The sequence below is a fragment of the Amblyomma maculatum genome, chromosome 10 (genome assembly GCF_055883805.1).
Source record: "Amblyomma maculatum isolate TAMU_Amacu chromosome 10, ASM5588380v1, whole genome shotgun sequence".
Lineage (NCBI taxonomy): Eukaryota > Metazoa > Arthropoda > Arachnida > Ixodida > Ixodidae > Amblyomma > Amblyomma maculatum.
The window spans coordinates 89,995,143-90,139,321 of record NC_139353.1 but is presented as its reverse complement, the minus strand read 5'-3'; the positions used below and the strand labels follow the sequence as shown (position 1 = coordinate 90,139,321).

Here is a 144,179-nt window from a genome sequence, read left to right as displayed (position 1 = left end):
AAACAATTTCTCTCTCAAGGAGAAACTGTGCTGACGGGTAAAGACCGCTCAAGTACGTCTTGACAAAGCCGGACCCCCTCTATGTTTATCAAAGTTTTTTCCCAGGAACAGCAAGATTACTTCGCTTCGTCTTTATTGGGTCTACATGTAGAATACGCCGTTCTATCGGTAAACGCTACGAACACGCTTCTGGGCATTGGCAGTCATATTTAGGGCCATAGTATGTTCATATTTGCGCATATATCGTTGTTGCGCCGCCAAGAGTGCTTCCATTAGAATGACTATACTGATATCCTGTACAGTCTTATCTTTTTCTACTCTGTGTCAGGTGATGCTCGAAGAAACCAGTAAAAAGTATAGGATTTTACACCGCCAACATGTTACTTAATGTTTCTTTTTCGCTCACTGGTTGAGGCTTCATTGCTAAATGGTGTATGTAGTGCAAATGGGAGATCTTTTCGATGAGCACCATGTTTTTTTATAGCCAAACTATTTGCTGGCTAACTAGAGACGACAAAGCGTGGAATCATTAGTAAACACTTTAAAGCTAAAACACGTTTCCTTTATCAGTTTTAAGAATATTTTGCCTCACGCAATTTTTTTTACTCGTTTACGGACGTTCCTTGCTAAGATGTTATAATTAAGCTGGGAACTATGACACAATATAAGAATATTTAATGTTTAAAACAACATGGTTTGATTCTATAATACATTAACCTTTAAGGTTAAAAAGCGACAATCAGTGAGGGCTGTGTGGTTGATGCGCAAACATATTATAGAAGTCGACAGTAATGTATATGCCACAGGCTTTGATTAAGGAGATGCTATTGGTAATAAACGTTTCTCAGCAAAATAAATAAGTTATATGCAGCAGCGTTTCCGTATGTTATAAAACATGTGCGAACAAGAATATTTCATATATTTGATCTCTATTTTTAGTGCAACCCTCAAGGACGTGCAATGCAGTGCCCTCAAGATTGCCGGTGCTATGTTTACGTGCACAAAGGCGACAGAGGAACATGCTTGGACCCCGCCCAACCTATACCTCGAGGCTACGCTCCAGCATAAACCACGTATCCAGTGCCTCGCACTATGCGGAGAGTGTAAACTGTTATAAGAGATAGGATCTCTGCAGGGAAGTATCTGCTGCCCCGTGCTTCTCATGCCATAAATCTTACTAATGAGCTAAAATGTTGTTTGATCGTTTTCGTTTCGTTCAATGCGCAAAAAGGGTTTTTTTCAGATCACCGAAACGTTTTTACTGCTTGAAGCTAACTAACGCAATTCATGGCTGATTGTGAAGTTCCCTGCAGGTACCTATTAAAGACTCGTTGCCTATAGATGGTAGAATTACGGCAAGCGGCAGCATGTGAGACACTGATCATTACTATTATATATGTTTCCCATAAAGGGTTGTTGAGCAGAATACCCAGCCATACACACTATCGTATAAATGAGAAGGAGAAATTTCTGTGGACATCTTAGTATATCGCCAGGGGATCGCCCCGACATTAATATTGGCTCCCTTATGGGTGTTGAGATAGAAGCCATCACATTGCGTACATTAAGCCGTCACTAACATCCATTTTGCTGCTTACTTAGATATTACTCGTGAAACTCTTTCGACGCATACGTTTTAGCTAGCAGCCGTATGCTACCACGTGCGAAACACTTGAAGTTATAGACACCAAAGCCCGATTTACTCGATAGCGGGATTTAAAGTGAATGAAGAGGTGCTGTTTGAATTCTCCTACCACACTTTCATTCCGAGCCAGCTACTCTAATATCAAACTTAGATCACCTCGAAACTGTCTGCAGTATTATAGCGTCACAATTTCCGCCGACCACTAAGTGCGCGGACCTCTCATCTGTGACTGCCAACTGCTCAAAGGGCCGAGTACCTTATTAACAAATCTTTCAAGCTATGGTGCAATCACAGAGAGCAAAGACCATAACGCTAAATTGAAGGAAGCCATGTGACACAAAGAACTTTGCTTCTGCTTTCCGAAGGCTGTGAAGCAAATTGCCAGTATCGACATGACATTGCTAATCATCAAAATTTCACAGTAAAGCCATAGTATGACATCGCCGATGCGCTGTAGCATGTGCGCATTTTTTTAATCACGAAGTTGAAGTTACAAATGGAGCACGCAACATCTGCCTCTAATGACGAGGCGGCACTAGACTCAGATGCTCTGGTCCGTTTTTGAAGCAAGAGTTTATGCCAGGCAGTTCGAGCCGTCGGGTAGGCACAGTTTTCCCCTTGAGGGAGAATTAGAGATCAAAGTTCTGTTTTAAGCCTGGTGGTCGCCATGTGACTGAGGCACAGCCCGTAAGCCACCACGTGGCCTGTGATCACTGTCAAGTTCATGGTCACGTGACCACTTGGTGTCTATATAACTTTGGGACATAGTCATGTAGGCCACCAAATGACCCGTGACCACTCTAAAGGTCAAGTGGCCTGATGGTTGCTGTGTGACTTTGGGGCATAGTCACGTAGGCCACCAAGTCGCCCGTGGCCACTATCAAGGTCAAAGTTACGTTAGCAAGGTTTTCACCTTGAGAGAGATTTAGATGTGAAATTTATGTGCCTACCTAGTGGTGATCATATGATTTTGGCGCATAGTCGAGTAGGCTAGCAAGGAGACCCGTGACCCGTGTCAAGATCAAGATCACGTGAGCAAGGCTTTTACATTGAGGTAGATTTAGAGGCAAACTTTTGTGCTAAGCCTGGTGGTCGCCAATTACTTCGAGGCATAGTCAAATAGGCCAGCAAGTGGCCCGTGAACACTGTCAAGGTCAAGGTCACGTAAGGGGAGGTCACTGTGACATGGAATTACAGGGTGCTAGAGGGGCGGCATGTGTAAAAATAGGAGCTCGTTCCTAGGTTACAACACTGTGCAAGACCGAGGACAAACACCCATTTACCGCAGCGCATCGGAACGCGAAGTCACGTCGGAATGAGGCACTGAAAAGGTGGCGTGCCAAAAAGACCGATGAAGAACGGGCTTTACGTTTGGAGAAACGCGCAATGTGTTCAATGCAAGCTTGGCAATGAGCATAGCCACGTATATGAAGCTTTCGCTTCCCTCCAGTGTTAACCGAAGCTAAACCACCGGCTATATGTTTTAATATACAGTCGTCAAACAATTTTCCCGATAAAACAAGGCCATGGAAGTGGCCAGAGTTATAGAATCGTGAAAATATTCCGGACGACCATCTCAATGCTGCAGTGGTTAGGGCGCTACAGGACTGTGCCCGCGAATGGTGGATCCATTCCCGACGCGGGGGCCAAATTTAAAGAGGGCTTTATGCAGGTGCATGTGCAGATGAGGTCCGGTTAGTTCTTTCTATTTTGACCGAAGTTTTAGGTTCCGTTTTATTGTATTTGATCTCCTGCAGTTCACTGTGTCCAGCATCTGCTCAGAGTATTTACAGGGCTTGCACTCCATGTTTGGGACCTGCATGAGCACTTGTTTTCACCAAGCCCAGCTCCAGCCTCGCTATGACTATCGGCACCGGGAATCAAGCTTCACTTCAGAGCCAGACCTAGTGCTTTGCCAAACATGGACGTCGTCACCATTTAGTGGGGGATCTATCTCGTGTAGACTGTTTATCCACAGATGTAACCTATATAGCCCATTGCTACGTGCGCGGCTCCGCCGTTTTATTATCTTCGCAATACCATCCCAAACCACCGCTTGTAGAGTTGTGTTCCTTATCAAAACAGTGCAGCGCGTCTTAGCAGTTGTCTCCCTCCAGGTTAACAAAGGCACCTCGCCGAGCTCTGCTTTCGTAGGGACTCCCTCTTGAAGACTTCAGTCATCAGTCGCCCTCGCAGACGCCTATATCTACGGGCCTGGGGCGAGAACCTCTTCCAGAGCCATCATCTGATTCCTCAGTTTGACTTACTCCTACGCCAAAGCCGACTGCCTTCGTATTAACCTTCTTTTGCAGCACTTTGATATCCGCATCCATAACCGGAGCCATGCCATGAAATGAATGAAGAACCTTGCAATCAGTATGGGTCCGACAAGCTACCAGTGGCCGCTGTTTGTCTCCATCAGGTGAATACGAACGAGGTATGCTTCACAACCAATACGTGGATGACACCGAGGAGATAATCGTGGAGTGCTTGATGCCACAAAATCGAGATCACATTCTCTATGGCAACTTTTTAGACACACCATCAACTGTCATTTTCGCAGGGACCAATATCCGCCACCAAGTGATCTACACCGGCAGTGCTTGGCGCTGCTACATCTTAAAAAACAAGGTAGAAGCCTGCCTTACTGTTGCAAAACCGGACTCATCAAGGTCGTTTGCTTATCTCGCGAGCTCTCGATGTGTGCTCTCGGCGGAATTCGCGACTCTAAACAGGACCACATATGCACCCCATTTCGTAAGGTTGGTTTAACTTACCCGAATAATGTTTTCAAATACGAATGCCATAACAAAGTCCGTCCTGCTGTATAGAAATGCAAGCTCTAGTAGATGAACTCAGGCAGTACACTGCCTCCTGTTCATACGCCAACAGAACGGGTCCTGTTCATACGCCAACAGTCAGGCGAACACTGGCACGAGACACGTATCAAGAACAACGAGTTTCACGCGAGCACGCAACATCGCAGTCAAGCTATCGGCCTAGCTACTGCATGTGGTTAATGCGTGAGTAATTACTCACTGGCATCTACTAAACCGCCGCCATATGGCTGCAAATGAAAGCTGGGATGCTTTCCTTCATACTGCGTGCGGCCATGTCTACATCTACATGTCTACATCTACATAAAAGCAATCTTTTGTGAACAATGACACAATGTTCACAGTTGATGTGCTGGAAGGAGGCGTCAGCGCAGGTTGTTTGTGAATCTCTCGGAGATGCATTTGTGTCGCAATACAGAGTTGCTTTATTTACGACGTCTTGGTTGTCTCGCCTCTTCCACATGCATGAGAAAAGGTACAACATGGATTAGATTTCGTCGTATCCGGGTTCTTCTGTGGGTTTTGATCGTCAAATGTCGCCGACCCGCCACACGGAGCTGACATCGCCTCGACCAAACATGATTCTGACCGCTTCTCCTCCTTCGCCCGGCGCTGCAGACTGAACCGCTCCCAGTCCTTTCTACTCGTGGACACCTAGCTGCCTCCTCAACGAGAGTCCTCTTCAAGAACAATAATGTAAGTAGGGAACTCGCTGCCCCTCCCTCTCCGCAATCTCAGCATTGTGATTAGGCACTGGAATTCCTCTGCGATTAGATAAAGCTCCTAAAGCTAATGAGGCATACAAAAAGCAGACAGAAGACTGTCTGGTATAAAAGACCGGGGCTACCAAACGAGATCTGGGCAATGCACGCTGGAGTGCCTCGTCGTCTGAAGGATCACCACCACGACGCGCAGAGGCGCGCTACATAAACACCGACTCCTAGATAAAAACACGACTCCAAAAAAAACACTTCCCTAAAACATTCACCCCTTACATCCACCTTACCATCTTACACACCTCCTATTCCACTCTGTCAACAGCCTCACAGCAAGTCGTCTCAGGCCCCACATCCACTCCCCCGCGACCGAACGATACTGCCTACAGTCACCATCGCTAAATGCAAAGCTACGTTCCGTTTCAAACGCTACCTTACTTTTGGCTATCGGGAATAGATTAGGCTAAGCAGGAGAAAAATATTATGCTGTGTTCGCTCAAAAAATTCAAGAACAAATGCATCTGCTGCACCAAAAAATGCAGCAATAAATCCTACAACAATTTAAACTGCAAAAGCTCAGCACCCGTCACAGGCTTAGACATTAGGGGCGGTGCGAAGGCAGCCCTCCCTGCCATCCAAGTTAAACCATACCATCGCTGGCTTCTCGCTCCAACCTGCAAACCTCTCCTAACTCCCCGCACACTTCACCATTGGGCCACGCCACCTGCTCAGCATACGGCAATAGAACTGCAGGGGGTTCGGCCTTAAGCGAGACAACCTGCAACAGTAAATCTGAAATTTTGAGCCACATCGCCATAGACTGAACTCCTCCCTGCATTTAACAGCAATCGGCCTGCAGTCGGGCAATCCTCAGGCGAAGTCTGTATAGACTGCGTCTTGCTCGAACTCCTTCCTCATAAAGGGTCTCTTTATTCTCTTAATTCTGAATAAAATCTCTCAATTTGAAATTATAATAGCTCAGGAGAACACAGAAGACTCTACTTCCACCTTCTTTCCATGTCAGCAAACTGGCAGAGCACTCGAATCTCCTCATCCTAGAAGATTTCGATGCCTACCACCACCCTTGGTGGTACCATACCGCTTACCCAAAGGTTAATCTATATGGCAGCGTGCACAGGAACTGAACTTTATCCTTATTCCGGACGCTAATAGCCTCACCCTCTTCGGAAACAGCATGTTTGCTGACAATTCAGCTGATATGGCATTTTGCAGAGACGTTAGTGTTGATCGGCTGCTCAACATCGATGATACCCTAGCCGTCGACAAATATATCCTAATAAAAACCTATTGTGTTCGTCGTCTGCTCATGCTCGTATCGCAAAACGCGCTTTTATCACTTTCTTTGTAGCCCGAGGTGCTCCAAGATTAGTTTTGCATGATCGCAGGCAAGTAAGCGCCGAAATATATAACTGGTGTGCGTGAAGGTTGCATTTTCTGCCACTGGTGGGCATTACATGCAGGTCACTTGCACTGGTAAAGCTCAATATTGGGAAAATGACACCAGTATTGGGCCAATATTGGCGTTTTCTTCGAGTGCTACCCTATGCAAGCTTGGAACAAGTATACTACACTGCCTTTCCCACAATGGCCACTATTGGCATACTAGCTTACTTTTTGGTATACAGCCTCCCTGAACAGCTACCCGATATCTTCCTCCAAGCTCATCCACGGGCTGTTATACAACGGCGTCCGAGCCACTCTCACTGCCTATCCAATGCTTACAAGCAAGCTTACTCACTGGCTTTTAATAACTGGTATTCGGTTAGACTTATTGGCTACCCGTCATAGAGCCCCCGAGCTTGTCCACTGGCTTTGCATCTTTGGCATCCAGTGAATGACATTATTGCTGAATGTTTTTTTATTGTTATTCCATTATGCCCTGAGGCAAAAAAAGAGGTTATGAAAAATATTATTGTGTTCTTTTATGGGTGTTAAGGCGCAGAGGGAAGTAATGCCATAATGCGCCAGACACACGATTGAGTTAGCTTTCCTGCAGGTAGTTACAAAAAGATAGTTATATGTGCAGCATCCTGAAAGTATACGGCTTATGCACGTGACGTCATTGCAGCTGTATTGGCAACCATGGTACACACAACGCAACATCGGAGAGGGGGAAAGAAAGCGAAAGAGAGAGTGCCTACGGCGCATCATGACATGGCATATGTGAAATCCGAGCTCTGGTTGGACGGCGTTGCAAACGGCGTCTCAATTGTCCGACAAATGAACGGCGCGCAGCAGAGAGGCCGCCGGCAGACCGGCCCGGAAACGCGGTGGAAACGTTTTTCAGTGCTTTTTGTTTTCAACCGCCCAACGGTATGGTGTCTCCACAATACAGGGTTGCCACAACTGCCGCCTGCTAAACCTGATAGCGAATAGGGTCTATACTTGCGCACAAAGTCAAGATCTTTCCAAGCGTGGATATATATTATGTCCGCACATGTTTCACGGTGGTGAAACAATATCTACACAGGACTCTTTCAGAGTTCTAGGGCTTCACATACGTTTGGGCCTGTTGACAAGGTGTCGAAAGATCTAAGTTAGAATCAACGGCATCTTCAGCTGTCTGCCAAGTCGCATCTTTAGAATGTGTCGTTTACTATCGTTTTTACAGAGAACCACTTTCAGCAGCCTTTGCCGATGTATGCTTGAGCAGCTTGCATCTCAGTATCTTTCCTTTCGGAAAAAGTATCGGCACGTTAAACAATAAGAAAGCATAATGTTTTTTTTTTCTGTACAAATTTGGGTGAACTATTAGAGAGCCGTAAATTGTGCTGTCGCTACAACAGTTAATGCATCCAAGTCAATGCGATTAAAATTGAATTCACAAATTGTGTATATTTTCTGTTCAGTTGAAGCAAAAACATTTATGATTCGCGGCGTGCATATACAGCAGATTGGCCCATTTTCGTGAGCATAACAGATGCCTGGAACTGAAAATAATATTTTCCAATACATAGCACCGGAAAAATATGAATATCTTTCCGTTCGGCTAGCAAATTTTGCATGTGGCGTCAACCGAAGCAGTCTAAAATGATAATGGCACAAAAAACTCCATCCGAATGGTCTTTTCTCTTGTCTCCTGCAAGGCAGTGTAGTAACCTGGCCGGTAAATAGGGCAAAACATTCTTTCAAAAACGGGCTCAGTTAGGAACATATGTCCTAAAATAATCGTCCAGTGTTACTCCCACTGAGACACAGACTGTTCAAAGATCCGCGATGCGAGACTGGAGGAGGCATGTCGGTGGTTGGATGGTTTATTCTGTGAGTGAAAACGGAGCTGCGGCAGGCGACCTGCGAAGCGGCTCACGGCAGCTAGAAAAACGAGGAAAGAGAAGCGAAATGGCGCTCCAGCCATGTGAGCGCGGCAGTGCTGTCTCCAGGGCTTAATATGGTACATTAAAATCAAATTCCACCACCGTTTATAACACGGCTGCTGAGGCGTGGGAACGAAGAATGCATAGGCTATCCTGTCGAGGGCTGGTGCCACATCGTTACAAATATCCGTCTGCCCACATTGGTCAAGAACGCACGTCGTTTTTTAGAAGGAAATACCTTGCCTTTTCGCAATATGTTTGGCAATAATCTCATAAGAAACTGAACAAACTTACCTAAACACTGAATCGGAAGATGCTTTTAAACGCGTGGTATTAAGCCACCTTTTTACGATATTCTAAGTCCCCTTCATAAGAATTATACACTGCTAATATTGCTTTCAGGCAGGGTATAAATTTATTGAAGACCCCGATGACCAGGCAATAACAATTTTATGGCAACAGTCTCGATGGTCGTAGGATCATGAATTTATTACATCGTCTTTTCTTTAGTTTTTGTAAAAGAAAAAACTCCTTACCACGTCTTTCACGTCGCCAATGTTGAGGTCGCTGTGTTTCAGTTCTTTGAATGTTTTTACTCATGAAATCTGTTTACCTGAAAATACATTATGCCCGAAATAGGTAAACAGCTGCCTCAACATGTACAAAACTTACATTAAACATTTGGCCGCGTACAATTCCATTGAACCAAACACACTTCAATCCAGAGCATAGGGGAATTAAAGCTAAATCTCCTTCCCTGCCAGGCGAAGGTAGCTAATAAATTAATGAAAGTGAAGCTCATATTTTTTATCTGTGTACGAGTATAGCTTATGAGCTATGCTGCAGCAACAGCCTAAAGGGTTTGTTTATCATTCGCGCTTTGCTATGCACACAACGCATAGAGCGCTGGCATATAAAAATAGAATGCAAGTTTGTTGGTGGATATCAGCCTGCAAAATATTCTGCAGCTAGCCCAAACTCTGTGCCTAGAAGGCCAGCTAGTATTCAATAGTAATAGGGCCGGTGTTCACGCCGAGTGGCGGAGCCAGCTGTAGCGTCCATGGCGAAATGGTTCAGCATTCTTTTGATAGCACAGTTTATTCGACCTCGGCTTTGCAACCCTGGATCATATCTCTTTTCTTCCACTATGCAAGTGAAATATTGCATAGTGCCTACGTATATGTTTGCAGTCATGGATACAAGTTTATGGGATGTTCATTTAGAACCTCCGCGCTATGAATTAAGCCAAGCTCGGCCACTTAGTATATATGGTGTACTAGACGCTACGTATTTAAACGACCCCATTGCACATTAAAATGCATGTTTTTGCGCACTTGCGTCTTATTTTGTTTGTGCATATAGAGTGCGATCGCTGTAAGATTGACATGAAAACATTAAGCACCTGTTTTGTTGCGAGTTCATTGAAGAGGGAGACATTAATTCTCAAAATGTTGAAGTATGTGTGGCCTCATCCATCATGAAAAAAGGCGTATTGAAGTAGTTGTAAGGTCTGTAAGGGCTGCGCTCCTTACTTTAGCAATAAAATCCTTCACAGTTCAAAACAGAGCAAACTCCGCCAGGGGTTCAGCCAACGGAGCAATGGGGGACGATCCTACCAACCGTGCCCTTACTGCGTAAACCATTTTGTAAATAAATGTTCCCTTCTACAGTTACTACATCTGTGACGGCATAGAAATATCTTCGAAAGTGGTCGCGAAGGGCACAACAGCATCGATCGATATGTTATAAACACATACCAGGAGATGCAGGTTGAAAATTGTTTAATATCGCAAGCCAGTATTGGCCAATGCAGTTCATAATATGTGAAATGTTTCCACTTGTGAAATTGCATTGAGCAATATCGAAACCCGAAAGCCCAAAGTTATTTAGATTGTTTTAAAGACCCCAAAACTGACAGGACCACATCGACCAATGTGTGCAAAAATATATTCCATGTTGTAAGCCATATACCGCAGAATTTTGGCCAAGTTGGTGTTTAAATTCAGTATAGTTCTAGCGCTTTTTTTTTTGTTGATGCCTAGCGTTTGTGGTGTCTGTGTTCTACCTTTGTGCCTGTCTAAAAAGCGCTAGAACCATGACTGTTGAAAGTTAGACTATATATTCTAACACGACCATTGCGATAAAGACACACCATGATGTGTGCAATGTTGGCAAGTCTTAGCAGCTGCCCATACATAATTGATCACTATAAGCCAGAGTGGAAAGTATAAAGGAAAGCTGCCTAAACTATCAATAAAGTGTTGACCACTGTATTACAGTAAATATTCTACTTTGCCAGGTGGTCCATGATGGCTTGAAAATATTGACTAACCTATACTATAAACTGTGGTATGTCGGCTAGACATTACAGCGAGTCGAGCGACATCAACCAGTATACCCGCGGTGTACACAGTGGTCGAAAGCCCTGTAGACGATATTGACCAATGTATGCCAATAAATATTCAATGTTGACGAGCCAACAATACTGGCAAGACAGTATTGATCAATGTGTCCTATAATAGGTGCAATTTTGGCCACTCTCCTCACCTCGTTTGTCAATATCGACCACCAGAAACGAATATGTGTACAGTGTTGGGAAGCCATTAAGACTGGCGGAATTAGAATTGCCAACGTACGCTAAGATATATCTCAACTGACTACTCAAAACAAACGGACGCCTTTCGAGTTCATCTTCATCGATGAGCGCCACCACGTTCACGGTTCAACCGGGTCATGGGGCGACCATTTCACTGTGTCTCTTCTTGTGGGTAGAATATCTGAACAAGAAATGTACTCTAGTAAACGAGTAGCATTTTCTCATACATGAATCCAGTTGTAGTGGGACAACGTTACTGCTAAATCTCCCTAAACCGTCTATCTTCTCTTTTATGTGAGAAAGAGAGCCCCCTTAATTCCTTTTAGAAATGTATGCGAGCCGAGACATGTGACCAGCACTCACCACGGCTCGGTGTAAAAGGGGGCTACACGAAGGGCTAAACCCTTTGAGTCTACCGAACGACATTCCTCCATCGACTGACAAAATGAGGAAACTGTAAGAAGTGCTGTCGCGTTCCTTATTTGAACGATTGGGCGCGGAAACATGATGCGATATCCTCAACTATGGCTTCTGATTGCATTAATCTTCATCTCCTTTGAAACACGGGTACCACAATCATCATCGGCAAAAAAGCCTATATGACATGCGACCTTTGCAATGCCATTTAACAATTCATGCTTGCTACTGCCGAAAAATAACAAATCTCGGCTCAGACAATCAGCACTCATAACGTGTGTTTCGGCTGAATTCTTTGTGTGGCTGCGATTTGGCTACAAATGCCTTCAGAATTTGCCAAAATTATTTCCTATCATTACTTTCGTGTTTTCGCGTTACCGGTACAAAGCGACTAGTTTCTCAGTTTCCACACCCTGAAGCAAGGCTTTGTCGAAGTAACTTCGGGGTTTTATCTGTGTTTATTTCACGCGTTGCTGCAGAGCATTGAAATCGCCCACCACAAATTACTGAGTTACGGCTGCGCCATTGCATTCGATTATTACTATTTCCTAAGCATCAGTAAGCATCCCGAACTTGTGTTAACATATAATACTTAGAACAAAGTGTGCAATATGTGTCCTTCTGACATACTTGAACCAAACGCCCTCGTTACCTACGTGTTGTATTCTTTCCTCTCGCGCAGATGACTTGGGTTCACATCACTTACTGAGCAATGTATTAGTGCTTGAGCATTAGGTGGTGGGGGCTCCGCAGCCCCTTTAGGTGATTTAAACCGCGCGCGCGTCTTTCTATTTGTATTGTTTGCACGGGCAGGGCAAGTGCGCATGAGCAAGCAGATAATCTTGGGGGCGCGATGTTAGCGGCGACAGACGAGGGTAGATAAGCGCGTCAGAAGCGAGGCGCGTGGCTTTTTTTGCCACGGCGTCATGGGCCAGCAGGGTGTGCACGGACGACCTAAAGAAGATCGCCGACGCGAAGAGAGAAGCAGTGCCTGCAGGAACAGCCTAGGCGTATTTCTGTGAGTTGCTGTGCCGCGAGGAGCAATCTTGCTTGTGTCGCTGTTAGCGCTTTGGCCCCATTGCTCGTTTTATTCGCTCCGCAGCGTGTTTTGTTTCGCCGCGGTAAGGCCCTGACATCCTTCCCGCTTTCCGTTGGTGTTCTATTGTCCGCGCATGAACAGCCTGTTCTCAGCGCAGTAGCGCCTTATGTTTCTCTGTTCTGCTTTTTTTGTTTATCCGGAATAAACCGGTGGTTTTAAGAGACTGGATTGGTCACTCGTCGGGCGAGACCATGGCTCGCGGACCCTTTTTGAAACTACCTCTTCTCTTCTCAACTCGATGGCAATAAAACAAATCAGAATAAAAAGAACCATTGTATGCGAAAGAGGACCAAGAACTCTCACCAGGGAGATCCTCTGGTGGAAGTGGAGTCATTAGGTAATTATAAATAAGCAAAAGAGCCTATTAGACCTCAAACTAGGCGAGTGATGTATTGTCGACGTACAAATCGACGTGGCATCACGCAACCGGAAGAGAACTCGTGTTTCGACATGAGAGTGAAAAAGTGCTAATAAATCGTTGGTATCTATCGAAAATTGAATAATCAGTGTCAAAATAAAATGCAATTAGCGCAAAGGGGGGCTGCGGTGCAAACAAAATATTAATGAAAACGGGAATGTGGTGACGCCACAACGGCGACGTTTTCATGGTGACCGTCACCGGCGCCATCATGGCATCTCTAGCAACCGCAGCACTCGCTTAGCAAACACTGACGTCATAGAGAGCCGACGTTGCAGCATGTCTGGTTAAGTTGGGATAGGAGGCAGCGCAGTACAAAACATTGTCGCAGTTGCCTATTGTAGTGCAAATTTACGCAACGTGGGGATTACTGCGCAGCTTACTACATAATGTCAAAAACGGCGCAGCTGCTATCATAATTTCCGAGATATAATATATCCGCAAAAGCCGAGTGATATGCCGAGTGCAACAGAAATGCTCAGGCTTGGGAATTTATGCTTTACGTGAGGCTTATGCAATACGCAAGCGGACGCAATGCTCAGGCTTTCGCAGCTTGAGCATGCTTACGCATGCTCGGGCTTACGGTCAGGCTTACGCATGTCATGCCGTGTGTCTTGTTTGAAGCGAAGGATATGCGAGAATAACCCGATGCTGTTGCTTGCATTCAAGCTGAGAAAAATGAGCATCTTAATAAAATGCGCTTTGCTAAAGACTTACTTCCGCATTCAACTGAAAGGGTGAATAATAAATAACCCTCGTAAATTTAGGAGCTCCATTGTACTCTAGAAGTAGTCACCCACCTAATTTCTTATTGATGAAATTATCACTGACTGTGCTCAAATATGTGATGAATTGAATGCTTACTTTCAGTGTGTTTTTGCATGCTTAACGGTACGATTCTATGTTTCAGTCTTCCTAAGTACGATTGTTCTCTCCATGATATCAAACTTTGCACTTTGAGCATTTAAATCCATTTTGCGATGCAAAAAATGCGCTGGACCAGATATTATTCCAAACAATTTCCTTGTAGGTCATTCCCTTTGTTCATCTCAATATCTCTCATACTTTTCCAAAAATCTCTTTTGACCGGCAGCATCCCCTCCTCATGGAAGCTTGCCACTGTACTTCAACTCTATAGATCTAGCAACCGGCTAATTCTTTCTAACTATAGGCCCATTTCCTAAAGTAATTCGTGTAACATTTTAGAACACATTATTTATAAACCTATCACGGAGATACATGCAACAAGCAATCTTCTGTCTAGGGCTCAAAAAGGGTATTGTAGCGGATTTAGTAGAGTGTTGCGTTTCTGGGTGTTTCGACGAACGACAAGGAAGCGGCCGCACTGATGCTTGTCAGGAATGTCTTTATTCCATCTCGGCGGCTGGGCAGGAAAGCATAGAGAAATAGATCGGTAAAGAGCGGACATTAAGCCAAAGCTGGCCCCCGGAAATGAGGTGCGACTTATTACGCTGCCGCCAATCGACAGCTGGCGCCAAAAGGGCGGACGCGCGTGCGGCGGCACCCGCTACAGCGGCAGCCAGCCGGAGCACACGCACACGACATAAAGTTGTCGAAGGGGGTAGACGCCTTCGCGTGCTGCGCCTGGGCAGCACAGCCCGAATATTTTTATACCTCTATTGGTCTTCTATGCGGAATGACTACGGTTTGGAACGAAGGCAAGGAGCAACGTTTTGTGCTTAACTACGCAGCATTTTAGGCAGTTTAGGCTGACCACACCGGCCGGTGCCAATTAGATTTCGCAGCTCGTGAAGAGGCGCGGTGCGCACGCTTTTTGGCCAGCCGGCTGTTCAGCTGTTCAGGCATAGTTCGTGACGATCCGGCGGTTTCCGATGACCGCGAGGTGTAATATGTTGTGTTCCTGTAAATCTGCGCTGTACTTCGAACAGTTAGCTCAGCACGCTGGACAAAGTGGCTTGTGAAAGCACCAAGGCACGCCATAACGCCAACATGGCGTGTTCTTGGGCCGGTGCGGCCAGGCCTGACGAGGTATGCCGAACGGCTAGTTTTGCTGAGTGCCGCATTTAACAGGGCAACAGTAAGGTGAGAAATGTTTCATTCTTGTTAAAGTGCGCTGCATTTTAGGCAGTTTAGCTCGGTACGGCGTTCTGCGCATCAAAACGTCTCGCGTGAAGGGAAAGCCAACATGGCGTGCTCGCCGGCCGCGGTGAGGAAAGGGCGATGCAGCATTCGAACAAGGAGCTTATATATCAGGGCTCTCTATATGCATCATCGTGAACAGGAAGGAATGATACGTTTTGCATGGAAGACAGCGTTATTAGCCCAACTTAGTAACTGCTCCACTTTTCCGGGCGACATCAGGCAAACTGAACAAGTTCTCATACCGCTGTTGTACACAGCTGTGAACTACCCGACATTCGCAAGCCGACATCAATGAGGTTCTTGAATATAGCACCACTGATCTGTGAAACAGTCATGTCGACTAGTTCGGCGTAGGTTAAATCCCGCTTTCAAAATTTGGTACGTCGAAGTCCACATATGAAGGACCAGCACATCACCACAGCAATCTGGCGGGTGGGCGTAGCACAACCATGAAAAGACGCAAACGTCACGGCCACGACCTCCGTGCCATTGAAATGATGTCAGCTGCACTGCTCAGGATTACAGGGTTGACCCGACGGTGTTCCTTTGAACCTCGGCCGATGCCACTGGTGACTCATGCATTCTTGAAAGAGACTGACGGCTGAGTAGACGGGAGAGCAAACAACAGGCACCAAGCCCCACAAAAGCCACCGAATGACCAAAACTTCAATCTTGTTGTCCCAAAATGTTGTTTGTTTTCCATATACACTGCCCAAATCGTCTTCCTAAAGCCAACCAGATTTTTACCTTCAAACATTTACCAACGAAAATTCTGAGAAAAAAAAAGCCAGCATGAAGGATTGCATGATGAGAAAATTTACAATGATACAAATGATCCAAAAGAAACAACAACACAATATGGCATATTTATTCGTGTGCCCGACTTAAAAAATTTGCGTTTACCACGAAAGCATATTCCTGAAGAGATAAACTCCGCCGACGCAATCTATACATTTTCTTAGGACAGCTGCTGGAGCCATGCGAATGGTCGATGAACGGTAATAAGAATAAATTCAATGCCCTAGAGGAAACAGCGAAGCTTCTCGACTGCCCACACCAAGCAAGCGCATTCTTTCTGAATAATACTGCAAGCTTGCTCCCTAGAAGTAGGTTTTCGGCTGAGAAACAAAATAGGGTGTTCTTCCCCCTTTTGCTTTTCATGGCTTAGTACTACGCCCATTCCTCTTTCGCTAGCATCCCAATGTACCATGAAAAGCCTTGTGTAGTCTGGGAAAGCCAGAACAGGCTTATTTATCAATGCCGGCTTCAGGGGCTCAAACGCTTGACTCTTACGATCTTGAGGGCATCTATTAGCGGACGCTCCTTTTCCAATAACCGGGGAATGTAATGGTGGCAGTAATTCACCAAACCGGTGGAAGACATCAAACGATTCTTCGTTTGCGGCAAAGTAAACCCTTTGATAGCCTACTTCCTTACGGGCGTCGCAGCCTTAACCGTTAACCTGGCATCTTTCAAGCCAGAAAATCCCTGCTGCAAATCTTGGATGTTTTCCGCCTATGTGTCCGAAAAAAATTGCTATATCGTCCGGGTAGGGCAATGATAAATCCTCTGTTCCGTCCACAACTTGATTCATTAGCCTTGAGATGCATACGGAGCATTTTTCAAACCGCAACTTAGAGCAAATGTCTTGAAGACACCGAATGGAGCCTTGTTCGCTGCCAGATATCTCGCGCGTTCAGTATGTGGTGCTTGCCACTATCCCTGACAAGATCTATCACCGATGTGTACTTTGCCATACTTACGTTCTCGATACAGGCTTCAATATTTGAGATCGGGTAGAGTTTCGTTACCGTAACGGTATTTTACTTCCGGTAGCCCACACAAGGACGCGGATCTTTGCCGGGGGTATCTATTAAAATCATAGGAGGCACAATCGCTTTCCCCCTTCTAAACAAGCTGCTGTTCAAGCATTAGATCTAAAACATTTTTTTTATGTTTTTATTGACGTGGGTAAAAGCGATATTATTTGCACTGAATTGGCGACTTACTGGTCACTTCAATATCGTGCTGGAAAAGGGTGGTCTTTCCGGGAATTGTAGAACAGGCCCATCGCCACTTTTGTAATACGAAGGTACTTTTCTGCGTAAGCATTAACTAGCGCGGCTCTTCAGTGCATCTTCGAGACTGTTTCATGGTCGCATGAATAAATTCAGGCTTTATGAAACTTCTCTTAGTCTGCAGAATGTAATGCTAATTCTGACATAGTATCGTGAAAATTTCAGCGTACATTTGAAACCCGGCCTACAAAAATGTCTGAGTATTGTCTTTCGTCCTCTTAGGTTGCGAAACGTTCGGACATTAATGTAGTCTGTTTTTGTCTGGCAGCATTTCAGAATGAGACAGAAAGCTGAAATTTTTATTACCAACTCTTGAATGCGAAATTTTGATCTTGCCTTCTGCAAATCAATGTCGACCAAAATTTTTAATACTGATCCTCCACACTGGCCACTTTCGCCATGTCGTCTGTCATCTGTTGCGCACGTGGGTAACACTGATGCCAGTTTGAAGCGGACGATGAAGAGGAGCAGGAGACGACAAAGTTCCTGCGCGCGCTCAGACCGGACGTCGCTGGACTATGCCAACACCGATTTTTTGTATTACCGGCTATGCGGCCTTCACTCGTCGTTTTCCCTACGTGATATCTGGTGGAGACGTGCTGGGTAGATCTTTCATTTACCGGACATCCAAGTCAAGCCGCAACTCCTGCCAAAGACAACCATCATGGGTCGACAAGCCTGTTAACCACGGCGGAAGGCAACTGCGTGGCCTATTTCCCAAATTTGGCCGCTTCCTGATCTATGGTCTACAAGCACATACACTGTCACTTGAACACACAAGAGATAGCTGTGAATGTCCTGCTTCAGCATATAGACCCCCTCCCCCCCCCCCCCCCTAGTTTTCATGGTCTTCCGCATGAAGACGCCTAGGATTGCCTGGCCCAGTTCAACCGGGTGGCCACCTTCAATGCCTGGGATGTTAACGCAAAGATTTGTCATGTCTAATTTGCCCTGGAGGACACGACGAGACCTGGTACTTCAACCATAAATCTCGCCTACAAGCACGGGACGCATTCAAAACAAAATTTCTGCAGGTATTTATTAGCACATTTTGCGGATAAAAGGCCGATCATCTACTGCAGAATCGCATCCAGCATCCAAGCGAAAGTGTTATGGTGTTCGCTGAGGAGATGAAGCTCCTGTTCTACATTTACGATTTACGGTTTACGTCTTATCTTAGTAAGTACCCCAAAAGCGTTATCATGCCCTACACTTTTTCTGAACTTGATGCGATCACGTTTGTTTTCTTTTTGTTTTGTGAGATGGGTATTTATTCCGTGTTTTTCAATTGAAAGTTTAGTTGTGAAAACGCGCTCGTGTTGAGTCCTACTCTTGGTCCTCGTTTATCGCGCTACCTTCAAAATGAACCGGCCTCAGTCTAGCGCCCCCGATCACCTTTGCCCCACCACTGCAATACATCCCAGCAGCGGGATTACGTTAGAAATCCTCCTAGGGGACTCTAGGCGCAGCTGCATCTGGAGGTTTAGCAGCTCAATGACGAGAAGAACAAGACCCTACAACAATGCAACCACCTTGCAAACGCTGAACAATTCAGACACAAGGACGACAATCACCGAGCCGCGCATATTTACTACAAGCCAACAACCCGACCAACTTCTTCATATCGTAGCCCAACTGCCTCTCTACGACAGCACACCTCGTCGACACACCGCAATCGAGACTGGACACCTCGACATTAACGCAGCGAGACGCTACCGCCAGCTGATTAACGGCTTCCAATTTAAGGCATTGCTGTAAGCGCTTTAGTGCATACTGGGGCCGATTATTCCAAACTCAGTGTATCATGTGCCGCGGCACCCAAAAGGACTACGACAGCTTGAGACGGCCCGCAAATACGTACCGGTGGAGGACATTTGTTTACATCTACAGTAACGTGCACAGCGCGAGTCACGGTACAAAAGAGATCTTTCCTGCCAACGTTTGTTGTGTTACCGAATTGCTCTAAAGACGCTGTATTGGTATGGACTTTCTGACGGGAGAAGGCGCCGCCATTGACCTGCAATCCAAGACTGAGCAGTTTTTAATAGAGAATGCTCTCGTAGCTAAGGGTGTTCTGCTGGCGTCGCTCAATATTTTCGACGAGCATGTGGCTGTTTCTCCCCGCTCAAGTGTAATTGTTACCGTCGGGGAGCACACCCTCCGGGGAGTTTAAGGTGCCGTCGAGAGTAAACCACATTTGCTTCTCGACAGCGGCAATGCTGTTGCTCGTGCTGTTGTCTCCCTCGAACATGGCAAAGTCGACTACTCATCAATTTCAGCAATGAACACGGGTATCTAAATAAAGGAGGAATTGTCGCATATGTTGATGCCATCGCTGAAACTGGTGCGTGCACATTCTTGCGATTCTCGAACAGAACAAGAAGAACTCGCCGATTTATATTACGACATCAACCCTGCACTACCGCAGAAGGAGAAAGACACCCTGAAGAACCTGCTCAATCGCTACAGAACTGCCTTCGCGTCGCTTCCGCGTGTCGTCCAGCACACCATGTGGACATCGCAATAATACAGACGATACAGTAAAATCACTCCAACAGTCACCCTATCAGGTATCATCTAGAGAACGGGCTGCAATCATCACTCAAGTTAAAGAGATGCTTTGTCACGATGTTATTCAACCATCTCAGAGCCCCTGGGTGACGCCTGTCGTTCTTGTCAGGAAGAAAAATGGAATTTTACGGTTCAGTATGAACTACTGACGTTTGAACATTGTAACTAAAACGGTTTACACACTGCCCGGAATTGACGACGCTTTAGATCGCCTATGCCACACCAAGCATTTCTCTTTCATGAACCTCAAATCTTTGTACTGGCAAGTCGAGGTAGACAAGAAGGACCGCGAGAAGACGGCATTTATCTCTCTGTTTGGGTTGCACGAGATTCAGGTCATGCGGCTCGGTCTTTGCGCCGCGCCAGCGACCTTTCAAAGCTTATAATGACACCATCCTCGCGGCTATGAAATTGTAGACCTGTCTCGTATAACTGTACGATGTGATTGTCTTCGCCACAAGTTTTTCAGAGCACATTAGTCGCCTCGAGGTGGCACAGCAATCCAGAAAACCATGACATCTTCAAGCGGTAACCTGGAGGCCGACCAATGTCACTTCGCCTGTAAAGAATTCAAATGTTTAGGCCCCCTCGTCAACAAGCTAGGACCTCTTCCTAGTTGACAAAGTGGCCTAAAAAGTTACTGATCCAGAGAAACTTCCTGCCATCGCAAAATTTCCGCTGCCGCGAGACCAGAAGGAAGCTCAGCGTATACTCAGGTTACGTGTGTACTACAGCAGCTTTGTGCCAAAACGTCTCCAAAATCGCAGCGCACATTACGTATCTCACCAAGGCATGTATACAGTTCCAATGGGAAACACCGCAGCAGCAGACATTTATTGACCTTCAACGCTGCCTTCAGTCACCACCCATTCCGGCGGTATTTGATGAACACGTTGATGCGGAGGTACACACCAATGCGAGTAATTCTGGTTTGGGTGCGGTTGCTCCTATTGTGGAGCAAACAATGCGGCCGAATGTTAGTAATGCACGCAAAACTATTCTCACAGATGAATGCGCATATAGAGGAGAGATTAATCTGTGACGGCTAATTCGCTGCCAGCATTCGTTCCGCTCTTCTCCGTGTGAAGAGAATATTGAAGTTCCCTTTCAAATTATCATTTTTATATTTTTGTAATCAAAATAATGATCCCTTTATTTCATAAGACCGTCGCATAACTGTTTGTAATTGTGTCAAAAGCTGCTCCAAGTTGGTGAGGGAAGCGATTACCTCTTACAATGCCATACATTGCGTGTTATGAATTTTATGTGGAGGCATTAGAAAACAAAATGCCTCCATCTTCAACTGAAATATCATTATTGAAGAAAGGTTTAAAGAATTAGGCATCATATATTGCCAACGCTAAAAACTCAGCATTCTACAGCAAACAGCATTTTTATGTGTTCGCGCTCTGCGGGCAGACCCACAACGCGACAGTCCACCTTACACGGAAACATGGTATATTTCATTATAGCCTGAAAATGGGAATGATATCGCTGAAAACTTTCCTTCGGATAGAAATAGGACGAAATATGCTGCAGCCTTTACATTTTTAAATTTTGTTAAATTGTGGGCAGATATCTTTTTGTACAATTGAGGGATGATGAATATTCGTGTCTTAAGATGTTTTATGGCGTGTAGTTTTTCAGGAGTAAACGAGAGTGGAATATCACATGCGATATTCTGAATCCCCGTTGTACGAATGTTCCCAGTGCTTTTACTGCAAGCTGATAACAGAGATCAGAATTGTGATATTAGGGAAATATATTGGTTTAGTTCACTCTCTTGTATTTTGAAGCAAACAAAACTCTAGTTTGTATAAACGAGCATTAAGTGCTGTTAGGAAAAAGCAGGCTATTATTGTGAAAACTGTATTTACCTACTCCACCTTGGGGGTTTCCTCTAAATATATGACCAACACCATTCCCACTTTGAGTTATAGATCAGTTCGCTCTCTCCCTACCGTCTGATCTGCTGACCGTCCTGGTTAGCTCAGTCAGTAGAGCGACTGCCCCGGAAAGGCGGTGGTGCCGGGTTCGATTCCCGGATCAGGACGAATTTTTCTTTAACTACGAAGTTGCTGAGAAAGCTGTATAGCTTTCCTTTGTAACCGTATGGCGGCGCTTGGGTGGATGCAATGAGTAATTACTGCCTTATTACTGTATTTACCTGTGTGCTGCAATCGGTGGTTCTGATAGACTAAATATACTTGTATCGAAACTTTGGTTGTTGTATAGCTCTGGTTATACCGGGTTGAATTACGTTAGCAATACTTGGGTTTCTCGTTCCACATGGGACGGTTATGTAAAAATCAGCCTGCAAGGACGCGGATAATCACACTACCCCTATAGGCACTAAAGCACGTTCATACGGCTTGGTTAAAGCGGGGCTTTATATGTGGGCGTTTAGGCCCGTAATTAGAAGGTTGGTTTTTAATGGGGGGTTGATCTAACAGGCAAAGGAGAGCAGGTCCAGGGCACTGGGAGACAGCAGCCAACTTCAGCCTCTTCTAATCGAACGCCACGGGGCCACTTCAAGCTCGCGCACGAGACTCGCGAGACCACTCACGAGACCAGAGTCTCGCAACGAAATGGGGAAGCACAGGTGTCGTCTACACGCGGTGTCGTAACTCGTCGAATGCCTTTTGTTCTTCGTCCGTCCAGGTGAAGGTGACTTAATTCCGGGTGAGACGTGTCAACGGAGCGGCAATGCGCGAAAAGTTTTGAATAAACCTGCGGTACTAGGCGCAGAGGCCCATGAAACCACGAACTGTTTTCTTGTCGCACGGAGTAGTGAATTTGGTGACGGCTGATGTTTTAGCGGGATCGGGCCGAACACCTCGATGGCTGATGACGTGGCCAAAAAACAGGAGCTATTCATAACGAAAGTGACACTTTTCGGGTTTTAACGTGAGCCCGGCAGATCCGATAGTCCGTAACACAGCTGAAAGACGTTAGAGGTGTTCCCCGAACGTTGGCGAAAACACAACAACGTCGTCCAAGAACTCTAGACACATCTGCCAATTAAGACCAGATAGAACTGCGTCCGTCATTCACTGAAATGTCTCTGGAGCGGAGCACAATCCGAAAGGTAGGAGTTTGAAATCATAAAGTCCATTGGGCGTGACAAACGCTGTCTCTCGCGATCACGTTCATCGAATTCGATCCGCCATTAACCGCTCTTAAGATCAAGCGATGAAAAGTAGCGCGCCTGGCGTAGCCGGTCTAATGAGTCGTCAATGCGTGGCTGCGGGTAGACGTCTTTTTTTGTGACTTGATTGAGCTTACGGTAGTTCACATAGAACCTTAAACGTCCGTCTTTCTTCTTAAAAAGGACAACAGGTGAAGCCCAGGGACTCCTCGATGGCTGTATGACACCGCCATTTAAGATCTCGTCTACCTGTTGAGCAATGCCTTCGCGTTCCCGCTGTGGCACTCGGTAGAGTTTTAGTTGGTCTGGTCGGGTGCGGTGGTCGGTTATTATGCGGTGCTTGGTCAGGGGCGTCTGTTTAACTGCGGAGGCGGACGAGAAACAGTTTGAAACTGAAAGCGTAGCCCGACGAGTCTGTCTTCTGCCGGTGATAAAACAGGATTCGCATCAAGGACGAAGGTGGGCGTTTGGCTGGCAGACGTGTTGGTCTCAAAAACAAAGCAATCGTGAGCGGCTTCTGTGACACCTTCAATTTAGGCTACCGTGGTGGCTTTAGCGATGCGTTGGCGTTCGTTCCCGAAGTTCGTTATCAGCGCGTGCGCTAGACCAATGGTCGGATGAACTATATCGCGTGTAACACAGAGTCATTGATGCAACAGAAGCTCTGAGTTCTGTTCAGCAACGCCGGCAGCACAGGACTGGTCGTCGCACCTGACTGTGACGCCAGCAGAACAACGTAGCGGCATGGACGCGTCCGCGTCAACGATGCGTAAAGGTGCCTGGCGTCGTTCGGAGTCAGCCAGCGGTCGTCGTTGCAGACTTCGAAAACGTGACTGTACGGCGAGGAACATTAATAATGGCATCGTGCGCACGTAAAAAGTCCATGCCGAGTATGAGGTGCATACAGCAGTGCGACAGGATAACAAAAGCGGCTACAAAGACTGAATCGCCGATAGTTACTCGGGCAGTGCACCGTCCGATCGGTGTCATAAGGTGACCGCCAGCAGCACGAATTTGCGGCCCCAGCCATTCATTTTTCATCTTGAAGAGCCGATTCGCGAAATTCCTGCTTATGATCGAGAAGTCTGCTTCAGTGTTTAACAAAGCGGTCACTGGGTGCCCGTCGAGGACAACGGGAAGGGCGGGGCTAACATGATCGGCATGAGGTGGATTCGGAGTTTCGGGCTCATGCGGCGGCGGCATTTAGTCACAGCATTGGGCTGAGTCATGACAGGGGGTCTTCGGTACATCTATTCCGTTCGTCAGCAACCTGCTCCCCTGAGGTCGGCGCCTTCAGCTTACCCGGCGTGGACTTCGCGACCGGCGCCTAGGCGCATCAGTCAAACGTGGCGGCTGGATGACGAGTAGCGCACGGGAGAAGACGACTGTGTACGGTCGCTCGAAGAGGTTGCCCGTGTTGCTGGGTATTCTTTGATTTCCGGAAGGCGTTCGCCGAACCGGGGATACGAGGAATCACGAGAGAAACCCAAAGACTGAGTTCACTGTGTGGACAACGACAGTACAAGTGGCCGGGTTCTCTGCAGTGGTAGCACAGCGGCCGTTATTGAGGAGTGCTCCAGACGTCTGCCTTTCGAACCGATGGCTGCATGACGGGGCGCTGCTGGGATGGCGGCTGGTAGGAAGGTTGGTAGAATGTTGGCTGCAGAGCGGGCTGCTTCTGTGATTTCCAAAAAAAACTGTTGCGCAGGAGGCACTGCAGGCCGACGAAGAGCCGCTACATGGTTAATAAAACGTGGGTCCGACAGCGACTCAGGCGATGAAAATGTTTGACGAATTTATTCCCAACGGCTTCGGTGAGAGCAGCGGCAGTCGGATTAGGCCATCCAAGATTAAGCTTAAGGAGCTGCTCCCGAACTACATCGCAGATCAGCTCACGCCGAGAGTGATGCTCAGTGAACCCGTGCATTGTGGCCACACTGCTGAAGGTCTGACCACAGGCGGACTCAGTTCGCCGGCATCGTTGCTGCAGGGCTGCTCAACGAGCGTAGCTTCATTGATGAATTACGCGACGGTTTGAGGTGGACTGCGAGCCAGACCAACAAAGAGGCGTTCTTTTACGCCCTGCATCAGGTGGCGCAACTTCGCTGATTTCGTTATGTCGGGATCAGCCAGCCGGCAAAGACGGGTCACGTCCTCGGCAAACATGGCCACGTTCTCGTTAGGTAGTTGCACACGAGCTTCTAGGAGACGGCCTGCGCGATCACGGCAGTGTGGCTGGAAAATGTATCCCTCATCTGCTGGCGAAAGGAATCCCAGCTTTGAAGACTGGCCTTCCTATTCTCATACCAAGTTTTAGCGCAGTCCCCAAGTTCGAAATAGACATTGCGCAGCTTCTGAGCAGGGCTGTACAGATTGAATTGCGCCACTCGCTCGGAATGGTCGATCCAGTCGTTGACATCTTCCCCAGTGTCGCCATGGAGACAGGGGGGCACACGAGGCGGCTGAAGCAGCCAATGATGTTCACTTACCTGGGAAATTGCAGAAATCTCGAACTTCTGGTCGGCTGGTGCCGGTTCAGACAGAGGAGAAAATTCCGTTGCCAGACTCTGGAGGCGACGACTGCATTCCACGAGCGCAAGTCGGTTGGGACTCGATGAGCGGCTGCGAGAGGCCCGAGACATGAAATTCGAGGCCTCACCTTGACCAGTGTCACGTAGCGGTTGAGGACCGTAACCAGAAGGTTGATTTCTAATGGGGGGTTGACCTATCAGGCACAGGAGAGCAGGTTCAGAGCACCGAGAGACAGCAGCCAACTTCAGCATCTTCTAAATAAACGCCACGGGGCCACTTCTTCAAGCCCGCGCACGAAACTCGCAATGAGCAGCCGCCTAGCCGCTGCTGTTGCACACGCTACATTATGGGCTACACATTTTGTTCCTACGCTTTATATGAGGGCGGGCAGGAACTGCCAACTTGTGTCTCTCGTTTCACATGGCACGGTTATGTCAAGATCAGCCTGCCAGGACATTGCATTCACGTTACCCCTTTAGACCACTAAGGCACATTCATACGCATGTTCATGCCATAATTTGCCACTGCCATAGAAAATCCTGCGTCGGCATAGTTGGCTCGAAAGCGAAATATCGCGACTTATCGGTAGCCTGTTGATGTAAGTAAGAGCGACAAGAACTCGGGTAGAATGTAAAACGCCGCTCAACGAACAGGGCTTGAAGTCACAAACAAAACAAATGTTACTAATATGTCACATAGTGCGAGTACATGTGACTGCATTACTTGAATATTTCAATTTTTTAAAGGGGCTGGAATCACCTATTCAACCTTTATTAATATTATGAGTGGTGCACAACAGCGAAGCGTGATTATAGTGAAGAGGGGTTAATTTCATTTAGGAGGGCTGTATAGGCGAAACAATGATGCAACGCCGTCGAGTAGCAGTGTGCATGAGCAGATGTGACAATGTCGACTCAAACATAAAGCGCATGCGGGAGATGGCAGCCCAAATAATTCAAATAAATGAATTGCAGTTTATGTCGGCGCGCTGTCATTTTACAAGACCTTAATGTTTAAAAGGGCAAGAAACTGTGCCATCTAATTATTCAAGGGTGCCAGGTTTGAGAAAGTCCGCGCATTTATACACTCCGGCCCTCTTTCATGTGAAATGGAAGCTAACGACTGTACGCTAATGAATACGCGCATGCTTTGGAAGCTCTTACTTTCGCATAAGTGCTTCATTAGCAAGCAGCGCATTTTCCTTTTCTTTTATTGCCGCTTTCTGTATTATATCATATATTGTATCGCGAAGCAGTTCAAGGACAAGGAAGCAAATATTTACGCAGATTACACGCAAGACTTCATTATAAATCTCAAAAGGGTCACTAATTGGGCTAGTTGGTGACTGACATGTCAGAGCATCATTGCACTTTTCAAAAATTTAGAAGTACAAAACGACACGAGACACTGCAGCGCAAACAATCAACTGAAAGTATTGCTTATTTGTCGGTTTTTGGTGATTTCTTTATGTGTACAGCGTTCACATGTGTGTTCTCTGCAATAGCATTTCTGTTGATAGTTTGCGCTGCAGTGTCTCGTGTCGTGTACTACGTCTAATGTTTTCAAAAGCGCAGTGATGTTTGAACATGTTCATTATAAATGGCAATTCTATTAACACATCTTCGTTCTTCGTAAAGAACGATCGCATGGTAGGATCCGATCTTTCTTCATATTGGGTCATAGACATTGTAGATTAGAGCATCATTGTGGCGCTACACAATTCTAATTGAGGGCCACGTAGAACTGCAAATCCAGAAAATTTACCATCCATGCCAGAGGAGGTACTGCGGCCAATGTGTCGAAAAGGTAGCTGATGTATGTGGCTAGTTTTCCTGAGGACCTTTGCAATATCATGTTGCAAGGCAGAGTATAAAATCTGCAAGCATCGTTTCTCAGTCCATCCTTGTGACAGGAGGAAACGTATGGCTTATAGAAATACGTACATAATTGGCAGTGGTCTGGCCTGGTGCGTAAGTTAAACTTAAATAAAAAGTTAGAAATGGGATGTTTTTTAGAAGAGGGAAATGATATCAGGGCTATTATATTTTGCCTGCCTAGACTGCCGCATTTTAATCCTTCAAAGCTTTTTAATAATTATTTAGTAAGTTTTAATTTAATACCTTTAGAAATAACGTGTTAACAAAGAAGCTGTACATCATCCTGAAACACTGATGATTTAAATATAACAAAGACGTTCGCGTGATATTTTCTTTGCCTTCTTTAGATACGAATCGAAAGATAATAAACCTACAAAGTCATAGCGCTGCACCGCAGCATATCCATACTCGTCTCTGATGACTAGTCGCTTTCTTTCTCACGCTCTATCTTTCAAATGTATTTTAGAGCATCCTAAACTACAGCTGCAATTCAGCCGAGAGTCATGTGTTAGTTTTTCCGCCCACAATGAAACAAAAATTTGTAAATTACACCTTGATTTAAGCCCTCTAATGGGCCGTTTCTCGATGTGATCTACAACATTTACACTGTCACTTCGATTTTAAAGACAATGCTTTATATATTGCATAATTTTATACCTACTTTATCGAGGATGAAAATAAATCTTCAGAATAGCTTGGTGACTGATAACAGCTCCATATTTGTCCCAAGCAAATGATGTGAAGTGGTTGGCTGGTCACCTCGCGCATTAAATAGTCTAGTTGAAGAGCAAGAACAATGTTCTCCCTTGACCGAGAGTAGATGTAAGCAGTGTTCCGCTGCTAAGAAATGCACGCTCTCCTTCCATCGGCAGCCACTCTTTGATGGATATGCAGAAACGATAGGTAAAGTTCTCAGACCAGGTTTGGAGAAATGAAAATATCCACTATGACAGATCATGAAGAAAATTGCTGACCTGATTGTTGAAGGTGATTTATTTTATTATAATAGGTTCATCACTATGCCTGGTAAATTTCTCTCTCAATTTCCTCCAATTATTCTCGTCTTGCATCAGCTGCAAACAATTCACCCTTGCAAACATATCTAATCCTCCTTCAGCTTCCTAATTCTCCTGCACTTCCGCTGCGTTTTGCTTCCCTTGGAACCCAATTTGTTAAATAATCGAGCACCGGTCATCCTCTCCTCGCATCAAATTGGGATGTCAGCATTATGATTTGGGTGTATCTAATGTGAAATGAAAGTGGATGGTTCAAAAACAGCTCTACGGGCCTGTGTCTGAGGAAGCAATGTACCTATCGGAGGCAATGAATGCAGGAAACGTACAGCTTATCGAATAGACCGTCAAAGCTAGCGAGGTGTCCAAGTCCTTTGACGAATAACTTATGCAAACTAACAGAAAAACTCATCAGCGGCAGTACCTGCTGGAAAGTTAGCCGTTATTGAACTCAGAAAAGCCGTTGTCTCACACTGTCACACTCAACAAAATATCGGGGACTATGATACGTATAAATCACAGTGTGTGTATCGTTAATTGTGCTCTTGTATCCTTTGCGCAGTTTTACTCTAAGCTTCATTGAACCAACTAGCCAGCCATGTGTGATCCCTCTCCTCTTGAGGAGTCGGCTAACGTCTAGCGAATTCACAATGTAACATGAAAGCCAGGACTGCAGAAATTATTAACGCCAAGTAACAGAAGCAATTAAGATAGCATGCTCAAAAACAAGCCAATATATTACACAACACTTGCTTTATCTGATCAGCGTGAAGCGAGCAGCGGATGCCTCAACCTCGTCGTTCTCCGTGTAGCGGGGGCAGACCTAACAAAAAAGCTACTCGTGGCGCAAAGTGTCGTATTTAATCAGCGCTTTGGCTGCACGTCAAGAACAGTATAAGGCAGAGGGCATGAAGGAACACGCATGCGTCCTGCAGTATCTCGACTACGGAAGAGCGACAACAAGGGTCGTAGCGAGGCCGCTTTATCTGACTTTTGTCATCTGTTTTGTACTCTGAATTTTTGCCGCCGGGTCTATACGGAGTCTCGCCAGAGCAGAGTTGTTTTTTAGCAGAGTCTCAACGGCCCTGAAATTGTGCATAAAAGTAGCAGTGACTAAGAAAGGAATGAAGCAATCACTAATAACCATCGGCAATATGTTTGTGCTGACAGTGGCTCATACTTCTTGTGGCAGTTTAAAATATACAAAACGCATTGCATACTGCTTTTCGTCTCGTCACAGTATCGGGTGAGAAAATGTTTTGACGCAGGTTTTCAAGGCCACCTAAAGCGATAGAACCGACGCACTACGTTGTAAATCAAACTTTACCTAACGACCTACCTCCAAATCCTCAGTTCGCGCTATTCTATACGCGAAGATGCATTCTAACATTATGAGCACTTTGGTTTTATATCGGCCCTCGCGAATGACCACCCAGCGAATATTATAATACTGCCTGTTAGAAATTCCTGCTATCTTCGCACTTCGTCCTTGGCATTTCCATTGTGAATAAAGACTGTAATGGCATGAATTTGTCGTTTTAATTTCACCAGGAAAGCTTTAAACCGCTTCGACTGTACTGCTCGAGTTTCACTAAGTTTACGCGCTGGTGTCATGGAATTGCCATCTTATAACTTCCTTACTTCTTAATAGTATTCCGTTTAAAGTCAGCACGGACGAAGGAAGTCCTTATCTTTTTCAGCTGCAACGTTTTCTTTGAGATTCTCCCATATTGTCCCTCGTGAAATACTTGCAGATCGTGGTCAGTAGATTCGATCCAGAATTGTTATTGAATTTATCATCTTTAGAGATCTTTACATTCTTTCCGCCAATTTACCGGTGTCGCATTACGAAATCGCCCCTGTGCACTCGAAGTCCTCTGTACCACCAGGCTCCTGCATTGGGATTATGAAATTGTGCCATTTCCACTCTGCTTCGCTCACCTAGAACACAACGGGACTGGCCTTTAGCGGAGCGATAATGGTATCAGGCGGGCCACGCTGGCTTTGAGCCAGAGACAGGCAAGATATTTGACCGATTTGATGACGACATCATTAGTGTGCAGAGAAGAGCGGTCTTTGAGATTGAGCTTGTGTATGGGACACTACTCGGAAAATGCCGCTAATATCAATATCCCTAAACGATTTCTAAAACAATATCATTAAATGCATTATTGTTCAGACATTTTGTAGGCATTGGGTGAGAAAAATTATGGAATTGACTCTTGCACCTTGTAGTTGGTGTCGCATAGCCGGACACACACTGGCCATCGGGTCATCTCACAACGCAAGAACACAAGGCAAGGCCTAGTTAGGAAGCGCTTCCAAATCAGCTTTACGTTCAACACGGCAGGATTAAAGCGAAATGCAGTCCTCCAGAGACTGCGGTAACGACTTAGACATGCTACCCCTAGATAACGTCGGCACACTAGAGAGACTTGATTACAGCGACATATCTACGTTGAGTGGTGTTTCTACAGTATTGAATCTCATTACTGCATTCTAATCATTAACATAGAATGACATAATCACAAATATAAAAGACACTTCATTAAGTGGGTAGATAAGTGCATTGATTCGAACTAGAACATAAAAAGTGAGCTGGGAAACTGGAGCCATCATTGCTTACTTGTCGTGAATAAACATCCCAAGTCCCATTTTGTTTTCCCAAAAATATTTACTTTATAATTGATGCTCATTGCTCTCAGTCTTTGTCTTCTTGTCATCATCTAAATTTTGGAAAATAGCATCATGTATATATGAAGTTTCTGTCTGTAAATCTCTGCTTCGCGTCTTCCTAAATTTTGGTCTGTTTAATGAGCCCTTGCTGTTTGCCTACTTTTGTGATTTGTGTACATGCTAACAAATAACTGTTTCAAATTTTAGATTATATTTATTTTTCACTACTAATAACAGAAAACATGCTTTGTGAACATTTATTACTACGATTCAATAACCACTCTACTGGCTGGCACGAAGAAAGCCTTTCGTATAAATTGAATACATACATACATACATACATACATACATACATACGTACGTACGTACGTACGTACGTACGTACGTACGTACGTACGTACATACATACATACATACATACATACATACATACATACATACATACATACATACATACATACTGAAAGGGTTGTAATAGCGCGGAGTCGCAGGATGAAGCGGAGCCGTTTGAGGAAGCGGTGCATGGCGTAGGACAAGCTGCACGGGTGGTAACGGCTCAGGCGGAGGTCGCGCAGCCACTGCCGCGTAGGTCAAAGGGGCTGGGACAGATGGTTGGCTATATTGTAGTGGTGCTCCGACGTATGTCAAGGGAGCGACGGCAGGAGCTTCAGGAAGCATAGGAAGTGCTTCTGCGACTTGTTCGCGGATGACTTGCTGCAACTTTGGCGCCAAAGGAGAGGAAGCGTCATGACGATGGGGAACGAGGGACAGTTGACGGGCAACTTCTTCTCGAATGAACTGCTTGATTTGTTGCAGCAAGGGGGACTGTTCTGCGTCAGCTGTTAAAGCTGCAAGAGGCTCCTGGTGTGAGAGCCAAGAACGAGCGATTTGACGGCGCTTGCGTAATTTCTCAAAGTTTTGGCATGCATTGTGACGTCGACCACGGTCGCTGGGTTTCTGGCCAGAAGCATCTGGCACGCGTCATCGTCGATTCCTTGTAAAATATGACCAACCTTGGCCTGTTCTGTCATTGAAGCGTCCAAGCGCTTGCACAGGTCTACAACATCTTCAATATAACTCGTAAAATTTTCGCCGGGTAGCTGTGCACGGCGGCGCAAGCGTTGCTCAGCGCGCAGCTTGCGCACTGCAGGCCTGCCGAAGATATCGGAAAAAGTAGTCTTGAGAGCAGACCACGAGGAGATATCGGCCTCGTGGTTGCGGAACCACAGGTTGGCAACGTCCGTCAGGTAGAATATCACGTAATTTAATTTGAGACCGTCGTCCCATTTGTTGTGCGTACTGACCCGCTCATATGATGACAGCCAATCTTCGACGTCGTGGTCGCCGGTTCCGCTGAAGATAGGAGCATCATGCTGGCGCAAAGCTCCAGCGCAGAACACGGCGGATGAGAGGCCGGTTGGACTGTGGGTGGTAGCGTCGGTCATTGCTTGTGTCGGGAGTGTGCGGCTTCGAAGCTCCAGGACGGCAGTAAATCCTGACCTCCACCAAGTGAAAGGGGGTGTTTACTGTCCTTTAACAGGGATAATAGCCCTCTTCAAGTTGCACAAAGAACCACACAAGAGGACAGCCAGTCTAGGCCTTCCACAAGCGAGCTCGAGCAGCGCAGCGGTACTTCGTCGTTCTTCTCCTTGTCTCTGTGATATCCTCGCCTAGTTCATCCTCGTCTTCATAATATATTCGCAGAGTTCACTACAATACATACATACATACATACATACATACATACATACATACATACATACATACATACATACATACATACATACATACATACAAAATTTTATTGCCATTCATCAATACAGAGTACATTCTTGTGCCCGCAGAAGCGCAGGAGCGCTTGTGGGCGGGCCACGACAATCGACGGGCGCACGCTGTGCGCCAAAATAAACAATAATAAACTAAAGGTACATCATACAATACAGTACAAGGCAAAAAGACTTTCACGCAGCATGCTGCGTACCATGACTAAACAACAATTTCTGTCCCTCTCGTTTAACTTGATCAAGAGAAGTGAACTGTACAATTTCATTTGGCAATCTATGAAAGCGATAGCGAATGAAATAGGCACGATACCTTTTTCCGTAATTAGTCTACACCCTTGGTAGTTTCTGCGAAACATTCTAGGTCTATCATGAGGGAGTTTGAATTTATTCGAAAAATGTTTCTTGTGATAAGTACTAAAGCAAAAAGATCTGATAGATAGACTTATGCACTGATTGGTTTAGCACTCTCATCTAAGTTTTCTTGGACAGCCCCTTACATAGCATTATTTGCGATTCGGTACAGCTGTTTACAGGCCTGAAAAATTCTGAAATTCAAACAAGAGCCATGCAATGCGACACCATACCGTAATACAGATTTACCTAAAGCTCTAAAAACCATTTTACGGTGCCTGATTGGGCAGGTGAACCTTGGTTTGTACAGTTGGGCTGAAACAGTTCGAAGACGATTGACAACATGCTGGATATGCGTAGCCTATGACAAATATTGATCGAGGTAAAGGCCATGGTGTTTGACTGTAGATGAGAGTGGCATAGGCTCACATTGGGGGGGAGGGGGGGTCATCCACTACACCCAGCCTCATGCAGAACAATCATTTCGCTCACGGTGACAATCTTGTGTGGGTTTCTAAAGTAAAACAGGATACTTTTTGTTTTTATTGAAATATGTATGGTTCGAAGAAAACCCTTGTACTATACTAAAAACATCTGCTTGTTGCAAATCTATGACCTGTTCACATGATTGACTGAACATACCTAGTGCGTGTCTTCTGCGTACAGAAAAAGTTTGGAATTTAGCGGAAGATTGCTTAAGTCATTATATATATTAAATAATAAAGGACCAAGTATGGATCCCTGTTAATCCAAACTGGACTTGGACAAAATCACTGTGTAGATTTTTACAAAGACGGTTTGAAAGCGATTAAAACCGTCATTGTAAAAAATCAATACAGAGATTTTGTCCAGGTCCAGTGCGAGACGTACTGGGATCGGTACCCAGCACCTCTACCACGTGTAAGGTAACGCGAAGGTCGGACTTGGGGGATCAGGCTTTATCGCAGACCTGAAGCTTTGGTCGCACACTGCAGCCAACCACACTCTGCGATGACGATGGGTATCTACAAGAGGGAGCAGGATGAATATGAAGCAGCACGTTCAGTCATGTGGAAGAGGAAGCGCCACACAGTGCTTACAATATGATCTATAGTTTCATTTATGTGGTCCCAACAGTCTTCAATCCAGTCTGTAGCACTTAAACTGCGCTGTAAGCCATACATAGTAGGATGGATTACTGCATATTTTCTACAAATTGCTTCCATATTATTCTAAACGATCTTCTGGAAAATAATGCCTAACGCAGGATATATAGCTATAGGCCCATAATTATTTTTATCCGTCCTGAAGCCTATCTTCTGCACTGAGATCTTCAGTCCGGCAGGTATTTCCCTATTTCCAATGCAGCCATTCAGAATAAAGAGCCGTAACTTATTTATTTCGTTGAAGGTTTTTTGTAAATCTTGCACTTCAATTTTATCATAGCCTGGAGGTGTGTGGGCTGAACGCGAAGCAAGCGCTGTGCACAGCTCATCTGTATAAGTTGTCGGAAGAAAAGGAGAGTTCAGCAATGGCAAGCCGATATAATCCGGGCGGGAGTTAGGGCTTTCTGTTTTAGCTTACTTATCGAAGCGGCGAAAAAAACAGTAAATGAAATCGCGATACCTTGAAGCGATTCACATTTAAATGCTCTAATATGTTTTTCGCCTAAAGATTGTTGACTGGGCCTGCCCAACAAGTCGTTCAAAATATCCCGCGTCATTCACACATTACGCAGGCAATGCGATAATTCTGCTGTAAAAACTGTTTTTTTTCTTAAGCCTAAACAAAGCGGTGAGCCTGTTTCTAACTGCACGGTACTCCTGCTTGAGAGCAGAGTCATCTGGTTTTTTTTTTGCATGAATGCCAGAATTTTTTCTTTTCATGTAACTTTAAAACATCACTGGTTACCCATTGTTTTCCGGATTTCTGTGTCTTATCTTGACCTGACGTGTGGCAAGGACATATATGTTATTAAATGTCCTTAAAAACCCTCTTATGCCTCTGTTTGACTCGTAATAATTAGACCATCAAAGTCCGAAGCCTGAACTAATTCATCCACTATCGTATTATCGATAATAGGTATTGTATTCACATCATTCCTATCTGGATGAGAATTCTCAAAAATGGATAAAGCTGTAAAATATTGATCAGCAACCTTTTGATGTAAACACCAGGAGAGATTTCTAAGGTAATAGAGCGCGAGGCTACGTGGTCAATACACGACCTGGTCAACCTATTGCCCATGATTTCCTGGCTAGCATAAGTGTAAAACCAGTAACCAACTTTCCGCATAAAGAAAGTAACAAAATTCACATTAAAAAAGGTGTTAGGCAAGGAGACACAATCTCCCCAGTACTATTCACAGCTTGCTTAGAGGAAGTATTAAGAGACTTGGAAGGGGAGCAGTTAGGGATAAGGGTAGATGGCGAATACCTCAGTAATCTGCGATTTACTGATGACATTGCCTTGCTAAGCAACACTGGAAATGAGCTGCAAATAATGATTGATGACCTAGACTTGAAAAGTAGAAAGTTAGGTTTGAAAATCAATATGCAGAAGACTAAGGTAATGCTCAACAGCCTCGGGAAAGAGCAGCAGTTTACATTAGGTAGCGATGTACTAGAAGTAGTAGGCGAATATGTGTACTTAGGACAAGTAGTAACCGCAGATCCGGACCATGAAAAGGAAATAACAAGAATAAGATTGGGATGGAGCTCATTTGGCAAGCACTCGCAGATTATGACTAGCAGCTTACCGGTATCGCTCAAGAGGAAAGTATATAACAGTTGCATCTTACCTGTACTCACCTATGGGGCTGAAACGTGGAGGCTAACCAAAAGCGTTCTACTTAAGTTGAGGACACCCCAGAAGGCTATGGAACGAAAAATGGTAGGGGTAACATTGAGAGATAGGCAGCGTGCTTAGTGGGTCAGAGAAATAACTCGTTACCGACATTCGGAAATTAGGAAGAAGAAATGGACATGGGCAGGACATGTAGTGCGAAGAGAGGATAACCGATGGTTGCTTAGGGTAACAAACTGGATTCCAAGGGAAGGAAAGTGCAGCAGGGGGCGGCAGAAAGTTAGGTGGGTGGATGAGGTTAAGACGTTTACAGGGGTCAAATGGATGCAGCTAGCACAGAACCGGGTTAAGAGGAGAAATATGGGAGAGGCCTTGTCCTGCAGTGGGTATAGTCTGGCTGATGATGATGGTGATAAATGTAAATGATGTTTTCAATTCCATAGCTCGCAAGTAAATCTCAAATAAACGGCAGATTCTCGTTTTCCGCTTTGGCTGATATTCATATTTAAATCTCCAGCTAACCCCAAGTTCTCTTTGCAAGAACCAATCAATGATGACAGTTCATCGAAAAACGTTTGAAAATCGGAGCTTGGGGGCCTGTATATCGCAATGACAAAACATTTCAATGCAGCATGCTCACTGAGAAAGCGATGGCTTCAGCTGCGGTAAATTCACATGGAATAATTTCTGTAAGCCCCGTCTTTCTAACATACGACATGATACCTCCTCTTTTACCCGATTCCCCACTGCTCGAAAAGGAGTTAAAGCCATGAATTTCAAATAAATGAGATTCAGCTTGATTTATATTGAACTCTTACAGCAACAGAATATCCAGATATGTAAGTAACTGAGCCACGTAAGTATTTAGTAAGTTCCAGTGGCGTTTAATACTTCTGACAATCATTTAAATGAGGTGCAGTACCAGTTTGCACCGTATATTAGATTCAGTTCTTACCTTAGTCAACTTCGAAAATGAATCAAAATATTTGAACATCTCTAGTGTAGGTTCAAAAAGTCTCCTTTGTTTGAGACCCTAACAGCTCCCTGACATTCCGCATTCCTCATATAGACCTTACTCTTTTTGATCCAAACAAACCTAAACGACAGCGTCATAGCTGTCTATTTCGCCTTCCAGAACAGGTGTGTCGTGTACTGCGGTAGATTTTCATTCACAAAAATATCTTCTGGACTTAACATGTATCTTTTACTGAACCATTCATCACAAGGTGCCCGAGTGTTGAACTTCACGATTACAGGAGGAATTTTACCCTTTTGTAAAGGCACTCTGTTGATTGAATCAACCTGATCAAGTGCGCTTGAAGAGCCGCCAGTTTCAACGCTAGTTCTTTCAACAAGACAGGTCACTTCTCCAGGAGCAAGCCCATGTATCCCTACATTGTTCGTCTTAGAGTATGCATCAAGGTTCATAATTAGCTTGTGAAGCTGCGCTAACTGTTGGTTTTTTGCAGTCAGCAAATGTTCAAGGTCTGCTACACGTTTATCAAGAGCTGCAACCTCAAGTTTGTCAGCACTAAGAGCAGTCTTCACCTCATCATATTTATTTGATAGCAGATCCATTGACTGTTCAATTATTTAAATAATTTTACCTTGCGCTGGGATCTGTTCAACTACAGTGTCATTTTTAGTAGACTGCTGTTGTATGGTCTTATCAAGCTTGTCGACTCGTGAGTTGAATTCTGTAAGCTTCGTGCACAATGCGCGGATGGCGGACATGACCTGTTTAAGAGTCGGCTGCTGAGAGTCCTCGTCCTCTTTATCAAGCTCAAATGACTAATTATCTACGCAGGAGTCGCATATAATTCCTGTTTTATCCGCTTTTAAGACACGCCAGTGCCCTTTCCAGTACGGTAAACTCATTTTAGCTCACTGAATTTTAAGCTCGGTTTGCCTTGCTTCACTGGTTTTAAGCAAGAAGGACAATTTGTATCGCTGGTTACAGTAGACATGATGCTAATCAAAAATATCAACGAAATAGGCACCAAAGGGGCAAAATCGTAATCCGACAAAGTGCAGAAGAAGAATTTTCGCAATGAAAGCAACAATGCTCACCTATAAAAGACGTAGCATGTCAAAGGCAGAGCAAGCACTCCGTTGGACTGCGAGCGTCCGATCCGCTGCAGCTGCCTAAATAGGTTAATTGGTTCCAGATAAGAGCTTCATCCGGGGGTGTAGTCCATGCAAAAGCCAGGAGCGGGTTAGGTGTCCGCGCATGCGTGGCTAGGTGTTCCGATTCTTCCCAGTTCAACACAGCAAGAAGCCCAGGGCGCCGTTTTAGCCGAAGAGCGAACAGCGATGTCCTTATCCTAGGAAAGACGCAGCATGTTAGCGCAAGAGCAAGTACTCCGTCGGACTGAATCAAGCAAATCAAGCAACCTAATAACCACTTAACAAATTCTTAACGCCAACTCGTTAATAGTCTCTTCCCTTTCTAGATTCCTCCATTCAAATTTTTAAGGCTAGGCCACTTGGAATTTCACAACTTTATCGCACCTTCCTCGCAGTCTTTTCGAACATCTCCAGATCCTCGGCAATGCGAAGACAGTTCAATATTGTGAAACAGATTTCAATTTCTGTCTTTGGATTCACACGCTTCCACGTCCGGTTCTCGTTTAGACAGTTGTGAGCAGTTGTAATCATGAGCAGATACACATGACATGGTGGAAGGCCACATATATCCTGACAGCGGCGGATGCCGCTGTCAGGATGTATGTATTTTATATATGAATTTTCAATGCGGGCAAAACGCTATGCGTGCATGTATTGTGCAATGTCATTGGACGTTAAAAAACCCTAAGTGGTGGAAATTTTCGCAGCCGATATTTATGGATTTTCAATGCGTGGATGTACCGTGCAATGTCATTGGACGTTAAAGAACCCTAGGTGGTTGAAATTTTCGCAGCCCTACACTACAGCGTCTCTTATGTCTCAATTGGTCTGGAACCTTAAACCCGTAAACGCTATAAACCACACCAAATCAGAATTTTATATATCTCCTGCCTTGTATTCCCACAATCTCTCCAAAAATAGGGGCAGTCACTACAGTGTGCAAATGGTGCGCACACCTATGGCGCGATCATTCGGGGCTAGTTAGGATAAAGTACGCTAACTCTATTAAACGGGTTTCAACAAACTACGCGCCGTTCCTGCTCCAAAAGTTCAGGAAGGATTAGTACAAGTAAGTCGAGGCGGGATGTCGTGCTTCTAGCTCGCAGGCAGCCAGATTGAAACTCCTGTGCTGCAGATTTCAATGCAGTGGAATATATGTAAAAGCGGTTGTATCTTGTTTTCATTTTTTGTTTTTGAAACCTTCCGAGTTCTGTTATTTTTGTTTTTGTTATTTCAGGTCCATGTACGCAGGCATGTACGCAGCCTTAAAAATTTGAATGGAGGAATCTAGAAAGGGAAGAGACTATTAACCAGTTGGCGTTAAGAATTTGTTAAGTGTTTATTAGGTTGCTTGATTTGCTTGATTCAGTCCGACGGAGTACTTGCTCTTGCGCTAACATGCTGCGTCTTTCCTAGGATAAGGACATCGCTGTTCGCTCTTCGGCTAAAACGGCGCCCTGGGCTTCTTGCTGTGCTGAACTGGGAAGAATCGGAACACCTAGCCACGCATGCGCGGACACCTAACCCGCTCCTGGCTTTTCAATGGACTACACCCCCGGATGAAGCTCTTATCTGGAACCAATTAACCTATTTAGGCAGCTGCAGCGGATCGGACGCTCGCAGTCCAACGGAGTGCTTGCTCTGGCTTTAACATGCTACGTCTTTTATAGGTGAGCATTGTTGCTTTCATTGCGAAAATTCTTCTTCTGCACTTTGTAGGATTACGATTTTGCCCCTTTGGTGCCTATTTCGTTGATATTTTTATTAGCATCATGAGCCTTTTGGCTCATAGGAGATGCCTGAGATATGTACGTTGCACACTTTTAATTCGCACGCTATTCAAATATTCGACCGTTATAAAGCAAAAGGAATGCAAATAAAGTTGGACTAAAACACAACCAAACGCACTTCAGGGGATGAAGTTCTCGTTCAATACAAATCTTGATCTCCGCAACTTCTGCTGAAGTATAGCTTTTGTAACGTAAAAGCGTCGCATTCGTATCTGACAGTGTACAATAGCAGAGCTGCATACCTACACATTATGGAAAGAGATGTTATGTTTGATGCAATGGATGGCAGAGACGAGTTTCATCCACACGGTTTTAAAGCTCACGGTGGTAAAAGAGAAAGAAAGAAGCCTGGAAGGGACAACTGGGGCAATACAGATTTACATGTGGAAAATAATGGCTTGGATCCGGTCTAAAAGCTAGGAAGTTGTGGTATTTCGTGCTTTGAAACCATTCTCTGAGATCGCATATTTCATAATTGCATAGCGCACTTGTTTGCTGAACACTTGTGACAAGTATTGAGGAATGCTTGGACTAAGTATTGCCAAAATCAACTGGCTAAGCTTGGTTATAACCTGCCATGTTCCGCGTCATAAGCCGTTTGCAGCAGTTAAAAGGTTCAGGAGAACTAAACTACTCAGATTTGCGGAAATACATAATTGTGCTCCTATGCATAGGTCGCCGGTCAATCCGTGATTAAGCGCATTGGTGTATCGGATCAGAATTATGCATCGTGTGAATCATTTTTGCATAGGTCACCTCTAAAGTTCTCGGCTATGAAAATAACTTTGGTGACAAACTCCAACAACCCGGCGTCAGATCGCAGCGGCTGCAGTTGATATGCTATGACGCTTCGTAAATGTCGTTGCAACCGGCTCATTCTAGCTATATGGCGGTCAGAGAATGCATTAGCGAGTGTTCAAAATCAGCCGCCTATGAACTTTTTTTCTACGCTGCTCGTGCTGCTCGATCTTCGTCTAAGAACTAGTTCTGTAAAACAACACTGCGGTCGAACTTTTTTCCGATGGAAACCTTTGCTAGAGTCGTTTTGAGACTTTATAACTATAATGAGCTTTATTGTAGGGCACGCTCGTTTACTAGGGCTAGGTCGAGGCTTGCAGTTAAGCGCTTGCAAGGTAGGCGCTGGCTGAAGCAGATGGTGCTCGCGTCTCGTGCCGGCGCGCTGCCGCCAGCTCATCTTCGTCTTTACACTCACTCCCCAGCAGAAGAGGGAACCATCCTGACGACCTAAGGGGAAAACAATACGTCTAGGTCGTAGTAGGGGTTTATCCGAGAAACATGGACGGTCTCACGCCCACGTTGTGGAAGGTCTGGCGAAAGCGGACGGGATCAACAATGTAATTGACGGGCGAGGTGCGCTCAAGGACGCGGTAAGGTCCTTGGTATCTCGGCAGTAGCTTGGAGGAGAGGCCAGGTGATGTGCAAGGTACACGTAGCCAAACACGGGCTTGCAGAAGAAAGCTATTGGGGGCGGGAGCGGCTACAAAACGATTTTTCTGTCGGCTATGGTCGGAAGGCGTGAGTGAACGAGCGAACCTACTGCACTCCTCAGCGTATCTAGATGCTTCAGACACGATGGTTGCTTCAAATGAGCCGGGCCGATAAGGAAGTATGGTATTGATTGGTGAAGATGGCTCACGTCCATATAATAGGAAAAATCTAGAGAATTCCGTAGTGGTCTGCGTAGCGGTGTTATATGCATAGGTGACGAAGAGTAGCAATGTGTTCCAATTGGAATGGTCAGCAGCGACATATATCGACAACATGTCGCCTAGGGTTCGGTTGACTCTTTCATTCAGACCATTATTCGGCGGTTGGTAGGCCGTAGTAGTGCGATGGATGATGTTACATTGCGGCAGGAGGGTGGAAACCACTTCATATAACAATACAGAACCACGGTCACTCAGGCGTTCTCGTGGCGCTCCATGACGAAGGATGAAGTGGTGTAAGATGAAGGCAGCACGATCGCATGCCGTAGGAGCAGGCAGAGCGGCGGTTTCGGCGTAGCGGGTCAGATTACCTACCGCTACAATGACCCATCGATTTCCTTTTGCAGTGTAGGGAGGCGTGCCGTAGAGGTCAGTGTCTACTCGGCCAAAAAGTCTTTATGGGCAAGGAAGAGGCTCCATGGGGCCGATGGAATGGCGATGGACGACCTTGAGGCGTTGAGAATCGAGGCATGAGCGAATGAACTGGCAGACGTAGGTGTACATTCCGCGCCTAGAGAAACGCAAGCGAAGCCGAGTATAAGTCTTGAAAGCGCCAGCGTGATCGGCTTGCGGGTCAGTGAGACATGAAGCGCAGATTTTGGAACAAAAGTGTCGAGGAATGACACGCAGCCATTTGCGGCCGGAAGAAATATAATTTATGCGGTATAACAGACATTTGCGAATCGTAAAATGAGCTGCTTGGCGGCGAATTGCACCAGGCGTGGAAGTGGGCGAAGGAGCCGAAACGAAAGCTAGAAGGGAGGCGATCTATGGATTGCTCGACCGCTATGTTGGTCAAAGAGAAGGAACTGCAGTGGATGGGGGAATCGGGAACACTTTCAGGGGTTAGCGGTGAGCGTGACAGTACGTCGGCGTCGTTATGTATACCTCCAACTCGATACGCAATACGAATATCCTATTTTTGAAGCTGTAATGCCAGGTCAGCCTTGCGGGCAGTGGGATACTTAAACGAGGACCGCCAACACAGAGAATGCTGGTCCGTAACTACTACAAAGGGCGGGCGGTACACATAAGGGCGGAATTTCTCTATCGGCCAATTTATGGCTAGGCACTCCGTCTCAGTTACTGAGCAGTTTAGCTCCTGCTTCGTCACGGTGTGGCTCGTGTAGGCGATAACATAGTCAGCACACCCGGGTTAGCGTTGCGCTAAAATAGCACCAATACCTGTGCCGCTTGCATAAGTGTAAATCTAAGCAGGAGTATCTATGTCAAAATGCCAAAATATGGGCGGCAAGGTAAGCAATCGGCGCAGAGTACTAAACGCCTCGACACAGGCAGAACACCAACCGGAGAGATCGTTGCTTCCACGAAGCAGGGGTGTCAATGGCGCGATGATGAAAGCAAAAGTGAGGATGAAGCGTCGGAAATAAGAACAGAGGCCTGCAAAACTTCGGAGTTTCTTCATCGCGGATAGATTTTAGAACGCAGCGACAACATCAAGTTTAGCTGGGTCGGGGAGCACACCGTCCTCAGAAACAACACAGCCCAAAATTGTCAATTTGCCTGTGGCAAAGTAACATTTCTTTCAATTTAGTTCGTGGCGAGCTGCCATAATGCATCCCAAAACATGTTTTCATCGAGCGATACGCGTCGGGAAATCCGGCGAGAAAACAGCAATGAGTCAGCGAAATATGCTGTCCATCATGAGCTGGAGCGTGGCAGGCGCATTACACAGTCCGAACGGCATGACGCTGAATTCGTAAAGTCCATCTGGCGTCACGAAAACTGTCTTTGCAAGGTCTGCATCGGCCAGCGAGACTTTCCAGTATCCACAACGAAAGTCTAAAGATGAGAAAATATCTGAGCATTGTAAACAGTCAAGGGCGTCCTCAATTATTACGAGAAAAGGGATAGACGTCTTTACGGGTGATTTCGTTCAAGCGCTGGTAGTCAACGAAGAAGCGGATGGAGCTGTCGTTGTTGGTGGCAAGAACGACTGGAGAGGCCCAAGGACTGTGCGAAGGTTCAGTGACGCAACGTTGAAGCATGTCCGGCACTTGTTCGCGATGATTTGACGTTCGGTCGTGTAAACTCAGTAAGGTCGTTGGCGTATTGGCGAATCGGTACTAATGTCGATCCGATGTGTAACACGCGCGGCCTAAACTCTTATGTGACAAATCAAAGGAGGCACGGAACTGGTCAAGCAGGGAAAGCAGCTGAGTCTATTGAATCGGCGTGAGGTTATTGTCAATAGAGCTGGCGAAGATGTCTACTTTAGATGAATCAACAAAACTAGCAGTAAGCGCAGTAGGCGAATATGGCAACGGTTATCATCGCAGTTGTCCAATTTAGCATCGAGGCTGAACGTGTCCCAGACACTCACCTCGAAAAAAAAAAACTAAACAACGGGCAGTTGAATGGACTGATGAGGGCCGTGGTGCTACAGGCAGCTTTCAACAATAAGAACGAGAAACGGCAGGCGTAGACACTGGCGACGCGTGAAGCCATCGGAGGGCGTGAAGATACACCGTCGGAAAGAGAGTCGGGTAAAACAGACAGATGAACGGCAGAACATGACGGGATTAAAACATCGTCAGCCACAGTGAGTTTGGCGCAGGGGATAATGGAGTCGGTCATCGTAGCATCACAGAGGGGAAACAGCGCTAACTCAGCCCAAGTGCAGCCGATAACGGCCTGACATAACCCTGACATAAAGGTCACATAACCCGCAAGTCGAACCTCAGCAAACATTTATCTAACCTAATGGCAAGAAAGAAGGCCAATAGATTCATGGGAGTTTTCAAAGCGGGTTATGTACCTAGATAAAGGAATAAAGCAAGGAATAAAGCCCCACGTTAGTAAGCCGCACGATCAATACCCGCTTGGAGTAGGAATAGCATGTCTCACTCTAGATCAAGTGCCCCGTTTCCTATTCTCATATCACCCTGAGCTTAGAAAGCGCTATCCTCTTCGGCAGCTACTGGCAACTCGGTCACATTTGTTTGTTTTATAACGCCACAGACCGGATCAGCAGCCAATATGAAAGTATGGCCTAGTGCAGCATAGCCACTGCTGTTTGGGCTAGAGGCATGGCGGTTCTCCCCAATAGCATCCAGTGCAGTATTACAGTACACATAGCAGTATCACAACTATGCGAGCATCCGGAGTGTGGCGCCAAGAATCAAGGCATTCGCTGAAGTCATTCTGCGTATAGAGGAGGACTTCGTGTGCCCTAAAATGGGCAAACATGAGTTGAGTGCTCTCATAAGTAATGACACGAGAAACTACCTAGCTATTTATGACACATTTCGGATGGTCTAAACTGAGTGTTGTTGAATAGGAATTGAGAGCAATGAATTGCTTGACCTCTGCGAAAAAACACGTGGGATAAAAACACTTCGCTTTTCCGGCTTTAAAGGTGAGGGGGTTTGGACTATAATAATGGGACCTGTTTGTGTGCCAGCCGCTCTCAGGTATGTAGAAACTGCGATCTATACGAATCTTGAATTTGGAAAGGGACATTATCTGCGTTCGTAAGGAGCTTGACTACCTGCGTCTCCTAATTAAATCTGTCATCCTACTGGCAAAGAACATGATGACTTAGGGCTCTGCTATCTAAACAGAATCATCAAATTTCAATACAATGTCAATTCTCTCAGAGCGCAACTTATAGCTGAGGCCAGTCGCGTAGCTTAGATGCCACTCGAAAAAGCAATTTTTTATAGGCTGCCTAATGCAATAAAACTTTGTGAGTCTTTACTGTTTTTTTTTTGCTCTTTCCAGGACACTAATTAGTTTTCTTCCAGCATGCATACTTTTTGCCCAGTGTTGCTAACAAGCATAAAACAAAGTTCTTTTATGTGCATGCTTTCAAATTGAAAGTTGTCGCAGAGATTGAAAAGCTATGGCTCAATTTATAGCTCTTACTAACTGTACAATGCAGATAAGTAGGTCAAATTTAATCATGGAAGTTGCTACTATGAAAACAAAAATTGTGAAAATTTGACCCTTTTATATTAGGGACTCATTAACGTTGTAACAAAGTTTTATAAACTTCCATTAGAGATACTGTAGTTATAAATGGATACTCGCATGCTACACATTCTAAAGAACACATGCGCTCAGTTTCGTTGTGATATGGAAAGAAGTACAAAACGTCCTGTGCGCAGACTGGAAAATTTTCTGATAATTGCAAAAGGAGAAAAATGCATTTCAATGTTTCAAACATCTTTACTCAGCAAGATGAAGCTGAAATTGCACGAAATTTGGCAAGCGCGGACATGGACATATGCGACGTAGCAATGTTTCACAATCACTAAAACACTCCAGCGCCACAGGCAGTTCCCTCATTGTGTTTGCAAGCAGAGCCGTCAATGCGAGCCTTCTTTGCCGCGCTGTGGCTATGAGCTCGCACCTGAGCAGTCAGCCGTTCTGAAATCTTTTAAACCTGAACCTTGTCCTTAGAGTCACTCAGCACAAACAATCCCTCAGGTTGAAGAACACCAAGCTCTTCCAGCATCTGCTCAAAACTTTCATGTCCTTTGTTGAACCACAAGGCCGCAAGGGTTGCGGCAGTCTCAACAACAGTCCAACATTGTTTTCGGACATAGCAACCAAATTTTAGTGTTCAGACATTCCACTGTGCTTTGAGTTTTTCCACGCAAGCAAGGACCCAGCAGCTTATTTTTGTTAGCCGCTTCTATATGCGGAGCAAGGCCTTTCCTTGGGCTTTCCTCAAGAGGGGTATGTTGTCTGAGGGAGGCTGTCCAGGAGCATCAGCCCGCTTGTGCTTGAGCCACGATGTAGCAGCCTCGGGACAAAACTTGTGGCTACTAGCCCCATCACTAGAACAAGAATGCAAGTAGGATGCCCAGATGTTGCAGCACATTGCATGAACATCGCCCCTGCTGCTAGTTATTGCTATCTGGTAGTAAGGCTGCAGCTTTTGTATGGTGGGGTCCTTCAGCTTTTCTCCACGTAGTTACGGAGTCTTCAGTTGGCGAAGAGCTGTCCCGAGGTGCTCTGCAACAAGATTGGTGCAGTGCTCTTGACTACCTGCTTCTCCTAATTAAATGTGTGATCCTAGTGGCAAAGCACATGGTGACTTAGGGCGCTGCTAACTAAATGGAATCATCCAATTTAAAAAAAAATGTCTTTTGGCTAACTAGCAGCTCTCCCTTTTTTGACATTTGCGCTGCGAATATAGCCGCCGCTGTCGGCTATTTTCTATAAAACCCCATCGAAGCGTGTACATTGTTGCACACTCGCTTCAAACACCCCTTCGGTCAAGCGCAAGTTTGAAATGTAGACGCAGGAGCGCGCGCGCAAGACAGCTTTCTTTCAGCAAAGAAATCCAAGCGTGCACTTAGCGAGTAGACTGCGGTCAGGGCGCGCGGGCGCGAAAGCAACTTTCAACAACGCGAGCGACAAAGAACGCGAGAGCGCGCAAAGCGAGTTGCTTCCGCATGCAGAAGCCGCAGAGACACGAAAATCTACAGGCCGGCTATTCACGCTGCCCGACCAATCATATGGCGTTGGCCGGAGAGGGCGCTATTCACTGGTGCTCGCAGCGTCACCCTGCGATGCTTGGGTCCCCTATAGGCAAGTGGAAAGGCTCCTGCTAAAGTAATACCATGGGCCTCAAGAACACAACTACGTTCGTTAGCTCTGCTACTGCTGGTATTACAGGCGAACAGCCACCTTCTTGTCGGAACACCGACATTATGTCCAGTACAGTGGCCATGCCTCTGACATTGTTCCGGTTATTTCTGGCGCGCCGCAAGGCTCTGTGCTAGCACAATTTTTTATTTGTATACATAAATGCCATAACATATCACGTGGATGTAAAGGTGCGCCTCTTTCAGATGGTTGCATGCTACGTCAAAACATAAACACACAAGCAAATGGAGAAAGACTAAACATAGTTCTAAGCAGCAACCTACATTGGTGTAATACATTGCAAAAGTTCATAAATATGGAAAAAAAATGGTAGCGATGTCACTTACAAATAAACAAACAAAACTTAGCTTCCCTTATGGCGCTGCCAACAGTGTTCTTAAAACACTTTATTTTGAAAAAAAAATACTTTGGCGTGATTTTTTCTGATGATCTTGGTCCAAATATCTAGTACAAATCATTACCAAAAAAAGCAATCAGTAGTTTATACTTCTATAAACACGCCCTGCGCTTTTAAACTGCAGATACAAAGTTACTCGCGTATAAAGTCCTTATCCGTCCAGTCTTAGAATATGCAAACGGCGTCGTGTTTTCGCATATGCAAAAAGATGTGGATGTTCCCAAATGAGTTCAAGGTAAAGTGTTTCGCTTCATATACAAGAGGTACCAGCCCACTGACTCTTCCACGGAGCTGCTTTTTCGCAGCAGGCCTAGGCAAACTACTAACTTGCGCAAGACTAAATAGACTTACGTTTTTGCATCAAATAATTCATAATGCATTCAACATGGATTCTGCTACTTACATTAGTTTTAACCGTTCTAAAGAAACGCCTCACAAACATGATTTTATGATTAATGAACACTCCTGTGCCAACAACATATATTATTTATCCTTCTTCCCCGAGCAGTAAGGATTGAACGCCTTAGATGAATATAACTGCGCAGCATTCCTTGGAAACTTTGATTGAGCTTGCAGCCTCATCAGCGCTTTCATCAAGCCACACTTGACCATCCGCATTGTGTATTGCTGTTATGCTGTTGCTCGCTCGATCGTGTACCCAGTGTATGACTGTATTAAGGAATACTTTGAGACACATTTGAACGCTAGCTTTAAAGGCGGGAGTGGTTGGCAATCCTCCGTCTTCTAATATTTCACCCTCAATATGTCATCAATGCTTTCATTTCTTGTATTTCTGTTCTTTTTAAGCCTGATTGCTGGCTCTTGTGTTATTGTTTGTTAATTTGCATCTCTCTTGTCTATAAAACCACTCCCGTAAACACACTCAAAAGGGGACTAACAATATGTTGTTATTATAATAAAATGATCTATTTCTCCTTGGAAAGCTACTTCGATTGTTCAGATATGCAAAAAGGCGCCGCTAGCGGAAGACATCTGCTTCCTATTAGTTGATGGAATTCGGCGGAAACAATCCGGTGGCAAGATTCAGCCTCAGACCGAATTGGGTTTCCGCTGAGATTTCCGGCGGATTTTCTGCCGCTGCAGCGGATTTCGCTCACTGTCATCGCCGAATGCTCAAATGTGAACGATCCATTAATCTACAAAAACTTCTCTTTCATTCCGCCAATTTCGCAATCACCTAGACATTATTCGTGTACCTACAAGTGTAGGCTCAAAACAGAGAATGCTGCACCGCTATTCACAAAAACAACGAAAATATAAAACTCGCAGACAAGCTTTCCCATTGAAGTTTCTAAATACTCGGAGGTATATAACCGCACAACAGATGTTAGTTGAGCTTAATACCATCTGTCGTGCTAAAATTTTTCAAGTGTCCCCTACTGAAAATATTGTGCGAGGCTCTGCGTGATTATCTGTGCGTGGTTATCGACCCGCACAGCGCGAGTTTGTGCGTGCGAGGATGTGCGATTCGAGAATGTGCGAGCGAGGATGTGCGACGTGTGCACGGTGGGAGAACGTGCAACGTGTTCACGGCGCGAAGGCGTGCACACTGTGAAGATTTTTGTACCCGTGTGTGTGTGGCAAAATTTGTGCATAGCTATCAACATTCAGAGTGCATGGATGTGGGCCCTCACTTAAGGCCCCAATATAGTCCGACGTAACGCGCGCGCGCACGTCGCCCTCCGCGACGTTACGTCGGCGAAAAACCGAGGTCTATAGTCCAACGTCACGGCGTGATGGACGTAGCGAGCGCGAGCCGACGCGGCCCAACGTCGCTGACGCGCAAATAGAATCTCGCCTATTTCTCGCCGACCGCCTGAGCCGCGTCGGCCATCCATCCCAGCATTCCTCACGCGCAGTGAAGATGGCGGCTTGCATGTAGACAGAGACTGCGCTATAACCACGCGCGCATTTCAGACACTGTTTCGGAAAAGCTGCTAGAAGGAATTCGAGGGCGGCCCTGCGTTAATGATACCAAGCGGATTGACTATACGCAGACGTTCAATGGAAAGAAAAATGCCTGGGATGCAAACTGTCAGTAGTGCGGCTGCACACGTGCTGTGAGTTCTTCGCTGCGGTGTGTGTACCATGCTCATTTTAATGCATTGCTCTAGAAGGTGTAACGATGGTGTTGTTTCACTTATCTGCAGTACATTCATTGGAAGAATACCAAAAACTGCGGAAGCGGCTTCGCATAGAGTTGTGACCGGTACACGCCGGAATCGAAGGCCGTACTCGATTTGGCCTCACGGAACGTCAGCGGCTCAACAACCAGGGAATTCGAGAAATTTATGGAATTCTACAGGAACTGCGGCCAGCCGAGAATGTGATCCTCATTACTGTGTAATCTCTAACTCCTCTGTAATCGTACATACACTTAAATTTTGATTAGTTTTCAGTAAAACACGCACGTACACAATCATCGTTCCGTCTGTAGCCGTCGTCGACGCGGGCTCAGGCCGTTGCTGGGCTGGACGTCTCCACGGCTGCCTGTAAATGCTTTGTGCCATTTGAACATTCGCAGTAAACACATCGCGTCATTGCCTTGATCACAATAGTAATTAGTGCCTTGATAGGCTGCAGCCAGGTCCCTGTAGGTGCTCTATCGTCTGCTCGAAAATGCACCCCAAAAATGTACCAGCCCTCGAGGGCGTCTTGTGCGCATGCGCGCCGCGGCATCGGGCACGCCAGCCGCGCCATCCTGTAGAAGCGGCAGTTTTTTGACGCGCCCGTCATGGCCGCACTCTAAAAACAGAAGGAGTACTAGAACTCCATTTGGAGGAGTTTTCGCTTGTCCCATATACGACTCCTTTTTCCAGAGTAAAAGAACTCTCTCTAGCCATAGAGTAATCGGACTCCACTGATGGAGTACTGCGCTACTCCTGTGAATAGAGTAAAGGTACTCCTCCGAAAGGAGTAAAACTACACACTGTAGTAGCGTCCTACAACTCTTCCAGAGGAGTTCAAGGACTCCACTGATAGCAGTGCCTGTACTCCTTCAAGGAGAGTTTTATTTTACTCCTCCTGATGGAATTTCATGGCCTGTTTTACATATCCTACCATTTTTTAAACCAGTTCCAGCCATATGTTTTGTAGGACTCACTTTGGCCATACCTTCCTCTGCAAAACGGTGCATAGTATTTCCACTACACACTGTTCAATGGTGAATGTACAAATTTTTTCCACACTTCTTGCACCATACACACAACAGTCTGTAATGTGAAATCGGTGCTTCAATAAATAGGGATGCAAAAGCACGCTGATGACAACTTTTATTTTCTCACAATTGCTGTGCATGCCAGCAATACATTTGGGATGTGCTCTGTGAGGTCTAGGCCCATCAGTGTTTTCGACACCACAGTCTAATTGGCATTAGATGCCCAGAACACTGCTACAAGCCAAGTGATCCTGTGAGCAAAGTTTTAACCAAGTGATCCTGCCGCTCGACCACATCGCAGCTTGCCGAGCCGAGTGAAGCCGCTCAAGATATCCTTGCATTTTCCAGGTGCCTGCATATAAATAAAAACAATGCAAGGGAGGTTAAAGCAAACCATTATAAGCAACTAAACATACTCCTAATCTCAAGTTTTCATTTTACCCTACAGCTAATGCAACAAAACAAGACTTGGTGTGAACGCCTGGGGTCGCCACCTAGGTATGCCCTAGCAGTGGCACATCATGACCAAGTGTAGACTTTTCATTCCAAATCATTAAACAAAGCTAGTGATCTAGAAATCCACATACTTCGTTTATTCTGACTGCCAATTTGCTATACCTCAAGTGGGAATACCACTATGCTAGTCCCTCAGAGGCTAAACACAAGCCTGGCCGGCACTGGACCGTTTGTTGCTCGAGAATTGGCTTTGGATGTAGAACACATGCAGCTGTACTGGCGAACCTCCACTCCCTCTGGAGTTTACTGAGGCCGCTTCTGCAGAGTGGCATCCATCTACAACTAAAAACAGCGCTGCAGAATCTGAATTGGAGTAATGCAAAAGCACGGAATCTGCTGTTGGTTGCTTCTGTTTGCTTAATTCACTTATTGTTTACCCATTTTCTTTGGTACTTTCAAATTGTGCACCAATCCCTTCCTATGCCCTTCTTCAGCTAGACTTCCGGTTGGTAGTGCGACGTCACAGCCTCTAGCTCACATTATCCACTTCTTGTTTATTCATTTTAGTCTTTGGTACTTTCAAATTGCACAATCCCTTCCTATGCCCTTTTTCAGCTCTATTTCCAGTTGCGTGACGTCACACCTTTGACGCCACTCTAACTGACTGCCTTAACTACTTTAGTCTTTGGTACTTTGAAATTGCCTGCTAATCCCTTCATATGCCCTTTTTTAGCTCGACTTCAGGTTGTGTAATGTCACATACTTGAAGTCACCTTAATTCACTGGTTTAATTATTTTAGTATTTGATACATTCAAATGTGGCACCAAGCCATTAGCTAATGAGACCATTTTTGCCTTTACTGTTTCATTTTTTGCCTCTTATTAATTACCTAATTACCTTAATGGCCTAATTCTTTGCACACATTACATCACCCTCTATCAATTAACACCACTCATTAACCTCTACGATTTCTCAATCACTCACAACTGCTACGGACATGATTTTGCATGTTTTGCCTCTAATTAATTACCTAATTACCTTATTGGCCTAATTATTATTTTGCACACAACACTACGTCACCCTCTATCAATTGGACTCATTAACCTCTACCACTTCTCAATTACTCACAACTGCTGCAGAGAACTTTTACATTTTTTTGCCTGTAATTAATTACCTAACTAGCTTACTGGCCTATTTTTCGGCAGCAACATTATGTCAGCCTCTATCGATTGACACCACTCATTAACCTCTCACGTTTCTTAATTACTCGCAACTGCTGCGGACATGATTTTGCGGGTGCGGCCTACGGACAGAAATCTGTGAACATAGCGAAGTAACGCTTTCGTGTTAATAACTTGAATGAATCCTTGAGTTTAGTTATATTTAGAATCCAGGAGAAGAAGGCTTTTGTGTCAAATATCAAGAAGGTCATAAAGGCACGTTCGGTGTGATGACTGCTCCTGAACCAGGCTAGCTTCAGCGATATAGTGAATAAAATCATGAAGCAGATATTGCAGTTTCTTGTTTTTCATGCCTTCCATGACCTATACTGATTTCTGACACAGCCATTGCTATGGCATTGAAATTGAAACAGATGATGGGAGAGATTGTATTATTTAGCAGCCATAAACAAATACTATGTGGTAATCCATGTATAGTCATGCACACTGTTACAAAGACAACATGCAAAAAAATCGGGGGTCCTTTAAACTCTACCTTAAGTGTATGATGGAGCACATTGGGGCTTCCATGTGGATTCTCATTCATGTACAGACACTTCACTACAGGGTAATTGAGTAACCCCACAATTTATTCTATTATGTTGTGCATACTCATTAACGCAGTTGTACGCCATCACATTATGTTAGACCACATAAAGATATAGAGACCTGCTTTAACCAAGAGATCTGAACCTACCTGAGTCACCTGGGGATGCCTGGTTGACTGGATCCAAAGAACCTTGGATCCAGACAAAGACATGCTACCCCTAGGTCACTCGGGCACATTTAATGGCTTGGTTAAAGCCAGAATTCCTATCTGCCAACTTAAGGTCTATTCACACTTGCGACTACCAGTCGCGCGACCAGAGGAGAGGAGCTCGCCACTACCAATGTTCACACTTGCGACAGTCGCCTTCTCGTTCTGTTCTCGTTCCGAACGAGTTGAGAGTAGGAGAGCTGCTGGGCGATGACAGTGAACGTCGGTAGCTGCCGCCTGCCAGACACTTCAGCTTTTTCAGGCGAGCCGGTACGCATGCCGCGCTCTCGTGTTTCCAGGAAAACGCCGACGACGAATAGACAATGTCAATCACCGTGGTGTCAATATAAAATGTTGCACCTGCGTGAAAAATCCATTTCTTAAAAGTTCATGGTATTTACCAGATAGTCCAAATATCTTTCCAATCTCCTCCCAGGCCATATCCTATCTCCCTGCCTTTGAATTCCGGGTGCCGTTTGTTGAAAAGGTAGGGGTATTCTTTAATTGCATTGAGAAGGTGCTCGATCAAGTACTCCGGGACCTCGCTGATTGGTGAAATGGTTTGCGACTAGTAGTCGCGCGACTGAAAATTCGAGCAGTGCCCGATCGGCCCGCGGCAGTCGCTTTTCGACCGATGCGACCATTTGCGACTGTCGCTTTTCGACCAAAACGGTCACGCGACCGCTGCTAGTCGCAAGTGTGAACGGGCCTTTAGCCGTTTCATGTAGACTCGTGACATGCACAACCACTGAGCAGTGTCCAGCCATGTCACCAGCCAACCACCACCTGCTAGAGATATGCCCATGATTTTTGCTCAAAATGCCTATATCAGACTATATCCAGAATAAAGCCATGAATGCTGTGGCATTATTATGGTGTCTATACAATTTTAAGTTAATACTGCCACTCAGGCAAGACCATGACAATGTAAATTTTGAAGTGACGCTGCTTTTGTAGTAATGAAATCTATCAAATGACAAATTACATAGGGAAGCTAGCAGCCAGCGAAACTAGAGAAAGCATAAGCAACGTTTTCAATTTTTATTCATATTTGTCTTGTTTGTACCTACTGGCAGCCAGACATGGCAGGATTATTTTATGCTCGCTGCAGCCCTCCAACTAGCAGACAATGGAGAGGTGATATAAAAGTGAGAAATTTATGCACTATTTTTAAACTGACTAGAAGGACAGGAGTATCATGCGACATTTCTTTTATCCGAGGGCATCATAGGTGCTCTTAGCTGATCCATGGTGCCCACCTATGGTATCTTTTTCTTTGTCAGCTGTCGCTGCTTATATACGTATAATATGCATGCGGCACTCTTTCCCACCAGGCAACTGACAATTGCAGATTTCTATTTCATAATGAACTCACTGAACTCGGATTCTCTATATATCTTTCATCTGTCAAGTGCATAGCCTCAGCTTATTTTATGGTATCATTTAATGACCTTCTCGAGTGTGACATCAGATCATAGCCCTCAGTACATGCTCAGGCATGCGCATTCATGCAAGCATATCGCCAGTGTGTGAAACACAATCTGGGTGCATGGTATTTTATTTTTCAATGCAGTGGAAATGAGGACATGCTCTGGTAATAGCTCAGATATATTTGAGATGTACCACATGCATGCACTATCATGTTTCACTTCAGCCATCAAAAAGCAATGTTTCTCAAATGGGAGTCACGATTTTAGGAGTCCAAAAACATATCATAAAAAAAAAATTGAAAGGTCATGCAATAGCTTTGACCCAGCTAGACACAGCTTTAAATGGCTAAAAGGGCACAGGTTTAAAGCTGATTTTAGTTTCTCAAAACTCAACATAAAGGAGTGCGGAAACAGGGAGCATGAGAGAGAGAGCATCAATGGGATTTGTCGATGCCAGCATCGGTGACGCTCGAACTTTGGCTCCATTGCTGGATGGGAATGCAGTGCAGTCTTAGGAATCTATCAGGGGAAAAGAGGACACTATGTGGTAGAGCTGACACGACAGTGTGTCTGTTGCATGCCGTCATCCATGCATAACGTCGATAAGAATGTTTTTAATATGCAAGCGCCTCTACCATAAATAAAAATTAAGCTGCACACCGCAGGTTTGAATTCTTTATGCAATTGGGGCTGGTACAAAAGCAGCCAATGGTGTGTGCTGTGCCGTCACTGTGGAGAAACCGCTAGCATGACCAACGTGACAGTCCTTGCATGTTGGTGTCCATGCATGATGCATGATGCGGAAGATTGGGAACGAATAAAGTGATAGATAGTGCATGCATTGGTCATTTCTCAAATATTTGAGTGTTTTCCAAAACACGTCCTTTTTCCACTTTGCAGAAAAATGAAATGAAGATGTGAAAAATGAGTGCACTCATGATACTGATGTACAGGGTCCTTCAAAATATGTGCGAACACGGCGAAGCGTTCGCACATATTCGCACATATTCGAAGCGTTCGCATGCGCACATAGCGTGCGCATGCGCCACATTGTTTCGATGCGCGACCGCGCCGGATGCGCTGACGCTCACGGAGCGCGGGCACGCTTCGCCGTGTTCGCACATATTTTGAAGGACCCTGTACATGTACGAATTAATGTGCCTTCCTGACTAAGCACAGGGAGCTGCAATCCGCGCTAATGCCCGAGAAAGCCCTCAAATAGCAAGCCATGTAAAGTAAACCGAGTATGGACTTGAGATGAAATGCATTTTACAAATCAATCGGCTTAATGCGCATAATATGACGCAAACATCTGCACTTTTAAATGGTGAGAAGAGATATGTTGCCCCACATACACAAAATAAGTAAACAATGGCAATGGAAAGACACACATGATGTCCATCACGAGTGGTAGAAATAAGCACTATCCTTGAGATTGTACGATATGTCATGTTCAATGAAGTACCGCACATGCTCACCACTTCCATATCACCTCTGTTGTCTGCTAGCTACCCAAGCGCAGCCCGCACTAAATCATCCTTGTGAAAGTCTGGCATCCAGCAGCATATCGTCGAGAAAAAATGAACGCATTCTGGAGCAACCAAAAGTAGCCCCCCTCCCCCCTACACACAGAAAAATGCAAGAGCTGGCTCCACGCTCGGGCGCCCCGTAGGCTAATGAGATAACTTAAGTGCACTCAAAAGGCAGCACGTATGCAGAAACTAAAATAAAAAAGAAGAGTAAGTGTGACAAATGTCTCAAACGTAATTTATATTCATTATTTTACCTGTTTTTGCTGTGCTTTTGGTCATTTATTTTTAATGTGACAGTATTGAAGGCCCCATTCTCCCCAAAATCTTGCATTATTGTTGACAATGCCGTGAGCAAATAGTCATAAGCAGGGTTCTAGCATTTGGTAATAAGCAGGTGACATTTTTGTGGGTCAGGCATTGAGTTTTGGTGTTAGTTTGTGTGGCATCATGAGGCCGCATGAGATGCCGAATTGCTAGGAGCTCCTTGTGATTGAAGAGTGAGATGGCAATCAAGCCCCTCCGAGTCGCACTTTTATACAATTGTTAAAGCAAGTATATATATGTCAGGTTGTCTTTCAGATAATGTGGTAGCTTATCACTGTATGTTAATAAATGTTTGAAATAAATGGATCAGTGACGAAGCAACTAGCAGCATACCCTTAAAGGCAGACTTTAGGTATCCCTGCAGGTTTTAAAGTTAGGTTTAATTTATTTTTCCGAGATTTTTAACACCTGCTTTCCTTCCGGACTTGGTTTCCATTTGTAGCACCGCGTCGATTTAAGGTGGTCTCTGTTCCTGCAAGGGTGGAAAAATGAGCTAGCTGGTAGTTCATCTCTGGGAAAAAAAAACAGCACTCTCTTGAGACAAGGACAAAGTGCTGTGTTGTCATCTCTTTCTTTTTCAATGTCTTAGGAGTGCGGTTTATTTTTTTCCCAAGCTCTCTATTCTTGCTGAGTTTTTTCATTCCACCCCAGATGCATTACCTACAGCAATGAAGAAGATGAATTTGTTTACGCATTATCGCCTACTGTTGTTTTTATTTTTTTTTAAACCTAATTTAACAGCTGCCACATGTGTGTGTATTCGATATGTCAGACTAAAGAGAAAATCCTCGACAGCTTGGTACCAGTGAGTACTTATGGAACTTGTTGGTACTGGTTTCACTACTTTTTTCTAGCTCTGAAGTAGAGCCCACCTATATTGGCCCCAGCTATCACAAATGCTTATTGTGAACGAGGGTGGAGCTACTGTCAAAATATGTGTTTATAGCCTTGAGTTTGAGACAAAAAGAACTACCGAGGTCACCCTGCTTTGTTATAACGAACAACAATGCACCATAAAGTCACCCTACTGTCAAAACATGCATGAAGATCAGAGTATATCCTAACTCCCAATATCATCCTCAAAGAAAGTGTCGAGCATGTAAAAAACAGTGCAAGAAACTATAAATCAGAAGCACTAGTAAAGTTAACCACTGCCCGAGCACATGCTTACAGGCTACAAGGTCGATCAGTTCGTCCGTCAGTGTGCCGGCTAGGCAAAACTTCTGAAGTGTGAGCAGGGTCAGGGTAGCAGCAGCTTCACTAATGCTATTCTACACTGGCAGTGATCAACCACTAACAGGGCTTTGAGAAGTTTGAATACGAGCCACGAAGTATGCTTTGTTAGCCGAACTGGTCCCATGACAATGTGTCACCTGCCCAACTGGATCTGCACCTTCTCAATTACTGGAGCGTGCAGATAGCACACAGAGCAAATAATCTGCACCTCTCCTTTGTAGGTAGAGCAGTGCACACTCATCAATTGAAACTAGACAGAAGCCGATGGTGTTATGCTAAAGAGCCACTTCCTACCAGGCTTGTTGGTATGTGCAGATCTACTTGTGCAGAAAGGTTGCTTCAAAAGTAGAGCAACGGCGACTGGGTATCAGTTTATTTAAAGCTCGATGTGCAGCTAGAATGCTTTAAACAAAAACTATGCGTACAATTGATGTTCTGCATGCACATCTGCTTGGTTAGCCTTTAACTGTTGAGGGTTGATGACAAAAACACCGACCCACCTAACCACCAGCTGTCGTGAACACCTCAACTGCTTTATTATTGCATTCCTAAAGCAGCACACCCACAACCAATGACTGCATCAGCGCCTGAATGCTTGGATATCTGACTTTGTTTGTATTTAACAGTAAACAAAAAGACAATGTGAAGGTGTATGTATCTATAGATAGCTCTGTTGCTGACTTTCAGTGGTCAGTTTAAAGAATGTGTAAAGGCCAGCACTTTTTCACGTGTGTATGTCCATAAAACTTAGTAAGGGTTACATTTTTCATTCAGAACTGATACTGGTGTCTTTCTAATGCACCGTTAATGTGTGGTAAAAACTGCAGATTCAGTTCTTACAAAATTAATGCAGTCATGTGATTTATTTCCCAGCAGATGGCTGCGGTTTCACCCCCAGGGCACTTATATGGCAATTTTGCAGTGATCTTAACTGAAGGTGTAAGGAAATAGCATCATGAAAAGGCAAGCAATTAGCTGAAAGAGCATAAACAAGACCACTGTAAAGGCAAATTGCTTTACGTTGCTAGTGGGGACGCAATAAGTATGCTTATTACGGTTGCCTGTGCATAGTGTCACTTTTCCTAGTAGCCTGAAACAACAGACGGATGCATTGCTACAGACATACAAAAGATATCTTTCAGCAGGGTGGCAAGAAGGGAGAGGTAGACTGCAGACTATCTTTGCATAATGCAGTCTAGCACTTTGCCAAGTGTAAATAATACTGAGAAAGGGCAACCCTTTTATGCAATACATTTTCTCAAAAAGCCTAAACGACCTGATCATCCATACCAAGGAAATATAGAGTGCCTTTTACACTCGACTAAGGGCTACATTTATGTATGAGCCACTCCTTGTAAATTTGGAACCTGTTATTTGGAAGGAAATGGAATCTGCATAGTACAGTGGCCCTGCATACACCCCGAGGTACTGCCCCTGCCTGCTGCCATCATTATCATCGTCTAGCTCTGTGGCATATAAAGAACAATTCAGACACATCTGTACTTTGCGCATGGCAGCAGTCAACCACGTAATGACACCATGAGGTTAGCTTGGAGTGTTACTTTAGCCTGTCTGTTTGCGTATTTTCAAATCTTTGCATGTGATGTCCCCAGATGCTGTTGTTGTTCAAAGGTTCAAATATATGGGTATTTGAGATGCAGAGCCTGTAATTGATTACTTCATATACCAGGGAGATGAGGAGCCAGGTTTTAGTACTGCAGACAACAATAGCAAGAAACAAGAATAAGAGCTGGGGCGGCTATTACCCTATCTGTAACATGCTGATGGGAATCTCAAGAAGACATCGGACCCGCCACATGCCCGAAGTGTTGCACACCAGCTGCAGAAGTGGATGTTCGCCACCTGCTGTGCACTTGTGCAGGGACCATCAAGGACAGATTCAGCAGGAAGTAGGACTAACTGCAACAAGGCAAGCGGACTTCTCCAAATGGCTCACCGACAACGATAAGAGCAAGAGCCTTCTTCGGTTACTTATGGAAAACAATTTAGATGGGTTTTTATAATATGCCTTATGGCGAGCTTGCAGAATAAAAAAAAAACCTAAATGTATGTGCAATTAGCCAGATATAGCATTATACTGTATTGCACAGCTGATTCCACCGAATATATTTGCAAAATTGACTGATAATTGCTACTTTCATGCAAGATCCACACAGAAGTTATATCTAGCAGAGTGTAAAAGTTTTAGGACTGCCACCACTTCCTTTTTTGCATGATGCTTGCCATACCAAATTCAGTAAGCACCCTGACCCTGTCAAGCTAACGTCTAAGCTCTCTGGAGTGCTTATGTTCTTTTGACCGAGTCATTGGTTGTGGATAAGCCACTATAGCAACGCAATAATATAGTAATCGAGGTGTTCACAACAGCTGGTGGTAGGTAGGCTGGCATTCTTGTCATCGATCCTGAATAGTCAAAGATACTGCGGCAATGCTACCAAGCACATGTGCATGCAGAACATACATTATACATGTAATATTTGTGTAATGCACTCCACCAGCCCAACAACCTTTAAGAAAGGTGATATCGGATCGCTGTTGCTTGGACCACAAAGCAACCTTTCCGCTCAATTACGTCTGCACAGACTAATAACACACTGCTACCTACACTCTGCAGTGGTGGAGAAGGCAGAGATCCAACTAAGAAGGTGATGCATTGCAATGTGACCAGTTGGACCAACACAGCATACTGCGTGACAAGTATTCAAACTAATTAAAACCCTGTCAGTGGTTCATTTCCTGGCAGTGTAGAGAAGCTGCTGCTACCCTAATTCTGCTAACACATCAGCCCTTACACACATACACACTGAGTGGCTGACCTCGTAGCCTGTGGGCATGTGGTCAGGCGGCAGTTAACTTCACTAGCAATGCCTACCGCCTTAGTGTTTCTGCATACTAGACACTTTCTTTGAGAGTGATAACGGAAGGTAGGATATGCTCCGATGTTCATGCATGTTTTGACAGCGGGATGACTTTATGGTGCATTGTTGTTCAATATAACAAAGCAGGGCAACCTCGGTCGTTCTTTTTATCTAAAACACAGGGCTATAGACATAAGAAAAAAAATATAATACTACAACATTAAGTGATAAGGCATAAACAAAGAGGCATGTCCTTCTTCATTACTGTAGGTCATGCATCTGAGGTGAAATGAAAAAGCTCAGTAAGAACAGAGAGCTTGAGAAAAAATAACAGCGCATTTTTGAGACATGAACAAAAAATGACAACACAGCACTTTGTCGAGTGTGCAATCATTTTTTCCTTTCCCAATATGAACCAGCAACTAGCCCGTTCTTCCACCCTTGCGAGAAATGAGACTACCTTAAATTCACACAATTATAAATGAAAACCAAATCCGGAAGGAAAACAGGTGCTAAAAACAGCCCTCGGATAAATAAATTAAAATTAAGACCTGGAGGGATACTTAAAGTCTGCCTTTAAGGGTATAATGTGGTAGTTTGACTGTCTTCAGTCTGCATTTCTACAAGGTGACCCACCTTTTCGTACCTGCATACTGCTATTCGCTTCGTCACTGATCCATTTATCTCAAACATTCATTAGCATACAGTGATAAGCTACCACATTATCTGAAAGACAACCTGACATAGATATATATATACCTGCTTTAGCAACATTGCACAAAAGTGCGACTCGGAAGGGCCCATCTCACCCTTCAATCGTAAGGAGCTCCAGGCAATTCGGCATCTCATGCAGCCTCATGATGCCACACAAACTAACACCAAAAATCAATGCTTGACTCACAAAAATGGCACCTGCTTATTACCAAATGCTAGAACCCTGCTCATGACTTTTTTGCTCACGACGTTGCCACCAACAATGCAAGATTTTGGGGAAACGGGGCCTTCAATACTGTCACATTAAAAATAAATGACCAAAAACACAGCAAACACAGGTAAAATAATGAACATAAATTACAGTTAAGAGACATTTGTCACGCTTACTCTTTTTTATCGTTAGTTTCCACATACGTGCCACCTTGTCACTGGGCTTAATTTATTAGCCTAAGGGGCGCCCGAGCGTGGAGCCAGCTCTTACATTTTTCTGTGTGTATGGAGGGGGGGGGGGGGTCATTTTTTCTCTGATGATATGCCACTGAATGCCACACTCTCACAAGGATGATTTAGTGTGGGTTGCGCTTGGGCGGCTAGCAGACAACAGAGGTTATATGGAAGTGGTGAGCATGTGCGGTACTTTAGTGAACAAGACATTTCGTACAATCTCAAGGATAGTGCTTATTTCTGCCAGTCGTGGTGGACATCTTGTGTGTCTTTCCATTGCCATTGCTTACTTATTTTGTGTATGTGGGGCAACATATCTCTTCTCACCATTTACAAGTGCAGATGTTTGCATCATACTATGCTCATTAAATCGATTTATTTGCAAAATACGTTTCATCTCTCAAGTCCGTACTCAGCTTATTTTACTTGACTTGCTGTTTGAGGACCTTCTCGAGCATTGCCGTGGGTTGCAGCTCCCAGTACGTACTCGAGAAGGCACATTAATAAGTGCATGTACCGTCTTTGCCAAAAGTAACCAGGCTGCATGTTTTGCTTCTTGCTTGTATTCTGAAGCTAACATGGATCCCCTGAGGATCATAACTTTTTGGCAAGTGAAGACAGGAGCTCTCATTTATGTTGCACCAATTTACAGCATCAGAAGTTTTATGAATTCTCTGCTAACCGACTGAGAAGCGGAACACGCAGCCTGGTTACTTCTGGCAAAGACAGTACATCAGTATCATGAGTGCATTAATTTTTCACGTCTTCATTTCATTTTTCTGCACAGTGAAAAAAGAATGTGTTTTCGGAAGCACTCAGAAATATTTGAGAAATGCCAAATGCATGCACTGTCTATCGCCTTATTTTTTCCCAATCTTCCCCGTGTGAGCCATCATGCATGAAAAACAACATGCAAGGCCGTACTGCCACGCTGGTCATGCTAGCAGTTGTTCCCCAAAGTGAAGGCACAGCACACACCATTGGCTGCTTTTGTACCAGCCCCAATTGCATAATGAATTCAAATCAGAGGTGTGCTGCTAAAGTTTTATTAAAGTAGAGGCGCTTTCATATTAAAAACATTCTTATCACTGCGGACAGGAGACTATGCACGGTGGAGCGTCGTCTGAAATGCAGGCTGCAATACCAAAGGACACTTTTTTTTTCTTTGCAGGGAGGGGGGAGGGAGTTGATTGACTCAGTGGCCGACCCTCAGACGAAAGCGCTTGATGAAGATGCTACTGCACAAAAGCAATATAGAATAAGGCATGTTTCCTTCAGCATAAGGCACGGTCAGTCAGCTTATCAGCTTTAGCTTATTGACGCATAATTTTTCGCATTACACTGGCGACGACGCCAGCACGACCAGCACCTATCACCGTAGTGTGAGGTTTTCGGCCCCGCGACACCGACGGAACTGATCAATGGAAGGTCGTCAAGAGGTACTGCTTTGTTTAAAAGTTTTGTCTGCTCCTTTAATGTTGCAAGGTATGCTCTCGCCTCAAGGTAATGCTTGCTTACTCTTAGTTTTTGGACCGAAAGAGCAACGGCAATACCTCAGCAATCAGGAACATAATGCTAACCCCTCCCCACTTTCGTGGCGCGGGTACACGGCGGGAAGAAACGGACAAATACCTTTTTATATGCGTGAGTGCTTGTTGCTAAAACAAGCTAAATCTCATAGTGTAAGAATAAGATGCTTCTGATTGTATGCTGAATTATACAGCATGAGCCCTTCCATTCAGCCTCCTCGGCAATCTCTAGACGAAGCCCAAAACAAGTCCGAGGATCACTAAAGTCGCATATTATAGTAAAGGCTTTTCAAGGAAAAGAGAATATGCGAATAAAATATTTTTGCTGAAAAAAAAAAGCCTGTGACCACCATCCAAGCATGAATGCAAAAGTGCAGCCTACATAGACTACATCGCGAATAGCAGACGACATGGGAATGATATCTCATGACGTCAGCGGCCAATGGTTGCCAGACCAGAAAGCCAATTTCAATAATAATAAAAATTATTTTTAAAACTATCTGCTGCACCGAATGAGCTCAAATTTCGAGGATTTATAATTTAACGTGTGAGGAGTGAAATGCAATAACTAGTTTATGCTCAGTTGTTAGCTGTCGTGACCACCTTAATGAATCAAGTGAAACGTGATAGTGCATGCATGCGTTACATCTTAAAATATTTCTGAGCAATTACCAAAGTATGTTTCCACTGCGCTACAAAAGTAAATAACGAACACTCGGACCGTGTATCGCATGCTGACGATATACTTGCATGAATGCGCATGCCTGAGTGCACAGGGAATTGAGGTCTGCTCTCACGCTCGAGAAGGTTCTCGAACAATGCTGTAAAATAAGTTGATGCTAGAACTTGACAGATCAAATATAATTTGCAAATCCGAACTCATTAAGCTCAATATGGAACGAACATCTGATCTTGTAAATTATGTGATGGGAGACAATGTCACACACATACAAAATATGTATGCGGCGACAGTTAAAGATGTAATAAATGAGCACTGCAGATCAGCTGAAATGAGCACCTGCCTGCACATTATTAAAGACACCCTAAAAACAAAAGATAATTTCACCCGAAGCTCTGCGGTCCTAGTCAATAAAAACAGCCGCAGACATTCCTCACCTCCCCATCACCTCTCCGTTGTTTGCTAGTTGGATGCGAGTAGCCAACATAAAATCATCCTGGCAAGTCTAGCAGCCAGCAGGTAGCCCGGAACTGTCCATCTGGAGAAAGACTAACGCCAGAGCAACCCTAGTAAACAAATGGCTGGGCTGTACTCAGGCGACCTGCGGACAGTGGATAATCTAAGAGGCCCACTGATATACACAATGATAGTCAAGGAAAGAATACATATCATCAAATATAAAGCAAAGTCAACTAGTGTATTACAAAAAAAACAGCATTGAAGAACTGTGATTGAGTCCCCTTGAGTACAATTACATGTTTGGGAACAAAACAGATACAGTGACTTATAAACAAGAATCACTGATTCTCATGTGCTGCCAAGCAGAAGCACACCTGCTGGAAGGGCACAAGATCGACCAGTTCACTAATTATTGCCATTACTTAACACAAGACAATGACAACAAAATTATTAAACCAAGCATTGGCTGAAGGAAGTGCTTGAGAACAATACACTAAATCAGTGTCACATGCTGCATGGCAGCAATAGCAATAAATCAGTTGTCAAAATAAGGTAGTGATCCATTTTATGCAATTACCTACACAGATCATTCTCTTAAGATTAAATAAGGAGTGCAACAATTAACACACACATAGCATGGAAGGTAATAGTAGGCCTGTAGTAACTGCACTTAGCCACAAAGTGATTGGTCAAGAGGTTGTACATGGGTTGAATAGCATGCCCACATCTGCTATACTGTTCTTTAAGGATGTTACTCCACATTAGCACACTTCAGATGAACAGGCAGCATGAGCAGACAAACGGCCTTGCTCATATTTTATGTTCTGAAGACTGTCCTATACAGCAAACAATTCAAGAAATGCAATTTAAACACTGGCCAAACACACCCATTTATGGATCGTTCATTTCTCACTTTCTGATGTGAACGCTTTTTCAATCTGTAAAATGGACAGTTATCAACATGCATTGCTTAGAGCTTCAGCATGGCTACGGACCTATAAGGCTGCCGCGATACCTCAAGCGAAAAGATTCTGAATTAGAGGGACATCACTGGACAGCGCACTACAGAAAAGCAACTGGAGTGGCTGAGGCTTCAGAGGGCATAATCATACATACTTACCGGGATGAAGACCAAATCAAAGATGCTTCCCACTATCTCACCAAAAAGCAACCAAAAAGAATTTACAAATTGTTGCCTCAGTTAGTGACAGCCTGTTCGTAACAGGGGGTGAGATAAGGGCCTTAATGTGTCAGATAAATTTATTAGGCAAAGGCGTGACAAAGCAGGATTCAGATAGGATGGCTACACAAAAGCCCTAACTTTAAGGCATTACTGGGTGGGCCTGTACTGGGTGGGCCTAGAAACAAAAAGAGTGCTGCCTAGTTGCTAAAAAGTAAATGATTATACTTTTGTCTTTTGACCTGTGGCTTGCTTTCTTATATACCATGTTTGTTTTGCTGCCAAGGCTGTAACTTTCATTAAATACTGCTATTTTAAGGTATGATCCCCTTTATGTCAATGGCCTCAGGCCAAGCACTCAAAAATCCTTAAACATGTGAAGGGGGGGGGGGGGGGAGGTTGCCACAAAGACAGCCTCTCACCTCTTCCCTGCATTGATGGTCAGCTGAGCTCCCAAGCTTATTTTGTAATCATTGCCACCAGCTCCTTTCTCACCTGCTAAAAGGACCTTGCAAGGATAGAAAAAGTTGTCGGGCTAATGGTGTTGATTCATGGTTGACAGTGCTTAATTAACCACACGGACAGAGTAAACACATAAAAGACGAACACAGGCTCTGAACTTTAACCTTATTCTGGAACCACTGATACTCTGCTTATATACCCATAAAGGCACCGACTAGTGGTGATTTTCGACACTTGTGACAAATAAAAACAAAAAGAAGTACCGTAAGAGCAAACCCGAACAAGGGGAGAACAAAATAGGCAAATCATTTTTTAAGCCGCCAACACGTGGAACAACGGACTAATAACAGAAAAAAAAAATGCAATGGTAACAGAAAATGGGTAACAGACGTAAGCTAACAATTACACAGCAAAACGCACGAGATGAAGTACACTAAAACTGAAAGAAAAAGTGCATGACAAGAAAGATGAAGCCAACAATTGACCGCTAAATGCAGAAGATGAGCACTAAATAGCTAAAACAAAGCAAATGAAGGAAATGCTCATGAGCAACAAGGGTGAAGTCTACAATTACATCGCGAAAGGATGAAGATGAGGTGCATAAAACGAAACAATAAAGATAAAATGTCAAGAAATGAATTCAACAAATGTTATAAAGCTAAAACCAGGCTAGATTAGAGAAGTCCATAAAGAAAGGCAATCTTTTTTTCCAAGAGTGAAATGGAGGGGGTACTAACACAATCATCCTTGAGCCTGAAAATCTTGGCAGCTTTAACTATTTCATGTGTCAGCTTATAACGATGAGTTTTTAACACAGTTTTTTTTCAAAGATTGGGTGGCATGGCTTCTTTAAGTCGGTTCCTGCAGTGGACGGGCAGATTCCTGGGGGATATACCTGATAAGTCATTTTAATGCTCCATTAGCCTTCATCGGCCAGTTTGGTCCATGTATAGCTTACGGCAAGTGAAAGGCTTATAGTGAGCGCCTTCCGCATGTGCTGCTAAGGGTTTTCTGTGCTTCTTAGTGCGGCCTCTTTTTTATTTATCTTTTTTTTTGCTTTTCTTCTTCATTAACGATTCATCAAAGCTGCAATAGTTGCTCGAGGGCAGAAAACAACGTCAACTCCTGCTTTCTTTTCACTCGTCGTAAAGTTGTGGGAAATTTGGTGCATGTAAGGAATCCCTGGAACATTATCGTGTTGCCTATGTGGTTCAGCACTTTTTCTGAGACAGTGGAAAGGACTTGTAACGGGTACCCTGATTGCGTGAGCCTGCACACCTTTTTCAAGAAGCTTTCTTGTAATTTGTGCTCGCATGACTTGTTCAGGGCATTGACAAGGGCAGACTGGATGATATTTCTTCTAACCAGCTTTGAACGAGCGGAGTCATATTATAGGAAGGGCTAGTTGCCCCTTGGTTCAAATGCCCAGCTCACGTGACTGGGTGTGAAGATGCTTAGTTCCAAGAAGCACATGGAATCATTGTCTGGCATTTCTTGCTTTAATTCAAGGGGAGCCAGGATACTCTTAAAGACACTCAAAACTTCAGGTACTTCATGAAAAAAGGTTTCTACGTCACGGTCTAAATTAACTAAGAAGTCGTCCCCAAAGTAGAAAATTTTTCGAATTCGTGAGTTTTCAAAGTGATTCCTGAGACTACTGTCATGCATAACTAAGAACAGATCACTGAGCAAGGGAGTAAGTAATACATGATATGATGCAGATCCCGTGCTTTTGGATAAGGTGTGAATCATTCCTTTCTGCAAATGTTTGTTTTATGGTGAATTCCAATCGCAGAGCAGGAGCACTTCCAGAGCAACGTTTTCTGCTCCTTTCGGAGCAACTGTCTTCCAAACGCAGAACGGGAGCAATTGCCGAGCAAGGGTCGCTCCGCGGAGCAGTCAAAACTGCTCCGCCGAAATCGGGGGAACCGACCGGAAGTTTGCGTGACGTGACTTTCCGAGCGACGCTTGCGCATGCGCTAGCTAGCGCATCCATTTCCGGTGGCTCGCCGCGTTGGCTTCAGTAGCTTCAGAGACAACGCGCCGCTCCATAGCAGACGATCAGTATTTGCCGCCGCCATGGATGGTGATTCGCGTCGCGCTCTTGCGCTCGCTTTGCTTGAGGACAGCGAGTCGGAGAGCAGCAGTTCCGACTCATCTGTCGAAGAATCAAGAATCAACTATTTATATGTCCATCGTCCGTGTAAACTCAAAGCCGCGCACGTTACAGCTCGGCTCTGGAAGACTGCAAACATTCGGTACGTGAACCGAAGTTTTCTTCCATATTAAAGAAAATGCTGAAGGAGTCTTACCGTGTGTGTCCGCGCTCGGCTCTTCGAGCAAGGAGGATATAATTGCGTAAACGGCTGGTGTAACCTCCATATCAAAGGGAAGAAAGGCTGCAGGCTTGCAAAGCAGACGACGCGAGCGCACGAAAAGCGCGGGCAAGTGCAAGGAATGATGGGTACTTTCTCCGTCTCCGTTTGCTCGCGAGCGCCACCTACTTGCTCCGGCCAGAGCAAGAGTATTCGAAACGCAGAGTCTGGGAGCGTGCTCTCCGCCGGATTGAGGCGTTCTATGATGGAGCGTGCGCGCTGCTCCAGTTCTGCGATTGGAATTCGCCACTAGATACACAGAAAACAATTCTAAGAGACCATCTACAGAGACACCACACTCACTCTGGGAGGATATGGTTCCATGTTGGTCAATAGCTTTGCGAACGCATTTCATGAGGTCCATCTTGAGGTATAGAATAAAACAAGCCTTTTGCATTTATAGAAAAGGCATGATAGGCTTTGTTTCTTTTCCCGTTCAAAAACCTAATGACTACATCTGCATTCTTTACCAGAAAGGGATCATCGATAAAAAGTAATTTCAGGTTGCCATGCAAATACATAGTGACGTCTTTCTGCCAGATATACCTCTCGTGCCCTCTGTGCGTTATTGTTTCGGAGGATACCTGGCAGAAAGACGTCTCTATGTATTTGCAAGGCAACCAGAAATTGCTTTCTATCGATGATACCTTTCTGGTAAAGAATGCAGATGAAATCATTAGGTCTTTGAACTGGAATAGAAAGAAAGCCTACCGTGTTTTTCTCATCATCATCATCATCACCAGCCTGATTATACCCACTGCAGGGCGAAGGCCTCTCCCATATTTCTCCACTTAACCCGGTTCTGTGCTAGCTGCATCCACTTGACCCCTGCGAACTTCTTAATCTCATCCGCCCACCTAACTTTCTGCCGCCCCCTGCTACGCTTTCCTTCCCTTGGAATCCAGTTTGTTACCCTCAGCGACCATCGGTTATCCTCTCTTCGCACTACATGTCCTGCCCATGTCCATTTCTTCTTAATTTCTACTAGAATGTCAGTAACTTGAGTTATTTCTCGTGTTTTTCTACAGATGTTAAAATTATTTTATTCTATACCTCAAGATGGGGGACCTCATGAAATGCGTTCGTGAAGCTATCGACAAACCTGGAGCAGTATCCTTCCAGATTGAGTGTGGTGTCTCTGTAGATGGTTTCTTGGTTATGCTTTCTGTGTACCTAAAATCAACATTTCTAGAATGGAATGGTTTACACTTTATCCAAAGTCACAGGATCTGCATTGGATCATGTATTGCCCCGTTATCAGTGATCTGTTCTTAGCTATGCATGACAAAAGTCTCAGGAACCATTTCAAACACTAACAAGTTCAAAATATTTTCTGCTTTGTGGATGATTTCTTGGTTCTTTTCGACTGTGACAAGGAAGCCTTTTTTTTCATGAAGTACCTGAAATTTTTAGTGTCCTTAAGAGTGCCCTGGCTCCCCTTAAATTTATGCACGAAATGCCGGACAATGATTCCATGCACATCCTGGAACTAAGAATCTTCTTTACACCCAGTTATGTGTGCCGGGCAATCCGCCTTTTGCGCGAGGATGTGGCACCATCATGCGGGAGCGGGCGGGAAACACATTGAGTGGCAGTGTAGCAGACGACGCGAGAGCGCACCATACGAAATGGCCACGCCAACGCTGGTAGAAAGCGAAAGCTTCCCCCCTTTTTTGGCCTCGGAGCGGAAAGTAGTGACAGTGATTGCAGCATATCATGTTCACGCAGTATGGGGGAAGGTAGAGCGTTTTCACAATCCAGTCATAACGCACGTACGCATATACTATCTTCGTATTGTAAGAGCGTGTAGCGCGGGCCGTGTTCGACGCGTGCAGGTTTTCGGCAGACAGGAGAGCGTGGGGGCAGAGAGAGAGAGGGATCTCAAAGGGCAAAGCAGCCAGGGGTTTGTTGATGCTGCAGAGCTAGGTGGAATCGTATCCTGTGACTTTGAGCGGCGCATATGCGCGGGGTGTCTTGAGTTACCGAGCACAATGCGGTCACCGCGGCGCCGGCATGGTGCAATGGGCGTCGCTTCCTCCTCGCGTCATCTACAACCGTGCAGCTATAGGATTTCATCCACGAAAATCGGCAGAGAGTCACATATACACACCCCGTGAAAAGGGCATTGTCCCGGCCGAAATGCACACCTGCAGGAAACGCGCTGCATTTTTCTGGCAATGGATGATTCAGAGCTGTAGCCGGTTTCTGGCCTCAGGAGTCGGAACGGATGTGGTCGCAGTGGTGAAAAGGTTCTCGGTGCGCAGAGAATGTTCATTCTGTTGTGAAAGGATCTCCAACGTTCATTTCTGCCTCCGCCGCGATTTCTGCGGAATCAACAACTTGGTGACACATATGTGAATCTCCTACATATCGGATGCGCATCTCGGTCAGGAATCAACCCTGTTTTACGTCCAGAGCGATCCACTCTGCAAGTGAACGAGCATGAACCCTCCAGGAGACTCATTTATTGTGCCGGGCGGTTTCCTTGCCGTTGCGAACGGTTGGACGAAGACGACGATTATCAAGCTCCCTAACGAAGTGCATCTGATTGCGTACATTAAAGGAACAAAGTCCGGATGCTTTGGCGTGCACGAAGGCGAGCCTTTAATTAAAAAAAAAAAAAAATACTGTGCGTCGTGCAAGTGCGTCATATGCTTCGAGCGGCAAAAACACAGATACTACAGGTATGTATGCATCTAAGCGAAATAGGCATGATGAAAAGTACCTACTGGTTTTCACCCAGGCTGTAGCGCACCAGTGATAGCTGCAATGAGGATTTCTTCGGTGCGTGATTGCTTCAGTTGCACCGGGGCCTGAAGGCGATGTATTTTGTCCCTTCTTATCTTTATGTGCGAAAGGGCTAGGTAGCTTAGATATCACAGGCGGCTGTGTGCGCTAGGCCGTAATATTTAGCATGTTTTATCGTGACTGCCACCTCACTAACAAGAAAAAAAAAATACGGCGTTTTAATGCACTGCCGTTCGCGAGCCTCATGACCAGCTCAACCACTCGGCTCGCTGACGGCGGTGCATCACAACACCTTTTTTTTTTTCTTCTTTTTAGTCAGGCGGCAGTCGCAATAAAACATGCTAAATATTACGGTCTAGCGCACACAACCACCTTTGATATCTGCGCTACCCGGCCCCTTCGCAACAAACGACAAAATACATCGCCATCAGACGCGCCGAACAAATGCTCATTGCGGCTATCACTGGTGGGTTACAGGCTTGGTGCAAACTCCGGTAGATACTTTTCATCATGCACATTTCCTTTAGATGCATACATACCTGTAACGAAGTGTTTTTCGCACAGTCGAGAGCACGCAGTCGGCTGCCAAGGTCGCCCATTCACGTCTTGACGCTTGGTTGCCCTAATCCAAGCTTCACGCCGTTGCAGGTCGCGGCTTGCCGAAGGAAACCTAACAAAACGCGTCTTGCATCCCGGCACGCCTCGAGAGTGGCAGACGTAAGCGGCACAGGTGGTTGGCATCGTTTTACCGAGGCTGTGAACGTACCGCGCCTCCAGCCCCCGTGCGTTGGCTATGAGTGCGGCGACGAGAAGCGCCGTCGACGACTCTCAGTGTGTTTTCATCAGTCGCCGCTGGGGCTTCGCGCATGCGCAGAAAACTCGCGCAAAAGGCGGATTGGACCAAGGGGAAACAATCCCTTCCTAACATGCAGCTCCGCTCGTTCCAAAGCTGGTCAAAAGAAATATCATCCAGTCTGCCCTTGTCAACGCCTTGAACAAGTTATGCGAGCACAAATTGCAAGAAAGCTTCTTGAAAAAGGTATGCAGGCTCACGCAATCAGGGTACCCATTACAAGTCCTCTCCACTGTCGCAGAAAAAGTGCTGAAAAACACCAAGTGCAAAAACACAACCACTGGCTGAAGTGCACAGGCCACTCAAAAAGGTTGCAGTGATTCGTTGCATGCACCAAATTTCCCACAACCTTACGATGAGTGAAAAGAAAGCAGGAGTTGACGTTCTTTTCTGCCCCTGAGCAACTATTGCAGCTTTCGTGGATCGTTAATGAAAAAGAAAAGATGCCGCACCAAGAAGCACAGAAAACCCTTAGGAGCAGTGTACAGAAGGCGCTCACTCTAAGCCTTTCACTTGCCGTAAGGTATACATGGACAAACAAGCCTTTTTGATGCATCAATGAAAGGCTAATGGAGCATTAAAATGACTTCTCAGGTAATCCCCCAGGAATCTGCCCGTCCACTGCAGGAACCGACTCAAAGAAGCCATGCCACCCAATCTTTGAAAAAAAAAAAAAAAAACAGTGTTAAAAACACATTGGTAAAGCTGACACATGAAATAGTCGAAGCTGCCAAGATTTTGAGGCTCAAGGATGATTGTGTTAGCACCCCCTCCATTTCACTTTTGGAAAAAGAGATTGCCTTTCTTTATGGAATTCTGTAATCTAGCCTGGTTTTAGCTTTGTTACATTTGTTGAATTCATTTCTTGACATTTTATCTTTCTTGTTTGGTTTTATGCACCTCATCTTCATCCTTTCGCTATGTTAATTGTTGACTTCACCCTTGTTGATCATGCGCGTTTCGTTCATTTGCTTTGGTATAGCTATTTAGTACTGCTTGTGTTCTGCATTTGGCAATGTCAATTGTTGGCTTCATTGTCGCTGTTCATGACGCTTTTTTTTTCAGTTTTAGTGCACTTCATCTCATGCATTTTGCTGTGCTAATTGTTACCTTTACCTCTGCTACCCATTTTCTGCTCTCCTTCCACATTTGTAATTTTTTTGTACTTATTAGTCCACTTTCAATGTGTTGGCGGCTTAAAAGATAACTTGCCTATCTCGTTCTCTCCTCGTTCGGGTTTGCCCTTTCGGTACTTTTTTTGGTTTTTATTTGTCACATTAGTTTTTGTTGCCACAAGTGTCAAAAATCGCCACTTGTCTGTGCCTTTATGGGTATATAAGCAGAATATTAGTGGTTACAGAATAAAATTGAAGTTCAGCCCCTGTGTTCGTCATTTATGTGCTCTTTACTCTGGCCGTGTGGTTAAGAGCTGTCAATCATGGCTTACAAGAATGGGCATTTTCTGCCGCAGCATTCTTTCCCTATCCTCACGGCGCACATTGTGAAAGTGCACCTTGAAAAGCTTTGTAGCCCATTACACTAGCTTGGCTTCCTAAGGTCGCTGATATGAAAGTCACTGAAAACATTTCAGGCATTAAAAGCCATTTTGCAAAAAAGGGTCCTGCACACTGCAAATTCTGATGAGTTATGGAAGGCCATCAAAAGTGCGTGGAAAGAGCTGAAGCCGATGCAACACTGTCGTGCCAGTGCTCTATGACTCCTTGCCATGCCAAGTCTGCTGTCATAGAGCTCGGTGATGACTTCCTCCGCTACTCAACTTCCTGTGTGCACTCAACATTGGTCCCCACCCTCATTTTCTTTTTTTTGTGTGTGTGTGTTTCAGCAAGCACGCAGCAGGTCACTGAAATGTTTCCAGATTTTTTTTTTAGATGTAGGACATTTTGCATTATTTTGCACAGCAACAAAGAATATTCTTTATGACTCGACAATTAATTCGTGAGCCATTCTTAGCAGCTTCTCTTTCTTATGAGCATGACCTAAATAGCAACTTTACTTCTTTGAGGTTTCAAAGTGGCTTTATAACAGCATGTCCATGCTGCAGCTATAAAAAAAGTATGCATACTGTTTAAAAGTGACTTTTCTACAGAAGAAAAAAAGTATGCCAGGAAGTGAAAAATGAACAATTCATTTTTTTCGGATTAACTCACGATTACTTCCTTGATTGGCTGCTACACACGACACTAATCTTCAGAACATAAAGTGCAAGCAAACACATTCGCATACTCAAGCTGCTTGCCCATCTGAAGTGCCCTAATATGCAATGACGTCCTCAGACAGAACAGCCTAGGAGACCATGGCAACAGCTGACCGCACTTTGTGGGCATGTGCTTAGCCTAAGGCCGCGGTTCCTCCACTTGTACAGCATAGGTAGGCAAATAAAGCATTTATCACCATTAATCATGGTAGTGCCTTTTGAGAATCATGTGACGGAAGAACACACTTACGAGCTTAATGCTGTTCACGGGACGCCTTTAGCAACCAAGCAAGCATCCACCCTGAGCAAGCAGCTGTCTTCCAGGAGAACATTTTCAAAAACAGTGTACACCTGGAAGTGCAAGGAACAAAATTGTAATGCCTCACTCAACCGGACATAAACGTGACTGCCGATGCATATTTGTGATGATAAAAAATGGAAGTTATTAAAGTATGTATGCACAAGAACACATACTTCTGTGTCTACGGAAGAAAATTAGCGGTTACAGCACTGCCAAAACAAATAGCGCCTACGCGCCTCCCATGTTCGAACAAGCGACAATGCCACTGCTCCCAGTACAAGAAAATAGCGCTTGGTAAAACTGAGGCTTCAAAATATGTGCTAATGAACAGAAGTCTACACGCTTTTGCGCGTTTTAAACTTGCAGTTGCGGAAAAAAAAAATAGAAGCGAACCTTACCTGAATGACTCCATTATTGTCCGGAGACCGTTGATGCCGTTGGCGAGCGAGCATTGAAAGCAAGTTGCAGGTCATATCCTGTGTGCGCGCTGCAAATGGTGAACACTGCGAAGGCTTGAGGCTTGCGATGCATTTCATAATGATATAACAGGGTAGTTTAAGAGGTCAAGCCGGCGGTAATAGAGGATTTCTAAGCGAAATACGATGCAACTGACAGGCCGCAAGAACAAACAACGCAGCGCTTGAACTGAACAAGGAGAGCAACAGTTGCGCAACGCAAAAAAAGAAAAAAGAAAGAAGAGGGAGCATGAGTTTGATAACTATCAAGTATTTGTGAATGCATAAATTATTTTCAAATAATAAAGTTCATTTGTGAAGTTAGATGGTCGTAGGTTATTCATTTCTTCAGGTAAATTTGGTTTGAGCAGTTGACAGTTTCGTAGTTGAAAACAGTAGCAGACGACACGCCTGGAAGCCTTTACCCTTGATAGCTGATTACTACTATTTAATGCGGTATCACGCAGACAGGAGGAAAAAATGAAAAAGAAGCCTGCTTCAATGTCCAATACGGACACTTGTGCTGCCCGAGCAACAATCGAAACATGTGTGGTACGGAAAGTTATAATTTCTTTATCGCAGGAGTAAAACAACCTTTAACGCTATCTAAATCTGCAGGAGTAGAATGTTCACTTTACTCATTTTTTCTTGGAAGATTGAAAGGCCATTTCACTCTTCCTCGCATATGGCAGGAGTAAAGTGAGATCTGCAGGAGTAATTAGGCTGTTTGACTCTTGAAATAAGAGTTCCAGTTCTTAGAGTGCGACGTGCCGTGGCTGACGTCGCAGACTTAGCCAGTTGCGTCGAAAACGTCGGATTATATTAGGGCCTTTAGTGCAAGGAATGAGTGCACTCTGAAGGTGCAAGACATTAGTCTGATCTCAGACGATGAGACATTCGGCATGGGAATGCTACCATGCTATGGTGATACTCTGCATGGTTGCAAGGCTCCTACATCACACCTCATGTTTGTGTTGTGTATAATACTAATATGCCAGCTTTAGGCCTTGTGCAAGGCCTCAATCAGTGTCTGCTACAGTTATGACAAAATGTTTTGCAGAAATGATGCTTTCCATGAGATGAGTCTCAAAGGCAAAGAATGCAAGCTTCCAAAAGATACATGTGGTCACCTGGATTGGCTTTATTGGCTGATACACCGTGGTCACAAAACATCTGCTTTCGGTCCACCAGGTTCGAGCTTAGATGCTGGTTTCCTTCTTCAGCTGCCGTTGGCCTGTTGGATTCGAGCTTGGATACAGGTTTTTACTGTGCGACGTCTGCAATATGCAAAAAAAAGGCAGGACTATGTTCCAAAATCCGAAAATTCAGCTCATGTCTTTACAAAACATTCTGAGAAAGGGGTAAGTAGGTGCTCTATTATTAATTGATAACAATTCAAAAGTTTCGATTCTGAACTACAGAAATATGAGGAACTGACACAAGAATACAAGCTGTTCAGCATCAGTCCATCACAAAATCTAATACCTTAGTCGAACAGATATTTCAAGGGTCTTTGAACCATATCCTATCAATCAAAGATTTTGAGCACTGCTTCATGGAAAGCTACAATAACTAGAGTGAACAGAGCAGTGCAAAACTGGAGATTTAAATGGCCTTTGAGAAATAGAAGTGTGCATTCTAGGATATGGCTTAGCACACAGGGCTAAGGAATAAAACCAAACCTGAAATGAAAGATTATGCAATCCGACATATATAATCATAGAAGAAAAACAAAATTGCACACAGAACAGTGCGGAAAGTATATCATCATTACAACTTGTACAAAAACAGTTGATAACACATCTCCAAAAGTGCACGAGTATTACTTGAGCCCAGCAGCGAATTATCGATGGCAATAGCGGGGTACAAGAGCTTACAGTTAGATGATGGAATCTTTCAATGGTGATCGATAATGCCATGTAGTAGTGGCACAACTCTCCCCAAGTTTACTAAAAGCTTGGTTAGGATTCATGACGGCCCCTCAGCCTTCCTTCCAATAAGGTCTTGAGAAATACCCTAACCACCCGAGCCAGTGGAAACAGTGCATAGGGATCAGGTTAACTGATATTCCCAAACATGCCTTGACTCCGCGGTCCTCGAGGCCCTTTTTTTTTAAATGAAGCTCCACTTGAATTGCTCCTCAAGTGCATGAGAAAACAGAGCATCTATAAGTGGCAATGACACTACTATGGGGACACCTAGACTTCCAATTGCAAACATGGGGCATCGCAGCTTTCACACACTGTGCAGACTTCGTTCTACTGCATACCAAGCCTTTCATGAAAGCGGATACAATAAGGATTCACAGACCCACTCTCTGAAGCATTGGCTCCGAGCACCTCAATCTGACTCGAAAATACTGAAACATCGTTTCAAGTACGACCAAGAAAAGCCTCCCAAGTTTTTGCGGCTGACGTTGAGCATGGATAACTATCGTCAGTTGCAGATTTCAATGCTGTAGTTGATCATCACATTACGCTACTGTGGTGTAGGCACATTTCAAGTCATCACCAGATACCCTAGCAACATTTCAGAGCACGCCGAGTGCCAAGTTGCAGAAAGCATTTGATGGCTAACAGCAAATGAAACATGTGCAGTGGTTTCTGTGAACCACTGTGGACAGTGGTGCAATCGTGGGGAATGTGATATTGTAAATAGGAAGACAGCGAGGCACCGGAGGTGCAGTTGTGCCATAGAACACCTGTGCTGCACAGATCAATGGCTTTCAGATTGCCTCAAATATACCTGTATGTCTAGATGCAGTGCTGAAGGGGGGGGGGGGGGGGGGGGGTGGGGGGGGTCAATTCTGTCTTTTTGGCTGTGGAGACGGGATATTTGCTGTTGGTGGAAGGCATAGCTTTTCAAGAGCGCTTAAAATTATAGCTCCTGGCTTGCTTGGAAACAGAAGCGGCATTTGCTTCTGGAAAGACAAATTTGTTGGCTTGGGTGCATGCGCTATAACATGCTTCTTTGAACCTCACGTGTGCTCAACGCTCGCCGCTGAGCACTCAGAGGGCAAATATGCAACTAGGTTACTAGAGTTCACAGCAGTTCGAGCAGTTCTCAATGCCTAAATCCTGTTCTACATGAGCCATATGTCACTGGCAGTGAATGTTGGTAGATGTGAATTGTTTTCAGCCATTTTTCACAGCTGCCTTGTTCATGCAGTCTGCAAAACATATTTTACTAGGCTGTGACTTTTTTTTAACGTCCAAAAGCGACTCAGGCTATGAGAAATGCTGTAGTGGAGGACTTCAGAAATTTCAACCACTTGGAGTTCTTTAACGTGCACTGATGTCGCACCGCACATGGGCGCCTCGCTTTTAGTCTCCATCGAAAAGCGGCCACCACAGCCTACTAGCCTGTGACTCTTGAGGCAGCTTGTGGATGCTGTTCAAAAGGACTTGACATTAGAAAATGAGCATGTTACACGCAGTGGCATGCACTTTCCGGGCCAAATTTTGGCCTTATGGCTCACTCGGTTGGGGGGACGAGAGCAGAGGTGCCGAGCAGTACAGAGAAGTACAGGAGCACACCGAGCGAGGGTGTAATTTTCCTCCCACGGGAACACTCTCTGCGTGTCGAGAGCAGCACGCCACGACCATTGCGCCGCACTTCCCTCCCCAGCATTCTCTGCCTACCTGCAGTAGCAGCAGTTGCAACCTGAGGAGAAGCAAACACTCCGTGTAGAACTGCTTGCGTTGCATGCCTTTGTTCTCACGGCGCGGCGATCTGCCTCCTTTGGCCCTTTCGATGCCAGCAGTGACTCTCAAACCTGAGCAATGCTTTACAGCCGCCATTTAGAGCGTCACCGACTCGAGAAAAGAAAAAAAGTGGCGTGGATACACCGCTTTATGTCATGTGACTTTCTCTACACTCGCTTTAGATGAGGGAGCAGCCGGGAGTGCATTCAGGTGCTCTCAGCAAAGAAAAATACCTCCTCCTCTACCATTGGAAGCCAGTGATTCTACTCCTGCTCTACCACTGGAGGGCACCCGCTTGTCTGAGAGCACTTTCGAAGTGCTCTCGAGGGCGCCTGCTCTCCCACTCGAATTCACCATTAGTCTTGTCCCCGTATGCCACTTGTGCTGTCTGGAGGGGAGAAATATTTCTGAAGGGCAAGTCGGAGGAAATGCTGAAAAGCATTCAAGAATCTGAACTGAACCTCAAGTAGAGAAAAGACTGTTTTCTGCACTTTATGGAGCTGAGGTAGCGTCGAGTGGAGACATGTTTTTGAATTCGGCCACAAGGGTAAAATTTTAATTAACTATTCCACACGCAAAACACTCATGTCCTAATGTCAAGTCCTCTGAACATTCAGAAGCAAAATTGATATTCACAGGCTAACAGAACATGTTTCCCAGGCTGCATGAAAAGGCAGCTGTGAAAAACAGCTGAAAACGCTTAATGTTAGGCAAAATGTCGCTGCTGCTGTGATATTGTTCATGTAGAACATGACATATGCATTGAGAATGCTGTGAAATTTAGTGACCAAATTTGTTTATTAAGATTTGATTTGAAGTTGCTGCTACACTTGATCTTTGAGCTTGCAGGGCTCAGGGGAGAGGGAAGAAAATATGAGTGCTTCTTCGCTACATATAGACCCAAATCAACAAATTCAACTCGCTGATTCCAGTTTCCAAACAAAGCTGGGAGCCACAATGGTCACTGCACTTGAAAAGCCATGCCTTCTGCCTACCGTGAATATCTCTCCACAGAACAAGTGAACCAACCGCATTTGACAGCACCGTGTGTCCGAAGACGTACATAGTACCCTGATGTGACAAGCAAGCCATTGATGCCTCTAGCACAGATGTTGATATTGTTTACAAGGCTCAATTGCGCTACTAGTGGCCCCAGCTTCCTTCATACGCACTTGCAAAGACCAAAAATGGGAAGACTGCAAAAATGGGGGGGGGGGGAGCAGCATTTGTGTACAAAAGGGGGAGGTGGCTGCTACTTTCAGGCAGTGTCTGATGCGTCCTAATCTAAACATCCTAAGCATAAACACATGCAGCAGCAAGCATGCAATGCATGTCTAAAGGTGTGCGTCCGTTAAAATATCTGCAGGCCGCCACCGAGCGTTCTCACTACGTCTCTATATCCAACGCAAAACTGATCTGCATGCCCACCACCAGTTTTCTCTCAGCACCATCGGAGCGGTGTTTAAGTTTTTTAATGCAAAACCATAACTAGCCCTTTTACACGTAATTTCGTCCGTGACCGTTGTTGGCTGCGTTTGTTCCGAAAGAAGAGCAATCACGCCATTGTTGAGCATAGAGCAGCTTGGTAACATAAGGCATGCGGCTGAGCTCAATAAGAAGGATCAGATAACATGACATTTGGGCAAAGCCTTTAACCTCAAGTACACTGAGTGGCTGCCCTTAGCTGAGATCTAAAGCGAAGCCAGCAGAGCATCTATATCTACTGTGGCTGCATTAGCTGTGCATCGCTGCCTACAAAAAACGCAGTACACCAACTGTTTTCGCAGCCAGCGACACCTACTCTTGCTCGGCTAAAGTCTGCTTTGATTGATTTCCTGCTTTGCCAATGATGCCGATGGTGCTAGTGTGGCCTCTGATGGAGATGCTCGAAATTATAATGCGGCTGCTGATTCCTCGGTGCCGGTTCTGCAAAGCCATTCTTTGCAGGCAGAGGCCCCTTAACAGAAGATTTAGGGCAGTGATCGTGCAATCAAAAAGTTTGGTCAAAAATATGAAGTCTTCTAGAAAATCGGTAGGGCTGGTTGCAGGTATGCACGCAACATGCCTTCCCCACAAGTGTGTCCTTGTCTGTGGAAGCCACCAAGCAGAGCAAACTTGCTATTAGTCCTGAAATTTGTACCGTAGCTCAGCACTAAGTAGGTTCTGAAACACTGCTCATATACAGCGACAACTTAAAATGTGCAGCACCACAGAAGTATGTGATGATCAATTACAGCACTGACGTTAGTGATAGACCATGATTATGCATACTTGGTATCAAAAGCTGGGATGTCAGGAGGGATGCCAAAGCCATACCCAGAAAAAATAATGTGCTAGAAGTTCTAAGTTAACCAGGGTTGACCTGGGCTGTCACTCAGCCAATGCTTAAGAGAACAGATCTGTGCATACTCACTGTATCCACTTTAGTAAAAAGCTTGTAAACCCGCAGAACAAAGCCCACAGAGAGAGCAAATGATAAGATGTCAAGTGCTTACAAGTTGAGTGCCAGTCTATGAGCCCTCAAGGTCGCATAACTGCCAATAAATGAAAAGCAGCAGGCATTCAGGGCTACGTGGAGTTGAAGTCAATGTATTCTTATGAAGTGAAGATTTCCTGTCACTATACTCAATCTCACAAGCTGTCTGCTGCACCTGGCCCATTCGAGATCATATAGATTATAGTAGGTAATTGTGCTCTTAAGTGCCTCTCACCCCTTGAATTGGCCAGGGTGAAAGTAGGAGCACAATGACCTACTTAAACCCTTTGCAAAACTCAATGCGTCACCTATCTTATATAGCAAAATCCTTGTGGGAGAATATTTTTGCAAATCCTGGGTGCACACTCACGTGACACATGGGTGATGTAGCCTATATGTCACATACACATATCTCCTAGATTTTTTTTTTTTACAGAGGCATGCTGCTCAGTCAAAAAAACGCGATGCGCGGGAGTGTAGTGCGCACCAATTCTGTGCATTTGCATTTTTTTGTTTTCCTTCTGTTTCTTCCGATAGTTGGGTGGAACGACTGGTATGCAATGCGATGCGGGATTCTAGAGTCGTGAGTGCTTTTTCGCAGCATGCCGCCGGGATGGTGCGTATGCTTTCTGCAGTCTAAAGAAAAATGTGCAAGAGTACTTGCCATGTGCGGGGCTGCATATATATTGAGTACCACAGTGAGAGTTATTTGCACACACGCACACCCATACGTGCCCATACACATGCAGTTTTGTAGTGGCGCAAAAAAAAGTAATTCTGCCAAGACAGAGCTTCTTCTAAAGGGCCCGTAAACTTTGACGTTTGGATTAAGCAATGGAATTATACAAGATGTTTCACTTAAAGTTTGCTTTATGGGGTTTAACGCCCCAAAGCGACTCAGGCTTGTATCACATGGGGGGCTTAACTCAAGGTACAAAACCGGCCCATGTGCGGACACAGAAGCAGTCAAACCTTCGGTGCTACAAAAAAAAGCAAGCATGCACACTGCTCTGTGCTTTGCCGAGTCAGCTCCAAGCCATCACTCACTTGAAACCGTGCTGCCTGTGTTGGCCAGCCTGCCCCCCCCCCCCCCCCCCCCCCCCCCGATTCATTCATTTTTTCCGCACTGTTAAATTAAAAAAAAGAAAGCATACATACTGTTGTGCGTTTAGCTCGCAGGACAGCTAGACTCCCCTCCCATTACCTCCACTCCCCCTTCCCACCCGCCACTCATTTTAAAGGACGGCCACCGCTTTGGCCTGAGCAGCAGTATAGGGAGCGCTCAAGATTTGATTGCTACTGCGCAGCGCGCTAGAGCACAGGGCTCGATCGGCCACCTTTGTACCTTATGTTAAACCCCTTGTGTGAAAGGATAGTGCCGGAAAATTGTTGGTTCTAAGCCACATCTTTTATGAATTTACAGCTTAAGTTCAAACACCAACGTTTATGTGCCCTTAGAAGATGCTCTCAGTCTTGACAGTTATTTCTTTTCTGCCACTGCAAAACAGCATGTGTGTGGCGTGCGTGTGTGCAAGTAACTCATGCACTAGCCTTGCATGTTTTCATTATAACGAGGAAAACAAATACACAATCCCTGCAGCGCACTGTGAAGAAGCAGACTCTTGACTCCGTGTCCTTGCATTGCTCGAATACCACCAACGCCGCTAAACCACCGGAAGAAAAAGAATGAAAGCTAAGCAAAAGATTGCAAACGCACAGAATCGGCGCTCGCTCTAAATTCCCTTGCATCATGCTTTTTGACTGAGCAGCGCTTCTCTCTCAAGGAAAAAAAAGAATACAAACTCCACAAGATATGTGTACGTAACAGGCTATGTCACTGATGTATCACGTGATTGTGCACTGAAGACATGCAAAAATATCCTCCCAATTCCCTTTGGGGCAGAAGTTGGGTGCAATGCTGATTATTTCTGTATCAAACCTCATGTTATGCACGAATCTGACAAGGAGCATGCCTTCACTATTGAAAACCAGAAGGGGTGGAAGTTGGGGGGGGGGGGGGGGTTATGAATTTTGTTACTGAGTGGAGCAGGTAATAGATGTCGCCATTGTCACAAGAAATGTCTCCTGGCAGCCACCTATCCCTGCCCCCAAAACAGGTTTGGCCGCCACAGTGAAGGGGTTTGCGCTGAGCAGAGAAGCATTGCAGAAATATTCTGTCAGAAAAACCCCATACTTCATTCATGGTCAATGATTACATATGGCATAGTATTATCAATAACACTGCCCTCTTTTCTCTTTTCACTTTACATACAAAATATATTCGCACTCAGTTTAGCTACCTAAAAAGTGCAGGGGGTCCTTTTAGAGAGGAAATTTGTCGGAGCTGATTTATAAGAAAGCAGCCATCAACAGGTCTAGTTGAAGACAGGAAGACCAGAAAAATAACCCTCCGGAAAGGTCTTCAAGGAGTTCCAATTTGAGAAACATTTATTCACAGCAATTTTGCATAAATGTGTGAAATTTAGGAAAACAAAGACAGACATGCTGAAAAAAATAAAAATTAAATAGGGACAAGAGAGGTGGCAACTGCGAAAAAGAGAGCCACCTGTAACCATGGCCTGGACGCATGCCAGGCTGTCACTTTGGGTTTATATTATATAGGCTCATGCTCTCTTCGATTGTTCCCTCTGAAGTGCACTTTTAGTTTTCATGTAGGCTCGCTTTTAGAGAAAAACCATGCATTTTTTTTTTAATTTTAAGAAGCAAATAATTTCAGGAGTTCCAAAGCTCCTTGAAATAGTTCCTGAAAACTAAGGGTACTCAATGACATCAAAGGCCTGTGTAAACCACACTCCATGATCATCATATTGAAGGGAACGGCTTACGAGCCCAGCCTCTGGGGATTGCGCCCAATAAAGTATGGATGCATCATGTAGAACTTATGAAATCAGCTGGTAATGACATCTGTTTCAAAGCTTCTGGCTTTTCCTATCTTAAAGGGACACTAAAGACAGCCAAAGATGGTATGAAAATCTAATAAACTACATTTGGTGACACTGTCGCCGCATATCCGGAAGCAAAAAATCGAATAATTGCTGAGATATTGTGATAAGAAGTTGAGTTTTTTTTTTGTTCCCGCCGGTCGAATTCAAACTGTGGCTTCCAACTACGTAGTTGGAGTTGATTGACGCACACTATGACGTAAACGGAGACTCCGTGATAGCTAGCGAGCCGGCGCGGCCCGCGGCGTCGCATCCCTCAAGGGCCAACTTGGCAACAGCGTACTCGCAATGACGGCCTCAGCCGAAATAAATAAAACGATGAAGAGAGTAATTTACCGAGCGATGGGCCCATAAAGGAAGAAAAAAAACATAGAACGCTTGTAATGCACAATACTTTACATGTTTCTCAAGCTTTTGCGCTAATTCTTGCACTGTGTATAAACAAACCGAGCCCTCGGTCATCGAAACGCTTCCCGAAATGTTTACATACAAATAAGATTTAGTTACCAGCAAAATAGTGTCCTCGCTGCTGCGCTTGTCAGTTTTGAAGCTTCGTCGCACTTTTTTCCTTCAAGGTTTGTGCTACAGCTCCGTATTCAGCGAAAATTACGTCCACGGTAGCAGAACATGACCGAAGTGCCGGCGCCACTACATTTGCCAGTGCTGTGAAATTCCACATGTTAAAATGGATCCAGTGCACAATATAGTACGCATAGGCATCCAGAACATTAGTTGCAAGACGTGAGAGCAGGCAGCATGCGCCGAGGATCAAGAAGTTATAACCTTTAGACCGGCAGTAGAAACGTTTATTGTAAATGGGGCCATGACATAAAGACTGGAAATATTTCCGAGTTTCTTGTGGCACGGCGCAGCCGAGCGGTGAGCGCCGAACGTTACGGAGCAAGCAGTAGCGAGTTCGAGTCTTACCGCTTCTGGCGTTGTTTTTTTTTTTTTTACAAATCGAATTTTTTTAACCTTTTGTAATGCATTTCTGGTGCTTCGTTATTTTTAGTTTTTACTTTTTACCCAAGGCCCTTTTTTTCGCCGGGCGCCGAGCGCAATATATCGACGCTCTCCTTAGTATGAGCGGCAAGTATGCCACTTTTGTTTACGACGCCTGCAAATAGTATGTTGAAGGTCTTGTTGACGCAGTATACGTTGGTCAGATGCGCCATGATTTAGTGAACAATTGAATGATAATGCGTTTTTCCTTCGGTACTTAGCATATGTATGCTTTTCGTGGCGTACGTAGCTGCAGTCAAGCGGTCAGGTCGCAGTCGAAGCGGCAACGGCGGCGATATGTTGGCGCAGAAGTGTGAACGAAGGAGTGTGTCGGCTTCTTTTTTTTTCTTTTTTCTTTTTTTTTTTTGTACGCAAACTTGCCATAAGGCATATTATATAAACTCATGTAAATGGTTTTCCGTGAGGAACCGGAGCAGGCTCCCGCTCTTAGCGTTGTCGGTGAGCCATTTAGAAAAGTCATCTTCCCTTGTTGTGGTTAGACCCACTTCGCGCAGAATCTTTGTCCTTGATTCCCTTGTCCCTGCACAAGTCCATAGCAGGTGGCGAACATCCACTTCTGCAGCTGGTGTGGAACACTTTGGGCATGTGGTTGGTCCGATTTCAGCTTGCGATTCCCATCGGCATTTTACCGAAGGGGTAAGGGCCGCCCCAGCTCTTATCCTTCTAAGGGAAACCTCCTCCAATCTCGTTAAGTTACGAGGGAGTGGGAATGTACACGGGGGAATGAGGGCACTTGTACTTTTCCTTAAAGAGGATGCTAAAATGGAAACAGCGGAACGGGCATCGAAAGGGAGCCTGGTGGGGGGCGCATTAGTGTGTGGAACTTCGTGTGTGAGGTGGTCAACTTTTCTCTGCTCAGCGTTCTCAGCATTGTCTTGTGTCCAATGTATCTGGATGCTTATCTTTGTTTTTTTATTGAGTGCGTGGATTTCCTGGGTAACAAATAGCGTCTTCGTCACTTTCTTTAGTTGTTTTATGGCGGCTAAGGAGTCTGTATAGATGTGGGCTTCTGTTATCGAATCTATTTTATTTATGGCCTCCATAGCATCGCGGATTGCATAGAGTTCCATCACAAGCGGGTCCGGGTATTCTAAAAGATATTCTTTATGTACCTTTAGTTCGCTGTGTGTTGGACTAGTAGCTGCTGTTCTACCGCCATTTTCTATAATTGATGCGTCCGTATATGCAATTAAGGTACCTGGAAGTGCATCAACCAGAGGTCGAGATGCCAGCTTTTCTTTGCGACGAAGCCGAGTGGTCTTGTTTGTCGTGATAGTAGTGAATTCCCAAGGAGGGGGGTCAGCCATTGGTGGTGTTCGAACTGCCACTTCGTTGTACAAGGATGCTATGGGCGTAACGTACTTTCGCTTCATATCCCTTGTTGCCTCTCGTTGTTCAATTAATTCTGTCAACGTATTTATCTGTGCAAACTCTTGGAGAATAGGGATAGGGGTAAGTTTTGGTAAGGCCGTGATAGTGCGCATTGCGTTTCTATTTATTGTTTCCAATTTTGCCCATTGCCGCCTCGTGAGTCTTTGGAATTGGGCCTGGTATAGTATCCTCGGCTGTAACACTGATTGTACAAGACGTCTTGCCATGTCCGCTCGAGCTCCTCCTCCCCTAGACGAAATGCGTTTTATCAAGTTTAAGGAAGTCGCAGCTACTTTTTTCACCTTATGAAGCCATTGTGTTCCTTTGCCGGATTTGTGAATTTCTAGGCCAAGAACTCTCAACTCGTCCACCTCTTCCAGCGCCTGATTTCCAATCTTTAGGGAGACTCTTTGCGTTGCCAATTGTTTTCTTCCATTCTTGTTGGCAACATGAATGTAACTGGACTTTTGAGGTGATAATTCCAGGCCTGCACTTTGCACGTACTCATCTATGGTATTTAAAGCCTCTTGCAGATGCCGATTCTGTCTGTCAATTTGTTTATGAACAGACCAAATCGTGACATCATCTGCGTATATCATGAACCCCACTTCTGGTATTTTAGCTAATTTCCACGCCAATGGGATCAGTGCGATATTAAATAATAAAGGTGCTAACACTGACCCTTGTGGCACGCCTCTGTTCGAGGTGTAATTGCCAATTTGTTTTCCGTTTATCCGGATAGAAAATGTCCTGTCCTTAAGCAGATTATGTACTGCTTTTATGACCTGCAAGGGAATGCCCATACATTCCATGTTGCTAAGAATCTTGGCATGTAACACGTTGTCGTATGCCTTCGCCATGTCGGTAGCCACTACAGTGCGCACTAGGTGGCTATAAGGCGACACGTGTATGACCTCTTCAGCGAGCACAGCCAGTCCATTTTCTGTCCCAAGGTTTGTTCGGAACCCAATTTGTCGAGCATGGTATTTTTTATTACTTTCCAACCACCATGACAGGCGGGTGGCTATCATCTTTTCATAGATTTTGCAAATTGTGGGTGTTAGCGAGATAGGCCGCAAAGATTCTAGACTTGTGGGAGGTTTCCCAGCCTTTGGTATTGTTACCACCACCGAGTGTTTCCAGCCGAGTGGAATGTCTCCTCCTTGCCATACCTCATTTACCACATCCAACAAGCCGTCAACTGCGGCTCCTTCTAAATTCTTGAATACTTCATAAGGAATATCGTCATGTCCAGGCGCAGTTTTACCATTCGCTTCTTCTATAGCAGCCAATAACTCCAATTTGGTAAATGGTAATGTTATTCCTGTTTTATCAACCGCATCCACTGTCGGTGAAGGCGCCGGATAATGTGCGCGGTTCGGGAAGAAAAGGGCAGCAGCCTGATCTGCAAACTCTTCTGGTGTAAGCTGTAATGCGAGTCTAATACTTTCTGCATGATCTTTAACCTGCCGCCTCTTTTCCATGCCATGGAAAGTCCTCCAGAAGGCCTTGTTAGTCGTTCCTGAGCCCAAACGACTGCACCACTCATCCCATCTCCTATGAGCCAGCTGTTTTTCATATCGGCGTGCCTGTGCTGTCACTCTGCTTACCTCAATTCTTCTTTGCACGTCTTCAGGATGGCGACCAGCCTGTATCTCGGCCCGCTTTCGGCGTGCCCAAAGTTTTAGTAGGTGTAGGTCGGGAGTTGGCTGATCTTCGTTCACTGTAGTTGTAATGGTGTGATCCTTGAGTACCGTTTGAAGGGTGGTAACGAGAGTATTCGGGCTAACTGAATGCGTTCGAGTATCCTGCCGTACACCATCCCAATGTGTAACAGACGCTTTCTTTCGAATTTTCTTCATATGTCCCAAATTAAGACCAATACCAATGGGGACATGATCACTACCCCACGCATCTAATTCCGCCTGCCATTGCGGTGCACCAGGGCCCTTCCACCACGTCAAGTCTGGTGAGCGTGTTTGTGTTGCAGGTAGTGTTGCGACTCCTGGATGATTTAGCAGTGTAAATTCCATTTCTGTGAAGGCAGTATGAACTTGATCACCCCTTTTAGAATCATAATCATATCCCCATACGGTGTGCGGAGCGTTAAAATCTCCACCGATTAGTATCGCAATTCCAGGGTATGAATGGCGAATATGCTTAACCCATCCAAGATTAAGCACTGTGTTTCTTGGCCGAGCGTACATGGACACTAATATAAGGGGCGTTTTGTTCGGACGCGTGAGTACAGCAACTACTTCCTGCTGAGTGTTGCACCACTTGCTCAAGTCAAGTGGCGTTTGGGGAATGTTGGCCCTAATGTAAACGGCAGCTTTTCCTGGTGTTTCGGCCTCTGCTCTTGCTCGTTTATCAGGGATAGAAGGACAATGGTACCCTATATATCCTGTTATTGAATACAACCTATTGTGCTCCTGTATCAAGAACGCCCATGAATGTAGCTTGCCGTACAATAATTTTGTATTTATTTCCCCAACTTTATTACAGAGCCCTCTGCAGTTCCATTGTGTAATCTGTTGCCACTTGTTTCGGCTACTTCTATCCATGATGTAAGCTGCTCTGAATGAGGTGTGTCAGTTGCGTAAGAGTGTCCAGTACCGCCTTCCAAATAGGAATGTTATCGGCAGGTTTACAATTCGGAGCATCCACTAACCTTGCTGTCGTACTGCCTGCAAGCGTTTCTTTCTGTTTTTCTGAGCTCTCCTTTCGTCGTTGCGCTATATGTGCTTTCTTTTGTCGGCGGTAGCGGATTTTGCTCGCTCGTGCCTCCGAATGCTCAAATGGGAACCATCAAGGCGCATCTTCTGCTCCAAGCTCGTAATTCAGGCGCTGCAGGTTCAAACAAACTATCCGATTGCGCACGAAATGCCTGAGCCGAAACATAACCAAAACTGAAGTGGGCGCCTGTGGCGCCTCCAAGTATATTTTTGTATTTGCCTTGCAACGTTTGCGTTGTCTTTTCACCGTCGTTTACGTATGATAAAAGCGTGTTATCATGTTTGTGAAAAAACGTACTACCGCATTGAAACATGCAACGTAATTCGCATTTGTCAGCCTCCGGGATCCCTAGCGCATCACGTGATTTGTAGTTGCGAGCCTCGGCCGTTTGGCTGTGGTGGCGATACCTGTATTTCTGTTATTCTTTTTTACTACCTTATAACAGCTCTGTTTTCAGTAAGAGTGGTCTTTTTGTAATCAGGAACTGGCATTCTATCGATGCAAACCCACTTCCTTTCTCTCTTTAGTGTCCCTTTAAAGTAAGCTCGCATTTTCAGTAAGTAGCACTTTAGTGGATAGAATGCAGTAATTTATAATAAAAGACAGCTTCAGCTTGTCCTCAATGTCCTTTTATTACCCTAAAGCTGAACATGAGCTATGGTAGACATCATGATGCAGAGCCCTCTTCCACAAAAGTTCTTCAAGCTATGCAGTGACACCAAATGTGGGCAAATTTGCATTTTGCCTATATCAACAGGCCACAGGCACCATTCCACTCCGCATTCTCAAACTCAACAGCCAAATGCCATAGCCAATAAGCAACGGCAGCAAGCAAAGAAAACGCTGAAGAAACCTAAATGTCAAAATAAACATGAGGGGTCACAAATGCAGTAGTGGGTTAGGCAAATAAAAACTACACATGCTGAAAGATGTCTTCAGTACTTACATCAATGTCCTGCTTCTTGCCCACCACAGCACAGCACAATTCCGGCAAAGGGTATAGAGCTTGAAGGAGCCTTGCTTACGAAGCCACATGGAACTTGCTACAAGGTAAAAAGTACCATGACCCAACAAATTAGTGAAAGCGTAATATGGTGCAACACATACATGCAGAGGCTTTGTGAGCAAGAAATAAAGGCACAGAGTAGGAACACCACAATACTGTTTTTTTTTTCTAGAAATGATGCACGACATGCTGGTGCAGGTCACTGCATGAAATTTGCCTCTGCCTGCTAAATAATCTTAAATTATTATTTTTTAATTTAAAATTTCACTTTGGGATTCAATTAGTTGAAGGGCGATTGCCTACAATGCCAGAGAAGAAACAATGTTGACATCACCTGAGACATACCAACAGTGAAATAAAATAACTCCTTTCACTCCATCTCGTCGCCAGCCTGGCAAAAGAGCAAGTCAGGCATCACAGTGCCCCTAGTTGCAAATAAAAAGCATTTACTTGACTTTAACTGCAAGTGCATTTTAACAGCCTATCCATAATCCACCAGTTCCCACTAGGTTCGAGATCAGACAAGCCCTCCCTTTTTTATGCTTTACATCGAGCGAGCGCCTTAATTCGTACTGCAGGGCCTAATGCATGCCTGCAACTACAATATTACTTTTCTAAGAGATGTGGAACATCATTAAAATTCATTTTATGACCGAAGTAGCAATGATTGTATTTTATCTTGAAAGAAGCAGCAAGAAAAAACAAGGGTATGAAAGGAGACAATACGGGCACTAGCTTACAACTAATGTTTATTGAAGCACACATGAAATATATAAAGAAGTCGAGCAACAACGCAAACCACTCACTCACTGATAAGCAAAAAGAAAGACATGAATCACTAAAATTTAAGAACAGTTCCATATCTAGATAACCCAACTCACTGCATGGTAACACGATGGATGGCTCACTAACACATTCATTACCTAGTTGTAAAATGTGTCTAGCTTCAATGATTTCCCAGCTGATTTGCAATGGATGACAGCCAGAATATGCACAGCAGAAAGAAACTGAAAGCAACCAGTGCATTCTTTACAATGCACAGCCAAGTTGACCTCTACCTATATCTACTCAAATGGAACCGTTCAGAAGTTTTAGTGATTCATGTTTTGCTTTCTACGTATTGGTGATTGAGCGGTTTGCGGTGCTGCTTGGCATTATATATTTCCAATTTGCATCAATAAACTTTAGTTGCGAGTTAGCATCTGCTTGCTTCTTTTCCCGTCCTTGTTTTTTCGTGCTGCTACTTTCAAGATGACACCTTACCAACTCACCCAAATTGCCATCCTTATGATAGCATTTTAGTCAGTGAAATTTTACTTCATGTGACACTAATCAACACACATGACCACGTTTCATGGAACTTAAAGAAATCAATGAGAGCCTCATCATAAAGAATGAAAGTTGGCTCAGATATGCAGCTCTCCATGCCAACACAGCTTGCACAGACATGATTTTCTGTGGTAAATAAAACACTGGGCTGCTGCAAGGGTGGTACAGAGCAAGCAGAGGGTGCTCTGACACTGAGAAGAAATGTGGCATTGAATCTTGCTGTACATGGGGACAATGTTTTGGGGCTATGCAGCCGAGTCTAGGTACGAAAGAAAAGGAGAAAAGTTTCTGTCCCCTTGCCGTGAAGAGTGGTTTGCTCATTATTTGGGCTAGGAGTGAACTGAGCTGAAGTGAAGGGAGGAAGTTGGAGAGTTAATGCAAGGTCACTAGGGCTGAAGTAACCCACTCTACATTGCAAGGAGAAAGAGGTATGTTGCCTCCTCCTTTCTGCCTAACTTCAGCTGCATAGCCACAGTTATCCCCGAGTATATTGATGTGCTACCGTGATCAAGACTTGTAGAACTGAAAACTGAAAGTAACAAAGGAGTATGGTATGATTAAAATATCTATGGTGTCCAGGTGAATAGCACGCTGCACTCCAGTGTTGCTGATGGCGTATTTACTTATTTTATATTAAAAACAACAGTAGTTAGTGAACCATAAACATAATACTTCTGCTATTGTGAGGATTCCACATCTATGTAAACTGAATGAAGAAAGCGAAACTATCAATAGCTTGCACTGACAACTCACCAGGCACATCTATGTAAACTGAATGAAGAAAGCGAAACTATCAATAGCTTGCACTGACAACTCACCAGGCACCCACTGGTGAAATAAGTGGAGCAAAATGTCATTTGCATTGACCACATTCATCATTAAGGTATTGCAGACACTAAGCATAGTTCACCATTATAGCACTTCTGATATCATATCCAAGCCATCTATAAAGCTACCTAGCTTGTCGCATGGACATTTCAGCAGATGACTTTTCAATGGTCATATGACTGAACCAATTCTCATGAAAAAAAAATGTTTATGACCAAATCAGCACTTTTCTCAGAGTTCACTGCATGGGAGTGAGTTCGTCAACTGCTAGTGTTTAAGAAAAAGGGGTCATCAAACTGTAAGTAACCTGCGTTGAGTCGCAAACAACGAAATTTCGGAGAGTGGTGAGGGGCAGACTTTGTGGCATTACGAAGGTCTCGACTAACGCTAACAGTAGGCAGCCTTGATTTGATGATAGGGTTCAACATGCCAAAGAAACTTAGACAATGAGGGTCAGCAATAGTAGGTAGCTCTGGATAATTTTGAATATCTACACTTCTTCAATGTGCACTGACACTATACAGCACATGGGGACTTAGGGTTTTTGCTACCACCAAAATGTAACCACCCCAGCTCGGACCGAGCCCGCGTCACCCAGCTCACTAGTCAAATGCCCTAAACACTGAAGCCACCACAGTAGGGTGCAGGCAGCCTTGAAGAGGGTTACATTTGCAGGCATGTTTTGTACAAGCCAAGCTTATATAAGCTGGGTATGGCCAAGCTGCGGCTAATGAGTAGCACGAGGCTCCTTGCAAAGTGCAGATCACGACAGCTTGGCACCTGTCCACCACCCACCATTTGCAGTATTTCTGCCTCTACAGCCAGCTTCTCTGTACTTTCTCCTTTAAGTTCCAAACCACCTATTGTTTAGAATTCTTTTGAACAATGAAACAATAAGCCACCCTTATGGACACACATCTAACAGAGCTGCTCACAACTGCAACCATGCTCATTCGGGAATTTCAATATGCTTGCTTTACAAATGGGGCAATTGAGGCATATTAACAGTCGTGGCATGAGTTCTTAACTGTGACCACCAGCTTTGTTAAATGAAAAAAAAAAGTCATTCTTATCATTTACTTTGCTTTTTGTAAAATATTTCCTTTGTAGTCAAGAGTTCTCATTAAAGGTATGGCAGCAGTTGCTGTAGGCCCATAGCTATAGAGCTGTCTGACATATGCCCGCATTGTACTAGCTTGCTCGTACATGGAACTGAGCCTTAGCAACCTTCGCGGTGATGCAAAGAGATGTTTGCCCATGCTAACATCTCGGCATTTCCATAATGGCGCAGATCAGTGTCTTCACTCTACTTGTGCTATGAGCATTCCTGTCACTAGCACATATTGAAAGTAAAAGGGATGACAGCAGGCAATGCGACATATGCCAGCAAAGACACGTTCACCTGCTTTTTCTCTGCACATACAGTGAATTACAATCCCAGAAGTGAAGTGGTCTGCTTGCTCCGCAAAAGAGCACCTGCATCCGGTACAGATTGTGTCCCGATTGCGTTTGGAACTCGTGCCAGCGCAAGTAGGTGGTGCCCATGAACTGACAGAAGAATTGCCCGTTATTCTGTGTACTAGCCCGTGCTTCGTCTACACGTGCCAGCTGTTTTTAAACTGTAATAGGTCTGCATTTCTCCTGCTGCTTCTTGGGATGGCATTGACATCAACAGTTTATGCCATTCTTTCGTATAGCAGAGTGCGGGCAAACAGGGTAAAATTTCTTTGGCACTATTCTCAAATAAAAGGAAGTCGCAGTTCACAATTTTCACTGTTTCAGAGTTCAGGAATGACTTTAAGATCATGAATAGCACATAAAGATGGTTTCTGCACAAAGTCTTCTAGTCACACTCCGAGCTGAGGTCTTTAAAAAAGATTATTGCATAATACTACTGCTCTTAGACTTGCTGTCCTCAAGAGTAAGCACTAGTTCATGACAGCAATTTGCATTCATAGAAGCGGCAAGTAATGATCATCTATTATGGAGCACAGAGGGCACAGTCAGCACAGCAGAGCATGCTACTGGAAATGGAAGGTGCAGCTGAACAAATACTCAAGCAAACTTCTGGCCGGTTCTGTTGATTTCGGCAGAGCAATCCACTGCTCCAGGGATTGATCTTGACTCAGCAATCGCTCCCCATCTGCATTGGGAAGATGGGACCTTCGTTCTGGATCTGCATTTGGAATACAGTTACTCCAAAAAGAGCAGAAAATAATGTTCTGTAAGTCACTAAACCCTGTGATTGAAATTGACCATTAGTAAAGTCTTGTCATCTATCACCTCTATCTGCTCATAATTTAAGTAGCATTATAAAAGTCTGCGATTCTGCAGGAACCTCTGATCTCACACCAAGAATTCAGTGCCCATAGCAGGCACAACGCCCATCTAGAGATGCCAGGTAATGTAACTCGTAAGAAATGTTATGCTAACTCTTCTTTACTTACTAAGAGAGCAAACAGTATTTCTGTCACCGAACCTTCTTTTAAACACTATTTCACGGCAATGGCAAAAGGCATTTCCAGTCTAACCTAGTACAGTGGCGATGAACGAGCCCCTGATCCTGCCATATGCCAAGGCGTAAATGCGCTTCACTGCAATGTACGAGTAAACAAGTGGAAGGCTGGAAGCTTGAACAATCTGTTTCCAGTAAACAGTCACGTTTGGGTGGTTAGTTTGGAATACCAAGCAGGCACTCTGCCCATAGCTTCATCTACTAGATTTCCTCTCAAAGGTATAACCAGCAAACAATGTCTGCAACTTAAGCCAGGAGTACAATTCTAGCATGTTCTGAATGTTCTAAGACTTCGATCATCACATTGACTTTTTAATCATGCCAGTCACCTCAACATCAAATCAAAGCAATATATGTGGCAGCTTATGGAACCTTCGCACATACAAAACACACCGAGAAATGCAAGCCAGTCAGCCTAAAGGCAGCCTATCATCAGCATATTGTTCATGGCCTTCACAGTGACACCAAGTTTGCTCCCTCACCACCCTATAAACATGCAGTGTTTGCACCCCAACTCAGGTTACACAAAATGTGACGGCTCTTTAAACGAAAGAGGAGCAGTGCACCAAGAAATGCAAAAGTTCGTCCCTAGCTCCCATTATGTCAACTGAAGAATGCGCAGAGTCGGACCAGAAATATGGATTTCTGAAAACATGTATTCTGTATAGAAATATGAGTGATATCTAGGAATCTAGGAAGATAGTGGTACCAGTGCAGTAAGCAGTCTGCCCCTTGTGCATCATGAAGGGCCAATGCTCTCGAACTTCCAAACCTTTCATCATGCCAAAACATGCTCACCCGATCAATTATGAATTGTGAAAGGCAACACACTCTAAAGTGGAAACACTTCCATGCAAAGAAGTAAAAAGAAGCCAAATGCAGAATGTGATGTGACTGTTCAAACAATGTCTGGAAGTGCATGTGGCAACCAAGAAATTCATAAATGTGGTAGCCATTCATAATCTAGATTCAGACACAACACTAATTCCCTATCAACATCTACCGTTGCTTCTACAAAACATGCATAAATTTAAACAAAAACACCACAACTGAATGATACTTTAAGAAGCAAAGGCTTGTTTTGCTTGGAACTCTGCATACACTCATTTTGAAACCTGCCTGAATTTCATATTCCCACATCTTTGATGAATCAGTGGTATACTGAGTACGGAAAAACTGCACACATTTTGATTCACATTTCATATTAGAGAAGATTCCAATGGGGCATCTCAGCCCTAAGTCAGAATTTTTTTCGCTTCATTTGTAAATAATTAAACAAGAAAATCAATACTATTGGTACTGTTGAATGCATAATTACCTCTACACCTTACTGACATTTCTGGACTGAAGGTGAGTTTGGTGTCTGTCATTAATATGCGCTTAGTAGTTTTTGGGGATTACTTCAGTCACGACCAAAGTATGAAAAAGAAAATGTCAAGCCCAATACAGGTGAAAAAATTCAAAATAGCTCAAAGATTTTTTTTCCCCCTTCTACTACCCAAGGCTCGACAATGGAGTTTAAGTACGGTTGCTGCTGAATCATACTGCCGTCGCATGTTCGCCGGTTCCATATCTCATAATCCGCAATATTTATGGAACATATAATAATGATCTAGCCCTGTTGTAACGCAGGTAGGTTTTACCGTTTATTCAATCCGTGTAGTTGCAACTGCACAAGCGCCGGATCTTCAACTGCTGCGCAACATAAGGCTGGGGTCGAGGCACTTGGAACTGGCCCATTCTAAATTCTTGCAGAAGGCTGAATTGCAGTAGGCGCCAGCATCGTGCACCCCGCAATGGTATTGCGAGTGATGATTTGTACGGCATATTCTACTCTGAGCGTGCAGCCCCTGGAACTAACTGCCTCTTTTCCAAGGTACTGCAAACGCATTCACCCTTCCCTCGTCAAAAGCAAACTACCGTATGTTATAACGACATGCGCGTCTTGATGTTTACGAACTAGCGCTGTATTGCATGCATCATCAGTTCTGCGCAAAGTTTTTAGGAGAATGTATACAGGGAAGATGGAAATTAACTTACCTCCGAAATGTCAAATGTATGCCGGGTGGTGGCCGCCCTCCAATAGTCCCGTCGTCAGCGTAGTGTTTGCAGTGAGAGCGCACAAAAGAAACGCACTACCTGTCGGGCACGCGAGCACACTTTTTGCACAGGTATGCACACAACCTTACCACGCTTCTGCACATCGCACGAGCTATTTTGTTGCGCTCTGTGCCTCGTATATCTCGAAAGAATGAAGCCGCTAGCAGCAAGGCCACCAGCAGCACACAAGAGAAAAAGGCGCGACGCCATAGAGAAAGAGATTGGTAAAGAGCGGACACTCCCATAGGGCCCAGCGGCCCATTTGACTGTAGTGCACCAAGCGGCCGGCGGCAACTACTTCCGGTCTTGCTGAAAGGCGCGCGATTTGAATGCTAGCCATGCGCTGCGCCCTTCCCTGCCCCTTTTGGCGCATTATTTTGGTTTTAAATATTCTGCTAGTGTTTCTATTTATTTTCAGCATGCATAACAACAGGAAAAATAGATTCCCAGTTCTCTAAACTGGCCTCAACGAAGCTGCGCCACAGCCTTTGCAAAACAGTATTGCAGAAAAGACGCCAAGTGCTTTGTGAAATGAATTTATTTTGCTGCATATAAAACACGAGATGCAACAGATGTAGACGGATGCATTGACAATACTTGACACACATTAGGCGATGTGCACAATAATGAAAAATAAAAATACACAAGGTGAAAAACAGCACTTGGGTAGAGTAAAAAAATAGCATAACTTTGATTTCCGAATTATTGCAAATGATATTTAACAAAACGGGCATTATACATAAACTACACAGTCCCAGTAGTGGCTACCTTAGCAAGGGTAACTTGTATTGTTCCGGGCAGAGAGGAGTACTGACGCTTGAGGGAAGGCCACACCATTCACTCGTCGCATCTGCCGTGCTTCGGCTGCAGTCCGTGGGTCCATGCAGTGCTGTTGGAAAAGGAATGAACATGATGCAGAAGGTTGCAATGAAATGTAAGGCCACTGCACCGCGCACACATCTGTGCATGTGGGTGGGTACTGAAAACTTAGTTAGCAGCAGTTTTGGTCCAGAACAGAAACGCTGTCATTCGTAAAATTGATACAAAAGCTACTCTTGCAACGTAGATGTCAGGAAATGCAGGCTAACCTAACCTATCTGAAAATGCATTTCTACAGAGCGTGAAATAACAGCCACTAATCTAACAATATTCCTCAAGAGCACTGAACAGCTGAAGCAATGAAGCTTGCCGCATAAAACATTTTTCACTTTAACGTTGTCCCGTTAAATGTAACGCGACACCACGCAAAAGTAGCCGTTCGCAAAACCGCGGCCTGGCCTCACCGCGGCCGGCGAGCACTTCATGTTGACTTGCCTTTCATACGACCGCGCTGAGCTAAACTGCCCGAAATGCCTCGCAGTTTTACAGGAATGAAACATTTTTCACCTTGCGGTTGCCCTGTTAAACGCGACACCATGCAAAACAAGCCGTTCGCAAAACCTCACGCCAGGTCACATGTCATCGCGGCCGGCGAGCCATATTGGCGAGCGCCTTGTCATGCCTGTTGTCTGCCCCTTCACGTGCGTCTTTGTGAAGCGCAGACCGCCGCACTGACATACACTGCCTGAAATACTGCGCAGTTTAACAAGAAAGTCAAGAATGAAACGTTTCTCACATTACCGTTGCTCTGCTAAACGCGACACTTAGCAAAACTATAACCGTTCGGCAAACTGCGTCAGCATGGCCGCACCGGCCGGCGAACACGCCATTTTGGCGCAACGGCGTGCCTTGGTGCCTTCACATGCCACTTTGTTAAGCGTGACGAGCTAAACTGTTCGAAATGAAGCTGCTTCCCGGGAACACAACATATTACACCTCGCCGTGGTTGGGAACTGCCAGAGTTACGGCGTAATGAACTGCGCCTGAACAGCCGGCGCGCCTGTTCACGAGGTGCGAAACTTATTGGCACCGGCCGACATGGTCAGCGTAAACTGTTCGAAATGCAGCGTAGTTAAGCAAAAAACGTTGCTCACCTTGCCGTCGTTTCCAACCGCTGTCGTTCTGCGCAGCAGTCCACGAGAGGTCTGTGCCGCACAAGCGCGGCGAGGCACGAGCACACAACCGCGCCCTTTGACAACTTCTTGTCGTCTGCTCCGGCGGGCTACCGCTGCAGCGAGTGCCGTCGCGCGCGCGTCCGCGCATGCGCACGTTGGTGCCGCCATCCATCAATCGGCGGCAGCGCAAAAAGTCGCGCGTCATTTCCAGGGGCCAGTTTTCGCCGAGTGACCGCTCTTTACCAATCTCTTTCTCTATGGCGACGCCACCAACTCATAATGGCTACGGCTAGCACTTCGATCCGCTTCGGCTGCCTCGTCTGGTTCGACTTGTTTCGGTTTCGGAAGTCGCCTTAATTTTGCTGCTCGCCGAATAGTGGCAAGCACGATGTCGGGCGTCTACGCGCTAACGCTGCATGTTTGTCGCGTATGCGCGCCTGTAGTTTGTACATTCAGAAATGTAGCAGTGCTAGCGAAAGACCACCGTGAGTTTCGCTTTTCTCTCGATGCTGGACAAACTAACTGCGTGCTTTGCTTGTCATGGACGTTAGGTTGAGCGCGGTCTGTGGTTCGGCGAATCGTTGCTTTGGCCCAAATTCATTGCCAAGTTCCTTGCGAAAACTCCTGTTCATAAACAGTTACAGTGGCAATTGTTTGTTTGTTAATATTGGAAGACTATACGGCGTTTTACAGATCAAGGGAGTTGTTTGGAAACAGAAGATGCTGAATTGTGCTCGCTCATAAAGAACAGTGGGCGAGCCCAATTCGGCTCGCCCGCTGTTCCTTTATGGGCGCCACATCTATGGCTGTCACTTCAAACTGGTCACCTGAGAGCGATCATTTCTTGTGTGATATGTGCCTCACTACATCAGTGTCTAATTCTGAAATGGTGACGAAATTTTTTAATGCCTGTAGCTTATAGCAAAAGCAAGGACAGTTGGGTGAAAGCCTGAATTCTCAGTCAGGAAAGATATGCGATATGCAGAAATAGCTTACCGGTCAAGCTTCAAGTGAAGGCAGTGTGGGGTGTTTGCATGCTCTTTACTTCAATTAAGAAACTGACCATAAAAATATTTCAACTTATCTCTGTGGCCTACAGCATACAGTAAAGAAGCTAAAGCAACCAAGCTGCTCTTTCCACGCAGCATAATGATTATGCACTGCTGGTGGAAACTGCACAACATATATTCGGGGAGTTACACGTACAGCTTTCCTCAATGCATGTCGCGTGACGCAGCCTACAGTGACACTGAAAAATATGCCATCTAAAAGACATTTCCTTGCAATATGATGATTCAGCATATATGTGCATAGTGTGCATAGCTTCAAAATGCAATACATACTGTTGGTATCACCTCTCATAAAGTACTGGAATTTGTGTATCTCTTCATTAGTCTAAGATCACCGATTCAATCCTTTCATTTTTTCTTTTTATTTGACAATGAGACGGACAACATTTGCAAGTGTCATTACGCAGCAGAAAGCTTCAATTCAAAGTAGTGCAGTTCAGCAAATGTTTGCTATAGTCTCAGGAAACTTAAAAATGGCGTATATAGGTGTAGATATGCAAGTCAAAACTCAAAAGGCTGTAGGAGCTGTTTTGCTCAGTCTATCCTTGTGCTGAAAAAGAGAGTCAGGCTGGTTGGTTATAATGAGTCGATTGAGTGAACAGTGCTCTAAAACAGTAAGGGAGATAAAGAAGCAGAATTGTCATCTTCTCTCCCATCCCATCTGTTAGTGCTGTTCAGTCATTTGAGAATTGTATTTCTGTGGTCATTACAAGTGAATATGAGCTCGTGAAGTTCAGTACTGGAGTTAACTTTCACATTTCTGCTATCACATTTACTTTTCCTTCTACAGATGAAACCCCAAGCCAGTTCTTCATACAAACTTGTGATGCCTGATGGTGGTAAAAGTGTGCAGTTATAGTGCGTTGCCTCCATTCATATGCAAAACACAATGTAAGGGAGATTTTGATCGCCAGTTTGACCGTCATGTACTTGGCAGGCAACACATCAATGTTGTGCACACAGCCTTTGTCGTGCATCTATGGCTGCGTCCAACTTTCAGAAACGAATGGTTGAAAGAGAAGCAAATGATGCTATTAGATCTAGTTGAAGTATCTCGCTTTTGACATTGTTTTACAGTGAGCTCGATATGTCGAGCTGTTGTTGCTCAGCATGCATGTTGTCATATAAAGATTTCTGCATAATGAAAGGAAGCAAGCACTTTTCTACTAATGTTGAAAATGTGCTGTAAGCCAAGACCAAAATTGTGAAATATGAAAAAGTGTACCTGTCGCAAATTATCATGAAGTAATCATTAGATGAAAGCTCTAACTTTGACCTCTTTCATATTGGAAGGATCTACACAGTCTCAACGACTAAATTTTTAGCATGCAAGCATGTACATGGCCACATAGTTTGCATGCTCTCTTAGAGCATCTGTTCACGCACTGGCTCCATGTGCTTCTACAAGCTCGCACAAATACGTTACCAGCTCATTCTCATTCAATCTTGCACAGTGGCTGTGCGTGCTTCTGTGAGCTCGCTCATGGGCTCATTCAAACTCACAAGAACTTGTACAATCTCTTGCGTTCCTGCACAGTGGCTCTACGTGCTCTCATAAATTCACGTTTAATCTCCCAAGAACTCATATATTCTTATACATTCTCATTCACTCTCACACTTTCTTGTACAGCTCACATACAGTTTTTTCAGTAGGGTTACAATGAGCAGCGCTATTTCCAAGTAGAATGGCGGAAACGAAGTGAAGGTTGCGGTACAGCACTCCAGTCAGTGGCAACAGAATGGCTGTGTATTGAGTCATTAAGCAAAATCCCTTTAGGGTAGGATTATCAGGACAGATATTTCACGAGTGAGTTAAGGCTTTGGGTGTTGTGAATGGCGGTAGCGGCAGGTAGCAGAACAAGGTCCATAGATATCGCGGAGCGGAATGTTAACCGCGATACCACACTGAGAGTAAATCATAAACATGGCAGCAAATCATACGCGCCAAGGAGCTCTAGCGTGTCAAGAGTGACGACAGACCAGAAATAGATGGGCAGTGGTGACTGGCGTGCTAATGCGAGAGAGAAAGTTACTCTGATCAGTATAAAAAGAATCAGGGTAATAGCCGCTAAATGATATAGCCTTTAATAAATTACGTTAATACAAAGCCTGTTCATGCTAGAGGAGGCGTAGGAGAGAGGCGGAAGTTTGGAACTCAATCCCTGCCCAGTCAAAAAAATTCAATGGGTCCAATTGGGAATTTCCCAATTGAAATGAATTGGTCAAAAACCAATTGTGTTTTCGCCACCCATTGGGCCTGACCATTTCATATGAATTGGTGCTCCCAATTGGGAATAATTGGTCACCCATGAAGACCAAATGGTTTCCCAATTGAGCTCAAATGGTATACCCATTGAGCCCAAATGGTTTGAACTCACATAGCTGAAGAAAAAAAAAAAAGAATGGAGATGCAATTTCAATGTTTTCTGTCTAGAAGTTATAGGGGAGCCGATTTTAGACAAGTGGAATGAAATTACTATTTTTTACAGAAATCATGGGAGACAAGCAAGCATTACACACATGGAACTAACACAGATTCAATGTATATATCCACAGGTTGCAGACTTATATACTCCATTCTTTGAACAGTGCTGCTGGGACCAGTGACACATATCTTTGTTATTCAGAGTTAACTTATTTAATTATGCCTGCAGTTACAGTGAACATGATATAATCAATAAGATTAAGTGGCATATACTTTTTATAAGAACTGAAATTTTTCACTCTTGTCTCTTTATACAGGTATGTATATCTGTGCACATCTCAGTCAAGGATGACTTGACTTTCCCAATTTGGAATGTTTGCTTAGGACCAATTAGAACCAATGGGAAGCCCAGTTGGAAGCCCAATTCGTTTCAAATGGTCGTCCCAATTGGGAGCGAGGGAATCCCAATTGGGATTGAAGTAACCCATTGGGCTTCCCATTAGCCCAATGGGTTTATTCAATCCCCCCGTTGGTTTCTTCAGTCCCAATTGGGACGCCCAATTGGTTTCTTCATTCCCAACTGGGAGTCATGAAACCAATGGGTGTCCCAATTGGGAGTGAAGAAACCAGTTGGGTTGGACAGCACCCATTGGACAAACCATTTGGCATTGGCAGAACCAATTCAATCTGACTGGTCTTCCCAATTGGACCCATTGATTTTTTTTGACTGGGTGACTTAGGGGGAACGTTAGAGAAGAATAGCAGCGTAGAGGCTGTCAGCGAAGTTGAAGTAATGTTTATTTATGTAGATCCGGGTGTTTAAGCCCTTGCACGCGCAGACCCTACAACAGGGGCTGCATTATTTTTAAGACAGCCATAGATTCGGTCGAGATTGGTTCTTCGTAACAACCCATTTTTAAAATCTTGGAAAGAGGCAAGAGAGATGAGAAAAGAATCTTTACGACGCTGGCCACTACGATGGTCAGCCGTTCAAACTCCACATTTCTTCGAAACGTCTTCAGGGCCTCAAAAGTCCAGCATAGCTGGATGACGTGGAGCCGAAGTAAAAGTTCCATTAGAAGAGAGGGATCGACATAGGTCTTCCGTGATGCTCGTAAAAATGATTTGCATTTTGTTCAGGCTTGCGGCTGTTCGCAGCGTTTAGTAGCCATAGGATAGATGCTAAAAGCCTTGCCCGTGCTCTGTGTCATTTTCGTGTTTGTCTTGTAGGCCTTTTTTTTACTAACGTTAGAGTTGCCGAGTAAATTGAAGGGGTCACTGAAGATTCGCTTCTAGGTTATGACGCGATAGCCACATATGAACCGCTTTGACGGAGCCGTATGACCGTCCCTGCTTGGTCTGAATGCAAGGAAGCTGGCGGGACGCATGCTGATATTAGCATGTTAGCGGCGGACTTAATGTGCCGGAAATTCCCGCGTGGGCGGCATATGTGTGAACCTTGAACCACACGTGATCGTCCTGTGAAGGCGCCTAGGAACATGTAAATTGCGAACTCTCACCTGCAGCGTGCCTCCGATGAGTCGGCGCGCGGTAGCTGACGTCGTGCCGTCCGTGTTTACCTTGTTTTGGTTGTGGTGTTTTCTTTTGGAAAGGGCCTAGTGCGCCGCGAACACAGCGTCCATGTTTTTGGTGCGAGAGAGTGCAATCATGGAACACTGTGCAGGAGTGCGCGGTGTGTTGACAATGAGAGCGAGCGCGTGAAGAAATGTGCAAAGGAGTGAGCGGTGCGTCACCACGGAGAGCGGAGGCTTGAAACCTGTGTGCGAACGTGCGTGTGCGAACCGAAGAAGTGTAATTGTAATCCAGTTGTTAATTGTTAATATACCCATTGCACTTTTTTGTACTTTGTGTGTCCAGTCTTTTCTTTCGCATCTCTTTGTTTTTCGTTCTAATGATAACAATCATAGCATTTGAAACGATAGTCCCTAATTGGGTGTTCCTGACAGAGTAACATCAGGCAGCCCTACGTTGACCCAGTGGGTTGGTCATGTCTGCGGCCTGCTACCGCCTGCCAGTGCCATATTAGTGAATGTTCTCTCATAATCCCAACGCCGGCGCCATAGTTTCGGTTAAGGGAGCCTTTAACTCTATCACGTTCATATACATGAAATTGCCAATACTCCACTCCGGCGTAGAGAGGAGGGATTGAAATTCACGGCTGCCTAGTGCTATGGAAACAAAAATGATACATGTAACATTTATGCAGGAGGTTTGACGAGTAGGAATGTCATTAAGTGCAATTTAGCAGAATTCTAGCGAAAATAGACAAGAATAAGAAGGTCTTGTAATACAAAGTCGGCATAACCGGATGTCTGTAAGGGTGACTAAAGGATTTAGTGAGAATAGTAGGCATTCAACCAGGCGCCAGAACTTAATGTGCGCTGATGAAATAATGAAATTGGCTTTGATCAAACAAAACTTGACTGGGTAATTTCGAAAATGAGAAAGGCTTTTGCCCTACAGTGGGTGTAGTCAGGCTGTTGATGATGATTATGATAACACGCCAGCTTGCCTACGTTGTTGCTGTCGTAGGGCAGGCTGGTTAGAGCTAAGGAAAGCTCAACATTCACAAGGCTATATCTGAGTCTCAGCTAGTGCAGTGGCTATCACATCCGTGACGATTAAGCCATTCGTCAAGTCTTTTCTGCCTCTACAAGGAAACATCCAACGCTGTCTAAATAACTGCAACCTAGCACACACTGTGATTATGGATGTGAATTGTAAGGTATGAATGAAGAGTTCTTTTGATCATACGTTGACAGCTTCGTTACCAGGTTTATGATATTGCAACGGGAAAAGGCGGGCAAGCGAGCGACTGCAGCGAGGCCCCAGCTGTCTAGGTTGCGGCGCTTATGCAAATTTATCAAGGAGCTCTAGCTGCGTCACCCGCATAGAAACAAGCTTTCCTAACCATGCTTATGCATTTCAACGCATTTTATCCGGCGTGGTGGCCCACAATGGACACCTTAAAACGGCGCCGAAGCGTATGTCTCATGTGCTCGCATTGTGCGCTAGAACACCACTACTTTCCCCCACCCCTCCCTGAAGGGTATGTGCCACATGTGGTTTGATAAAAGACAACAACACTGCTCTTGCTTGCGTCGAACTGCACCTCTGAATCTTTCCTGACCTTTGATCTTCTAATCTTATTTCTTAATTAACCCGTAACAACCTTCCTTAAGCCGATCCAACAATAGCGACGACGAAATCGAAGCCACAATCATCCATTAGATTGACTAAGGTAAATGCCAATGTGTTTGAGAAATCTGCTATTGGTCATCCTGAGTCAAAAATCCCGAATGCCATTAAAGGTTATTGACCCTACTCTTTGTTGAAGAACCATGTGCTGCACCTAAGTCAATATGATGAGCCTAACTAAGACAGCATCTGAGCATTGATGCTGTCGAAACAAGCCGCGGTGATAGGCCACAGATTTTGGCCTGCATGAACAAACTATTAGCCTTCAGTATAATGAAATAACTAAATAAAAAACGGTGACGCCAAATTATCATAGCTCATCGGACACCACAATTGGTTTCATACGTGGCCAGATTTTCTAAGATAAATTCGCAGTTCTGCACATAACTAATGAGACTAGCGACAGGATGGACATTCTGTACAAGCCCTGGCTCAGATCATAATTAGCCTGTCACATCGGCTTCTTCTTCGACATCCAACTCGCGACACGTTAACTGCCCTGCTGTTGAAAACAATGCTTTGTGCACAAGTTTTTGTACGTGCCCGGGACTCAATCTGCAACCGAGTTTCTTCAAATAGGTAATACCTACTAAAGGGAGGCACTTGGCTCTTCGCGCCGAGTAAGCTCTTCATTACCAAGCCAACAATCGACGCCTCCCATTTTTTGAGGACGCATGGTGACTCTCTTAGACGACTAGAAGACGAAGATTTCAAGTCGAATCGTAGCTCATTCTTTTCGATGTACTGACAAGCAAGCCGCGGTTACTTGTTTCAAAAGCTCCACATTTCGATAGCGCTACAAGACTGACCATATCAAAAATCTTGCACAGCGAGATATAAAATGCCCTCAAGAGAAACACACATTTAATAGAGGCCCATTTGTCTTCGTTATGTGTCAATGGAAAATTGTGCACTTGTAATAACATCGCCGCTGACTTTGTGCCAAGGACCTCCTCACCGGAGTTGCGTTATCAACTATCGCGAAGACAAGCCAATTACTTTGGCCGTTTCGTTTAAGCCGCTGTAGCTATGGAAGGAGATTATGAGTTTTTGAACATTGTTGAGAGAGAGGGTGCTGCGATCGGGGAAAGTTCTTGTCACTGCCGCAGCGCCTACCTTGTTAGCCAAGCTTCAGCGAATATTTCTGTGTGGAGCCGATTCCAGTTTGCTTGTAAGAAACTGGTTCATTTTATTAGTTATCTAGGATTGTGACATCAATGAATTAGCCTCTATATCATCTGTTAGTAGCCTTTTGAGAAACAAAACGCCAATATGTTCAAAAACACATTCTATGCTCCATCAGTAAGGAAGATCACGTTATTCTCGAGCCAGACGTGTGTTTTACACTCCTGAGGCGGCGAAAAGTGCTCTTGTCATTTTGTGAGATAGTTCTGTCGGAGATGCGTGCAGTTCTAGCTCCCAAGAACTAGAACAAAATGTGGTAGTTGACAGACCAGTCGTGCTTTATTCATTTAATTTGTCTTGCCCTTAAAGATAAGAAAGCACTGCATTAGCGTGGCGGGGCGCGGTGTACAAGTTAGTGTGTGCCAGAACAAAAGGAGGAAAAATAAAGCAACGCCGGCGGTTATCGCTCGTAAAAAACAGAGGTCTCCATTCAGGCTTACGACCCTCACACCTTAAACAGATGTTCCCTGACCACCTATTGAGTACTTCACTCTGAAAAAGAGCTGCCACTGGTGACACTTCACAGAGGCCGTTTCTACAAAATTTTACAGCGTACTTGGACAATGACATGCCATATGTGCATTCATATCAATCAATGGTCTCTGCACGGCAAAACGTTTGCATCCCCTATTACCTTTCCCATCGATTTTTCTGCAGTCGTCATCAGCATCATCAGGCGGACTATCCAACTGCAGCGCGAAGCCCCCCCCCCCCCCCCCATACTCCTCCAATGAACCCGGTTCTTTGCTAGCTGCATCCATTTGACCCCTGCGAACTTCTTAACCTCATCCGCCCACCTAAATTTCTGACGCCCCCTGCTACGCTTTCTTCCACTGGAATCCCATTTGTTTCCCTAAGCAACCATCGGGTATCCTCTGTACGCACTAAATGTCGTTCCCAAGCCCATTTCTTCTCGATTTCCACAAGCCTATTAATACCTGGAGTTGTTTCTCTGCACAACTCTGATTGGTTCCTATCTCTTACCGGTACACCTACTATTTTTGTTCCATAGCACTCTGCGTTGTCCTCAAGTTAAGCAAAGCCCTGCAATATATGGACACTATTCCTGCTTGCGTGAATAGTTTCGCGTATACTTGGATGATAATGCCGTCAATGGTGCAATGAAAAGTGAACACTTCCATGAAGGCACTGATATAATGAGTTGTCTGCAGGAGGCCGTTTCAAAAGCAAACCTAATGGTTTCTTTCCTGTACCCAGTCTTTCTCATTTAGGCCTATGGACTACACGCAAGTGTGCACAGCTCATGAAAGAAAAGTACAGAGAAATTTTGAAGCCCCTCCTCCTCAGAACAAGAACAAAATGCAGTTCTTCTCAGGAATATCTGAATCCCGCTGTTGTTTCACTGATGATCGTGCTGTAGTTACCGAGAGTATTCTTCGCTAGCTCGAGAGGAGAGTTAAATAGTGGTGCAAATTTGAAAACGTTCGGTTTTCTATAGACTACAGATGTTCATCACCTCGCTGATTGTACAGCATGTAGACCGAAGCAATCCATTTGTTGTGTGATGAGACGCATTGCCACGCTAGACATTATGTCGCCGAATATACGGCTGTAATTTGCACCGAGCAGAGGCCTGTTACACAAAGATACGGATCGCCAGATTGAATTCTTCTAACCTCATGCATTTTGCTTTGGTGCTTCATCCTGAGTACTTATAATAATTAAGTACAAGGTTCTTACCACGCTAGAACGAAAAATTAAATTACCTATGGACTGTCACCTGCAGCTGTCTGGCAAAGATGAGAGTCACGCTCACCGGCAGATATTCCAGGGTTCCAATACTTTTGACCTTGTCCTCACCAATACTCCTAACGCGGTAAGGTTGGTATCATACTTTGATAGCGATCATAACCTCTTGCAATTTGAAATTAAAATTCTCTCATCCTATCCAGGTGTCACAACAACAAAAAAATAAATCTGAGATTACAATAAAGGAAACAATGACGACCTTATTAAGGAGCTAGGCTTTTTCTGGGAACATAAGTTTCTTCCTTCGCTTTGCTCACGACCTGCTGAAGGCACTGGTTGCTTTTCAAGGATACAATTTCCGAATTAGAAAAAAGTACGTTCCCCCATTTCCATATCGTACAAGAAAAATAACCCGTGGTTTACTAAGTCTCTTCTAAAACTACGGAATGCAAAAGCGCTCTTATGAAAATACAAATGGCACGTCTAATCCATCTGCTAAATAAAAATGCAGTGAGTGTCCCAAACAATTCTAATCTTCAAATATGCCTCTAAAGATACATATTATTCCATCCACTTACCTTCCCTGCCTAAAACAAGGCCCTAAGAAATTCTGGAGAGCAATACCTCCTGATTGCAGCCCTAATATATTGTTACACGGCGATCATAGCACTCTTACCGACATAAAATGCTCATCCGCATTTAATAAATTGTTCTCATTCATATTCACGAAGGAAGATCATTCTAGCGTTCCTTTTGAGAAGAACTAGTTTACAGTTGTATGGAGCCCAAAAGTATCACCACCGAAGGCAGTGCTCAGCTCATTACAAATATTAAACCTTCAACGTCTTAAGGTACAGATAACATAAATGCAAAATGTTTGAAAAATATTCTTTTCAATGCTAGCAGATTTCTTCGTGAAATCTTCCAGCAGTCACTCTCTGCAAGGCAGCTACCAGCTTACTGGAAGATTACAAAGGCTACTCCAATTCATTAAACCGGATCTAGAAACTTGCCTGATAATTATCGTTCAATTTCACTAAATTGTATATGCTGCAAGCTACTTGAACATATAATTGCTTCTAACGTGTGCTGCTATTTGGAGTTTAATAACATTTTCTGCGTCACTCAGCACGGTTTTAGAAAACGTTTTTCATGTAAAAGGCAATGACTTGATTTTACTAAAGATCTGCATTTTAATATGGTTGCGAACCTTCAAACTGATTGATTGATTTTTCGAAAGCATTTGGTCGTGTAGCTGTCATCTGATATCTGAACTTTCTGCTCTACGATTAAATTCATGGACTTTATCATGGCTGCGCAACTTCTTGTCCCTTCGCCAACGATTCACAGTTGTCAACAACAATTCACCATCGCTTTCTCATGTCACATCAGGCGTACCACAAGGCAGGGTTCTCGGCCCCTTACTTTTTTTAATCTGTATCAATGATTCGCATCGTAACTTGTCATCGAGCATCAGACGCTTTGCACATGACTGCAGTTTGTACCGCCCCATCGTTACTCCAGATGACCACCTCGCACTTCACAGGGACCTTCACATGAATACACAATAGCCCAACAAGTGGCAGATGAGTCTAAATATATCTGTGTCAAATAATTTCATTCAGCAGTAAGCCGCATATTACTTGCTTTCATTACCAACTTAACAACACTACTATTAGCCATGCCTTAACATAGAAATACCTATGCTCTCATATTTCAGCAAACCTAAACTGGTCTTCTCACATTACAGCCGTCTGTGCTAAGGCTTCTAAAACACTAGGATATCTACGATATCTAGGAATCTACGAAAATCACCTTCTAACATCCGAACATTGGCCTACCTGAACCTTTTGAGCCCGCAACTCGAGTTCGCGCCTTCTGTTTGGAGCCGTCATTACCAGTACTTAACAAGCATGATTGAAGTTATTCAGAATCATGATGCAAGATTGATATCCAGAAATTATGACCGCAGCGCAAGCATAACAGAAATAAAACGTGACCTTAACCTTGAATCATTATGAACTCGCCGTTTAGTCTCTCTTCTTTGCTTACTTCATAATATGTCTACTGTACCCTCCCGTGTCCCCTTCGACTCACTACTCCTTCACCAATATCTCGGCAATGGCATAAACAACTTAGTTTCACGCGAGTCAGGGGTACCACCCGGGCATTCAATTCATCTGCGCTGTCTCGCGCGATATATCCCTTTGGAACGATCTTCGTGGCTTTATCGTCTCTATAGCTAAACGCGACAAATTTCGTGACTCGTTGTTCAGCCATTCCTCACCATGAAACTAATATTAACAGTACACGTGTTTATCGCTGATTCGGTTAAATTCTCACGCTGTATTTTTCTGATTCTTGTGCAGTTTGCCATTTTGATTTACGTTTCCACGCTGTGTTTTATAACATATTTTTAGGTTGAATTTGCTACTTTTTCATTCCTGTGCTGTATGTTCGCATTTTAAGTTTCGTTTTATTCACCGTATTTTGGACTGTTTTTGAGCTTTCATTTGCTTTCAATGCCTCTGAATTTTGTTGGCATCTAAAATTCAGGTTTATTCCATTTCTAAATCAATATGTATACATTTGTCGCCAATCTTACTCAATCCTCCTAACTGGGTCCTGTAAAGTGTTTTGAATTTATAAATAAATAAATACGTAATGCTTTCTACAAGATTATGCATCTTAGCAAAGGAAGCGCGGAGACTAGCGACCCTATATGACGTACATTGAGTAAAATTATGAAAATAAGATCGATTGATCTCAACCATTGCATTAATATGCTAGGAACTGATGTTATTTAATTAGTTCACTCGATAGAAGCTGCTAATATTACTGACTGGAGAGATATGCACTCAAGAGTAACATTCATAAATTAACAGCATAGCATATATTTAACTGCGGTCAGTGGTAATGAAGTAGGTGTTGCGTCGCTATGAGTTTTGTATTTATATTTGATATTTATATTTTATATGTAAGAAGGGCTACGTACTGTAAAGCAAATATACGAATGTTATCTGCGGTGTCTGTGAATTGATAGTGAGTGAACATTCTACCAGCTTGGCACTAACACGGTGATTGATGCTATAAAAAGAATTTGTTGGTACGCAATATATTTTCGGCAGTCGATTATTGTTTATTACGCATGTGCCTAAAATTAGTGTTTTCTATAGAGATAGCTTTTTACCTTCATTGAGGCTCAATTTTGGAATCACATTGGAGCCAAACGCTTCGTAATAGAAGCTAATAAATGAATTGAACTATAGGATCTAGAATGAGCTGTTGAAGGAATTGAAACTGAATACATTACCTATGTGCAGGGATAAATAAAGGAAAAAAATGTTTATCAAGGGGTAGGAACTCGACAAAACCGGAATACCAATAAACTGAAAACCAGGTAGAGACAAGTACTCTCAAAAAACCCAGTCGAAAAAAACTACAGAACTGTGTCAAAAATACGACAAAATATCCTGTAGTTCTGTCGTAACCGTCAAATTTTTTTGTAGTCCTGTAGTTTTTCTGTGGTATATTTCTGTTGTCTGTAGTTGTGTAGCACTTTTCTGTTGTAACTACAGAAATTTCTGATGTTACGACAAAATGTTCTGTTGTCACAACAGGTTTCTCGTCAAAAACCGCACAGAAATTCTGTCGTAACATTAGAAAATTTTCTGTAGTTTTTTTCCGACTGGGAAGCTTCTATCAAAACTAGTTGATTCTATTAAGCGCACATGATGTCTTCTTTATCCATATGGTGCGTTGTGTGTCTTGCAGCGCCATAAAAGCGCTTCATTCGGTTGTTAAATCCATGGCTTTTAAAATGTACGAATATTCAAAAAATGCTTTCAAACGTGACTAGCTCACTTCTCAAGTTCTGAGAGCCTACAGAATAATGTGGCCGGTGGGAATGTGCAGCATCCCATCTAGAGGACGGATTGATGTTCCACGCTGTAGTATTGTCTCGTGACCTTTTTTTCGTGCCGCATTTTATAGAAGTAGTTTCCCCGCGTGCCAATAACAGGTGCGCTTAAGTTATATCGCTCATGTGCAATCACGTGCCTGCAGCATGCAGTTTCATTTTCGCCTCGAGCGATGTGAAGATATTTTCTGAGACCGCAGCACGTGATTTTCTTTTCTGAAGGCGTTTTTTCTAGTATATATTTTAACTGATTCTATGAACTGAGTGCAATTCGCCCGCGAAAGAAAAGTTTAGAGCAGTGAAATTCATAATAATTTTGCACTGAGGCGGGAATAAGCGTCGCTATGAGTTCTGTATTTATATTTGATATCGGGTTTTTTAGAATATCCCTCATGCCCGAACAATTTGCTGTCCTAATGGTATGAATAGCTTACGAGGAATGTCCAGGAGGTTTCGCGCGCAAGCAAATTCCCGACCACATTCCTTCAACTAGCATAGCATTCTACGTACTTGTTGACTTTTGCCGGCAGCTATGCTTGAGTTTTTGCACTCTGATTAAGCTTACGGCTTGCATAAACATAATTCTCTCTTGAGGACTTTTAATATAACAAACGTATAATGAATTTGGTTTTTTTTTTCGGGAATTGCCATTTACCACAGGAAATTCGTGAAACGTGGCAGCCATTGTCAGGGAGCGTAACTCCTGGGTGGTGCGTCTGTATATAATTTACAATAACTGCGCTTCTCTATATATCTTCACATAATTATAGCAGCATCACGCAAATAATGAAATGGAAACAGTAAAGTTTGAAATAAGATTGTGCTTTGCGTACTGTGGCATCCGAAAAGACTCACAAATCTGCAGCAGTGACCGCAGCAAGCCTGCTCGGCGGCCACTGAAGAAAAAATCTCCACCGCTCGATTGGATCGAACCATCGAGTTAAAACGCCAAAGGCAAATACGATAATCTAAAGCAATGTGAAATAATTGAGTCTGTAGCTGGGACCACTCATGAAAATAACCTTACTTCCTAAGACAAAATTTGAGCTGTTGAATTTTTCGGTAAATTAAGGCAGGGAACTCAAGCAGAAAATTATTTATGTCAGTTAAAGAAAACGTTTTATTTTCCAAACATATTCCATACCAACTAGTTCCTCTTCCGCGAGTGACCGATACTGGCCTTTCCTTTCGTCTAAACCTGGCTTTAATTAAGTTTTTATTGAGGCGAAACGAATAGGCGTCGGTGTGCTGTGCGATGCCAGTGCACGTTCAAGATTTCCAGGTGGTCGAAATTACTATTAAGCCCTCCCCTACGGCACCCCTTTTACTCTTTCCTCTTTCACTCCCATCTTCCTCTATTCCTTTATTGCGCACTAAGGTGTGCACAGAACATGGGTGACCGACATTGGGCCTTTCCTTTTCTATGAACCGATTATTATTGTTATTGGCTCTAATTTATTACCTAGATAGATGGATTTATTGAAAGGAAAAGCAGAGAGATTGGCCGGAATAATTCAAATCTGGCCGGCTACTCTGCACTAGGGAAGGGGAAGGGGAGAAGAAAGAAGGTCATGATGGGTGACGATGTGGGAGACGGCATATATGAAATATATATACAGGCGCAGTAGCTTGCCTCACAAGCGCAACTCAAGCCCGCTGGCAACAAACTCTTCCCTGATGGGGCGTCATGATGGGATGTCATGAAAGCAGCGAACATGGCTGAGCTGGCACGAGCTCGAAATGTGGGCACCTACATGAGAACAGAGTATCAGACAGGTGCTGAATCGTCATGTACATTTTCATCCCAAATCAGACAGGCTACCCCAACGCCACGCAGGCCGTTTGGGATGGCTCGGTTAAAGCGGGTTTCTATAAATAATTTTGGATGTTTTCACATATGATGAATTAGGACTGTATATAGTGGGATGTGTGATAAATTAAGAAAAATAAGGAGTTTGTGATTACGCGAGTTGCAATGTATACTTCATAGATCGGTATACACAATAAAGCTTTGGATGAAACCAACTAACCCTAAATTGTCATGCACTTCTTAGCAGCAACTAAGCGTTCTCTATGTTTTAAGCAATGTTTGCATTTTTTTGCTACGAAGTGCATTTAACGAAAAGCATAGATAAATATCTCCACATTTTTTTTCTGCGGACGAACATAATCAAAACCATATAATGAAGATGAAAATAGCGTGTTTCTTTTTTTTTCCAAACACAGCAATCGTTACTCCACGTAATCATATAGAAAGCGCGAAAGTGACCACTGACTCATGTGATATAACGCTCTTGGCAAACGAGCGCGTGATGGCTGTTCCTGATTTTAGTCGGTAGTTGTCTTGTTCTACAAAAAAGTATATGATATTACCGATCTTTGTTAAGATACATATTGGTATGCAGAAAGCCAACAATGCGTTCGAAATGCCTAACTTGTGAGGACTGCGTGCCAGGTCATGCTTCAGTTCCATGAATCACAGCCCGACAGCAGCAGACAAATGGGTATTTGCACTGGAAGCTATGAACATTCATGAAATACTCGAGAGATCAAGCTCGTATAGAGCTGCACAGCTGTGCCATCTTGAAGATTGAGAAGAGTGGTGGGCATGTGCTCTATATTATCTGCTGCTATCGATTAAAATATCTTTTTGCTTTCACGAAGCAACGCTAAAGTATTGCCAACACATGGTAACCTTCAGAAACACAATCCTTAGTATACTGAGAGCATTTCCTTAAAGGCCAATGCCCCCATTTCGACAAGGCGCAGCTTTTTTACGGTCGTTACACTTTCTTGAGACTTCAAACGGAATTTATAGAAAAGGTTGTCTGTACTGGTAGCATTTCCGTCTGCCTACGCTACTAAAATCTACTTTAGGTTCCGGAGCTTAGGCTTCATTTCAGGAAATTTTCTGATGTCATACCTTCAAATAATGACGATCACGTGCTGGACTAATGGCTTCAAGATAGATGATTTATCGTTCATTGCATTCAAATCAGTCTCTAGAATAAAAAAGTGAACGGAGCTTTTAATTCTAAGACGACATTCAATCCGATACGTTTTAAACACAGGTTCTCTCATGCATGGGACAACGCAAACTTAGTACCCAAGATTCTGCCCAATAAGGTAAGTTTATATTGAACAGAAAACCTCCCGCAACGCCTTCTGTAGATCTATATGCGCCTACATCGGTTCAATTGGTTTTCGACTGGTACCAGTACTGTACAGTTCACCCGATCGGGAATGTTTAACTGCCACTTATAACCTTGCTTGATTAAAAATATGCTATATGGTCAAACATGCTATATAATAGGTTGCCACTCAAGATGTTCAAGGTTCATCAAGATGATACTGCCTCTATGAAACACAATTGAATTATGGGATGTATAGAGGGTTGTTGCCGCCTCCACAGTCTTTTGGATATGTAATGTTTTGTTGAAACGTGTTTGTTACATCGGGCAGAGGAGTTTCTTGTTGTGATAAGGAAGTTATCTTAAGACCATTATACAGGGTAGAAAAAAATTGCACAGATAAAACGCTGCTGAACAGAGTGCGGAGGGAAAGCTTTGCCTGCGGGCGACCGAGCATCGCATCGAACACAACCGGCGTTCCATCGAAGGCATCAAAGTTCACCGGCGTTTTAGGTAGTAGTGGTAAAGGCGTTTACTGAATCTAGTTATGGGGGACACTTAAGCTCCGCCTTTAAGGGTATGACGCGATAGCGTAGGCTAGCTCAAATATGAAGCCCCGCTTTAACCAAGTCGAATGAGCGTGCCTTAGTGGTCTACAGGGGTAACGTGAATACTAGGGTCCTGGCAGGCTGATAGTGACATAACCATCCCACATGAAACGAGAGACCCAAGTTGGTAGCTCCAGCCGCGGTGCCATGGTGCCACGCCGACGGCTTGAAAACCTATAGTAGTGTCGCTTTCGCTACAAAAATTGCGAGTCCGTTTAAAGCGCTGAGAAGGACACATATTAAGCCTCCTACCGGCAGCATCTTTTTTCACCAAGAAAAACCCGACGTAAAAGCATGTCAACAATTCTCACTTCTGTGCACGAAAACAAGCGAATTGACTTTTATTACGAAGAAAGTATTCGCAGGCATGGTTAAAAACAACTATATTGAAGTTTTGCATGTATAAAGGTGATTTATACAGCTTTTTGGGACGTCGTATACTGCTGATTGTCGGCATTACGATTAAATTATGTTGTCCCTTGCAGACGGTCTTGTTAAACTGAAGGAATGTGTACAAATATCTGCTCTGAAAAATAAACCTGTTTTTAGGTAACCATAATTTGGCTCATTATGTAAAGCACAATGATGAGTACTGTCGAACAAATGCAGGTTTAAAATTTTTCTTTCGACTCCAATTAAACTTTGTCATCTAACCGGCTGTAGCGGCTGAGTGCAGTAGTTGTGCTATTTGTTGTCAAGTGGACAACATTTGACAATAATTCAGTGATTGCTATTCGCTGGAAATGGAAAGCTCCTAAAGTTTTCTGCGGGCTGTGTGTGTGAAATCGGTTGTGTCTGGGATTAGCAGTGGTGGCAAAGACAAGGTGCTTTCGGGAGCTCGGGACTGAATGAGACAGGGATTCGATGAAAATATATTTATATGTCGCGCGGGTAGAAATGGTACCATATTAAGTATATCGTTCTGGTAGCAAGTAGCATTTGTAGAACTGTGGCTGATATGGAAATGGTGACAGTTGTCAGAGCATAAAGTGCGATGGTAAAAAGCAATCATTTAGTTCGTCAAAAACGGTGTTGAACTGGTACAGACGTCGTGTCCTCTTCGTTAAGAATTGAGGTGTCGCGGCCCGATAGCTGTATGACAAAGTCGATTACAGAGGCTATAATGGTTATTTCGCTTACTAGAACAATCTATTGATAGCAGCTGATATAGACGCATTGATAAGAAACATTGTTCAAGACAGGCCAGTGGGTCTAGAAAAAAGGGATTTGAGTGAAAGCGGCGGCGTGTTTAAGAGCGGAATTGTAAATATGAAACATCAGTTATTATTGAGGGCGGCCCGCGGGATCCTTTCCGGAGGATGAACAAAACAAACGAAGGACGAGCAATGACAATGGCAAAAGCCGATGACACAAGTACGCGCGGAATGTGCGAAGGGCGCAGGAGTTCGACGTGCAATCAACCTCGACCTTTGTAAGAACCTGCCGCCATACTTCTCGACAATTAAGAGGCAGGGGTTCAAAACTAACAAGCATAACAAATTTTTACCCTTTCATAAGGCAAACATTCTTTAAGGTTTGTACTGCTTTCCATACCTCGACAAAAAGACCAAAACGTTTTCTTTCAATGCTCCCTTTTTTTCTGTGCGCTCCCATATATACTGCTAGTGCGATGTTGTACATTGCTGTAGTGCCGGTTAGATGCGCTCGTCACCATCAACATCATGTAGCAATCTACTCTATTAAGTGGTCGTAGGCACCGTCAGTGAAAACTCACGGGAAGTTGGTTGGGTTATATCATGAATAAAAGCTCGCATGCAGATATGAAGGAAGAGACGAGCAAGAGCGCTACTGTATCTGCTCAATGCTCGTCTTTGGGCTTGTACAGTGTTTCAGAACTATGAACGCACTAAACCTAGTGCCTCCGTCTGGTGCGGTCAGACGTACGGGGCGACCTCGACTCCCCTCCGTCAGCTTTCTTGTCTACGGCAGGTGCTAAACCGTCATATATATCACTGCATTGATAGCATCGGTCAGCGCCATTTGGAGCTTCTAATGAGTTTTGTTACAAGAGTTTCCTAATTGCATCTTTTTATTTATATTAAGGCAAAATTTTTGCTTCCATTCTAAACGATATTCGTTTACACTACACTTACATATCTTTCAGCGCGCCCTGTCAACAATTCATCAGTCTACTGGCTCACAATTTAATTTCATGCAGAAGTGACCACCTATTCATTGTCCCAAAGAACACTGCTCCTTAATCTTGGTCAATTTGTACATATTTTATATTATATTCGATGTTGCCTGACTAGAGATAATAAACCAAGTATATTGTATATGTGCGCTAGTCAAATCGGAAGGAATATAATCAAACAATCTCTACCGGCTTTTCAGGTCACCTCCTCCATCTTGCAATGCGAACAAAGAGTCTGATGCTCATTTTGCTGCTTCTTCGACTCAGTTTGGCGCAGCTAACATTTTATCAGAGTAAAGCATTAAATGTAAGTAAATTTATAGCTTCCAAGATTGTTTTCAAAGCCATGAGTCATATTCCTTTTTATGAAGGTTCAGGCATTGGGTTCACATTTAATGTATTTTCGGATTAAGCCACACTCCTTTTAAAAGATCTTTCATGTATCCTGACCGCTAGTCACCTCTTAGAAACTGCCGACTTCTGGTAGGCTAAAATAAATTACATATCGGGAGCTTTCTTCTCTACCGTAAATTGATAAATAAATTGCTCTTGATTAATATATATCTCAACACTGGGTGAAATGAGCACGCAGCTTACGCTCGGATAATTTCAAGCCTCCCGTAACACGCGGTGTTTGTGATTCAAAAGAAAGGCCGGTAAGATTTATATGACACGAACGACAGGCGTGTGAGGCGACGAACGCCTGAGTGTTGAATTATGTCACTGACAAAAGGCTAGTGTTGCAAGAGCAGCGTAGCATCCTCTCGATGACCTTCAAGGAACTGTAAAAACAAATAGGGACGTAGTCTGCCTAATGATAATTAATTATTAGTATAGTGTGCTAAGGTGAACTTTTGCATGAACACATCAATTACTGACGCCTACGTGCACGGCTATCTGATCGCTTCATAACTGCCTATATCTTTCAAAATTTTAATTTCACAATACATGAATAAGTCATAAAACAATAAATATCTTATCTCATTTGTAACTGCAGTGGACTTCCTGCATGACCTATTTTAATATATATTATTTATTTATTTATCTATTTTTAGTATAAGCCTCTTTAACAGGCTCATATAAAAGGGGCCAAAATCACCATTTTACAAAATATTACAACACCTAATAAAAAAGTGATACAGAAAAACGGAATAACAAGGAACATTGAATTAATTTATTCCTATTAAACTAACATTTACACAACAGTTATATCTCGTGTATCATTAGATAGCTTATGTAGAGAATAATTTCATTGGTGAATGTCCGCTCGTAATATTGAAGGCGAATAAAATTTGAGCTTTACGCTTAAGCTTCTGTATAATGCTTTTTGTCAACTCACGTCGAGCAACATTCTATTGATTAGTTTTAGGTATAGATAATTACTATTATTCTTTCTACTTTGTGTCTATCTTTCCCCTAAATAGATTACATTAATCAATTATGTGATTACCTAAGTAAAAAATAAAAAAAGACATAAATTACAATACCCAATGCTTTCTTGGCCTTGCCAGTTGTTGGCTTATTTCCTTCATGTATTATAACGAGCACCATCATTTCCTCTTCATTTATCTGCTTGTAGCCTACGGGGGTCTCGGGTCTGGCCGTCTTGAAGCCATAGGTAGCGTAAGAGAGTTCTAGCACAGCTTTCGCCCTCGCTCTTGATCACGTTCTATGTGACGCTGGCGGTAACACAGAACGTTCCACGTCCACCGCTATGGTTGAGGGTGGCGCTGTGAACACTCTCAAGGTTCGTATACAGACAACAATAATACCCAAGAAAGTAGCAGGGGGGACAACGGCCGCTGTAGCTCAGTTGAAACAGCACCGGACGCGATATTTGGAGGTCGTGGGTTCGGTTCCCACCAACAGCACGCTGTTTTTCCTTCTACTTTGTGTTTATTTATCTTTCCCCTAAACAGATTACATCACTAATTTATGTAATTACCGAAGTAAAAATAAAAAAAGGCAAATTACAATCCCCAATGCTTTCCTTGGCCTCGCCGACGGTTGGCTTCTTTCGTTCAAGCGGTTATGGTGACACACAAGCCTCAACAGTGAAGTATGTGTAATCCGAGATTAGCCCCGTATTGTCACAAGTATTAAATGTATCCATTTCAACTGGCATTTTTCCAGACCAGCCTAAAATAGCTACAACGCTAAATGAGCGAAATGAGCTCACAAATTACAAACTGATTTCAGTCTTGCGGGTTTTTTTCAAAGGTATACGAAAATGTTATAATAATTCGTTTGACTGCATTCTTCAAAATCACAAGACAATCTCGCCATTTAAATTCGGGTTTCCAGAAAACAAGACAACCGAAGAGGCCGTGCTCAACTTAAAATCATTCATTATAAAAATATTGAAACAAAAATGTATATACTGGGAATCTTTATTGACTTCAGAAACGTCTTCGATTCAGTTGACCAGAAAACTTTGCTTTATAAGCTCCACAGGAATAGAATTCGAAGCGTTTCATCAAACCTATTTAAAAGCTATTTCTCATGCATATACTAGTTCGTAAACCTCAATGAAGAGCACTCGAAAAATCTAGAAATAAAACTTGCACTACCCCAAGGTTCCATACTAGGTGCCACACTTGTTTTGTATATAAATGATATTCTTCAGATTCAACACACCTCAAATAACCGTCTTTACTGGGGAAACTAGTATATTTTACACGGGCAAATATGCGCAGTGGATCAGAAAGGAGGCAAATCTTTACCTATCCCAACTGTCTACCTGGCTCGAGGACAATAGTTTGCAGCTAAGCACGCGCAAAACAAAGTCCATTCTATTCAAGACAGGTAACAAAGTTGCTAAATAAAACATTACACTTACATACAGATTGAATAATATTAATCAGGTGTCTACACAAATAGTTTATGTGTCTGGTTTAACGAAGATTTATCCTGGACTGTGCATATTATTCACCTTCTAACCGATCTTTCCGGTGCCATGGGTTGTATGAGCCGTATAACTCCTCTTATTCCTCTATGGCTTAAACAAACTTTACACAACACAATATTTTGCTCTCCTCTACTTTATGGGATGTTAGTGTGGGGTACGACCAAGGATATTATAGCAGCTGCTTGTACTGCAGAAGCGCCATTCTACGTCTTATTGAGAACTATAAAGGTAACATCAGTGATTTGCCAACCCAGTCACTTTTCCTAAAATATAATTTATTACCAGACAACAAGGTATAATATTTTGACATGCAAATCGCCCATAAAAGAAAGCTGTACTCTTAGCATACAGAAATACCTCCACAATATAGCTTTCGAACCCTTTCACGTAAAATCTAAGCAAGTCAGAACCAATCATGGGAAACAGAATCTTGAATATCAAGCAGTCAAATTAATAAACCTTCATGAACACAGCATCGAGCTTACGTTACTATTTAATTGACTCAAAGAAGCATATAAAGCCTTCCTAAACACCACAGAATATATTTATTGAATATAGGTACACCCATCAGAATGCAAATTATCAGTTTTTCGCTTCATGATTTTTGTTTTGCAGTTTATGCTTTCATGTCCTCCCTGTCCTGTTACTGTGCATTGTTTGCTTCGCATATTAACTACTGTAGCTTAGTATGGGCTACGACTACAAAAAGGTAGATGGTAAAGATACTTATGCTTCAAAAAAGGATCGTGCGACGTATTGCTAACTTAGAATACCTGTGTCCCACGCGAAATGCATTCATAGGCTACAATAAAATTCGGGCTGAATGCTTCTATCCGTATCGTCTTCACTGGTCGTTCTACTTTTCCTGCTCAGCTTTCCAAATGTTTTTACCAATCTAGAATCCTTAAAAAGAAGCCATGGCGCACTACCCACACGTAGTGATGAAGTATGGTTCCTACCAACATTTCGAAACAGCTACAAACATCATTCATTGCAGCATAACAGGCCGTTTATTCCGAGTAAGCATAAATGCGCGCCTAGTTATGACGTTAAATAACTGAGAATGTATTTTCTTGGAAAGGGCTTAATGAGTAGAGGTATTTACTTTTTATACACGCTTGTTTTCTGAGGGCTTTTCTTTCAACATGTATCTGCTTTTGCTTTTATGTTAATCAATTTACTTCCTTGCTTAGTTGGTATATAGATGTGCATTTTGTACTTATCTACTACCCATATCCCAAACAGTTTTGAAATGTCTACGTTTATATAATAATTTTCTGGTATTTGATATGTTGTATAATACATGATACCATGACTGCCTTGTACAGGAGGTCATGGGCCTAGTCAAGCTGACAAGCCAGCTTTTAGCGCTTGGCCCCTTTCCAAGATGTATTGTTCCTGAGAATTGAATTGAAGAAAGGAAAAAAAAAAACACTGTTGCATATTTTCATTGTATTTTGTTTTGTTTTTCTCCTCTCTGTGCTGGGGCATATTTTCTTATGTGTTTTTTCCCTTCCTGTATTGTTAATCAGAACTCCCTTTGTATGCATCTGAACATGTTTCCTGTTGCGAGCTGCAGATGGGAGACTAGACCTTGTCAAGTCGCACGCCTTTTCCCTTGTCTTCCACTTTCAATTGAAAAAAAAAAATAAACTGAACTGAACCAATATCCCTGGATGGTCTTAGAAATTTCTTGCGAAATCTCATTGCCCTGAGCGGGCTTTGAAACACACTTCTTTGTTATTTATGTTATGGAACCTCTTACGGCATCTCATGATCCCCGCTGGGGCGAACGCGGGTCTGTTCACCGCCAGCGTCTCAAGACGTATTACGACCCTGGCATCTTGCTTAGGCCGTAATACGCCAGGGCAGATCCTCCTTTCCAGCGGGTAATTGTGAAGATAAAATATACACAATGCAGGTTTTATTCAATGGCATTGATATTGTGGCACGCGTTCGCCCTATCATCTTCGGCAGCGATGCTCCCACAGGCCACACATCAAGCCTCTATGATTAAGGGCTTAACCATCTCCATATCTCAGGCTTAGGGAGGCCCCACATAATTGCTGAATGCTCCTGTAAAGCGGCACTTCTACTCGAACATAGCTACAGCAGCGAGGGAGCCTGCAGGCCCTTGAATATGATTACCACAGTGCTCTTCTGTGTAATCATGCATCCTCAGGAAACTTTGGTTCCTTGTTTTCTGCCGATTCTTAATTAGAGTTTAGGTGCGCAGTGGTGGCTCATTCGGGATAATTTGACCTGGACAAGTTCCCTGTGACGACCATCTCGGAGATTGTCTTGTACTAGTATACTAGTATACTAGTATAAAATGTAATGGTGCTAGGAAACTCAGTCATCACTTTCTTTGAGTTTTCTTAGTCACCATGACAAGGTTTCGCACGCACGTATGCAAAGATTAAGCCTATTGCTGGCCCAGTGACATCAGGTTTGTAAGAGCTCAAAGTGCATTTGTGGTTATATTTACTTCTAAGGCTCGAAAATTCAAACCGCTGTGGGCTATTTATATAGTATCGCACAATGAATGATCCGTATCATCAGGGGGTTATAGTTTGCCTAAATGGCATGCTTTGTTTTAGGTCGGTGTCTCCGCTTGGCCAGGTGGAGCGGTACGGTCAAGAAAGGGGCTGGGTCAGGATAGTCTGCCTTAAGGATGCAGTTCATAAAGCCGGAGTCGTATTTCCACCTCCAAAATTGTTTTCGTATGCTGCCGGTTTATGCGAAGCTCCTGGATAATGAGAGCTCTTAAACGATCTGTGTCCGCGTGATAGCAAAGCAAAGATATACAATATAAATAATTTGTTAGCTTTTATGCCTTCCTTTATATTTCAGTGTGATTGCCAACAGTCAACACCGGATTAATTTGTTGCTTCCTGGTTAGAACCTGCACGCGTATATTTTCTAAATGCCTGAACTGTATTGAGGTCATTGAGTAAAAAACAATTACGTTGTTACTTTGCAGGACATCCTCAAGAAAGGTAAGCTACGTTTGTTTTATTTTCTCAAAACCAAGTTGCATGCGTTTTTAATTCATTTATATCCTAAAACAATAATTCTTAATCCTGGTTTCATATTTTTCAACGTGTACCTGATATTTGTGACAAGGGTAAGGTGTTCAGCAATCCTTTTATTCTGTATAAAGCCTGATCAGCGCTGTAGAAAAGTGCCAATTCTAAGAATTTACGCGCTCTTAATATCCGGATGCGCTTTTCTGCATTCCGCTTAAAGATCACAATGTCACAAGGAACAATACCGTGAATCAGCTATAACCTTGAAGAGTAAAATTGACCACTCCTTTTTTAATAAATAGGCTTTGTTCCACCGATGTCCATTACTGCGCCTAGATATTCTAGGAAGAATGTACTTGCAGCAATTGTATTTGTTTAGGTAGGCATACAATATTATGTGGAGACATTACGGATCTCGTTTAACGGAGTCTATTAGGCCTAGTCAAGCTATAATACGTCCAACTGGGCTTAGGAAATCGCTGTCTTGCCTGTGTGTTCAGACTGACTCACCCTTCACCACCTGTGCCTTACACAGTTTGCTTAAGCGTAATTTATGAGCATTTGTTATTGTTTTTGTCAGGTCATGGTGCGAAGACCAGTTACAGCATCCTATTTTAATTCGTCACTTGACCATTTTCAGGGATGCCAGATTTTGTATTTTTAAAAGCAACGCTGGTTAGGAGGTTGGAAACCGGGGTCTGAATTAGCCAAAATTCATAATGCTAGATTACAATTCATTGCCGCTGAAATAAATGGAACTGAATGAACCAACTTATCCTCCAGTTTTCGCCTTGTTGAGAACGAATTGCTGAAATTGAAAACAGGAAGATCGGCTCTGGCACCAGCCACATTGCCAGTGCACAACACGAAACCAATCTTGGACTGTAGGAGATAGAACTGTTGGTGTGACAAGTCTTGCTTATTTAGCCTTTGAGAATAAGTCCTTCTAAAACTACGCGGAGGTTCTGTGACGAATGTAACCCATACACCCTAGAACATTGAAACCGAACAATGGTGTGAACTCTGAACGCAGGCGCAGACCAGCTCCGTGCCTCTTGCAATCGCCCGCGCTTGCATTGGCGTAGTTCTACTGCTAGACGCCGTAATTTTTAGCGGGACCAAAGGCCAATGCATTGAGAAATTGTTTCCTTTTGACGAACGAAAAAGCAGCCACAAAAGGTAGAACGAGGTCTTGAAGCTGAGCAACATGGTGCCTTACCTGCAGACATCGCCGTTTTGACACAGTAACAAAGAAGCAAAATCTTACAAACGATATGCAATTAAACGTGCGCTCTGACTTTTCAGGCAGCTGCCGTGCGAAAGGTGCGTGCCGCACAACACATGCTCGACGCAACACACTCCAAGGTGGATCCTTAAACGTTTATCAAAGAAATCATGAACCTCACGAAGCATAGGAACTTGTCCGGCTGCCTTGGAGGTTGACACGGTTTTAATCCTGAATTTTTCGGCGCTAGCGGTCCTACAATTCAATAATTACTTTGCGCTGAGGGAAGCACCACTTAAGTTCTTCCTTATTCCCTTCGTTCAGGAAGACCAACTAAAGGTTTGAAATCCGCAGGTGTACTTCGACATTACAGTTTTCCATGGCCCTCGCTTGTCGTCTCTGAAGAAAATTGGCTGTGGTTTAGCTTCGGGTAAATCTAGTGTGAAAGAATAGCTGCATTTTGGAAGACTCTCCTCACATCCATCCGGCGTTTCCGCCGCTCTTTTGGCTTCATCCCTTTCTCTTTTTCTTCGCGAAATTTCAGCTCGAACGCAATGGCCTCTAGATCCTCAGACCGAGGCAACCGACGTGCCTCTATATATAGTCGAGATTAACGTAAGCAATAATGTGTCTCGCGAAGCAGCTGCTCACACCTTAAGCTACTTCCAACTTGTGTTGACCTTTGACCTTGAAGTTTTGTGATTACATAGCTACTCAACATGATTGTTGCTCAAGTCCCAATTTGATCTCGAAGCTTTTGATGATAAAATGATCAGTGCGTAAAGTTTCTCATTGGGTATTGCCACCTCAGCACGGTCAACAGCGAATACTTTATACGCTGCACTGAATAAACCATCGTAAACCACTGAGAAAGAATTTAATATTTATATTGAAGCCTGCCCCCAAGATAATGTAAAGTGGCTCTGACAACCCTTACATGCCAAACCAGCATTTATGACACGTGATAGTCTGTTCAGCAAAGAAAGATATGGAAAATGAACGGACTACAACGAGACTAAAAAAACATTGCCAACGACTACATTACTTCCTATGCGAAATTTTAGCGCAGCTCATCAGCTGTTTCCGCTTTTCGATAGATTGAAGAAAAGGATTCGATCAAGACATGTATGCACAATTACATATTCTATGGTGAGACAGGCGGTTCGCAGTTGCGAGCTGCGGCGGCTATGCGTTTTAATTCTGGCGGTGCACATATCGAAATCCGCCGCCAACGATCCGGCGCTGTGATTGCCGCCGCATAGGGGTGGCATTAGAGGAGGAGCGAAGAGAGCAAGTATGTTATCGGGGGAGGTCGCGGGAGGCAGTGCGAGGGCCCATCGGAACGTTGCGTGGCCTAGAGTAGAACCCCATACCTAGATATAGCAGGGACTAACTGCTGCCGCTGACGCCACTAGCGAGTCAAGGCAACGTGGATCTGCCTTTCGGCTTGGGATGCGCGCACCGTCATCCGCTGATGCACAGCCGGCGCATCGGCAACCGGCGAACCCCGTCATTGCCACGCAGGAAGAGAGGGGAGGGTAAAAGCAGCGGTGAACGGTAACGGCAGGAGCGCGCGCAGCAGTTGGAGAACACGTGCGGTCGCCGCTATGGAGGAACTGATAGGGGGGGGGGGGGGATACAAGCAGCAGTGAACGGTGGCGGTAGATCCGCGCTACGAGGGACAACGACGGCGGTGACGACGATTCAAAACGTAGGAACGGACGCCAAAGAGCTGCGCTCTATAAACTAAACAAGTCAAACCAAGAGCTAGTCAACACAACCACGGCCGCTCGATCGAAGCGGACTAGGTGCGGCCTGCTGCGGCGCGATAACGTCAGTAGGCAAGCGTGTTCTTAAGAAGTTTATAGTTGCGGTCGCTCTTTCCCCTGAGGGCGCCACTGTTCCTGGAGACGAGGGGAATGGCGCAGCCGAGATCGCGGTCTCTGAGCATAGTGAACTACATAGCTCTGATAGCGCGGTTCGCTTCCTGCGAGAACGCGTTTCCCTGTGTCTGCGTGGTCAATGCCAGCTTTATCGTGTGCGCATGCGCGAGCACGTTTGCGTTGTGACGGGACGCTTTTGTTTATTGTGTTGTGCTCAGCTCAGGCTTTTTGCTGTGTGCATGCGTTGCGGTTAGACTCACGCAGCGGCGAATTACCGCGCAACTGATGTGTGCCCCTCTGCAACACACAAGCGAGACAAACCCTATTGTAAAATATCATCCGCTCCCCGGCGACCTGTAGCATCGGGAAGCGCGGCCCAAGTCAATTTCACGCCAAGGGAAATCGAAAAAAAAAGTCAAGCGGTAGCCTTGAAACAGGTCTCTGGTACGACATTTATATTTTACAGCAAATGACTACAAAAACAATGCAAACGTGGGGCTCCTGATCCCGACTGCAGTCCCGACAGTGTTTATAGATATCCCGAATACAAGCGGGGGGGGGGGGGGGGGCAATACTGAGGTATTCTCCATCTACCTTTATTCCTAACTTCTCCCATTACAATTCTCTCAATAACTACCCTAATGAAGCTGTGAATAGTACTGAGGACATCGTGTCTCCTTCCCTAACGCCATTCTTTACAGGAATTTAGTCACCTTTTTATGCAGAACTATGGTTGCTGTTCAGCCACTATATAATATTCCGGCACTTTGACGTACGCCTCCTCTGCACCCTCACTCGCAATGCGTGCATGACCGCCGAGGTTTCTACTGAGTCAAATGCTTTTTCGTTATGAATGCTATGTATATACAATACAGCTATATTACGAGCTATATACTATTTGACAAGAAAACCTACACCTGGGCCGGCTTGCACGATAAAGTCCGAGCTAAGTCCAGACTTAAATGGTGTCTTTAGAAAGACCAAGCTTATTTAAGACGGCTCGTGTTCCAAACGTCGAACGCTTCGGGTTCATGTTCACCAGAGTGGCTTCCCAGAACGGCCTCAGCAACCACTTGGGGCATTTTTCCTCGTAACACAATCTTAAGCCGCAAAAAGCAATGGCACGGGTTTTACACAACGCAAAATTGACGGAATGTGTACATCTTATAGCAGAGACAGTGCCAGCGCATCCCTGTATTTCCCTAATTTCTCTACTTAGACACCTGGCGTCCTTGCGTCTTAACCAAGACAGCACTAGAGTCGTAATCATACAAGCGACTTATTCAAGTCAGGACTGAAGCCCAGTCTTGACTCCAGTCTTAAGCGGCCATGCTAGTGGCTTATTCTTTAGACTCCAGTTAAGTCTGGACTTAGCTAAGACAGTCTTAAGATTGTTTTGTGCAAGCGGGCCCTGGTTCTTGCCGCTCCGGTAAACCTCGATAACACTGTACAAGCCCGTCCTTCAGTACGGCATATGCCTCATTCGGCCTCCTTGACAGCCCATTTCATGCCTTCTAGTTCCCCAACAGCATTGCTAAACTAGCTTCATTAGCTAAGGTTATAGCGTTAAACGTCGCCAGGGTCAGTTTCCAATGGCGGCCCCAACGACGTCACTGGTCTGACTCCTGCCGAGGTCAGTTGCTCCGCAGCTGCTGGTGACTGACGGCCGGGGTTTTATGGAGCTTATGATAGGAGGTTGCGGCCAATTACTGCATCAGGGTGGCCAAATTCTGTTCTGGTGAGGGAGTGCGTTGGCGATGGGGTTAGCCGGCATCAAGTCGCACTCCAAACCTGTTTATGCAATTCCACCAACACGAGGATTTTTTTTTTCTTTGATCAGGTAGAAAATTGCGCGGCACAGGTATTTTATTCACGGTCTTCTTGCATGCGATGCGGATGTACTACGTCTACACCACCGCTGTAAAATCAAAACAGCAAATGGCCACCTGTGTTACTGCAGAACCTCTTTAATAAATTCGCTGAGTATTAAATTACCTTCGTAAATCAAAATGTACAAATTAGTCCCGCTGAATAAACACGGCTGTAGCCTTCAGTCGAAGCGCAAGAGTCAAGTAGGCGTGATTACTTTCCTGCATGGTGGCTCTTTAATTTGTTTTAGTTTTAAGCATTATTTTAGCTTCAGTGGTCCTTTCAATTTATCTTTTTGCACCTTTTAAATCTTTCGTTAGATTGATGAATATGTTGAAAAAAATTTTCTGCTTAATTCATAATAAACGATATCTGAAATTCAGCCAAAATTAGTTTACCCTTTCTCGTCGCTGTCCTTGCTCGTCTCAAGTTAGCAAGATTTCCTGACTCATCAGATCCTCTTCATGAAATCTTGACTGAAATGCATGAGTGCCGAGTAGTGCATGCGATTGCCTGAATTTCATGAATTATGGAATAAAAATGCTGCTAAATTTCTAAATCTCATTCAGAACAGTCACTGATTCAACAGCGCATGATATCTTTGCCTGCAACTATTCGGCGCAGCAAAGAAATGGAGCACAAATAAAATACCATTGGAAATGCCGTTAGGATCATAGCTAATACACTGAAATGCTTACTGAATCTACATCACAGATAGAAGATGTAATCAGTAGATGAGAATGAAATTTCAAGTTTTCTGAGATAAATGTACATTTAATTTTATTGTTCAGCTCTACAAATGCTTTCTGCCCCGTTTTGCTGCATGCACTACCGAAAATCATATTTATTTTTTGAATATCGGAACTAACCTTTCGAAGTATCGGGCGCTATAACCCCAAATCGTAGTATATAAATTAGGCATAAACGCAAAACATAACAAAGTGTACGTGCACTTGAAATTGAGAAATAGCATTATCGGAAATGGGATCCAAACCAGGAAAAATATTGCTAAAGAGGACTTTTCTGTTCCATTGTTAGCTTGTATTCCTTAAGCCTTTTACAGTAAGATATGTTGTCAATTTTTGGAAGGATGTATCGAACCCCTTTGCCAGAATTCATTTATTGTTTTCCAGGTAGTCCGTAACGCCGGCACCAAAGAGAATAATTTCTCAATTCATAGTTCATACTTTCTGCATCAGAAAGCTGCGCAGTTAGCTAGATTGCTGGAGGCTGCCCGAATATTTTGAGTAAATCAACTGCCTTTCGCAATCATGATTAAGTAATGAGCGCTGTATAAGCATTCCATAATGTAGTCAATATAATGTTTCAACATTAGAAAATCAGAAAGATTTATTGCACACCCATCTTTGTGTGGAATTACTCCCCCTATTTTCCTCCTTATAAACAGTGTAGGCCTACTGTTTTTGTCAGAAATAATCACCTTAGCGTTGAATTGCGAGTGAAAAACGTCGTCATTTATTTTTTTTTGAAAGGTGTTGTAACGAATGTGAACCTTACAAAAGTGGCTCAAGACTATATTTATTCTCTAAATATGACTGGAAAGAATATCCAAAGCTGGAATTTAACAAAAGAATACAAGTACTGGACTGAAAAGCACAATAAGAGCAATGAGTAAGTATAGTCGCGCGGATAATGCGTTATTAATTGGCGAAATACTGCACAGGTGTTTGCCACAAACACACCTTTGTTTTATTTATTTTTTAATTTATTGTTATAATTTTAGATTATTTATTGTTTATTATTATTTATTTTAAATTTACGCTTTTGGTAGACCTGTGTGAAAAGCATTCTGCTCTTTTTAAGCCCTACACCTGTACGCAAACTGATAAAGCCGTCGTTGTTTACCATGGTTGAGCTTGAGCACGAGCATGATTTCCTGACAACTGAGCTCCTCCATTTGAATCCTCGTTCTCCTATTGAAGCCGAGGATTTCAAGCCTTGGGCAGCGCCTTAAATTAGGGATGAATAAATAGACTATCAACCGTTCAGAAAAGAATATGGTTAATATTTTGCTTATTTTGAAGCAAAAACTTCAGTACGCTAGCCAGTTTGAGGCGTCGGGCATGCACGATTTTCACCTTGAGGGAGATTTAGAGGTCGAATCTTTTTGACAAGCCCAGTTGTCGACATGTTTAAAGGTCACTATCACAGTCAAGGTCAATATCACGTAAGATGCCGTCGGGTATACACGGTTTTCATATTGGTGGAGATTTGTAGCACAAGAGCACAGATTGTTTGGCGAGTTGGTGCATTGCAGACACGTTCTAGCGCATATGAACAACACGAGCGCTATCTCTCTCGTCCTTGTTCATATGCGCTAGAACGTGTCTGCAATAGCACAAGCTTCTGTGTTAAGTCTGATGATCACCTTGTGACTGGGGAAGCCACGCAGGCAACCAAGTGGTCCGTAACTACTGTCAAGGTCAAGGTCACGAGGTGTGGTAGTCGTCAAGTGACTGTGTCAGTCATGTAGGCCACCCAGTGCCCGTGACCACTTTCAAGGTCAAGGTCACTTAAGGTGATGTCGAGTATGGCCGGTTTTTACCTGGAGAGAGATGTAGAGGTCAAACTTTTGTATTAAGCCTGGTGGTTGCTTTGTAACTACGGGGCATAGTCACTGTCACCCGTTAATAATTAGAAGGATCATTAACGATGTGCCCTTAACGGTGCGCACACTACCAGACACCATTCGAGTGAGTGAGGGTAGCTGTTCTGATCGCAAAGGAGATGCCCTCGACTTGAGCGGGAAGCTCAGCCGGAATTCAACTGCCTTGTAGTGACAGAGGCGGTGGCCGCTTGGTTCCCAGCTTTCGCTGGTTCAAGTTAGAAAGAACCAAACAAAACAAACTTTATACACAGCAAGAGATGATACTGAGGAATACACAAGACCACTTAAAATGCACAGACGAGATGTTCACAAAAGCAATGCTAAGCATGCAATTACAGAGGTATTCAATAGCACAGAGGCCTACAATACAAAACAATACTCGAGAGAGCCAAATGAACAAACGTCAATTGTTCAGTGGGCACTGTTGCAGTCCGACGCCTCGAAAGTCATGATGTGGCCGCCATGCAAGTCGAGCGCCGCTCCTTCGCAGGTACGTGGGCTTGCGAACAGCGGGTGATCCCAAGGGAGTCCAGCTAAAGCACTTGCGAACATGCCACAATCAGTGACTGACTAACCTACACGCCAAGACTAGCGTGCACAGACACTTAGCTTCGCTTGTTGAAGCTTTCCTTTTTCCTCTCATCGAGCCGCGCGTCGTCATTGGTCATATGCTGTCGAACGTTCTGGAGACAGCTGGCATTTTCCGGAGTGATGAATCACCGTGATCGCCCGGTGATGAGAAAGACGGTGATGCCAACGCGTACAAGGCTACGCGCTCTCACAAGCGGGGAAGGAGACTTTTCGTGAACGTCGTATATGCTTCGATGGGGCGCTAAGCGGGCTTCGCGCAAGCCTTCAACAGGCACAAGAAAATTGTCGTCAGTCCCACAGATGCGAAATCAGAGGACTCCAAACCCGCACCCCCACCCGGTGCTGGCTCTGGGTCGGAGTCTCATAACCCCCCATCTATCGTTTCCGTTCCTAATCATGGCAGGACGGCTTAACTCGCGTTCCTCTCCTCCCAAAGCTCACAATTCCATAACCGTAACGCAGTGGAACTGTAGAGGCTTTAAGGCTCGGCAGAAACGCGCGAACCTGCGTCTCTACCTCGAAACATTCGAGGCTTTGCCCGCCGTGGTCGCCCTCCAAGAGCCAGGAGCGGCAGCCAAGTTGACTAATTACGCGACGTTCCAGCATGACCCTTTGTCGTGTCTCCTCGTGCACAAATCATACACAGCCACCGAAATTGACCTCGATCTCAACATACCCTATTCATACATGATGGTGAGGATCCTCCCTCTTAGGCGATCGGATCCTGCCCTGCACGTGCTTAACGTATACTGCTCCCCGAAAATAAAGCGAGTGACCTTCGCGGGCCTCTTTAGCCGTGCGCTTAAAGAGGCGGGTCGTGATCCCCTGCTGATTGTGGGTGACTTCAACGCCCCTAGCCAGCTATGGGGCTATCGTAAGGAGGAAGTGCGTGGACGCATGCTGGCAGAACTGGCGTCCACATTGGGCCTCACCCTCCACACCGACCCAGCATTTCCCACCCGCGTAGGCAACTCGGTGACCCGAGACACATGCCCGGACCTCACCTTCACTCGCAACATAAGACACGCAGACTGGATCAACACCGAGGAGACCCTCGGTAGCGACCACTGTATTCTCAACACAACCGTTTACACACGCCCCCTGAAGCGCCCCACAACGAAAGCCCGCATCACCGATTGGACTACCTTTCGCCAAAATTTCCCAACAGAAACTAACACGAACATCACAGAGCAGGGCTACACGACCTGGTCCCAGTCAGTCATGGCGCACCTTCACTCCCATGAGAAACAAATACAGCTCACAGAGGTAGTTACGGAAGTGGACAACCACCTCCTGCATCTCTGGGAAGCACGCCGTGGCCTCACGCGCCGCTGGAAGCGTCAGAAACACAACAAGAAGCTGAAAGCTCGCATTGCGGATCTCACCAGGCAGGCAGCAGAGTACGCGGCCCAACTCGCTGACTCTAACTGGGTGGACCGTTGCAACACGGCGGCGAGGCAAATGTCGAGCCGCAACACGTGGCGGCTCTTCCGAGCCCTCATCAATCCAACACAGACACGCACGGAAACGCAAAAACACCTACACAAAGCCATGCACTCATTCCAAGGAAACACAATGCAGCTGGCAGTGGCGCTACGCGATCGCTACCTGTGCACAATTCAGGACCCCCGTGGATCGGCCTATTCCTATGCAGGCAGGGAAAACTCGGAGTTGGATAACCCATTCCGGCTCCACGATCTGCGGGCCAGTCTGGCCAAAATGAAGAAGGGCACTGCGCCAGGCAGGGACAAGGTCACCGTTAAACTTCTGGCGAACCTCCCTGACACGGCGCACCAGTGCCTTCTTGACTATATCAATGCAATCTGGACAGGGGAAACGCCCCTTCCCATTGAATGGAAGACGGCTCTCGTCACCTTTATTCCCAAAGCTGGGAAACCAGTCGACACGGACAACCTCCGACCCATCTCTCTCACCTCGTGTGTGGGCAAATTGATGGAGACGATGGTGCGGGATCGGCTGTCTGAGTACCTTGAACAACACAACACTTTCGCGGACACCATGTTCGGATTTCGCCCACACAGATCCGCACAGGATGTCCTGCTTCAACTCGACCGCGAAATACTGAACCCCATCACATGCACAAGAAACGACAAAATCGTCCTCGCCCTGGATCTCAAAGGGGCATTCGACAATGTAACACACCAGGTCATACTCACGCACTTGAGTCGAACTCACTGCGGCACGAACACTTTCAACTACATCAAACAATTTCTCACAGACAGACTGTCTTATATCCGAATACAGGATCAAGAACACGGACCTTTTTTGCTCGGCACGAGGGGCACTCCGCAAGGCGCAGTGCTGTCCCCTCTGCTATTCAACGTTGCAATGATGCGCTTGCCTGCTCTGTTGGGTGCGGTCGAAGGTGTGCAGCACGCGCTGTACGCCGACGACATCACCCTCTGGACCACGCAAGGGCGTCTGGGGGACATGGAGACAAGCCTGCAAACGGCTGCTAGCATAGTGGACCGCTATGCCCGCAGCTGTGGTCTCCAATGCTCACCGCAGAAATCTGAATTCGTGCATCTGCGCCCCTCGCGCTCATGCTCGACTCAAATCAATCTCACCTTGCAAAGCGGTCCCATTCAAGAATCTAAGGAAATCAGAGTTCTTGGGCTCTTTATACACAACCAGAGACGATGCGACACAATACTCGCCAAGCTCCGGCAGGTGGCGGACCAGGTGGGCCGCATGGTCCGCCGGGTTTCCAACAAGCGCGGTGGGTTACGATGCAAGGACGCCTTGCGGCTGGCGAACGCATTCGTGACCAGTCGAATCTTGTATTCGACTCCCTACCTCCACCTGCGGAAACAGGAGGATACTCTCGAAGTTATCCTCCGTAAAATCATGAAACGAGCACTGGACCTCCCGGTCTCCACCTCTACCAGCCGTCTCATGGCGCTGGGTGTGGTGAATACTTTCAAGGAGCTTCGGGAGGCCCATCTCACCAATCAGTACACGCGTCTAACAAAGACAGAGTCGGGTCGCCGTCTTCTTGCCCGACTTCACATCCAACACACCCAACTCACAGAGGAGAGATGTCGCATTCCCGAAAAATGGAGACGCGCCCTCCATGTGCGGCCTCTCCCCGCCAACATGTCCAAGGAGGACCATAATGGTCGGCGCCTGGCGCGGGCGGAAGCCTTGGACCGCCATTATGGAAGCAAACCAGGAGTTTTCTACGTGGATGTCTCCGGCCCAAACCCTAGGGGTTGGTACACAGCCGCGGTCATCCACAAGGGCAAAACAGTAGATGGCCTTACGTTCAAGGCCCAGTCACCAACACACGCAGAAGAGGTTGCCATCGCCCTCGCAGCCTCTGACTCCTCCTCCAAATACATCATAACCGACTCGCGAGGGGCTTGTCGGAACGTCCAGCAAGGGTGGACTGCTCCTCTAGCTTACCGCATATACAAAAATTGCAGTCGAGATTCGGATCCCGCGTACCGATCTCTCGTTTGGGCTCCAGGTCACCAAGGTCTCCAAGGGAATGAGGCAGCCGACGCCGCCGCCCGCGCGCTTTCTCTCCGGGCATTTCCCACGGGACCCGACGCGGACCGGGATTTTGATTTCAGCCCAGTGTACAAATTTAAAGAAATATGTGAATATTACAGATCTACGCACCAAACTCTTCCCACCCCGTGCAAAGGGCTGGGGAAGGCTAACGAGCGGGTGCTCCTGCGCCTGCTCACCAATACAATGTTGTGCCCGGCTATTCTAAAACATTTTGATCCGCAATTCGACGGGCTGTGCTCGCACTGTGGGGAGGTGTCTGACATCTACCACATGGTGTGGGCCTGCCAAAAAACCCCATCTTTGCCCCCTATCCCCAACCCCACCCGAGAGAACTGGGAGGCGACCCTGTCCGGCTGCTGCACCCTAGAGGCCCAAAAGGTCTTAACGCAGCGCGCCCGGGCTGCGGCAAACGCCAATGGAGTGCCTGTCTAGGCATCCCACCTAGTGTACATACCTATATGTATTATAATAATAAATGTTTTCACCACCACCTGCGCCGGCTTGATAAAAATGTGCGCCAATTTCGTGACAGTCACGCAGGCCAGCAAGTTGCCCCTGACCACTGTCAAGGTTAAGGTCGCTAACCAGCTGGTCGTCATGGGATTTTTGGGCCTAGTCACGCAGGTCATCAAGTGGCCCGTGACGACTGTCAAGGTCAAGGTCACATGAGGAGACGTCAGTGTGATGTGGAAGTAGAGGTCGCTAGAAGGGCGATACACGTGTATATAGGAATCCCTGGCTCCTGGTTAGGATACAACACTGCGCGAGACGGAGGAGGACAAACACCCTGCTGTAGTTGCGTGCCGGAACACGACGGCGCGTCGGAATAGGGCCCTGACAAGGCACCGTACCGAAAAGACCGATGTATAACGGGCTTTACATTTGGAGGGGAGCGCACAGTGTGTTTAATCCAAGCTTGACAATGAGCGTAGCTATGTGCACGAAGCTTTTTCTTTCCTCGGGGGTTAACGAAAGGTAAACCACTTGCAAATATTTTTACTTTCAATTCCCTTATCACACCTAGATTACCAAGCCCGACGCGGCCTGTATTTATTTTGCTTTTCAGATCATTTTTGTCTCCCTTTCTCATTTGAAATACAAAACTCGGATGGGTTGAATATCGTATAAATACTTTATCTAAGCACGCATTACAAAGTAGTCATAAAGTCCACAATATTGTCACTAGTGTCAATGAATTAGGTGAGCGTTGTAAACTCAGAATTTTTTTTCCATCTTTGCTTCATGTCCTCGCTTTATCTTCTGCACAATTGTGTTTCAGTTTCACTAAAGATGACAAGTTCAACAAACGTTTGGAGTTTTAGTTGGGTACTATGTAAAACGGTGTAGTCTGGGCGTTCTGACACTCGAAAGCTTGAGACAGATTACGCATATGGAAAGGCATAATGAGCTCAGAAATCTTTGTAAGCGGCATAATGTGATCATAGCTTTATTTTATTCTGATGTCTTCAAAAATACTCCGAGAAGCCCACGGCTATTTATAAGAGTACAAGCATCATAGAATAAAAGTGTGGTTTACTCTATATCGGTTGACCTAACATTGCATCGCAAACTTGTGTGCTATTAACAGATGGGCACTCATTTCCTTAATTTTGAGTAGTTTTGTTACCGATATTCCTAATCACACAAGTCTGAAGGCAAATACTTATTAATGAAGTAGCTTGACTATGTCATGTCGATGTTAGGGATGAAAGAAAAGGTTGGAGTAGTAGGATTTACAATCGCAGACAGTAAATGTTAGCGGCGGAATCAACGCATGAATTTCAATAAGAGAGATATTTGCCTATGTTCTGGGAAGATGATATGCTTAACATCCACAAGTGCCTACAGTTTTTGCCAGTGACGTGGATGATATTAGAATCGTCATACCTAAAATGGCATGCTTCGAGTACATATTTGTTTTGCAAGACAGGCAGTGGATGTCAGCATTGAACGGCTGCATTTTAACGATTAGCAACTCTCATATTTCAATTAACAGTAGGGGCGTTTTATTATTTCCATATAATATTTATTGAGCTCTGAGAGATTTGATGAATTTCACTAAATCCGCAGTGAAAGCAAACCCATTGTCTATTATAACACGACTCGAAAACCTGTAATTCTCTTACTGCCCGTTCAATTGTTGAAACCAGTTCTTTAAACTCGTTTCGTTCGAATGAGACACTTTTTAGTGTCTCGTTATTTTTTTTAAATACACCAGTGAATAGCTCAAACACCTATCGATGTTGACAGTGCTATTTGCCTGTGCATAATTACAACGCTCTGAAAAAAATTACGATGTGGTCGAGGGTAATCGTAGATTTCGCAAATTATTATTATTATTTATACATCAGAATAATAAAGGACTCGTCACCAACATTGCATTGCAGAAAATGATATCGCGTTGATCATTTCACTTTGGTACACGCACACTACTTGTTTTAGATAATATGCAGCGCATCAGCGATGAAAGGAATATTGAGCCTAACAAATTTGCCACTTATGAATTTATTTCATTCCTTTGACTGGAACCTCTGCAGTCTCTCTTCACCAGTTTTCGTTGAGTCTCCACGGACATTCCATCACAATAAGTTCAGTAGCCGAGTTTTTGAACAATACTGCAAAGAAAGTGCACAAGCTGCCAGTGCTTGAATGAATCTTGATCTATTTTGCCGTTAAAGTCTCAAGAAGTGGACTTGTTGTTTAAATGTACAAGGAGTGAACGTGAACGATATACGTGGGAGATGCAGTTGTGCGGTGGGCTTTCTAGTTTCTGTCTATGTGGTGCATGTTGTAAGCTTGGACGATATGAGGGGTGGGCTGAGATGATTGTGCCGCGAATATTTATTGTTAGCTAGACATCTCCTTGGGAATGAAAAGTTGTGCAAGTATGATGTACTGGGAGTAGAAGAGGAAGTTGCGGCTGAGTGTTGAAGAGGAGGTGTGTGTTGAGTTTCATATTATAGTTGGAAGGGAACATGATTGGTTCAAATACGTCCAATTCAAGTTTATGCGCGAAGCTTGAATTTTAGCAGTAATAATATTTGTTCCCTCGAGTTGCTAGCTAAACATTCATTTTCGAAACATGCTAGCAGATCCAAAACGTCAAACAAAAGGCCAAATACAAGCGCATTAAGCAAGCTGTTCTTTTGGTCATACATTCGAAACAATTATGTTTTCAAGGGAAAAACTCTATGTTATATATTTTGGAGGATACATTTTACTCACGTGGTTAGTTTAACACTGTAATAGTTACAGCTCTCTTATGCTCCGACCATACGCCGCGCTTAAAATGTTGGAATATTTTTTTTCTGTATTTTACTAATACAATGTAATACTCAGTCGATGAAATTGGTCTTCTGTGCTAGCACTCAGCTTACGCACGCTGTCTGATTGGCCTGCCGGAACCTCGTCCTCTCGAATTTCAGTTATATATGTCCTATATAATTGCACTTATATTAACCGTGAGTAACTTATATACATCTCTTTCTTTTTACAGGCACCCAATTGTGGCCAAGGGAGACAAAATGAGGTGTAATAACATCTTCAATAATAATGAAAATATGCCAAAAGCTGCTATGGCAGTCTATGTCTGGCACTTCCAGCAGAGCATTCGAAGCCCTTTTAACACATTTTTAAAAGTTAACGTTCCTCTCATTCCACGACGCGAAGCCCGAAATACAAGTTTGACGCTGGACCTAAATGGTGCTACAACAATTATAAGGGCAGCCAATGGTTTCAAGCAAAGAATAAAAAAAGAAATGTTTGTGATGACAATGCAGGTAGGAACCTATGAAGTTTATTATACAAAAACTTTTTTTTGAGCGCAATAGCTGGAGGTATAGTTACCACCGGCTGTGTATGTTTTTTTTTCTTTCAAACAAGCATACGATATCAGCAAAACATTATCACTGACATCGAATCAGTCTATGCCGGAAAATATGCATCTGCAAGCGTGTTTCATGTTGAAGACATGTTTCGGTGCTCGGGAAGATTAGAGTAATATATAGATAAGCAACATGCTAGTTGAACGTTATTTGACTTGAATTCTTTAGATATATTTTGCCCCTTACAAAAGCAGGTGTCTGTGCTATGCTGGCAAGGCATTTTGAAGTAAGAACAAATCAAGCACTTATCAGCACACGTTGTCCTCTGAAACGAGACAATTCATATAGGCACAAGCTTTTTCACGTTACCGTCAGTTCATGTACCACATATGTATTGTTGCTTTTATTTTGAGAACAAGGTATTTCCTAAAAACGGACTTACAAAAATATACTGTCAATATATTAGGTAAAATTCAGCAGCTGAGTTCCAACCCAAAGAAATACTATGAACATTTCAAACATTTGTAAGTATAGCTACAGTATTACCTTTAATTTAAACACGAAATAATTTTAAAGAAATGCATAAAGCAATACAAGACAAGAGTAATGAAAACTGTATACAGCAATATTATTGGACGAGAACATTATCAGCTTATTCCGCAGCGTTTTAGTACGCTCAGGGAGAGGCAGGACAGCAAATATGACGCGTAAGTAGCATATCTAATGATACTTTTGAATCTCAGCATGGTGTTCTCCAGAATCTCTCGAAGTGCACTTAAATAATTGTCCCGCGGCCTATATCCCCCATAGACACACGTGAGTCATACGCAACTAGGGCTACAAATAAATAGAAAAGTCGTTTGGTTGCACCTGCAGCCCCGCCAAGCAATGCTCGCGCGCTGTGTGCTATAAATATATGTACTGGAGCCAATAGTGGCATAGATTCAGGGTCCAAGCAATTAGCTAATTGTTATGACAGAAACGAGAAAGTGAAGTGGGGATAACGGGGTTTAGTGCGCAATGTATGATATTTCATAACAGCGTCAGTGAATGAGGGCGAAGTATTGACTACTCATGTCATCACTACAACCAATCTTATGGTTACAGGTTATATTATTAGTAAGAAAGCACTGATACGCTCCGAAACACCGGTTAAGATTCTCGCCCTATCGCCATTCTGCCTTCGCTCTGATTGCCAAATCTGGTTCGTAAGCCAACTACAGTGGAGACCCGCGTCAACAATTCTAACTTAGCCGGGTACTGTGGCTTAAAGGCGCGGCCCTTCCTAATAGCTCTTGGAACTTTGCCTGCCAACAGAGATTATTGTAGCCTATCAACGAGAAGTGACTGATGATGACCTCTAGTCAGTCCTTAAAAAACATCGATGCGGAAAGCGAAGTATATCGTTCGGAACAGGAACTCGAGTTCCGAAAAGGATAGTCTTAAGAACTGAGCCACTACGGCGGCTGCTTTCTTTTGTTATAATCATGTTTACGCAGGGTAAAGTTTTGCCGTCTGCCGCGTCGTCTCCGACACCGAAGCTAAAAGTTAGACCGGCGGTCTTTCGCAGAGGTCATGAATTAACCATCGCCATTTTATGCGACGCCTACATGCGCCACATGTGCAGATGAAACAGCAACACACCAGGGTCAGAGCAGAAGGGTACAGATTTGGTCGAATAGGTGTTATGTCATCTTGAAAGTAGCAGCGTGAAAACAAGGACGTCAAATGGGGGCAATACATAAGTTGTCCTGTAAGAGGTTATTATCCCCTTTCGACTGTTTATTTTCCACAATACTATTTTCAAGGTGGCAGGCCCATAGGTCAGACCGTGTGTGTCGGTTAATTACCGTGTAGCAACAGTAATTAAACGAGAATAAAAATACAACGAAAATAGAGCTGTAACCGGTATAACCGAGATAACCCATGGCAGAGTTTCTTTGCTTATAAATCCCATGTTCGAGAGCAACATTTAAGCATTTTCTTTCTATTAGCGTAACATATAAGTCACATTTTAACCCAATATGTTTTTTTTAATCATGAGTGGGTGAATACAGGTGCAGGCCGTCCCAATACACGGCTTAAAAAATAGGTACGTTTTGTGAGCTTGCCTATTGTGCCACAGAAGTAACGTAATCGCTCTAGAGGCATGTAAACGAACAGCTATTGTGCGATGGATAAATAATGCACCTGAGTTTCGTCTATCGCAATCACATTTTGTCAAACACATAAAAACAGCAGCAACCCAAATTCTGTGAAGAATTGGTAAGGATTGGTAACATGCTTTGAGGACAAACCATCATTTTTCTCGGATCCCTGCACTCTTACCTTCTCAAGCCCTCAATTTTACCTTGTTATAATGCTTAATAAAAGTTTACCTACTAGATCTCACTCCCTAGCTCAACATACTTTCCCTCGTGGGTAGTTCCCATTCTCGAAATAACAATTATCAGTTCAGTTCAGGCGTTCAGTCGCGTCCGACTCTTCGTGACCCTATGGACCATGTCACGCCACGCTTTCCGGTCTCTCACTATCTTCTTAACAATAACAATTATACCCCCCCCCCCCAAAAAAAAAAGACAAGTAACGTGCTCATAGCGCGCCAAAGGAGTATTTAGGAGGCAATCGATTCATCATGGATGTCCTGACTTTCAGATTATTTTATTTCATTAAAATGTGTCCAGATGAAGCGTTATTTGTATTGTGTCATCAGAGATCATTCTGTGTGTTTGTTTTTTTTCAGTCGTGCACATTCTCTGTCAATGCCACTTTTGACGGCTGGTTTGCATACAACATTACGAAGCAGGCACTAAATTCCAGTGGATATCACTCCGTTGGTGTTGGAGCTCTGGCCAACAGAACAATAAGGCTAGTAAACACTAGCGATCACACATTGTATTTTACGCTAACAGGGCAATACAAACAAGTTTTATTTTATAAAGACGAGAGCACATTCAAAGACATCTTGGTAAAATAATAAAATACTTTTGCCCTTTCCGTATACTGTGATCTCTGATGTCTGCTGAAACAGATGCTGACGCTGACATTTTTGCATAATCTGGAAGTTCTTTTTTACACAATTATCTCTTTATAATAATGGCCAGGTATCAACGAAGAACCGGCATACGCATGAAAACCCCTGTGTTGGCTGCCACAACAAGACTTCGGAACCTCCTCTCAGCATTACTCAAATATGAATGATACGGCATATAACGTCTGCTGATACTAGTACACCCGGAAAATTAGCTCCAAATTAGCCAATTGGTTACGTTTCGTAACCAATTGGATTGTCGGGGAAGGTAAGCACAGCAGGTGGTGGCAGAAAATTAGGTGGGTGGATGAGATTAAGGAATTTCAAGAGATCAAGTGAATGCAGCTAGCACAGGACCGGTATCTTTAGAGGAAAATGTGAGAGGCCTTTGCACTGCTGTGAGTATAGTCCGGCTAATGTTGATAATGATGCGTTAACTGGTAACAGAGCTGGGCCTCATAAATAGGTGGCTTGCTCGATATAACGTGGTAAATGCTGTCACGAAGCCGACAGGAGCTGATTATCTCGTTGCTAACTTATATTTGGCAGGCGGGATATAAAGATAGAAAGATAAACAGAAAAAAAAATAAATGCAAGGAGTTTAACTTGGCGATTTCTTTTGAGATAATCTTTCATGGGAAGGAGAACAAAGATGAATAAATTAACGGAAGGCACTTAAGCTGCAACCTAATGGTACGACGCGATAGCCCAGGCTACCATCTCACATATAAAGCAACATCTTAAAGAAACGGCATGAACATGCCTATGTGACCTAGCAGTAACGCGAACGCGAGGGTCCTGGCAGGCCGACTCTCATATCACTGCATCATAAAATGAGACACCCGATTTGGCAGCTCCTGCTAAATGTAACGTGAAGCAATTCTATCTCCAGTCAGTGCACGGCCATGGTAGCCGACAGGTGCTGCTTGCCCGAGACGTGCTCGCGAGGTTTCAGTCACAATGCTGACGCTGATTTTTTTTCTGACTGAGGTATATAACTCTCTCTCGTTAAAGCACCGCAGTGGGGGTGGAGTGGTTAAGGTATCGGACTACTGTGCCTGTGTATGCGGGTTTGAT

General features: G+C 44.4%; 1 protein-coding gene and 3 long non-coding RNA genes across 8 annotated transcripts; 2 read left to right on the top strand and 2 right to left on the bottom strand.

Annotated features, from left to right (window-relative positions):
* Positions 1 to 50,964: 50,964 nt before the first annotated feature.
* Positions 50,965 to 75,244, bottom strand: LOC146176989 (uncharacterized). The gene is made up of 3 exons (XR_014701597.1): positions 75,053 to 75,244; positions 74,604 to 74,704; positions 50,965 to 51,212 (listed from the first exon to the last, which is right to left on the bottom strand). It is a non-coding gene; the product is annotated as an uncharacterized LOC146176989 (long non-coding RNA).
* Positions 75,245 to 76,234: 990 nt separating this feature from the next.
* LOC146176988 (uncharacterized) lies at positions 76,235 to 90,933 on the bottom strand. Its single transcript, XR_014701247.1, has 3 exons — positions 90,723 to 90,933; positions 90,329 to 90,425; positions 76,235 to 76,386 (listed from the first exon to the last, which is right to left on the bottom strand). It is a non-coding gene; the product is annotated as an uncharacterized LOC146176988 (long non-coding RNA).
* A 24,718-nt stretch (positions 90,934 to 115,651) lies between these two features.
* LOC146176987 (uncharacterized) lies at positions 115,652 to 124,491 on the top strand. Of its 5 annotated transcripts, none has more exons than XR_014701596.1 (3): positions 115,652 to 115,808; positions 118,777 to 118,883; positions 124,468 to 124,491. It is a non-coding gene; the product is annotated as an uncharacterized LOC146176987 (long non-coding RNA). The 5 variants fall into 5 exon arrangements; XR_014701593.1 differs by lacking the exon at positions 124,468 to 124,491 and adding an exon at positions 124,338 to 124,361; XR_014701594.1 differs by lacking the exon at positions 124,468 to 124,491 and adding an exon at positions 123,064 to 123,142.
* Positions 124,492 to 129,630: 5,139 nt separating this feature from the next.
* LOC146176986 (uncharacterized) lies at positions 129,631 to 143,072 on the top strand. Its single transcript, XM_084581436.1, has 4 exons — positions 129,631 to 129,693; positions 130,827 to 131,122; positions 139,744 to 140,026; positions 142,815 to 143,072. The coding sequence occupies exons 1-4, from the start codon at positions 129,631 to 129,633 to the stop codon at positions 143,046 to 143,048; spliced, it is 876 nt and encodes a 291-aa protein (XP_084437562.1). The 3' UTR covers positions 143,049 to 143,072.
* The last annotated feature ends 1,107 nt before the right edge of the window (positions 143,073 to 144,179 follow it).

Coding starts and splice junctions, on each gene's coding strand:
- LOC146176986 (XM_084581436.1), top strand. CDS start 129,631: ATGTACAAATTAGTCCCGCTGAATAAACACGGCTGTAGCCTTCAGTCG. Junction 129,694..130,826: donor AGTCGAAGCGCAAGAGTCAA/GTAGGCGTGATT, acceptor TTTCAACATTAG/AAAATCAGAAAGATTTATTG. Junction 140,027..142,814: donor TGTTTGTGATGACAATGCAG/GTAGGAACCTAT, acceptor GTTTTTTTTCAG/TCGTGCACATTCTCTGTCAA.